Below are 144,179 nucleotides of genomic sequence, written 5' to 3' on the forward strand. Positions count from 1 at the left end.
TACACCTTTAAGGATAGCTTGCCATGGTGATCATTGTTGTGGTTCCTAAGCATCACAGCTGGCTAGAAAGTTTTCCTATCTGGTGCTAGGGTTTTGTTAGATAGTCTATGGCCAAGTGGTATAGCTTATTTTAAACTATATACACATGTACTCATACATTCTATGCAATTTTACTAGATGTAAAATAGAATGATTCTAGTATGGATTTTCAAACATGCTAGTATGATTTATACTTTTTCCCTCCTCTCTCTGTATTATCCACCCCATACCTAATTAAGCTCCCTCAATTTTCTCCACTTTTCCCTTCATATAATTCAGTCTATAGCATTTTAATGGAAATGCCTGAGTGATTAACTTAAACCCTTTCACTTCTTACCATAGCACGAATCCACAAAGACCTCTTCAGTTAGATTATCTTAAATGCATTCCTTACTATTGTTGCAAAACCTATCTTTCCTTTTAGGGACAAAATTTTGTAAGAAAATCTCAGTGCTTTTACTTATAATAAATATATGTCATATGAATGAATAATGTTTCAAATCTGTCAAACACTATCCAGAATTTTTTTTAAACCTAAATCTTTTATAAAGCCAAAGAGAGATACATATGTGAAAATGAATGAGCAGTTCTTAATCTATAAAGTTTCTTTGTTTTGAATATCCATCTAATTAATGGCAGCATGTAGAGTTAAATGAATATTAAAGTCTGGTGTTGTGGGTGCCTTGCCAGTACTGTCTTTTTGTTTTCAATATGGGATCTTTTAAAGTCCAGGGTGCCCTCAAGCTCCTGATCCTCTGGACTTTACATGTCCAATGCTGAGATTATAGGTGTGCTATATCACACCTGGGTAAGATTTTTTTCTCTTTCCCTAACTGTTTTCTTTCCCCCACCTCCTCTTTCTTCTTTCAGGGATTGAACCCAGAAACATTAAACACTTACTGGATGCTAGCCCGGTTTTCTATCTTCTCAGCCTCCAGTACATTTAGCTTTACACTAGGAGCACTCGGGCAGTTGATTGCACAAATTTATCTTAGGTTTGATGGAGTCTTACGTTTCCCATTGTTTAACCATGTAAAGCTACTATAGTTGTAGATTAGAAAGGCATGGTGGGGGCCAACTATTTTAGAGTGCTCTGCCCCATACTTGCATGCTCACAGACAAGTAATTTCATTTCTTTGAGGCTTAATTTCCTTATTTATAACATTGAGAAAATAAGTGTACCTCGCAGAATCATCCAAAGAATTGCATATAATGGTGGACACACAATAATTTGCACAGTGTTTAGCTATGATCCTTCGTTCAACACAGACACTTATTGTTGCCATTCACGCCACCCATGTAGTCCCAGCAGTGACCCAGAGGTTTCAGAAACAGCAGCAGCACAGACATTTGACTTACTGAGAGTCCACATTAGGAAACAAGCCAATATCAGAAGCCGCAGACTTTCCCTCAGCACAAGGTATGTGCACTTCTAGAACTTTCAAATTAAGGGTCTGGCTGAGTTAACATTTGCAGACATAGACACATATTTTTCTACTTTAACTGTCACTCTGCTGCTGACATGTATTCATTATCTTTCACTGAGGTTTAAGAGAGGTTCAAAAAAAAAAAAAAACCTGAAAGGAAGCTGTCTACCTGAGAAATTTAATTTTAGTCCTATTTTTTTTTAAATTCGTTCTTATCTTCATTTTTTTTGTCATTTTACAGATTCATTTCAAGAATGTAGATTAATACACACTGGTCCCTTCCCAGTCCTCAGCTTCATAGCTGGTGACTGTCTTCTTGATGCCCTGCCTCAGTCTTCTCCACATGAGATTCCATGTGGGTCTCTGTCAACAGGCAGTGGAACTGCAGAGCCTCAGAAGGGAGCCTTGTGGCTTGTAACAATTGATGCATCCATTTTCCACATGTCATATAGGAACCCCAGTGTGGGCTTCGTAAAGCTAAAAAAAGTAATTTTGATAACAATTTCTAATGTAATTATGAAACACTGGCATTTCTAGAGGAAACAAGTGCCCAAAATGTTACATTTTAGTCTTTCAGGAAGAGAATAGAGAACAGAGAGATAGATTTAGAAAGATCAGGTTAGAGACTACCAAAAATGACCCACTGAGTGAAAGACCTGGTAAAAATTTGAGCCAAAAATTATCCTACATCCTTAGGTCTCAGGCATTAGGAAAATAGAGCTGCTATTGGCTGAACCAGGGAAGGCTGTGTGTGGAGGGGAAGGTGTCAGAGTGAAGGGAAAGGGAAGACGGCAACAATTTCATTTTATCATAAGGAGGCATCATTTTCAATTTCTAATGTAAACCGGTCTAGAGAGCTTTTTTTTGGCATGGCAAATTTTAAATTATTCTGCATAGAATTTCTTCTGGAGGATTGATCTGTTTAAGACATTGAATAACATTTTTGTTTATCACAAACTAAAAGGACAGTAAGTTCAACTTGCTTCTGGTAAAATAGGAAATCTCTATAGTCAGTTTGTACACACACTACTTCATGGCTTTCCCCTCCTTCCTTAATAAGGAAACTTTTCTAGTACGAAGGCCAGGAAACATGTTTAATGTAAGTAGAGATGCAGCTATCTGAGGTTCGAAAAGTCTGGACCAAGATTATATTAATGAAAAGTACTTCCTGAACAGTGAAGGTCTGATGTGTGACTGAGCTACGCCACAGAGTGAAGAATAATCAAGATGTCTACCAAAGAGAGATTCTAGCTGCTATGGTGAGTCAGTATGTGGTAGCTTTCTCTGAGGAATGTGTGTGAACGACCTAGGAACTCTTTCAGCCACAGCCATATGTATATTAAATGTGAATGACCCCATTTCCCTCTCCGTTTGTGCAACTGAGGGATATGAAGTTGGGATTTACTTTTTGTAAGTTTTCTCAAGAGCTTTTTTCTTTAACAAATAAATTCTCACTCAATTAAAGAAATCAGAAACTTGGTTGGAGATAGAGCTCAATGGTAGAGTACTTGCTAGCATGTTTAAAGGCCAAGAGATGAATTCTCAGCTCTCCAAGAATCAAAACAAACAACAACCGGGAACGTGAAATTGTCATTACGTTTAGTCAAAGTGCTAGTAGGCAGTAAAAACCTCCACAATTAATGTTCTCATAGAAAAGTCATAATGACCTCAGTAGGCATGCATTCAAATTAGAGTTCCTGTGTCTTTAGCTTGTGTCCAACAAATGTCCGTTCATCAGTCAAATAGCAACTCTAAGAGGTAAGTCTTTCTGACCAATAGCAGCAACAGAGCAATCTTGTTTCTAAACATAGAAGCAATTTAAGGGCTCATTTCAAGGAAGAGAGACAATTACTGCCCAAACAAACAAGCCAGTGTCTTTGTACTTCAGGCTCCAATCATTCCTTCTGAGCAAGGACCAAGGCAGAGAGCAGAAAATCAACGGGCTCAGATGGAGTGCCTGAGCTCCAGGGAGGATCCTTTGATTGTTGATGAGCTATTTAAGTGTGTCTATTTAATTGACAGATTTGCTAACTGAAATGGAATGTGAAACCCAGGAGAATATGGCACCCAGTGGAAAAGTGTTGCCACCCACTTGCTAATAAGAGAACTATACTGTACTCACAAGAAATGGGAAACCTAAAAAAAGTCAGTGACATTTGATGCTTCATCCTGTCATTTCTGAGTTGTCTCAAACTCCCAATTATATTTTAAAAATAACGTTTTGAGTTTCAGCATCAGAGAGGGAGTGTGGCAGGTTAACATTTTACTCTCCAGTTAGGTTCAACTCTGTTAGACAGAATAAATGTTGTCTCCATAAGTAACCCCACAGTGCTTCCAGTCCTCATTCACTGCTTCACTGTATCAGAGAATTTGTTTGTGTTCTGTGACACCTGCCTGTATCAAGGTTTTGTTTCCAGAGTTCTACTCCCAACTCATGAGTTAACTAAAGGACCTTTCCATTGTCTCCATACATCCATAGTAATCTCCTCTCCCTCTCCTCTCCTCTCCTCTCCTCTCCTCTCCTCTCCTCTCCTCTCCTCTCCTCTCCTCTCCTCTCCTCTCCTCTCCTCTCCTCTCCTCTCCTCTCCTCTCCTCTCCTCTCCTCTCCTCTCCTCTCCTCTCCTCTCCTCTCTCTCTTCTCCCTCCCCCCTACCCTCCCCTCCCCTCCCCTCCCCTCCCCTCCCCTCCCCTCCCCTCCCCTCCCCTCATTTCCATATTCTCAGGATGGAATTCTCAGGTCTTTGTACATGCCAGGTGGGCTTTGTCACTGAGCCACATCCCCAGCCAGCCTCTTTCATCTTGAGGTCCCTCCACTCTATCTTTTCTACTTTTGCTCTAGGATTCAAAGAAAAAAAATCAAGAATTGTTTCATATATATTAATATATTATATTAAATATATCTAATGTCTATCTTATATCTTATCAATCTTATATCTTACATATTATACAAAATATGTATTTATAGTACATATTATATATTAATTCTCAATTATCTAACCCCATGGTTAGCCATGGACTCTACTTTCCACTTTAGTCAGAATGAATGAAATCATTTCTCCTATACCGTTAATCATCCTATCTTCTTTAGTTATCACATATTCTTCCTGGCACAAGTTAGTAATTCAATAAACATTTGCCAAATGTGTACCTGATTGTTTTTGATTCAGCTCATAGACACAAATGGTCTTTTAGTGGGTTCCTCTGGCTCCATCTTTTTTGCTTGAAAACAAGACTGGTTCATATTTTCTAATTTATATCTTTTCCTTTTTAAAAAGGTGTGTAGAAAATGTGTACTTTCCAGTCACAGCATCTAATACCTGTATTCCAGTGTTCATGGATTACCATGAGTTTTAGTCTAGCCTGGGGTACAGTAGCAAGCAAGCTTCAAGAAAATCTCATATTCAAATTGCAACTCTGTCTCAAAAAATATGAATGCATATACATTTAAAAGATAATGGAAATTACTCCATGTAGAGAAAAATCACACTTATTTGTGTATATTTAGTTTTTCTGTATTTTCATTTATTTTTCAAATTAAGTCTCTTCTTTGTTGTTGTTATGTGGTTTCTTTTTGACACAGGGTCTCACTGTATAGCTGAGGCTGGCCTAGAACTCCCCAAAAAATCATCCTATTTCAGCCACCCAGGAACTGAGATGATAAGTGTGACTCACCATGCCAAGCTTTGGCTCTGCTTAGGTAAAGATATCTCTCTAACCTCTAGTTTTGCCTACTTACTGCAGCATTTTGGTTTGGAGGCAGGTCTTGCCTGTACAGCACATCATATCTTTAAACCCATCATTCTCCTTGTAGTTTTTGAAGTAGCAGGACAGGAAGTGGTGAAGTGGGGGATAAGAACTATTCTCTAGCCCTACCAGAGGTTCAGTTTCCAGTAAGTCCATGCCACTGGGTTTCGACCTTTATAAGCATTTTTCAGCTCCTGCCTCTCAAAAGCAGTGGTGGGACAGAACAGCAAGGTGGGGCTGGAGTTGGTCTCCTCAATTCTGATAACACCCAAGAGGCTCTTGAAGTGAGAATTTATGGTTTTGATGGGAACCCAATTATGTCATGTGATGTTTTTCTAGAAATTGTCTTGTGAGAGGATGCTTTGCTGAAGCAGGCACCTGGGAGGATTTCTTCCTGAAGCAGATATGTGAGAGGATATTTTGCAGAGAACAGACACACACTGTTTTGCTGGAGTAGATGCTTGAGAGGACACACCATGTCTGGAAAGAGTATGAGTATAACCCATCAGTCAATGGATGATACTCTGGCATTGGTTCACTTTGCTGGTTTTCTTTAGTCTTCATTGGTTTAAGTTGACATTGGTCTTTGCTGACGATGCTCTAGCATTGGTTCACCTTGATTTCTTTGCTGATCTTCCCTTGTCGAGACTTCATAGAGAGAAATGCAACAAAGAACTTCTGGTGGTGGTCCAGCTGCTTCTTGCTGCTTCAGTGAACTTCTACCAATCAACAGAGCCTCTCAGTTTCTTCTGGATCAGGTCGCTGCTACTGACTCCTGTTTGGTGTTTTGCTAGTGGACTGGACTACAGACAACAGAGATTGAAACTGCCCCATGGAACTACTAATAAACTGGTCCATGTCCCCCTTGTCCTGTTAGCCATTTCCCTTCCCAGGCTTTGGTTGCTGGGCTATAAGGGACATTAAAGCATTTCAGAACCATTATCAAAGTAGGTTTTCTAAAATAGAACCCTATAGACTCACTTGAATGGGTTCTTCTGAGAGCCTGCCCAGGTGGCTCCAAAGCTTGTGTTTTCTCTTTTCTTGCCACAACCACAAGAACATGGCTCCCATTATTTCTTATGAAAACCCTGGTAAGTTCTTTCTTTGTTTGTTTTGTTTTGTTTTTCAAGACAGGGTTTCTCTGTGTAGCCCTGGCTGTCCTGGAACCCACTCTGTAGACCAGGCTGGCCTTGAACTCAGAAATCCACCTGTCTCTGCCTCCCGAGTGCTGGGATTAAAGGCATGTGCCACCACTGCCCGGCTCCTGGTAAATTCTTAGAGATAAATGAGATGGAGGGAAGGCTCAGCAGTTAAGAGCATGTATTGTGTTTTTTGAGACCAGGTTTGAAATTCCCAGCACCCACATGGCAGCTAATAATTCTCTGTACTTTCATTTTCGGGGGATCTGGCACTTGCTTCTGATACTATATTTTCATAGCATATTTACTTAAACATTTAGGTAAAACACTAATGTGCTTAAAACAAAAATAAATTTATCTCCTTTGAAGAAGTCATGGAAATGGCATCTTGTTATGATTTTCCCAGTTTGATTGCCCATTTCCCAGTACTTTCTGAGCTTTTCAAGGAAACTATACAAAGAAAAAAGTATGGTGAATGACATTTTGGTGAGTCCAGAAATAAACTTTATATAATTTAAATTTAGATTTTTACTTAAATTTCCAAAAGAATACATTTCAATTAAAAAACAAAAGTTTAGACAAACCAAAGTGTGTGCATGTGTGTGTGTGTGTATATATATATAGAGAGAGTATATATAGAGAGAGGAGAGAGAGGGATCATAATAAAAGAAGTCAAGCTATAGAGACTCCTTAATTTTATTAATATGGAAGACCCTCTCATGCTATTAATATTGATGAAAGCACTCTGGTGTAATAGATGTTATAATTCCAACCAAATTACATAGTTCTATGCAAGTCTATTTGCTCAACAAATGGGTGTACTTCAGCTAGAATGCAGCAGTAAACCATTTCCCAGTGCTGTGTTTCTGCCTGTGGTCTTGGTACATGATTATATTTCCTCTTTTTGTAGCACCTCAGATCAAATCCAGTACCTCACACCTGCTAGGCCAGTGTCCTACCATGGTCTACACCCTGACCCAGCTATCTCTGTATGATTCTGAGCTCTCTGTGTAGCAGGGGGATATCTGGGATTGGAGTGAGAGGGTGACTGTGAAGAGCGAATCGGGCTTCAGCGCGCCTTGCTTGTTATGCCCAGTGCAATCCCGCTTCTCTTATTTTCCATCACTCCTTTCTGGCTTACAGAATCCACATCTGGTTTGGGCTCTGGTCTTTTATTCTGCTTGTTTAATTTAATTTTGATAAGATCTGGAATTCATCTTATATCAACGAGTGAGCATTGTCCTTCTTAGAAGACTTATCTGCTTCTGCTCTTTGGTACTTGATACAGTTGAAATATTTTTCATAATAGCTTCTATGGGTTAATCACTCATCTATTCCGTTTTTGCTGTGTTTTTGATTCTTGTGTCAATTTCATTCTCACTAATTAATATTTGCATAATCTAACATTTTCCATTCTTTTTGGTGCCAGATTTAATTACACATGCCCTGTTTATTTCATTTAAGAATTTAAAGTTATTTTTTGTTTGATTATCATAACAAGTACAAGTAGCAAAAGATTTATGTACTAGTTAATGGAATTCTGTTTTGTCTTTCCTATTAAGAAAGAACACAATTTATGAGTGGCTCAGTGTTTATCAGAAGGCATGATTCAAATTTATATTTCCTCTCCCTTTACACACACACACACACACACACACACACACACACACACATACACACACACACACTTACCCAGTTTCTTTACTTTTGGGAAGTTTAGAAATCACTAAGGCCTTGTGTCCTCAGAATTCTCATTCACTGAATAGTTCATCATGATCATGAAGAGGCACGCAAGGTTTAGCTATGGAGAAGTCTTGACAGGTGGGTTCCAGTCTTTTCTATCTTTAGTTAGTGTTTGGGACATTATATTTTCATATTCTCTCAAATCACTTTAGGAGTATGCTGGCTGTGGTAGCTAGTTTTCCCATTGCCGTGATCAAATATCTGACAGAAACAGAAGAAGAAAGATTTACTTGGGCTCACAGTTTCAGAGGGCTCAGATCACAGTGGCCCGGCTCCACACGTTTGGGCAGAACATCATGCTGGTGAAAGTGTATGGATAATGTGACTCTCAGGTGAGGGTGGAAAGGAAGTAGAGAATGAGCAAGAAACCAAGGGCCAATCCTGACCTTCCTACTGACCCACATCCTTCATGTAGGTGCCACCTCCCAACACAAGCCTGACCACCAATTAGGAGCTGAGGATTCAACCTATGAGTTTGTGGAGAAAATTTTATGTTCAAACCTCAATATGGACTATTATTAAATGCCATTCTAAGTGATTTATTTGTAACTTGCTTAGTAGATATTCATTAGTTATTTCCATGAGCTGGACTTTAAGTGAAACGAATTAACATCAATGTTAGCCTTGGATGCAGGTCCTGGAGCTCACAGGCTTGCTGGGGAAGGGCTGTGAATCACATTAAGGAGGGTAAGGACTGGTACAAGTGGGAACTGGTCCTCACTTAAGCATTCCCAGGGCTAAGTAATTGCTAAGTGAGGCAGTGTGCTTAATGAATAAATAATACAATCTATTAGAACACATTTAAAGAAAAAGGAGGAATAAGTAGGGGAAAGGAGGGCAAAGGGAAGGAAGAATAGGAAAGAAAATGAAAAAGAGAGGAAAAATGTTGCTCATTTATTAGCATATATTCATCATACACATTAATGGATTTCACTGTAATGTTTTTATTTTCATACATGTATGTATTTATTTATTTCTATACTTTTATTTAAACACATTTGTTAAACACATGTATTTGTTAAATACATTTTTAATTAAATGCATGTATTTTTATAAATGCATTTGATTTATATAGTATATAATTTATTTTTATAAATATAAATTTATTTGTAAATATATGTATTTCTGTACATGTGCTGCTTGACTCATATGCAGTTCTCATTGCTTTCACTTGTCCCCTTGATCTCCTTTCCCTGTAGGGATAATCTTTTGTTTACTGTGTGGAAGCATCACCTGCCAATAAAACATTGATGGCCAATAAACAGAGGCGGGATTAAAAGGTGGGACACCTGGCAGAGAGATAGGAACTCTGGGAAATATTCAGGAAGATTTGCCACCCTGACTTGCTCAGAGGAAGTCAGATGTCTAAAATCTGGCAGAAGTAACTCCCATGTGACAGATGTAGAATGGTACAAACGGGATGGTTGAGTTACAAGCTATTTGGGGGAACGAGTCTAGCTCAAGGTCTAAGCATGTATTCATAAATAAATAAGCTCCTGTGTCATTATCTGAGAACTAGGACAGACATAGAAAAACCAAATGGTTATATTTTTCCAGCTCACTTTTATTTTTGTTTTCCAAACGGTCCTCTAAGAGGTTCTTATTTGACACAGGGCTTCCTTTAGCAAGTGACTCTGGAGCTGAGATGCGAAAGTTGGTAGAGGATATTTTAGTGTAAAGAGTGTTCTAAGCAATAGGCAGAACATTTTTAAAAGCCCTGTGGCTGGAAAGGGCCCCTAAATGGATGGAGGGGGATAAGGCTGCTGCAAGGTAAAAAGACAGTTAATGAGACTAACCAGGGCCAGGTGATGTCAGCTCTCACTTGTTGTATAGAGAAAATTGACACTAGCCTCAAAACAATAGAGTTTAAAATTATTATACATAATTTAGAGAGGCTCACTTGCAGAAGTTGGTATGTTTGGAATGGTACATGCTTTGGAAGATAATTCTAGTTTGTACAGATTCCATCTTTTGGCCCTGATCAGTTCTGTATGTGAATTTAACTGTCAGTCACAGTGAGAGTGACATGGTGGCTATGCAAGATTGGCTCCTCTGTGTCCCCTGCATCTGAGCCTGTCCCTGGTACCTCTATCTACAACTCTATCTCTTCCAGATAGCTGGAAGCTTCTGACATGCTCCATACACCCCCAGAAGTGCTCTGTTAACTCGGAAGCCTGTCTTTTGCTTTACCACTGGGACGTCTTGATCGTTTCTATGACCCACTTCTAAATCAGGGGGATGTACATCTGACTTTCTCTGCTTTTTTTTTTTTAATTAGGTATTTTCTTCATTTACATTTCCAATCCTATCCCAAAAGTCCCCCATGCCTCCACTCCACTCCCCCCCCCCACTCCCACTTTTTGGCCCTGAAGTTCTCCTGTACTGAGGCATATAAAGTTTGCAAGACCAATGGGCCTCTCTTTCCAATGATGGCTTACTAGGCCATCTTCTGATACATATGTAGCTAGAGACACGAGCTCCGGGGGGTACTGGTTAGTTCATAATGTTGTTCCACCTATAGGGTTGCAGATCCCTTTAGCTCCTTGGGTACTTTCCCTAGCTCTTCCCTGTGATCCATCCAATAGCTGACTGGGAGCATCCACTTCTGTGTTTGCTAGGCCCCGGCATAGTCTCACAAGAGACAGCTATATCAGGGTCCTTTCCGCAAAATCTTGCTAGTGTATGCAATGGTGTCAGCGTTTGGAGACTGATTATGGAATGGATCCCCGGGTATGGCAGTCTCTAGATGGTCTATCCTTTTGTCTCAGCTCCAAACTTTTGTCTCTGTAACTCCTTCCATGGGTGTTTTGTTCCCAATTCTAAGAAGGGGCAAAGTGTCCACACTTTGGTCTTCGTTCTTCTTGAGTTTCATGTGTTTTACAAATTGTATCTTATATCTTGGGTATTCTAAGTTTCTGGGCTAATATCCACTTATCAGTGAGTACATATTGTGCGAGTTCCTTTGTGATTGGGTTACCTCAGTCAGGATGATGCCCTCCAGGTCCATCCATTTGCCTAGGAATTTCATAAATTCATTCTTTTTAATAGTTGAGTAGTACTCCATTGTGTAAATGTACCACATTTTCTGTTTCCATTCCTCTGTTGAGGGGCATCTGGGTTTTTTCCAGCTTCTGGCTATTATAAATAAGGCTGCTATGAACATAGTGGAGCATGTGTCCTTCTTACCAGTTGGAACATCTTCTGGATATATACCCAGGAGAGGTGTTGCAGGATCCTCCAGTAGTACTATGTCCAATAAAAAATAATTTGTAAGCTCCAGAATAGGCATGTCCAGACCGCTGTCCTGCCACTTACACGTGATGGGACAAATTTTCGAACCTCTTACAATCTCTGTTTCATTATCTGAGAAATAACAACCAAAACCTCCTCCTGTGGAACATGTATTCATACATTTTCTCTTCCTCACAGCATCCCTATAATGTGGACACTGAATCATTTCTTCTTTAAGGATGGGAAAATCTGATGTATCAGGAAGTGAACTCACTATGTGATGCTATGTTATGTAGTTAGTAAGTGGTAGATATTAGTGAGGTACCAGGTCTGGAGACCTAACTGTATTATACAAGTGTTAGCTATGATGTGGTCATAAGTGTCTGCCTTTTAGTGGGTCATTTTGAGAATAAATAAAATGGCACTTGGTGTGTGCATATATAAAATAATAATTCATGTAGTTTCAGGCATATAATCAACTCCCAATAACTTACTCATTTACATTTAAATTGATAAGCTAGTTTCTCCTATAATCGAGAAAAAGGCATTCAATATAAAAAGCTTTTTGTATGTCCTACACTTTTTGTTCTTATTTTAATATTTTACCCAGTGTCACTAAATAAATAGAAAGTGATACCCAGTATAATTGTGTCCTGTTTGGCTTTTCTACATAGCCCTGCACTATTTCTATGACTGAAAAGCTGTGTAAATCTCAGTTTCCTTTTGAGTGGATTACAAGTGGAGCTGACTTTTCTAATTACCTACTCAATTGACCTGGGACAAAAAAGGTTAAAGTTCCCACCTAATATATGATCATTAAAGCTTTTCATGTAGCGTTGCAGACAGGGCAGTCTGGGAAAGCCCGAGACAACATCATTTTTGGTGCCAGACTGATAAAGCATTTAGCATTTGTCAGTTACAGGAGGAGACAAGTTGATATGTTAATTAGATGTAATACCTCTCTTTGGACAAAATGGAAAGAATTAGCTTTTCTGAAAGAAAGGGCAAATGATAAAGGTGATTGCAAACTTAAAGTACTTTAACACTGAGACTTTAAAATATATATTAGACATGTGTAACTTTGGACCAGTGTTTTGCACCAGGGTCAGCTTTAAGTTTAATGGCTGACAATTTCACCAGGGATGAATTCCGATGCTTTGTGTCAGGTAAGATAAATTTAGAAATTTGAGAAAAACACCATATACATGTAATATATTTATATAATATATATGTATTATGTATATGCAATGTGTGTGTGCGCGTGCATCTATATAAACTATTTATTTTTAGCTGACACACACCTCTTTGATTTTAAGAACAATTTTTTTTTTAGCTCCCCAACTTCCAAAACATTGAAAAAACAAACAGTAAATCCAATAATTGTTCTCTAAGATTTTGGTCTTAGTTGAAATCAATCATGTGGGCCATTTATCTCCTCATCCCTGTCCCACCCCCACCCAGTGAGGGGGGACTGGCCTCTTGAATGATGGTCATCCACATGTGTTTCAGTTTGGGAATCCTTAACCGTAATTGATGAAGGATTGCTATTCTTTAAGACCAGATCTACACAGCATGCTTTAGGAACTGGAAACCACCACAATGTATGTGTAAATGAGGTCTTTTAAATATTTTACAAGCCTTAATGGTGTTTGTGTGGGTGTGTGCGTGTGTGCGTGTGTGTGTGTGTGTGTGTGTGTGTGTGTGTGTATTTTACATATTCAGCTTTATAGAGGCTGGATCCACTGTTATATTCAGGGAAATAATTACTATAAACATAACTTATTGTACGCTATAATATATATTATCAAGCCCTTAAAAATAATTCTTGACCATTCATACTTTGCATTATAAACTATACTAGATTTGATTCATTTTCTGTTATGTCAGTAAAAAGAATTCTGATTTGTGTGTGTGTGTGTGTGTGTTGTGACAGAATATCTGATTTCTGTGTATACTGATGGTAAAAATTTAGATTTAGATCAATCATAAAAAAATAACTATTGTTATTTTTGGTCTCCCCATCTTTCTACTGTCTTCTTAGCCATTCTGACAAAGGAGAGACTGAGGCATAAAATATTTAAGCGCACATATGAAACTACATTTCTAAATGGAAAAACCTAGGCTTTTCTATCTTTGGTTAGTGCTATTTTCATTATAAAATAATTAAACATCTATTTTAATTTTAATTAATGTAGTAATTTTAAATCACAGGAAAGATATAGATCATGGCATCTTGCTGTAAAGTTTTTATTTACTTTATCAGTTACAAGGACTAGAGAGATGCTCCTATCCTATTTAATCAAAAGAAACATTTAGTTATCTTTTTTTTGTATGCTTACTTTATATATAATTAGTGTTGGCTATACCAAGAAGTCACACTAACTTGGTATACTTTGATAGTATTAAATATCTGATACTAGTAGGAAGAACCCAGAAAGTCAATTGGGATGGCTGGGGAAAAGAAATTCAGTAAAAACAAGTATGAAATTCCATAGCAAAATCCATTGTTTTGAATGTCAATTCTTAAAAACTAAAAACCAAATAAATAAATATCCAGAAAAAAGAAACATTTAGTTTATATTATATTATATAACTATTTCTTTGCATTTTAGAAGGCAAAATCTCTCTTTATGGCCTAGAAACAAGGCTAGAAACTGAAGGGTGGTGTACTTAGAAATACTTTCCTCAGTTTCATTAAATTTTGATAACCACTGGGTGATCCATAGTATGGAATATTTTTATGAGAAATGGCCACATAACATGTACCCGTTAATGTAGGCTTTGTGTTTATTTGCTTGTAGCAGAGTATGCAACTGTGCAGAGGAACTGTGTATGCAAAGTGTGTTAACTAGCCATGAGTCATGGATTCTCCAATCTCCATCTCATTGGACTGGTCTAATCATAAGTCAGTGGAGAGAACAGATTGTGAGGCCTTTTCTGCACATGCTCAGACACACAGGCCCAGTTTTCTTGGCATCATCGTGTCCCTGATAAGTAGTGCTGGGAGCTTGGGGACTGAGTGTACTCTCGGGGGAAAATATTGTAATGTGTGATCCTAATGATGGGCTTCTAATGACCTCCAGAGACTCACTATTCTTTTCTCAATTAGTTGGTGTATTGCAAATAGACCTAGGACAGTGTATCAAATAATGCTTTTATTTTAAGAACACTTTAATTGTAATTTACAGAGCATATAAAAGAATTCCATGGCTCCACGTTTGTGTGTGTGTGTGTGTGTGTGTGTGTGTGTGTGTGTTTTCCCCACATTAATGATTGACATTCTGCTTCAGGCTTGGGAATGGTGCCTTAGAATTGTGAAGTTACCAGGTCGTCTTGAGCTGTGCTGAAAAAGATCTCTAGTGGCACTGTATACATTTACAATACTTCTCTGTGGCCAATTGGAGGAGACACTCAGCTTAGTATGGACGTGTGCATAGCGTTTATAGGATGTCAGACAAAATGATTTTTTATTGAGGAAGGGTCAAGCAAGTTGTGTTTTCTGTTGTGTCACACTATACAATATGAAGGCCATGTCATAAAAGTCCAGGGCTCCCACAAGAAGGCAAGGGGTGAGAAGAGTGATTTAAGACTACATTATCCTCTTTCTAATCCCTTCTCTTTCTTCCTGCGGAAATGCAGTTGCAGAAGCTGGGCAAAGGGGTTGGAGCATGGGCTTCCATATCTGTCGTGGAGAGAGTCATAAAGGCTGTTTTATGAGTCTCTCTCTAGCCCCGTTCTACTTTCCAAATTAAAGGAGAACGATATGAGACTCTCACCAGGCTCTGATCTTACATCTTAATTTTTCAAACTCAGCAGCAATCTTACTGTCCAGTTTAAGGGGCTCAGAGCAAATAACCTTGCAATTGATGATGTAGCCAAAGAAATTCCATAAAATATATCCTGTATTGAAAACAAAGCTTTTAAAAGAGAAAATTTTAATCATGAAATTGCTTTTTAAAAATGTTGTATTTAAAGTCAACTCAATTTTACAAGTAATCAAATAAGATACTGATAATGGGTGAGATTGGGTGAGAAGAATTCATATTCTGCATATAACAACTATTTTAATAAAATTTGGCCTACAATAAATTCAAGAACTACCTGTAAGTCCTGATAAAACTGCAATGGGTTATCTTAAAGAATGTTCCTTTGACTTTAGCTATAACCAAGTATTCAGAGTTTGTGAAGCTGCTTTTTTTCTTATAAGCACAGGGGCATTTTTGTTTCTTAGTGTATTCCATTCAAATGGAATATGTTGAGTTGAGTAAAGCATTCACACCAAGTGTTTGTTTACATTTGGGTCAAATCACACAGACATTGTGTGAATTCCACTTCTCTTACAAAGGCTTCATGGAGCTTTGGAACTAAAACCTTCACCGGAGTTATCCATTGATTGTGGCTTCAAAGGACCACCCACTTCTGGACGTGAGAGGCCAATTCTGCCTCCCACACAGGCCTATTTTAGACCTCAGGAAAATCTTTCCAAACTGGATAACATTCATTAGGAGAAAAAGCTATATATAATCCCCGCATTTGGCACGGAGTCACATCAACCCTTAGCTTATTTAAATAGAACAAATAACAGGATTTTCTATTTATCTCCCTGAAGAATTCTTCAGAGAGGCAGGGAAATGTGTTAGAGCTTTAACTATAATGATTCTGTGGCTAATAAGTTGCTACTGATCATCCCAGGAGAAAAATAATAGGCTTTGTAATATAAATCTTTACACTGTGTCATAGCATCTGTATCTATCCCTTTGCTGTAGCAAAGCATTACTAATTAAAACCAAAAAGGACATTAACTTTCAAAAAGCAGCTTAAATTTATTGAGACAACTTTGCAAATCGCAGTTAATTGAGTCACAAACGAAACTTCAAATAAAAGAAATAGTGTGGTAATTGGGCCCCTCATCTTCTATAATACACTTGTTGGCATACATTATGGGCTTGCTATCTTTTAGCAGTATTAAATCATTGTCGGAGAACATTGCAAAATAAAAATCTCTTCATTTCCTCTTGATGACTTCTTACTACACTTAGAGGGAGTTTAATAGAAAAGGAAGGACATGATGTAGTTTTAATGACAGGAAACCCATGGCCTTTCAAATGAATAAATTCCATTTCACTCGCTGCCACAGTGTGCTAATTATTTCCTTTGATAAATTAAAAGCTGTACAACTCACAAGTGTATAAGTGTGTGGTTTACAGTTATGATCAACCTGTCTTCATTACTGAAATTTGTATTAACTTCATTTTTTAGTAAGCACACATTTGAAAATTCCATCAACATGTGTAGAAAGCCTGTGTTAAACTTTTACTAATTTGATGAATGATTAAATGAATAAATAAATCTTTATCCTTATTTTTTGTTTAAAGATGCTAAAATCAATAATTAATCTATTATAACAATAGACTTTGAGGGTGAAAATAATTATATCCCTGCAATGATGAATCAAGCAAAATAAAAAAACTAAACAAAATGTAGAAAAGACAGACTAGTATACATTTTATTTTATTCTAATTATAAACGAAATAATTTGGGAGTGGTATGTAGCAATTTAATCACTGAGGAAAACAATCTTATATGCCCTTATATGCTCTTTAAGAATTAAATTATTAATCCTATAAATACTTGACATATGCCATGCATTATGAGGCTCTAATACTAATAAAGGTAGATTCCATAGTTGTTTTATTTGGGCTCCAGGTACAAGGGAAAAATCATTAACTCAAGGATCCCACAAAACATACTTGGGAATATTATAGGAGGCTTTGGGTTGATGAAAGCTTATTGACTATAGAGTTGCCTCTTTGTGAAAGGGGGATGTAAATTGAAAGCTGAAAAATGACTTATAGAGGACAGGGAGACTTTCTGGCAAAGAGATACTATTCATAATCTTCATTCTCGGACTGAAAGTCTACCATGCAAGGGAGCAAGTGGTACAGTAAGTCTAAGTTGACTTATGTATCCAGTACTTTTAGGCACTCTTTCTGCAAGGTGGGCATTTATTGTATAATGATGTAGGCGTTGTTCAGTAAGCTATGGGATGCATTTCAAACACAGCACCTCCTGGCTGAGTGCCAAAGAGCAAAGAGAGAATGATGCAGAGAGCATGCAGCTCTGCAGGAAAGCATAGCAAGACAATGGGTGGTGAAGATGTAGGTGGAACTCAGATGACACAAGACTTTGCCACTTCATAGCAAAAAGAAAGAATGGCTTCTACTTAGCTTGTTCACATTAACCAATCTACTTTTCCTACTTTCATTTTGCACTTACATGATTTCCAATATTCTTCAAGTTTAACACTGTCAGGTTTCAAGTTTCTAACCCTGCTGTACCTTGTGGATGTCATACTATAACATGCTTTGTCTTGGTTTTTAGTCAAAAATGTTGTCTATCATGCACTCAGTCATTGTATCTAACTGTTTAGACTGCAAATAAAAAAATAGATTTGTCTCTCATATATGTAGCAGGTATTCTCTTCTAGTAGAACTTAAGTTTTTATTATTTTAGATATTTTATCATAAAAATTCTAATAGGTAATGTAGAGTAAATGTGTTATTTTTGTATTTCATTCTTTTTAGAGTTCTGATGGAAACAGGTGTGATGACATATAGAGAACGAGTTGCCATCTATTGAGAGATGCCGAGTAACCCATTGATCGAGTTTCAATGCAAGAGGCCCCATTAACAAAACTTTAAAGTGTAGATTCCAAAAAGAAGAATGGGTGGCAAGGAGCAAATTATAAGTCACATTGTAAGTTGCATTTTCCTTGACATGCTGGGAATTGAATCCAGGGAATCATGCTTGCTAAGCAAGTTTCTACTACTTACTCAGTTCCTTCCCCAATCCTAAATTTAAATATTTAAAATAAAACTGAAACCCTCATGACGAGTTTTAATGGAAACAGATAATATTCTTATTCTTCATTCCTTCCATTACACTTCATATCAGGTCTTTAAGAATGTGCTATTTAAGCACGGACTGTCAGAGGGCATTAGGAGATCCAGTATGGTTCATTGGATGTTCTTGATCTTGCCTGCAAGAGGCTCACTGATCTTGGGAAGGTGGTCAGATGTATGACTCAAAGGGTCAGGAGACATATGGCAGCAGAGAATATAAAGAGCCTTTGGAACTGATTTGAGAAGGGGGACAAAACGTCTTACAGACCGAGAGGAAAAGGAAGAGCAGCAGAGGGTGGGAGAAAGAGAAAAACAACAGCCGTATGACCAACTAGGTGTCAGTCATCTGGTTTGATGGTCAAAGAGGTTGGACTTCAGTAGTGATAGAGCTAGAAGAGCCTTGCTTGAGAAAGCTGGCAGATGAGATGCCCTCAGTTCTCAGTGAAGACTTGCTTGTTTTCTTAAAATTGAGAGAATAATCATATGGAATTTAAAGGACGGGGAAGACTTGGGAGGAGATGAGGGAGCAGAAACCATGATCAGAACATATTGTATGAAAAATATTTTATTTTCTTAAAAAAAAAAAAAGAGAAAAAAAGACTATGCTAAGATAGAGAATGCAAAAAACGTAAGAGGAGCCCCAGGTGGTGAGGCAAGAGTGGGTGAGTGGGTGGAGGACACCCTCATAGAGGCAAAGGGGAGGGAGGAGCGGGGAGATGGAGGGTGTTGTGGAGGGGTAACTGGGAAGGAGGGTATCATTTGAAATGTAAACGAATAAAATGATTAATAATAAAAAACTAAAAAGAATAAAATGAAAAAAAAAGGAACAAACAAGTTAAGAGTAACTCAGGAGGTGGTGAAAAGGTGAGGCTGGGAGAAGTCAAGGTCGACTGCTAGGCTTCTCTAGCTTGCATAAGTAAATGGACTGGAAAGAGGGTAAACAATAGACATTTAAAACAAAAAAAACAACGTTTTCACAAATTGAATGAGGAAAAGTTATGTCTCAGAAGACAATTTCAATAAATACAGACTTCATTTTCCGTGGCATGGAAAAGCCTTCCTTGCACACACAGTTGTTTAGGACGTGATAACAGAAGTCCTCTTTTGGCAAGATGCCGTTCCATGGAAATCTCTAACAATGCTTTGTGCGGTCCAAGACAAACCCTTCCCGCGGCGGATACACTGCAGTGTCTCATGCTCTATCTCGGCATTCTTTCTTGCAGTTCCAGATACGTATTAATCGCACCCACCCTCCGCATCCCTGCTTTCTCTTCCGCAGTCCCAAATAAACCTAATCCTTTTAACTTCTACTCGGAAAGCCTTTCGTTTGCAAACTATGAATCATTTTAAGGCTTCCATTGGGATCCCATCCAAGGAATCCACACCTCATTTTTAAGGCTTCGAATCAGACACATTTCTCTACCACGGTGCTTTTCATGGTTGATAAGTAGTTTTCAGAATGGTAAAATCCTGGGGTTGGTGGAAAGCCTGTACAGCAGCTCCCACATGCTAAAATCCTATTTGTTTCACTTTATTATTAACACGATTTTGAACATTAACTTGGCATTAATGACTCATGTGAGCTCTATAGTCCTGTCTTCTGTGTATGCTGTATTTTCCTGTAACCAGGTCTTTATCATCATCTTTGTACAGTTTTCCTTTCTCTTTCTACTTGTTCGGAGTACATACTAGCCTCATTATTTCTGTTCGTTTTTCAAGGTCATTTTAAAGTGTTGTTATTTCCCTAAGTTGCTAAGCTCCCTGTGCAGCGTGGTGCTGTTCACAATGAGCTCTTTCCAGAATTACCAGTGCTGTTAGAATGTTATGAAATACTTCTGACCCAGGATTGTTCTTTTGAAAAAGAAAAAAGCACTGATATTTCATAATTGATTCTTCTTTAATATTTTTGAAATAAATTTGTGCACTGATCTAGTAAGAGGGTGGTTTTAGCGAAAGCTAATAACATAATAACAGTTGTCTGTGTAAAATTACACTTTATAAAATGTTCCTTCTATTCCAGATTACTTGATCTACTGATTGCATAATCCTATAAAATAACAAGAACGCTTATTTTATTTCAGTATCAAAAGTATGGAATCAGACATTCAGACTAACCTGAACAAGGTCATTTCCCTAGGAATTCATAGAACCAGACTTAGTTTCAGATTTTTCTGGTCTTATTTCCACTTTTTAATAACCTCTGTACAGTTACAGTTGGTCTGCACAGCCTGCTTTAATTCAGAATGGGCTTTAATTCAGAATATGGCTGCTATATGTACCCATAGAAACACTGTCAGATGCATTAAATAATTTTGTTATTGTTCCAGAAGAGGGAGCAACCTTAAACATCAGGAAGCTAGCTGCACATTTAACATGAAGCCAAGAAGCACAAGAGTAGTTTGCAATTACGTGTTACTTCCTAGCACCTAGTCATATGATATTTTAAGTTTCTTTGTACATTGCTGTAAACAGCGACTCTCTCCTTGGTACATATTCTTCATGGTTTGCATCTCAGTCACCAATCAAATGATATGACTTATGAAGTGCTTATCTGATGCTTGGCTGGTTGAACATGATGCGTTGAATTCCTATCATGCTGCACAAGGTGTAATGTGGATTGTGTAGCCTTGTTCTCTCATAGCGGGAACCATAACAAACAGGGCCTACCAAGAACACTTAGGGTATTTTCTGACTCCAGAATAACTATGACTATTATTAAACCAATAGGATTAAAGGGGTGCAGGAAAAGGAAAATCAAGCAATGGCTTAACTAAAAAGAACCTGGAGAGTCATGAGGAGAAAATCTGGAAATGACATGGCAAGAACTCTAAATTCAAAACCAAATGAAACCATTTTTAAGAATGAGTGATAACACACTTCCATTAATATCTTATTATATAGTGATTTCATTGTTTTAGTTCATTGTAGTTGAAAACTAAAATTAGGGAATTAGATGTTCTTCCCTCTTTGAGATGAAATATTTGTTCTCTTTAGTGGTATTCTCTGCCCGGCTACGGATTCTTGCTCTAGTGCATCTGTGATGCCACTCTTCCTTTTGTCAAGGCCCAGGCTTATATCCCATCCCCCCCACATCCTGGTTAGTAAATGACTATTAAAGCTAACTACTGCTGGGAAGTGGTGGCATACACCTTTAATCCCAGCACTTGGGAGGCAGAGGCAGGCAGATTTCTGAGTTTGAGGCCAGCCTGGTCTACAGAGTGAGTTCCAGTACAGTCAGGGCTACACAGAGAAACCCTGTCAAAACAAAACAAAACAAAACAAAACAAAACAAAACAAAACCAAAAACAAAAACAAAAAAGCCAACTACTCTTTAATCTAAACTAATTTCAGTTTCACATTGTCCTTTGGTGAGGAATTTAGAAAGAGAATCACATGTGAGGACTGTGAGCCCTCTAAGCAACGGAAATAACAAAAGAGATCATTGAGGACTCTGAAAATGTTGAAAGCAGTGGAACACATACCAAGCCTTACATATTCCTAAACTTAAAGGAGAGCAGTGTAACACACCATAAATGCTACAAATGTAGGATCAGCATTCAAAATATCTGACTACCTCATTGATGTCTGTGTTAATTACACTAGAATTAGAGTTTTACTTTCATGACATTGAACAAGGTCATTCAGGTGAGCAATCATTGTTGCTTGGGCACACTTAGTTGTATTCTATGCTCCAGCAATTCTTAAATATTCTATGTAAATAACATACAAATGGCTGACTATAAACTCTCAGAGTTTTGTTTTCCCCAAGCATAGGACAATCCACGAAGGCTGAAAATGAGAATCTTTGAGTGTAATCATCAAGTAACAAGTAAAAGTCTGCTCATAGTTGTAGACAGTGGTTTAATCACAAAAGTCTCTAAATACAAGATGCAGTGGGGTACACTTGCATTTCCAGAACCCATAAGGCTGAGGCAGGAAGATAGTCTACCCTCTTCTGACTGTGAATTTGAGGCCAGCATGGGCTACTTAACAAGGCTTTGTCTCATCAAATAAAAGTGATGAGAGAGAGAGAGAGAGAGAGAGAGAGAGAGAGAGAGAGACAGAGAGAGAGAAGAGAGAGAGAGAGAGACAGAGAGAGAGAAGAGAGAGAGAGAGAGAGAGAGAGAGAGAGAGAAAGAGATCAAAGAGAACCTACCGCTTGAGCAGGAATAGAACAGTATAACTTGTGTGTCTTATAACTATTGTAAATACTTATACACTTGCACATGTAATGTTACCTAAGTCACTCACAGTGACAATAAGAGGATAAAAACTGTTGCATGGTCCAGACAGGATGTGGTTAGTCTAATCTGCAGAACTTCAATAGGGAAAAAAGAAGAGATGAGAATATTGTACTGCTGACCCTCAGGGGCTTTAAAGTCCAGTGGAATGTAATCAGGAAAAAAAAAATCACAAAAACCAAAGAGAAAATGGGTCGAAGATATGAATCACAGCCCGTAGGAGCACAGAGGATGACAAAGTCAGGAGGGAGAAGCTCATGAGGCAACAAAGCAGGGCATGGTGTGGTTGTGTGAGGGAGAGCAATTTGAACAGAAGGTACTAGCGGAAGGGGAGTTGATAGACTTGGGAGGTCCTGGTAAGACTAATGTCTTCTGCTGTGGAACTGGTCATTTCAATTGTGGTCATTTCAAATATTAAAGTGATGTGTCTTTATCTGTATGATCTGTTGCAACCGGTTTGGAAACCGGATGGAAGAGTTTTTTGCTTAGCTAGAGGCAAGTATGGAGACATGATCCAAGACTGCTGTTTGCATTAAATCAGCATTACACATGCAGAGCTCGGAGACTAGTGACACAAGGGAGATGATCAGAGCACGGACTTACTGTCCAGAGAGGGAAAGGAGAAAAAAGTCTAGGTTCTGGGAACATCCGGGAGTCAGATGGGAGTAAGTTTCTGCTCTGATGAAAGGGCAGAGCGGGAGGACTAAGTTCTGTGAGACTTTATTACCTATTAGGGGAATCTATTGAGAAGGCTACAGATAATAACTAAAAATAAAAAGTGAAAGAATAGAATAGAATTTTAAAAATGTTCCACCACAATCACACCAATTATTTTATGAAAATTTTATGAAAGCAGTATATATAGGAACATTTTTGAGTACCTGGAGTGTTCCAGATTGTCCAGTAGAGACAGATGTGCACATCTATGTCAATGACTATAACCCTCTAAGGCTAGGGCGAATGGCTCAGTGAGACCTCCAGCCCATGCCTCTCTGAGGCACCATGGATTCCAAAAGAGAAGACAGAGGCTGAGGAAGCTGGGGGAAGCATGCCTTCTAAACCTGTGTATAAGACAGCTCAATCCTCTTTATGGAATGCACATATGGAGAGAGAATAGACTTTTTTCTAGGAAAGCTTATAGTGCATAGGAGTCAGAGGACTCTAAGTATATCATCTCCTTTAATGAATAACTTGCCTAAATTTTTGGTGAAGTTATAAGGTCCATATTGTCACATGAACTAACACAACAATGGACTGATAATGGTAGTTAGAAATTCAGACATTCAGTCTAATCACACACACACACACACACACACACACACACATTACTGTACTGAAGAATTTTTGTTTCTGAAAAGAAAAACCTTTTTGTAAAAAATGAGAGAATGCAGCATCTTCATCTCTTGGCTAAGCAATCCCTTCTCTCTCTCAGGATATCACTATATAGCTCTAGGTGTCCTTTGACTCCTGATATCGATAGGTATAGCCTTGAACTCATAGAGATTCTCCTACTTCAGCCTCTGCCCCTCTGCCTCTGTCTCTGCCTCCTGAATACTGGGATTGAGGTTTAGGTTAGCATTGTTGAAGATTTTGGTCAGATCACCAAATTATTATTATGAAAGCAAAATCCTGTAGGAGTATCAGAGGATAAAATCTGAATAAAATTACTTTTAGTCATGACCATAGAACATTGTTTAAACTTGACCTGGTCTAGTTTGTAAGCTAGCTTGAGGTTTTGTCTTTTCACTCACATCACCATCACCTGTCACTGCAAGCAAGATGTTTTCACTGGTATGTGGAAGTAAAGGTGCAACCAGTGGATTCTAAAGCAGAGAGTAGGAGAGTATGTCGGAAATCCAGCTAGGCTCTCTCTATTCCAGTCAATGTGCCAATAAATTCAACTTTAATACATGTTTATTGGGATTTACACCGTGTGGGAGTGGCTTAGTTCACTGGCTTGAAACAAAACGTTTTGCTTACTGCTTTCAGAGTGGTCTTCTGTCTGAGACAGCTCTCATCTCCAACTTGCTGTATCTTGAGAGGGATGCAACACACACACACACACACACACACACAATCATTCTGAAAAAGGGAGCTAAATACAATTTACTTAAAAAGAGTCAGCCATCAGTGGAAAGAGAGGCCCATTGGTTGTGCAAACTTTATCTGCCTCAGTACAGGGGAACACCAGGGCCAAGAAGTAGGAGTGGGTGGGGAGCAGGTGGGGGACTTTTGGGATAGCATTGGAAATGTAAATGAAATAAATACCTAATTAAAAAAAAGAGAGAGACTGCAAATGTATTGTAAATGCAGTTTTGTTTCCGTAACATATGAGCTCAGGTGGCTTGAGAACATATGAACATCCAAACCTCTAACCTAATAGAGCTCCCTGGGCGCCTGGAGTTGGGAAAAGAGATAAAGGGAGTGAGCATGGCTGAGCATAAATAAAACATCCAGTTGTCTGTGTACAGCTTCTACCTCCTCTTTTGACTCTCATCTGCTCAATCTCCATATGTGATCTGTCCCACCTTACCTGTTAGTGACACTATGGGGTACAAGGACACACTCTCCTGCCTAATCTCTTAGATACCTAATCTCTTGATAAGCATCCTATTCTTTCTTTGGATGAGAAGAGAACCTAAGTAGTTTATTTCTTTTTATGTTAATATTCACAGAAGTAGGGGACTTGTTTTAGATGTCTTTTAGTGAAAGAAATCAGTGCATGGCAGTAGATTTTATAGAGAAACTTTCAGGTGAAGGAAAACATAATAGCATTAATGATAAATTATGAGATGCTTTGTAAAGGTCTAGTATGTGTTTTTTCCACACTCCACAGACATCGGTTGTATCATGAATTGTATGGTGGTACTTTACTTTTGGCTAGGTGTATAACAGTAATGATTGATGGCTCTTTTCTATTTCCTCATTGTCACAGCCGAGGTAAAGTATGAATAGCTGTAAATGTTAATAACTTATAAGAGATGGCTCCCGTGCACATCCCTTGGGCTTGCAAGGTCCTCTTGGGACAAAACAATTATTCACCCTGACCTGAAAGTTTCCACTATCCTGAGTGGGAAACGTAACAAGACGATGCAAAGGCAACAGTGCTTCTTCTCTTTTCAATCCTCAGAGACAATGGAGGGAGTGGTTTTGAGGTGAAGTTTACTGAAAAACAGATTGCTGTTTGTAGTTACATTGTTAACTCTAACTGGTTAAGGATTTGAATATTTTTACAATCAAATTAAGCTTATAATGTTTTGAGAAAAACGGTGGTCTGAAAATTGGTTCAGTGCAGTTCAGTATGCAAATAGATAAATCCAGAAGGAAAAGAAAAAGGCAGGCAGAGATGAGTCTACGAAGGGACCTATGCTCTCTTAAGAAGGCTCCTTCTTGGTTCAAAGGGAAGTCCTCCATTGCTAAACAATCAGCTCAAATGTTAAAATTTAAGATTAACAGGCACAACACACTTTAACATGAACCCAATAGACATTATTCAGCATTTGTTTGTTACAAACCTAAATGCATTATTTGGAGAAAATGCTTCCAAGATCAATTTACTGTGACTTCTATTTTTTTTTTTTAAGGACCTACCTACAGAATTTTAAAGGAAGTATAAACAAATGATAAACCCAGGGCAAGACATTTGCTCTATACAGCTCATTTCGTTGTTGCTATATTTCATCTCATTTCACGGCATTCTTGGAAGAAGACTGTCTGCTAGCTAGTACTCCCCCCTTTTCCAGGGAGAGCCAGGGCAAAGGAGTTATGATGTGTGCTGTATTGTAAAAGGAAACATTTGCTTAGAAATCTGACGCTGACATTTTTATGCAGGATCTTGTGCTTTCAAGGCAATGAAAATCAGGACAATGTTTTTCTTTGAGAGTGTAAGGGGGACTCAAATTAAAATAGAATGTGCCCACTGCTTTCTGGTGAAGAAAAGGTGGCACGCTGCTTCTCTCTCTCTCTCTCTCTCTCTCTCTCTCTCTCTCTCTCTCCCTCTCTCTCTCTCTCTCTCTCTCTCTCTCTCTCTCTCTCTCTCTCCCTCTCTCTCTCTCTCTTTCCCTCCCTCCCTCCCTCCCTCCGTCCCTCCCTCCTTCCGTCCCTCCCTCCCTCCCTCCCTCTCCTTCCACCAAGTAATGTTTGGATACAAAGACAGCCTGATAAACAGTGCCACAGCCTTGGAATTTGTCCTGAACTTTCTACCTATTTTGAATACAGACGTTATATCTTTTTTCCTACAACTTCTGAAAAATTCTTCTGACATGGCTTTCATAAAATCTGAAGTGGCATCTGGTTATTTCATTTCTCAGTCCTTTTTGAGATGGGGTCTCAGGTCACACAGGCTGACCTTGAGCTCTTTATGTAGTTGAGAATGGTCCTGAACCTCTCATCCTCCCAGCAGCCCCACAGTGCTGAGATTATAGGTGTGCATCAATCCATTTGTTGTTGGAGATTGAACTGAGGGGTTTTTGAATGCTAGGCAAACAGTCTACCAACTGAGACTCATTTCCAGTCATAATTTAGGCTCATTAGCTCATCATTCACATCATCGTGAGGGTAAAAGTTTAAAGTTTTCTTTTGTAAAGCCCCTCATAGACACCATTCTCAGCTTCTGCCCTGCCAATAAAGCAGGGAGCGCATTTTCGTTCTCGATTCTCATTGAGTGGATGAGCAGTGACTTAGAAGCACAGGGCTACCCAAACTGGCTTGCCCCTGTGCATTCAAAGAATGTCTGTCGATGTTGAGATCTATAGCCCCTTCAGTGAAGTCAGTGACTTAAAATGTCACTAAACTTATTTTGGAAAGAAATTTAAAACTCCCAGTACTCTACAAGTTTTCAAATGGCCTGTCCAATAAGCACAGCTTCTTACATCATGAGCAAATGTACGTGAACGGTTTTCATGTCACGATTTTAAATTTGTACCCAATTCTGTCCCTAAATATAGCAAGTGACTCTGGTTATAAAATCTCCCTTATTGAACTTTAGGTCCTTAAATGCTTGGATCCTTTTCTGTTTGACCTTTAATGTGTCATGTGTGCTTGCTGTCATTCATATATTCATTAATTCAGAAAGCATCATTTAAAGTCCAATATGCAAATCTACTGAGCTGTGGGAGCGATGTGTTTAGTAAAGCATAGAAGATCCCTTCCTTCAAGCATGCGTGCTGTAGTGAACTAAGTTACCAACAAAGAGCAATAAACACATAAACGGTAGGGAGGGAAAGTTGTACAAGAGCTTGTTAGGGATTTGGCTGAGGGGTGGTGGCCTGCAAGCTCCTCCATGGCAATGCCAATCACCCTGCATGGGACTGGCCAGAGAGAAGACAAAAAAGGATACAGGCTGCAGGCTACTTCCAGATATTTCTGGAGGTGAGGGGAGTGGAGGAAGAGGAGTGGGAAGAGGGAGAGAGAGAGGGAGAGAGGAAGGGAGGAAGAGAGGGAGAGAGGGAGAGAGAGAGAAGGAGGGAGAGGGGGAGGGAGGGAGGGAGGGAGAGAGAGAGAGAGAGAGAGAGAGAGAGAGAGAGAGAGAGAGAGAGAGAGAGAGAGAGAGACTCATGGAAGACTGGAGAACTGGATTTTATTCTAAGCACTTAGAAATTGACCATTTTGAGCAAAAAAAAGTGATCCAGGTTGCAAGTGAAGATCACTTGGCTTTTAGAAAAAATATATGAGGCTATCACAATGCTTTAGGCAAGGCATTGTTGGCCCATTTCCAAAGAGAGTGGTGATGAAATATGAAAGATGACATTGGATGGGTGCAGTATATTGTGGAGGTATGATTCACAGATCTCCGTAATGGTTTGGATTGTAGGAGTTATCACAATTGCTTCCAGCCTGTGGGTAACTAAGTGGATTTCAGTGTCATCTGTAGAGGAACGGACCAAAAGGAATAAATATGACAGTGGATGATAAATAGATTAATTTAAAACATGTTAGGTTTAGGATATCTGTAAGACACCAAGTGATGAAGTCAAATGTAGAGATAAGCGATGTCTGAACTAGATCTCAGAGTAAAACATCTTGAATGCAGGGATGCTTTATAAGGCTAGAGGGATGGAGATAACAGCCAAGTTTAGTACTGTTGGGAATCCCAAACTGGCAGAATTATAGGATGAATGGGCCGTTACTTAAAATACTTCTCTCATATTAGGTATGGTGGTACGCATCTTTAATTCCAGTTCTCAAGAGGCAGATGCAAAGGCAGATGGATATCTATTGAATTTTTGGCTAGTCAGGGTTTTTTCATATACCCTGGTTCTAAATCAAACAAACAAAGAAACAAAACAAATCAAAGCTTTCCTAGGCTCAACTTCAGGGCTATGTTTAAGAGCTTACAGGAGGAGGCATAGCAAATTGTGATTCCACTAAGGCCAAGACAGACTTGGGTCATGCACAGGGCAAACACATAAACCAAGATCAAATTCTAACACTTAAAGGTATAGGAAAGGCACAGTGAGGTATATAGACTAAGAATAAAGCCGAGGCAACCAAGTCAATGTTAAATCTTAAATCTGAGTCAGAACTCATATTTTCAGACAGAGTCTCTTCTTACAGACATAACAGCCAACTAGAGAGATTTATTTATATTTCATCCCTTAACTTTACAAAACATCAGTATATTTATTTTATGTGAATTTATTTTTATTTTTTATTGGATATTTTCTTTATTTACATTTCAAATGTTATCTACTTTCCCAGTTTCCCTCCCTTCCAGAAACACCCTATCACATCTTCCCTCCCCCTGCTTCTATGAGGGTGTTCCTCCACCTACCCACCCACTCCCACCTCCCTGCCCTCAATTCCCCTACACTGGGGCAATTATCAAGCCTTCATAGGACCAAGGGCCTCTCCTCTGATTGATGCATGACAAAGCCATCCTCTGCTACATATGCAGCTGGAGCCATGTGTACTCCTTTGTTGATGGCTTAATCCCTGAGAGTTCTGGGGCATCTGGTTGGTTGATATTGTTGTTCTTCCCATGGGGTTGCAAACCCCTTCAACTCTTTCAGCCTTTCTCTAACTCCTCCAGTGGGGATCCCACACTCAGTCCAATGGTTGCCTGCGAACATCAGCCTCTGTATTTGTAAGCCTCTGACAGGGCCTCTCAGGAGACAGCCATATCAGTCTCCTTTCAGCATGCACTTCTTGGCATCCACAATAGTGTCTGGGTTTGGTAACTGCATATGGGATTAATCCCCAGGTGGGACAGTCTCTGGGTGGCCTTTTCTTCAGTCTCTGTTCAACATTTTATCTCCATATTTGCTCCTGTGAATATTTTGTTCTCCTTCTAAGAAGGACGGAAACACCCACACTTTGGTCTTCCCTCTTCTTGAGCTTCATGTGGTCTGTGAGTTGTATCCTGGTATTTGAATTTATGCCCACAAGATTTCCATGTAGTTTTCTAACTCTTTAGGCATAAGGCAATCAGAATGACGTCTATACCTTCTTTATGTAAAAATAATGTCTACCTAGAGTCAGGTGAAACGAGCCAAATAACAATATTTGGACTAATTCTAAAAACTAGAGAACAAAATACTGGCTTTAGAAGTAGGTACAGAAAACCTCCCCCTTTCCCCGCAACTAACACTGGACCATTAGGTTATGATAATTTAGAATCAGAAATAACAAATTAAATAAACCTGTGGCTATTGCAGATGAATTGTCCCTTTTTACTCTGTGAATTTCATTGTGCTTTGGCTCTGTTGGCTATATAGTACTGGTATGAAAATCTGAAGAAATCCAATTCAAAGCCCTTTTTTCTAGTGGATTCAGGCTGCTGAATGAGAAGGAAACCACACTTCTATGTAGCATAGCTCACGACTTCAAGTTAGTGCTAAGTTAGACTTTCAAAATCCAGAACACATTATTTTTCTTCTAATAATTTATGCATTATGTATTTCTTCTATTTTTGATTACAGATTTAAAGTTTTGATGGAAGAATTAATTTATGACCATACACACGGCTTGTCTGTTTGGAGACGGCTGGGATCCTTATAGAACGTGCTGTAGTTCTATTTTCAGTCTCCACTATCTAGTGTTCATTAGGTGAAGGTGGGCTTAGCTGATCTGTGTTATGTCTATGTGACATGAATCCTCCTTCTTTTTTGGCTCTATTTTCCCTTTGGGGTCTTGACTTCTATCACTATTTTGGAAAGTCAGGAAGTCAGCCAAAATAAAACGAGGCCCAGAAGATATTTTAAAATAGCATTTATTTAGGACAGTAATTCCAGTGGCAGAAAGCCTGCTATTAGCAAGGATATATTGGCTACTTTTATTATGTAGATCTGAGTTTCTTGTCTGTCCTGCCACACATAAACCCAGAAGAAACGAGTTAGCAGATTTATGGTTTGTTCTGTCTCGAGATGTTTCTTTAAATACTTGATTCTTAATTCTCTCGGGTGAAATATCACCCAGCAGGAGATCAAGGGAGCCACAGTAACACTGAAAATAGAATTGGGTTTCTATATATTGTAAAGCTCTCTTTATTCTCCCTCTAAAAAAATAGAATTTTCGGTTTGAAAAATGTAAATAAGAATGTTAATTCTTCATTTGCCCAGGAAACAATCAAAGCAATTATTTCAAAAAGTTGAAATCTGGATTCAGTTTTTTACATAGCAATTCCCGATGTAGATTTAGACACTGTGACCATGCTCACACTGCCAAATTTACATATAGATGTAAAGACAGGTCATAAGAGTTAGGGAACACCTACTTCATCATGAAAAAGCTTATTAGGAACATCTCCTTTGTAAAGCTCAGCATTAGTGACAAACACTTCCCAGAAGGGCTTTTCTGTGCACATTCATTTCCTGATGTTGCTTTCCTTGAGAAGAATGTGTCTCTTCCCTAGAACTCTTGGGACATTTATTTGATGGGTGAGATAGTCCAAGATGTAACTGTGGGATGGATACCAAGGAATAGGAAGGGGGGAACTTCTTTGGCTTCATTTGAAACCTATAATCTCCAGAGTGACAGCTATCCCTGATAACATACATAAAAGAAGACAGAAGCAGGCTAAAATAAAAATTTAAATATGTGGGTTCTAATGTTAGAATTTGTTTCTCATTCTAGAAACTTAGTTTCTGCATTTATAAAACCAAGACAGTAATATGTCTCTTGTTTATTCCAAAAAGTTTGATGAGACCTTAGCATGAACTATTATCAAACTGGAGGAAATTCAATAAATTTGAACATATTTTTTTTTTTTTGGTAATAGTGATGTGAATACCATTTCAGATAAATGAAGAATTTCATATTTAAATACAAGTAGACATGATATTGCAACAGAAATTGAGGTAATCAAATTAGGTGTAGTGGCTATCTTTCATTGAATATTTGTATTAGTTTCGTTCTCTAGCTACAACAAAATGTCAGAGTCTGAGTGCTCTCCAACGTGGGGCAGGGTATATAGCCAACAGTTCTTGAAGGATTAAAGTCTAAGATCGAATGTTCCCACTTGTTAGACCTCTGATTAGGAACTCATTATGGATAGCAATATAGTGGCAAGACCATCCCTGGAAGAGGGCATGGTGAGAAAAGACACTGGAGACCAGGCCTGCTCTTTTTATAACAGGCTGCTCTCGTAGGACTTACTAGTACTCACATGAACCCTATTAATACCAGTGTGATGCCACCTTTCACTTGATTAAGCGTTGGGCTCCATCTCTTGAAGACCCATTACCTCTCAGCATCCCCACACCTAAAAACAGTCTTCCACACGTGGGCCTCTGGGACTCAGTCAAGTCAGAGTCAATCTCCAATCATACTTTCCTTGGTAGTTCTTCACGTATACTAACAGCTGTTCTGAATAGTGCTCCTCAAGCTCTTTTTAGATGTCTAATAGCTTTGTAGATGGTTTTGTAAATGCCATTTTTATGGGTGAGAAAAACTGCGTTTCAGACAAATGGGAAACAATTTGTCTGAAGATTCTCAGAAAGTGTGCATTGAAATGTTAAACCCAGGATGCGAATGTTACATGTATTTGAGTAGAAGATACAGATGTAGCTTGTTTCTCTTTTTATTTGAAGTGGTTACTGTTACATTCCTGGCTCCATCGCTCTCTCTTTTGCATTGGGACCCAAGTGAATCCTACTTGATAAGGCCTTTCCTTCTGAGAGGGGAGGTAAAAAAAGGTATATTTGCATGATTATGAGAAATTCTTTGAAATGCTAAGTCCTTTATGGTTCATTCCTCTAAAAAATGAACACAAATAGACTATTAAGAACTTCATATATGATGGATCTTCTGTAAGTTTCTAAAATAAATTCATCTACCTAGGCAAATGCATCAGTGATGTTAATGTGAGAGGAAAAACATTTATAAGAACAAAAGCAAAAACAAGAAAACAAAACAAAACAAACAAACAATTGCTAATACTTTGTGGAAACAATCAGCCAATCTGTGAGACCCTCCTTTCTACATGAATGTGACTGAACCAAAACCTGAATGGCTCCAGATTTCAGAAATCAAGCTAGACAGCTATTACAGATAAAAGCATACCTCAAATGGTGGTTTGGCATCTTTATAACCAATCCGAGCAATCAACTCAATTAAAATCAATCTAAATAAATTGTGTTTCTTGATAAGTGTGAAGATCTCTTATAGGTAATTCTTGGCTCAAAGCCAACAGACCTCTACAAAAAGGAAACTCGTAATTATTTCTGTTAAAATGAAATAAGCTATCTTAGCTGCTCAGAGGCCAAAAGACAAAAAAAAATTGAGGTTAGCCTTTTGTAGACAAGCATCATCCAGTGGACTGAAGGCTCTGGATTGCTGACGATGCATTTGGAATTTTCAAGGTTTTGGATTTTGGTTTGATAATTCTATTTCTTAATACATATTCAGAAAAGATACAAAGAATAATTACAAATCATTCTTTTGTTGTTATTTCAAATAGTTGAGAGTTAGAAAAGCCCTAAGTTCAAATACAACAAGCATATTTTAATATGGCATTCACAACGTGCTTTCTTGTATTATCTAATAGACTAGGTCATAATGAAGCTGGAGAAGAAAATGTAAATACATGAAATATTCATATAATTTTGTTTAAAATGTAAGATATTAGGAAGGCATATATCAACAGGTTGGGACAAGGCATACAATTCAGTAATTTCATAAACCTTTGAATTTTCAAGTTTTATGTGATGCATATTTAATAAAATGTTTCTATGACATTATTCATAAACACAGTAACAAGTTCAAATAAATTGAATGATGCTGAAGAACAAGCCAGTTTTGACTGACTGGCAGTGAGAAGGGAAGTAATGAACTCCAAAAGAACAGCACTTAAGTCACGAGACTCAAATATTTACAATTTCTAAGAACTGTGTACAGCATTGCTTTTGGCTTTGTGCAAGTAGACTTTGAGCTCTTCATACATTCAGTTCTTAATGCCTTTAAAATGACAGTTTTTGCCACTGCTGTTTTTCCCCTGGAAGTAGAGCTTTCACATTATCTTAATTCTATTGTCATATTTTTCTTAGATGCCCAAATAACCTCTGCTCAGAGAGATAATATCTTGGCAATCCTCTTTGGTTGATTCTTTCTTCATAGTCATTTTAGAAGTAAATCCTTCAAGAGAACATTTCTTTACCCCACTTTTTCATTATTTCCAGAGGCAAAAACTGGCAGGGCAATTTATAATTCAATTTTTGCTAAATCCGTGACACCCAATATATATGTCAGGCATTTCATCAGCAAGGGACTTTGGGAATAGGTGATAAATTGTCCTGATTAGAAGTGCAGGCTGTTCTTCTAAAACATCATATTAAAAAGAAGGTAAGTATTATTAGGAAAATGTAATGTATCTTTAGATTGTCCAGAAACATCAGGGATAATCACCTCATGTGAATATATTCCCCTCTGTGCTGTACAGCAACACTCTAACACTCTATGGCTTTGATAGCACTCATCTGGAGAAAGGGGGAAAAAAGACCCCATCAGTTCACAGACCTATCAGGGGCTGGGAGTCTTTCAACAGCCACATAGCTCTTAGTGAGGCAATAACTCATCCCTGCCAGAACTGCCTGCCTCTGAAACCCGAAACATGGCCCTAATCATCGTAGGACTGTTGGTGTATGTGATAGTATAAATATTGCTTTCTAATGTAATCTCCTCTGATCTTCTTAAGCGTCCTTTCTGTGTTCCATGTATTTTCCCGTGTGATCTGTGTGGCTTAAGCAAAGCCACGGACTACCCCCAGGTTATCTCGATGGTAAGAAACGATGCTGAGGAAGTGGATGGCTGAAGTATGAAGTCTGCTCTGGTAGCAGACATGTGTCTGTGGGTGTGGGTCACACACAGGTTCAGTTTGTCATTCCATTAATGAGCTAAGTAATTAAGCTAAAAAAAAAGTAACTGGTAGGGTACTTCAGGCCCAAGACTAGAAAATGGAGAATGGAGCCTTTCACCTCTGGGTCAATGGTTTCTGTTTAATCCCGCTGTTAATGACTAAAAGTCATTGTTTCCATCTGAGTGTTGTTTGGTCTCAATGTGAAGTCAGTTGGTGGTCTGCTATCAGTTTCTCCTGGGCAAATGCAGCAGTCTTGAAGTCCACTGCTGTTTTTTTTTCCCACCCGATTGGACCCAACAGTGTAATGGGTGCTGTTTAATGGAGATGGCAAAATAAGTCCATTCAGAGACTGTGCCTCAAAAGGAAATAAGTAGAAAATATACATGCTAGGATAGTATGTAAAGTAATGGGAAATTCCCTTCCCTGTGGTAGAATTTTGTGATACATTTACCTTCATATCATTTGTTTATTTGAAGCTTCATGTCTATGATTAGGCCTTTGCTGATGAGAGAGTTTAAAAGTTCTAAAACCTAGTGTCAGAAAGGTCTAAGTCTGGCCTAAGGTCACACAGAAGGTTGCTATGTGGATGAATCGCATCATAATCTTTTTATAAGAATGAGACTTCCCATCACCAAGAGAATTTGGATAGGGCAGAAAGATAATTTACACACACACACACACACACACACACACACACACACACACACACGCTAAAGAAGTCCAAAGTTAGCATTCAGGACAAAACATTCAACACAGACGAAGTTGCATACCTTGTGTATTGTGTGCTCATACAATTCCCTCAACTAGGTTTAAATACCCATAGTCAACAACACCCCCAAGTACCTGTGCAGTGACTAATGGCACATAAGATTGTTGAAAATAAGGAATGAGTTATTGGTAGTGTGTTTTCAACATGAGTCAACAATAGGAAAAGTTCTGCTGAAAACCCAAGGAAGTGTTAAAAACCTCCTTTGTTGCATTGGAACAGTGGTGAATTTCTTTTAAGTACTATCTTTAAATATAGGTTAGCTGATGGATGAGGTTGTTTGAATAATTTAATACTGATCAAACAAGCTTGCAGACTCCTTGAAGGGAAAGACAGTAACAGATAATGGTACCTAATTCACTTAGTCCATTAATTTCTCCTTGAAGTGGCTTAAACCGTCTTGTTGTTTGAGAGAGTGTCTCATGTCTTCTTCAGAGTTGCTGCGTCACTAAGGCTGGCCTTGACATGATTATCCTCCTGTGTCTTCCTCCCAAGTTCTGGGATTACCGGGACGGTCCTCTACACACAGCATAATAAAGTCTTTCATGTAAACTAAAATTGCCTATACTTTCCAAATTCGTTTATACCTGCGATAGCCATGAAAACCTGCCAGGCTGCAGTACGGTGTGTAGAACAGTGGATCTAACCCATTTGTTTTTATAAGTCTACAAAAAGTGGATTATGTATTTTAATTGACAGCTGAACGCCTTAGCAGCATAAAAAACATAATATGTTTGTATGAAATTAAATAAAGGGAAATAAATATTGATGAGATTTGCATAGGCACAAATATGGGAGCGGTGACTAAGACAAAAGGAAAGTGTCAAGACCTGAGACCTGAGCTTACAGCACTCTAAATGTTTGGAAAATAAAGGGTAACATGCAGTTGAAGTTGTTTGAGCGTGAGGTGCCATTACAGAAGGGAAACACGGACAGCTTGTTTTCTTTGAGAGTCTGAGCGCAGAGAATGGTTTTCAAGGAGAGCTGGAAAGTAGTACCCGGGAGAGGAGGTGAGGTTCAAAAATCCAGGCTTTGAGCATTCGTATTTAAACGTTGGTGGGAAGAATGCAGTAGAATGTGTGAGAAGCAACAAAGGTAGGATCCTAATTGTCTTGTCTATGCATTGAATTTGTATCAACATTAGTCTATGAGAAATTATAACTGAGGGACCACTAAATGCTCATCAATTAATGGACTTAATTGAAATTAGCCACAATGAATCAACTGCATATGCCCATATACAACATGTCTTTATTTTAAAAACTGCATTTTCCAAAATGAAAAGCAATTGGTAATGAGAATGGTATTGCTTGGCGCTTTTTCAAAATTTCTTTAATGTCCTTAATAAAAGACAGCTGGATTTTAATATTTGCCTCTGTGCTCAGTCCTTTACCATATGTTGCTTTAGTTAATGTGTACATATAAAAAAAAAATACCAACCCTGGCCTCACACAGACATGATGCTGGAGGATGGACCAAGTGTCAGTATGCTTTTTTAACATACCACTAAAACTCACCATGCTGGTTGCCTCAAGACTGTTGTATGGTTTGCAATACCAAGGGGCTTATATGCCCCAGTACAGGGGAATGCCAGGGCCAAGAAGCAGGAGTGGGTGGGTAGGGGAGCAGGGCAGAGGGAGGGTATAGGGAACTTTCTTGATAGCATTTGAAATGTATATAAAGAAAATATCTAATAAAAATAAATAAATAAAATATAAGAAAAAAAGGACTGTTGTATGGAATCTGAATGAACAAACTTCAGTACTGGAGAATCCACACATCTGTCTCCCAAATTTGAATCTATTTCTGCAAGTCTTCCAAATGCTGAAAGCTTTTATTAGCCCACACAAAAATATCAAACTTATTAATATCATTGCTGGTCTCCTCAACAGAATCTTTAAAGACAAGTTCTGCAAGAGTTATAATAAACACAGGAAAGCTCAGACTTGCACCATTTTAAAACAATCATCTCAGTTGTTTTCTTAAAGGTGACAGTTTCAGGTGACTGTTTTTCAAGTCCCCAAGAAACCTGTCTCAGGAAGCTCAGTTCCTTTCAAGTAAAAGAGGTGTTTGTGAGTCATTTTGGGAATCATACATATATTTTTCAAGACCACAGTCATTCTTCCTCCTGTAGGAAAAGGTTTTTCCAAGTAATCTCTGTCACACCCCTCATATTAAAAGATAGCTACTCGAAGTCACATTTGCTCAAACAAATCATTTTAAATTCTTCACCATCTGATTTTTCCGTTTTTAGGTGCAATGTGCAGAGCCGGCCAACATAAAGATGTCACACGTGCAGGCGTTGAAATGGTCTTGAGTTGTATTTAGGTATTCAGGGTGCTACCTGTTACTCAACCCGTGGGACAAATGTCAAGACAGCGAACATAGTGAAGCAATGCCTTAGGACTATTACAAAAATAGTTTTGATCTTGGGAAACTTGTGAAAATGTCTAATGACCCCTTGGGCTCCACAGGCCACATTTAGAGAAGTGCTACCCTCAGAATTTACTATGTAATAAAAGAGACAGAATTCCAATGAGTCTGAAAAACGTGACTCAATAAATACTCATAGACATCAGAAATCCATTTGGAAGGTGGGAGTTATTTATGTGCATAGGTGATGTTATACAAACATGTTTCACTCTTGAGTCACCCCTTAGCCAAAGAGAGCCTCCAGTCTTAGCTTATAAGAAGCTGCCAACATGTGCACTGCATTGGCATCAACAGGTAGATTAGCACATTAAAGAGTTATGTGCTTATGTTTTGTTATCTAAAACAAAAGACACAGGTTGATATATGCCTAATTTAGTGATAAGAAAGACTTCTCTTATCACTGAAACAAAACAAAACAAAAAACCATGAAAAAAACTATAAAAAAAATGAATCGACTTTGTTCTTTTTTTTTGTTGTTACTGAGAAGTTGTTCATGCATGTGTTCTGATCTAATCCACTCGTTATTCCTTCCCTGCCAATGCTGTTCCTACCACCCTCTTCCTGACTTTTCCCTCCCAACATCATGTGCTTTTTATTTATTCTTTTAACCTCTGAATCCACTTAGGGTCACCATCGGCCAGAGCATGAGTGGTCTCTCAGGGGCAGAGTCTCTGAAGAAGAGTGACTCTTCCTCAGCAGTGTCAATTGCCAATATCTCCTCAGTGAAGGGTGGAGCTTTGTGACCATCTTCCCACAAGATACGGAGACTTGTTCTGGGTAGCTCTTATAAAGGCCTTGTGAACACTGTTACATGGGTAGACTTTTCTTCCCTTAACTCCCTCTCTTCCTCCCCCCCCTCCTCTGGCTTCAAACTCACATAAAGATCCTCCTGTCTCTGCCTCTCAAGTGCTGGGGATTAAATACATGAGCCACCATGACAGGCCCTATGAACAGACTTTTCTATAACAAATTGAAAACTTTTTATATAAAAATCCCTCAGTGATTAGAGAAATATAAAGAAAGTGGGAAATTGAGAGAATAGTATTTGGAACATATGTAAGTCATAAAATACTGTATCTTCTATAGACAATGAACTTTTAAGAAAAAAAAATAAATCAATAGGTGAGTCTCAATTATAGAAATACAAATAATCAATGAACCCATGAACTGGAGGACTAAGCTTTTACAGTAGGTAAAGATTAAAATTGGCAAAAAAAAAAAATGGGAAAAGTAATTGGTTGTGATAATTGCCTTTTCCTTTTCTAAATTAAATTAAATTAAATTTTTTATTAATCGTTTTATTTGTTTACATTTCAAATGCTATCCCCGTTCCTGGGAACCCCTCCACAAACCCCCCATTCCATCCCCTCTCCCCCTTTTCTCTTTGCCTCTGTGAGGGTGCTCCTCCACCTATTCACCCTTTCCCACCTTACCCCCTAGCATCCCCCTTATGCTGGGGCATCAAGCCTCCCTCCCCTCCCACTGACATCAGACAAGGTCATCCTCTGCTACATATGTGTCCTGGCTTCCTCCATGTATACTCTTTGGTTGGTAGTTTAGGTCCTGGGAGGTCTGTGTGGTCCAGTTAGTTGATATTGTTCTTCTTCTGGTTTGCTTTTAAAGAATTTGCTCCTAAATGTAACAACTAGGAACAACAGTTTCTCACAGTTTATATGCATCGAGAATGTGGTGGTGGCCTAGTGCCTTGGCTCATGCCTCAACACGCAGAGGATAAGGCATAAGGATCATGAATCTAAAGCAGGGCTGGAAGAGAGAAGGGGGTAGGGGGAGAGGGGAGGAGGAGGGGGAAAGGGAGAGGGAGAAGCTGTCTTAAAGTAAGCAAGCAGAAGTGAATAAAACAAATTAGGTTTTAGCTCAAGGTTTGCCATGAAATTACATTTTAAGATGGACAAAGATGAAGGGATTTCTGATCATTGCTCACAGTTGCCTGGCAAACTTCATTTTCCCATGGATTGTTACAATGAAGGTTTCTTATATATATCCACATTGGGCCCCTAGCAATATGTCAGATTCCTTCTTCAGTATAAGCAAGCAGGGGAGTAGGGGCAAAGGAAAGGGACACAGACAGAGAGACACAAAGAGAAACAGAAATATCACAGATTTGGTTTAACTGAGCCCTGAAGAGATCATGCAACATGTTTAATGTTTTCCCTTTTATAGAAGCAAGTTCCTACATACATGCAATCCATATTGTTGAGTAGCATCTCTGAGGCTCCGTGAGTAACAATAATCTACAACAGGACAGGAGAACTAGGGAACAGATAGGGAAACTCTTTGGATGCAAGTTAGCAATATAGTCACTTCTCAGGGAACTGGAACCAGAACTTTTACAGATACCAAAACCCTTAAATGCTCAAGTCTCTTGTAGATAGTGGCATAATATTGACCTATAATTTATGCAATTTTCTGCTGTGCTTTAAGTCATCCTTAGATTACCTATAAGACCAAATAATTTTTACATTGCATTCTTTTGGGATGTAATGAATGACAATGTACACATTTAATACAATGAATTTAATTTAGTACAATGAATGACATCTGTACACGTTTAGTGCAGTTTTATTTTTTCCTAACTATTTTAATGGAAAACGGCATCCATGGATGCAGAAAGTTAACTATAGCTACCAAACCTTTAACATTTTCTTGGTTCCTATGACAACCAACTGTACTTCTAAGAACAGTACACATAAGAAACATGTAGAAGATATTCAAAAATTATAGATGATGATGTAGGAAAGTGCACAAGGGCACAACGTGCCTTCTGTTTTTATTTTTTGTGAAACAATTTGAGGAGTATTAGAATTAATATTTCTTTAAAACTCTGGTAGAATTCTGTGCTAAAACTTCCTGGACCTGAGCTTTTTTGGAGGGGGGTGTTGGGTGTTGAAAGTCTTTTAAATAACTGCTTCTGTTTTTTTAGATGCTATAGGTCTATTTCAGTTGTTCACTGGATCTTGCTTTAACTTTGGTAAGTGTTATCTATGGAGAAAATTATCAATTTCTTTTAGATTTTCCTTTTTCTCAAGTACAAGTTTTAAAAGTTTATTATGATTCTTTGGATTTCCTCCATACCTACAATTATGTCTGCCTTTCTAGTTCTGATTTTTTAAATTTTGGATACTCTCTCTGGGTTCTCTAGTTACCTTGGGTAAGAGTTTGCCTATCATTTTGATTGTTTTCCAAGAACCAACATTTTGTTTCATTGATTATTTTGTAGTGTTCTTTTTGTTTCTGTTTTATTGATTTCAGCCCACAGTTTGATTATTTCTTGCCATCTTAATCTGTTGAGTGCAACCAATTCTTTTTGCTCTAGAGGTTTCAAGTGTGCTGTTAAGTTGCTAGTGAAATCTCTCCAATTTTTAAATCTAGATAGTGTTCTGAAATTTTCTCTTAGCACTGCTTTCATTGTGTTACATAAAGTTATGCATGTTGTATATTCATTTTCATTGAATTCTTGGAAGTCTTTACTTTTCTTCTTTCTGTCTTGACCAATTTTCATTCAGTAGAGAGTTGTTCAGTTCCCATGAGTTTATAAGCTTTCTTTTATTTCTATAGCTGATATTCAGCTTTAATCCCTTATGGTCTAATAGGATGAAGGATGTTATTTCAATGTTCTTGTGTTTGTGGAGACTTGCTTTGTGTCATGGTATGTGGTAAATCTTCAAGACAGTTCCATAAGATGTTGAGGTAATATATCTGTAAATATGTTAGGTCCATTTGGTTTACAACATCTGTTAGATCCAGTATTTCTAACACCTGTTAGATCCAGTGTTTAGCTTTTGTCTGGATGAACTGTCTATTGGTAAGAGTGGAATATTGGAGTCTCCCACTATCAGTGTGCGATAACCAATATGTAATTTAATCTGTAGTAGTGCTCCTTTTACAGACTTTGGTATCCTTGTGTTTGGGACATACCTGTTAAGAGTTTGAAATGTCATATTCATGGACTTTTTATTTAATGAGTATGTAGTGTCCATCCTCATCTCTTCTGATTAGATTTGGTTTGAAGTATATTTTATTAGATATTAAAATGGTCATACCAGCTTGCTTCTTAGGTTCATTTCCTTGGCATTTCTTATTATAAGTCTTTTACCCTGAAGTAATGTCTCTTCTTGATGTTGATATGCAGTAGAAGAAGAGATCCTATGTTCGCATCTATTCTGCGTGTCTGTGTCTTTTTATTGAGAAATTGCCATCATTGGTGTTGATATATGACTGACCTTTATTGATTCCTGTTACTTTGTTGATGTTTAAATGTTGTGTTCTTATGCAGGTGTATAGGCATCTGGATTTGGAATAATTATAAGCCTGGGTGCTGACATTAGGATTTTTCTTTGTTGGGTGTGTGTTTTGTTCTTTGTTTTCTGTTTCCTAACTGGATTTTTGGGAGAGTGTGATGGTTGCATGTTGCTCATTTTTCTGACCTGCTCAGCTGGTGTGCTCAACGAGATTGTCTGCTGGTGTTGGAGATTGGGATATAATGATAAGTTGTGGTTGTGAGGTCAGGGTAGAATAATCTGTGGGAACCAAACAGGTTGTAGATAGGGAGGAAGGGAAACTCCAGTTGGTGCTCTATTGCAGAGCTAGGGAACTAGGGACAAGACTGAGTGATTAGGCCGGGCGTGGTGGCGCACGCCTTTAATCCCAGCACTCGGGAGGCAGAGGCAGGCGGATTTCTGAGTTCGAGGCCAGCCTGGTCTACAGAGTGAGTTCCAGGACAGCCAGGACTATACAGAGAAACCCTGTCTCGAAAAAACAAAAACAAACAAAAACAAACAAACAAACAAACAAACAAACAAACAAAACAAAGACTGAGTGATTAGGCCTGAGGAACAGAGGTAGAGAGGAAAACATCTGCAGGTAACTGACCTGGCTTTCTGGTAGACATGGCCTCAGTATCATTGTTTGAAACATGAGGTTTTAAATAAAATTTAGACAAACTAGTATAGGCAATACAAGGAAAGTTCTAGAATGCTTAGAACAGTTCTAAAACTTTATTTAAAAAATTCAATTTTTCCTCCAAGGAAAGCCAACAAATGAGACTTTCTTAATTAAATATTTATCCTTCTTCATCTGTTCATGTGACTTCAGTATTTCTTCTGAACTATGTATGATGGCTTATGCCGGTTTGATTGGAATTCTAGCTTATCATTTGTTGGTAAGAAAGAAGGTTATATTGAGATACACGTGTCTAGAGTCAATGTCCCAAATCCCTGTAAGTGTGGCCCTCCTGCAATGGTCTTTTTGTGTGAAGCATGTCTATGGTGACACTCACATATCTCTAAAACCTCTTCATAACATAATACTAGGCACATGCCATTGTTAAATAAGAAAATTCAAAACAGAAGATATTTTTGAGACTATGTTCTATCTCATAAGTTAACTGAGGTTTGAGCTAGGTAGTTATTTTTAAAATAACAGTTAAGATTTATTCTGAGAATTTCATACATGCATATACATTTTTTATCACGTGTATCCCACTCCCCTTTGATTATTCCTTGAAGACCCCATTAGTTTTCTAACATTATGTCCTCGATTTTGTTTTAATTTGCTTACTTATAATCCACTAAGTCCAATTATTGCCATGTATATATGCATGCCCTAGAGCATGGTCAATCTACCGGAGACTCTATCCTTAAAATAAAGATTTAAAAAAACCTGATTCTTAATCTGTTAACAACTATCAACTGTTAGTAGTGCTTCAGTTACAGGTAGGGGCTCATTTGGTCCTCCCCCATCCTATCAGCAGAAAATGAGCACACTTCATCTAGCAAATGTAAATCCCTTAAGAAATTTCATTCTTTGATATATGCTCATTTGAAACATTAAAAATGAAGTTTAATCTGGAATTCCACAATTACACTATTATGATGGTTTTTAGTAGCTAGTCCATGGCAATATATCTCTGAGCCTGTTTATTATATTTTAAAATTTGGATCTGAGTCTATCCCAAGCTTAATGCTGACATTCACAAGGGCTTGCTGGCTCTATCTCAGGCTGGAGAAAGCTCTTATTGTGGTCAACTCAACAGAGCCAACTATTAATAATGTCAGAATACCATTCTGCAAAGTAAGGCAACACTTAGTCAAAGTGATTCGTATTAGCTGAGTGGGGGCAAAGACATCTGAACAGGCCATTTCAGAGTCTTGGACAGCCATTGAATCCATTGCTCTTGTGAACACAACAGAAAAAAAAAATCAGGGTTCATGATCCGGGCTGTTCAGACTTCTTGGTAAATGTTTCACTGTGTCCCCAGGAGAAGACAGAGTGTTTTAATGTGGGAAATAGAACCTTCTGTGCTGTCTGCTCTGGAGAAAGGAATGTGGTTTCTAAAATATTACTTTTTGAACTTCCTGCACTGTATTTATATAATTCTGACTCTTTAAAAGGCTAAACAGTGTTATGACTAAACCAGTCACTGATAGAGCGAGTTTGCTCTGGGAGAGAAATGTTCTTTACCAGCCATGTACTGTCTCCTTTGTGTGCTACATTCTTTCCCCTCTGTGTTTTTTTCCCTGTGTTCAGCAAAACATTGACTACAGGGCATTAGCCATGGAAGTCATTCTAAACACTTCACGTGGCTCATGGGTCTACCAACAATGTCTGTGAAGTTTGAATAGTGAGACTATTATATGTCATGTGACATCCAGGAACACGTGTGTCATTGAAAAAAACACATTATTGAATTTTTTAACATTAGCATATGCATGAGGTGATCTTTATTCACACAAATAGAAAATGATGTGAGTGAGAACAGGATGGAGTTTTTTTTAGAAAACCTTTAGTCCCTAGTAAGAAGAACATTTTATAAACAAGATTACAATGCCTGTGTATGAGATGTGTCTAAGTACACTGGAAGTTCAGTAAAGAAATGCTGTCATAGGTAATACAATCTTTATTTGTTTTAAATAAAGGGAAAGAGAGCTGATGAGTACAAAATATGTACCACGTTCAAGGTATTACTACACTCTTTAAATCTATGTGTCTGTATACATACATGTTAATATATTCAAATCCAGAGATTTTTTTCATGTTATCTAAAGTCAAGAGGCTATTACATCTACAAAAGTAAGCCTACATCTCTGTTACTGTGTCATATGGTTCTCCCCTCTAAATTATGCATTTTATTAATCATATTTGTTTCATGACAATTTCATACATGTACACATATATTCTTAACCCTTTAAGAGTTTAATTTGGATTTTAGATAATGAAAGGTCACATGTTAATTTTACATTGTGCAATCTTAGAAGAGTGTCTTTAAAAGTCTCAAATGGTAGACTAGTTTGCTTAATCTTTTATTAACAGAAACTCATGGGGAAGTGGCCCTGGTTTTTTTAGATTCTAAATACGATAGTTTTGAAAGACTTTAAATGAGATGAAAAGGACTTTGTAAGAGAACAACAAAGGAACCTGTTTGCTCATTTAGCTTAAAATAAACTAAACTTTGATATGACAAGCAGAAACCTAGGAAAATTTAGTTCGACTCCAGAGTTTAAAAAATGATCATACTGCAAGTTTATTTTTCATAGGGTTTTCTCCTACAGATTCTTCTCTACAATGGATTAACTACAGACATTTGAAGTCTTACTGTTTAAAAATCTGTGAATTATTTCTGTTTAAAAATGTCAATGGGTATCATAGGAAAAGCACATTTCTTTCCCCCTGTAACTTCAAAACAACTGAGCAGAGCCTTTGGAAAGAACCCAAGAATTGAATGTTTTAGCTTTAAGGTCTTCTCTGAGAGAAATGAATGAGTCTCTTTTCACAATTAATTATTTCAAGTTTCAGTTCTGTGACTCCATGCATTCTAGGATATTAAGACTAATGTTTCAAGAAGAAATAAGCATAGATTTTCTTTTTCAGCTGTCCCTTAAATCTGAAGCTATAGACTTCAAATGAATATAAAATGTCTATAAAGACAAAATGCTTGTGTGTCTGTGTGTCTGCCTGTGTGCCTGTCTGCCTGTGTGTCTGTCTCTGCCACCCAACTGCTGAGATGAAAGTCATGCTCCACCATGCCCAAGACTGCATTTATAATGGCTGCCTTCTTCAAGTTTGTGTCAGTGAATGACAGCTCTCGATAATCTTATAATGGAATTCAGAAGGATGTAGTGGAGATGGAGAGAGAATCACAGTTATTGAGGCAGGGTGATGGGGTAGTTAGCTCTTCTGGGTTTTGTTGTGTGACATTGAGAGGGATACAAGACAACTGGTTGTGGCCTTCTGCTTTTGATGTTGTATCTGTCTGGCACATCTTGGGAATGCTATCTTGGCTTCTTGGACTCCAAAGATTTCTACCCTATGTAAGCATGTGTATTCTCCAGGGCTGTACAAGTCATTAACGTACACATTGCTCTGGTCACTGTGTTAGAGCAGTAGCCTTCTTGGGAAAGATGAGATAGGGGAGGATATTAAATTTTCAAGGCAGATTTTAAATAAAAACTGTTTTATATAATTACTCTTTAGAGTTTAAATGTATTCAGGGGACTTGTTTTCATCTTTCTCCTATTGGTAGAGTGAATGCTGTAGTTTGTAAGAACAAAACACACCCCCTTTGTACTTCCATTCAAAAGTAACTCTATCTTTAATGCACATGTGACTCTGTTGTGTGTGTGTGTGTCTGTGTCTGTGTGTGTGTGTGTGTGTGTGAAGGAAACTTGTAGAGATAAGATGAACAGTAACTAAGAGTTAAATGTTGACTCAGATGATAGCTGAAGGTGACCAGAAGGAAAACATGGAAGAGCAGATTAGAGATTTATAGAGGAGGAAAACATGCTGTTTGCTTATTTTCCGAAGCATTCCTTTTATTCTCTGATAAAGCCAACCTTGTAACAATGGTTTTACCCGGACATACTGCAACAGCAGTTTCATGGGAACAAAGGTACTTTTAAAACATTGATTAAACAATTCTATAGTTTCAAGATAAGTGAACTGAATATTATATTTTTTGTTGTGAGGTGAAGGTAATAAATATAAATAATTTTTAATTGTATTGTAAATAACCAGATGTTCTGTGATTATGTGGCTATAAAAGAGCAATATGTTTTAAGTATATTAATATATATCTATACACATATAAGTATATTAATTTTTAAAAATATATCAATGATAATCTGATATTACCTAGTCTAATAAGACAAGTCTTTAACTCAAGGTGGGTTTCCTGCATCATGTTCCCAAGCGGTTATAGACATGTGTTGAATCTAGCTCTTTTGATGAGACATAAATTGTGTCTGTTTACAAAGATCCCAGTTTCCTCATCCATTAATGAGAACAGAATTATTCCTATGGTTGTTCTGAGTTAGCATGTAATTTTTTGATTATTTGTAATGGTTATTGATTGCTCTTTTTCTGCCTCATAAAAATCCAAAAGTCTAAAAAAAAAAAAAAACTATTATGCAATCAGCATGCCTTGTCTGTATTATACGTTTATCTCCTTGTTTGGAATTGGCCATTTAGCCAGTAGTCCTTCTCCATCAGCTCCTACTGTAATTAGACCCTGTGAATCCTCAAAGGCGACACTCTCGAACACTCTTGTGCCTTCAGCACCTATGATGTAGATCAACTGAGTACTAAACAGACATCTGGCTGTTTCACCCTGTGATCCAACATGAGAAAGAATAAGAATCCTGTTTTGATCCAGAGATAGAATTTATAGTCAACCAGGATGATATAGGAAATGTTAACAAATTATGAACTTTGACTTATTTTAATATTTTTGTCATTTAAATAAGACTAGGCAAGTGCTGGACTGGATCTGGAATATTCTCTAAGGTCCCATGGTTAGCTTCTACTAAAGCTTGACCCTATTGAAAGATGGTGGAACCTATAAGAGAACAAAGATCACTGGGGGTACACTTTTCAAGGGAACCATGCGCTCTCAGCTCTTTTCTCCTTTTCTCTTTTGCTTCATGAAGTGAATAGTTCTTCTATGCTACGTGATTCTCTTGTGGAGTACTGATTCTCCACAGGCTAAAGTCACTGGATCAACTAATCATGAACATAACACTCCAAAACTGTAATCCAAAATGAACGTTTTCTCTTGATAAATTGATTAGTCTCAATAATTTGTTATAGTGATGGAAAAACAATGTAGCAGGTTTGACTTCTTTCATTCCTGAACCCTACTTTTTAATGACTTGTCCTTTATAAACTAAATTCTATGGGTTTCTTCATCAATGAAACAAGATAACAAGATGTATGTCTGCATGCTTTCTTTTGCATATAATTGGTGACACTAACATAAATTGGTAATGAAGTTTTCATGTGCTCAAAGCGGCCCCCCAAAATGCTCTAGATTATTTTTGTAAGATCTGTCAAACAACGAAGAAGCTAAAATCCAGCAAGAGGCTAATCCCACAATGAATATACAATTTTTAAATTACAAAACAAGAGGCACATACCTCTTATTATTTGCAGTATGAGACTCGAATTAAATATAATAATTTTCATTTCATGAAGAACTCATTAAAACTATTGTTCATTTGTTGTTGTGGATCTCTTCTGTGCCTTCTGCCTTCTATTATCTCCTTTATAATGGAAATGTTTGTCTAGTATGCTATCCCCTGCATTGGCCACAGGCAAGTGGAAGAGGCACAACACTTCATCCATCCTCTCTCAACTTTCTACCATTTGTTTCCTACTTTTGATGACCAAATATCTTTCTCTTGGGAAATTATAAATCCTCAACTCAAGTGCTATAATCAAGAAGGAGCAAGATGGGGACATTCCTGATATTAAAACAAGTGCATAGTGTGACCATAGGAAGTGGCACTATTAGGAGGTGTGACCTTGTTGGAGGAAGTGTGTCACTCTGGAGTTAGGCTTTGACGTCTTCTATCCTCAAACTATGGCCAGTGTGGTCCACGGTAACCTTCAGCTGCTTTCAATCAAGATGTCAAACTTTCCAGCTCCTTCTCCAGCACCATGTTGTCTGTCTAGATGCTGCCATGCTTCTTCTAATGAAGATAATGGACTGAACCCCCAAACTGTAAGCCAGCCACAATTAAATGGTTTACTTTATAAGAAAAGAGTCGAACAACAACAGAAAAAACAAATTCATAGTAGTTTGTCGGGTGTGAAGACTCAAATACTCAATGAGATATATGGTTTGATTGCATAATGAAGCATTATGGGTATAAGTAAAATAACATAAACTTAACAAGAAGATAAACCATTTTCATATAATAAGGATAAAATATAAATAAATATATTTATTTTAAAAATTTATTATTAGCATATACAGTTTTTCAAATGGTTGCAAATATATAAAATTTGTGGTAGATTTTTACTGACTTTTTCTTCTTTTTAAATTTTACTTTTGAGATGATAATATAATTATATTTCTCTTTTCCTGTTCCTCCCTCCAAACCCTTCCCTATACCTCTCCCCATTTCCTTTAAATTCAGTCTCTTTATTTTCACTCATTGCTATTATATGGTATATGTGTATAGATATATATTCCTAATTATAAACTGTTCAGGCCATGTTCTATGTCTGTTTACAGGGCTGACTCTTCAGTATTGGATAGTCAGTTGGTGTGCTACAGTTAAAATCAGTGTCAGTTTTTTTATGAGTCTTGTAGTGAGCAAAACCAAGAGATCATCCAGAACCTCTCCTGGATCTTTGAGCAAGCGTTTTCTTGCTTCAGTGATTCAGCCACAAGTAAGTGTCTGTTGCTCCTGCAGTGATTTAGTTATTGATATTAAGCAGGTCTTGAAGTAATAAAGAAGGGAAACTGTCTAAAGTAAATAAACTTACAGCAGAAGATACATGTACCCAGAAAGTTCAACAATTTACAATATTTATCTGATTTTTTTTTAAGTCCAAGAGTAATCTGTATTGATTACAACAGGAAGCTAGTTTTTCCAAGCTGGAGAATGTATGTGTGTGGGAAACCTGACTTTTAAATTTAAAATGACCTTTGAAGAGATTGCAACATGCTTACCATTGCTCTCCCTGAAGTCTCCAGAAACAGTTTTGTTAAGTTATACGTGCAAAAACGTTTAATCCTTAGGGAAGAGTGTGTATAAAAATTTGTACTGAAAACTGAACGTGAAGCAATTTTATATATAGCAAAATTAGTTGCATAGTCAGCCTTGCTAAACCATTCTTACAATTCTTATTTTATTATATATTTTGCTAACTTACCAGCCTTTAAAATTTATTGTTTCGTTTTCTTTGATAAAATAAACAAGTAACTTCCCCCCTCCCCATTTGAATGGACCACTCAAGGAAACACCCTGGTCTTTCTTAAAGGCCAACCTGTCATGAGGAACTTTAAGATCTCAGTATGACAGGGTCACCAGTCCTCACCTTACCCCTTTAGTGATCACAGGGGTATTGTGACAGCCAAGAAAACAAGCTGAATTATTGTGGAGTCTCCTATCTCTTGTTCTATACTTAAACCAGTTTCTTTTTCACAAAATGTAAGGAAATGATGTGTGTGTGTCTGTGTGTGTGTGAGTGTGTGTGTTTGTGAGAGAGAGATGGGGGGGACTGACAGTGGCAAGGGAAAGGAGATAAAAGGGAAAAAGTGTAAAATGGCAACTGGTTAATTAAAGTAGTAATGGTGTCAATTCCTTTGCACTGGAAATTCGTCCTCCATTGTGTGCAGTTTCAGGGAGTGGAGATCCACTGATAAGACTGTGGGGTTGCAGTTGAGCTTAGATGAAAGCTTGCCATTTGTGGCCAAGTGGGAGGCAACTGCGGTAAGACCGGGCAGGAGAGAAATAACTCATTTGGAGTCTGGCATGATGACGGTGCATCTCTTTTGCAATGGTTTCTTTGTCATGCTTGAATTATGGGAGTTTGATCTTGTTTTCTGCCTTTTGGTCCAGACGATGTTTTGATCACTTCTATCAGACATCCATTCATCAAGGCCAGCATTTACAACTCCAGATCAGCAGAGGCTGCTGTGAGTCTTTTGAGATCTCAGAAGGCGCAGGATGCATGCGGAGCCATGCCACGTACCAGAATTCATAGAATTTTCCAAATTCCACAGACTGGCCACCGTTAAGTGTCATAAGACAGCATTTGACTTTCTACCCGTGACTCAGTTTGTCACACGGCACCAGTGGGCTCTCTTAGAAGCTAATTTGGTTAAAACAGAAACTAAAATTCTCAACAAGCTAGAATGATGCAAAATACTTCCACCAAAAGTTTTATAGTGTATTTAAATTAGAGGGAGGGATGTTTGGCGTTTCCTTAGATACTACAGGGAAAAAGAGGAGACAGTTGAATCAGGAGATCTCGCAGTACATTGTGCAGAGTATTATGATTAAAACCTCTTAAGTAAACTGTGCTGCGGGCTACCCTTTATATTTTGTTGTTTTGGCATCCCAAATGCTTTTGAAAATTGAAAACTCGAACTACTGGCCTATGACACCCCAGTGAAGCAGCAGTGCATGAAAGGAAACCTGGCACAATAAGAATAAACAATAATTCGGCTTAAGATGGATGTGAACTGTCAAAAGAAAGGTCCTGTGCAGACAAGCCTCAACCACCCCAGACCTTTGCAACCCTTCTGCTTTTCCTTTTTCTCTCTGACAGTCCCCTAGAGGTTTCTGATATCACTCATGGTAGCTGAGCCCTCTCTGTCAGTTGTTCCCAGTTGCCTCTCTACCAGTGCTTGTTTGCAAGGCCTTTGTCTTCAAAAGTTTTTATAGCATCCTCCTTGTGATGAGAAAAATTATACTTTTGCTTAGAACCACCCACTTTTTTTTTTTTTTCTTTTTGAGACAGTCTCTCTAAATGTCCTGGAACTTGCCAAATAAGCTAGGCTGTCTGGCTGGTAAGTCCAGGATTTGTCTATCTCTGGCTCCTTGGCTCTGGAATGACAAACATTCACGTCATAACACTGAGGTTTTCAGAACGTGGGTTTAGAGGATTGAACTCAGATCCTTCTTCTTGTAAGTCGAGGACTTTATGAACTGAGCAATCTTTCCAGCCCTGAGATGCTTTTTTCTTTTTCAGTGGAAATGGGATTGCTACAAACAGTAGGAGAAACACTTGGAATCTTGGGGACTTGCAGTCCATTGTGCACTTTCTCTCTCCGGAAAGCCACTTCGTAACAGCTAGATCAAGGTCTCACAATGAACATGGGTTGTTAAAAGTGATGAGAAAACGTGGCTGGTGGGGTACAACTCTGTAGCTTAATGTGACTGCTCTGGGGCCTCAGTGTTGAAAACTTAGCAGGTGACTCTTGTACCTGGTGAAGAAGTTTATCCCTTACTAAGGGACGCTTGCTGAAGGGAGGCTTCAGTTATAAGTCTTTCTCTGACAGTTTTTCTTCACCTTTATAGAACATGTTTTTTTTTTTTTTTCATTTTTTTCAATTCTTTTTGTTCATAAAAGGAAGTAAGAGGTCACTGATACCTGTTAAGTTTTGTTTTATTTGAGACACAGAAATGTTCAGTTGTCCGTGTAATTATTAAATTTTTAGTTCTGGGCTGGAGAGATGGCTCAGTGGTTAAGAGCACTGACTGCTCTTCCAGAGGTCCTGAATTCAAATCTCAGCAACCACATGGCAGCTCACAACCATCTGTAATGAGATCTGATACCCTCTTCTGGTGTGTCTGAAGACAGCTACAGTGTACTTATATATAATAAATAAATCTTAAAATTTTTTTAGTTCTACATTAACCAAATACTGACTATCTGAAGCTGCCTAATTCTCTCAGTGTTTGATATTGCCTACTTATTAATCATAGGATGCTTTGAACTTCAAGGCACAAGCCTCCCAGCTAAATTCTTAATGTGGGGTACAGAGCCCCTTCCTGAGCTGTCCTTAGCAAAAGGCCTTCTTGCCATATCTGCTCTTACCCACAAATACGAAGGCAGATAAGATTCCAGTGAGCTGGCTTCAACCTGAGGATAAAGCTAACCCTAGAAGTCATGGAAGATACTAGATTTGTCTCATAGACAATAAATACGAAGGTCTGTGAGCTCATGGGGTTCGATACCTACCTGCTATGGCCTTCTGGCTCTCACCAAGCCTGTTCCATGAAGGGGAACACAACTTCCATCTTGTTTGGACAGTTGTGTTGGGGAAACCTCTTGGTCTAAACTCTAATGAATACACTCTCACTGAAGGATGTGGAAGTAGGCATTTGTATAAGTGACTGAATGGGATATTGACATACATATAAGATAATTCCAACTTATCATTGTATTTTTTTTTTTTTTTTTTTGGTTTATCGAGACAGGGTTTCTCTGTGTAGCCCTGGCTGTCCTGGAGCTCACTCTGTAGACCAGGCTGGCCTCGAACTCAGAAATCGGCCTGTTTCTGCCTCCTGAGTGCTGGGATTAAAGGCGTGTGATACCACAACCGGCCATTGTATCATTTTTTTATTGGTATCTCATAATACCCAGCCCGTGGGTGTGAATTCTAATTTTCCAGCAATAGTTTGCTCAGATACTGTCTACTTAGAAGTTCATTGCTTCTCTTCCCGAGCCCATCCTCTACGATCTAGGCTGTTTCTGACAAGATTAAACCTTCCCTCAAAGAATGTATTATCATTGTGTATTTGGCTATAGATGCTACTTGTGATTTCGGAAAAGGACTGATAGTCTTACTAATTTTTCTATTTCCATGATATCTAGAGGAAATGTGTTGTATGTAATAAACTCTGGGTAACCCAATATATTTGTGGGTTTCTCAGTGGGTGTATGATTACTCCATTTACTTATCAGGCTCAAGTAACTATTTTTCCTAGTCTACAATACTCATATTCATTCTTTTTACTGATCAAAGAGAAGAATAATTGTTATGCTACTGATTGAAACAGAAGCTTATCTTGTATCTTTGTTTTTCCAATTAAAAAAAAATATCCCCACCAGCTTTGAAAACATATGCCAGGAAAAGCAACTATTGTTATGTTAAGATAATTATGATTTTTATGATTGCAATAACTGGTTTAAAAGAAATTTTAGCTGCTCCTGTTCTATTTTTCTCATAATAGAGCTGTGGTCTGTTTCAGTCTGATGTTTTCAGGACCTGGTATATATTTTTATTTCCCTCCATGAATCTTTCATCCTTCGACTGACATTTACTCTTTTATGCAATTACCCTGCAGGGAAAGCTCCGGCTGGGCAAATTGGTTGTTGTCTGCCTCTGAAGAGACAATCATATCTTTCCACTTAGCTTTAAAGTTCTTGATCAGGAACCCTCAGGCCCATTTTTAAGGAGGTTTCAATCTACTTGCTCCTCGCTGTCTCTCAAAATGTTCCAAATGAGATTATATGATAGGCAGGACCAATTTACCAAAGTCTCCCAAGCAATAAATCGGAAGCTTTTGTTCGGACACCATGCCTTTTAAGTCTTGTGGCAGAAAATTAAGACACAAGAGCTTTGACAAATTAGATATTACTCCATCCAACTGTGTATGCTGACGCTTATCCCTCTGAATCGAAGCATTGTAACTGGCTACTATGCCAACAAGGCCTGGTTTAATCAGCACACGCCCTGTAATAGCGATTAATCACCCAACCCAAATGTCATATTAAGGTCACAGAACTTGGAGGCTAGATGAGAGGATGTTACAGTCAGCTGATAATAGAGAAAAAGAGCTAAGCCAAGGGAGGTTTTTTGCATTTTGTTTTGCTCGAGCCTCTGTAGAACATCTAATGAGAATCCAGACTTTTAGCTGGAATCACTGGCAATTTAGTTCACTTGACTTCAAAAGAAAAGTCCTGGTGAAGGGCTTATGTTTGCAATAGAAACTCCTGCCCATAGAGTACTTGAAACTGATTATGTCAGATCTGTGATCCTTTTGAATTATTCTTTGGTTTCTGGCATTTTTTCTTTTCTTTCCTTTTTTCTATTTGTTTTGTTTTGTTACTGTTTTGTTTGTTTTCATTTGTGTGTATGGGTGTTGTTTCTGAATGTATGCATGTGCACCACATTCATGCTTCCCTGTGTTAGGTTTGTCTTTGATCTATTGTAGATATGATGCTTCAGTCTTCTAGCCTAGTCTACCTCCTAAGCCAGATCATGTTCAAAATTCTTTGAGCTTTTAACTGAAGAGGTGGAATTGTTGTAATAACACAGAGAAACCCTGTCTCGAAAAACCAAAAAAAAAAAAAAAAACCCAACAACAACAAATGGAAAATAAGCATAATAAAATTGATATTTCACCTGAAAAAATCAAAATGATATATTTACACTGGTAAGTGATGGAATCCTCATGGTGGGTTCAACAACAGAGGAATGGATAAAGAAAATGGGGTGTATTAGAACACACAGATCTAAATGAGACAATGTTATCAAATGCCTCCCCTCAGAACTCAGGAAAGCAGAAATGGTCCCCTGCCCACAAACCTCAGGAAGATGAAGCAGAATCAGTGTGGGAGACGGAGGGGACAAGAGGATACCAGTTGTATAAGGCCCTCTTAAATAACTGAGCAAATCTCATATGAACTCACAGAGACTGAAGCAGCAAGTGCAGGGCCCGCACAGGGCTTCGCCTCATCCTCAGCATGTGTATCTTAGCTTTTAGCTGAGTGGTTTTGTGGGATGCCTGGATGTGCAAACGAATGGCTTCTGTTCTTGCTCCTTCTGCTGTGGCTCTTGCTTTTCTGTTGGCTTGTTTGTCCATCTTTGATAGGATGCTTTTCATGTTATCCTATTCTATTTAATTGGTTTCTGTTTGTTGTTATCTCTAAGAAGCCTGTCCTTTCCTAATGAGAGACTAAAAGGGTGTGTATCAAGATGGGAGAGGAGGTGGGGAGGAACTGAGGTGAATGGAAGGAGGGAAAACTGTATTCAAATTACATTGTATGAGGAAAAAAAATCTATGTTTAATAAAATGGAAAATAAACAAAAGGAAAATATGATTTGAATATACAATGAATTTGTCAACCATGCTATGTTATTTTTAAAAAAAATAGATGAAACTGGGTATATCTACAGGAAGTGAATTAAGTCAGTTTCAGAAAATCAAATTGCATATTTTCTCTCACTTGGAGTTAGTTACTAGATTTTATATTGCATACACAAAGTCATGTGTATGTATGGCACGAAAATTACAATGAAACCATCCAGAAAAACTAGTGGGAGAGGTGAGTGGACTGGAGGTGGTGTCTAACATATCATAGATACTTAATATGAACACTTTATAAAAACCAGCAAAAAGAAAGGAAAATTGATGTGTAACTTCTAGAAAGGCAGGGATTGCATTGTTCATCACAACGGAGAGAAGTAACTGATATAGAACCAGTGAGACTTGCTTAGATTGCAGCATAATAGTTGGAGATTAACTAAATGGTTTCTGAAGAGTTGGACTTGTTTGGTACTGAGGAAGGGCTGTGGCTTTTCATCTTCTGGAGGGCAATGATAACAAGGGATGGTCTCCTCTGAAGTCTCAGATAAGTGTAAGACTGGAGAAGACAATTTAAGATAGTGATCCCAGTGCAGTACTTCTCAGATCCTTGGAGAGCCTCTGAAGGTTGAGAACAAGATGGGATGAGATACCAGTCTTATAAATATAGTAAACCTTTATTTGAAGCTGCCTTTGAGTTTTCTCTAAGATGTTAATGACAATTTCCCTAAGCTTAACGGTACCTCATCATTCTTTTATAAAATTTACATTTTAAAACACACCAAAATCTGAAAGTCCCTCAAAATATAAAATGTATTATGTTATTATGTCTTTTATTGTTATAAATTTTATATTTTATATAAAAATTGACTTTTATTATTACAATTACATATGAGGATATGTATGTTAGTATATTTTAAATGTTTATCAGGACTATAGGACACAATAGCTGTTCAAAACTATTTAATGAATAGATATGAATTATAGGATAAAAAATATCAAATGTCTGTATTTCCATAGTTTGATTAGACAAAAGAGCAAAAGAAACCCACCCCTACCCTATCCATCCCTAAGTCTGGTCCAGTGCATTTATTTATATAACAAAGATTACTTTATTACCCTTAAGTGTAGTAAAGTTCAGATGTTTTATCAGAGAGATATGTGTTAGTTATCTGTATTCATAAATAAGTTCTTCCTGTAGCCTTTAATTACTCGGTGAAAAAAAAAGTCAATACTTGTAATAATGCAAGACAACCAGAAGAGAACACCAGACTTCCTAAGTCAAAGTGTTACATTTAAATACAAGTTTTCCATCAAGTTAAGAGTGTGGATGATATGTGCAGGGCATTTCATTACATCTGAAGTGACTCCTAGAGTGGAATTAGGGATTTTGGACAAAATGTTACTTCCTCCACCTTTACGGACCTTAGTTCAGCTACATGCTTATATCTTGAGTGGGCCACAGGTATGTTTTCTGTATCTTTATATACAAGAACTAATTTTTAAATGGAAACATCTGAACTTTCAGTGGCTGTGAGCCAATCTTGAGAGAGGAAGTAGTACTCTCACAACACATGGTAAAATATCTGGGTGTAGCCAAAAATAACGCACATTTATATGCATCTCGTGTCTCAGCCACATGAGGAATGTATAGAACAGTTCATCACTATGAATTTTATCCTTACTACATTATTGAGGAAAATAGGTCTTCCTATTAGAAATATATATTGTTTTCTTCTTCTTCTTCTTCTTCTTCTTCTTCTTCTTCTTCTTCTTCTTCTTCTTCTTCTTCTTCTTCTTCTTCTTCTTCTTCTTCTTCTTCTTCCTCCTCCTCCTCCTCCTCCTCCTCCTCCTCCCCTCCCTTCTCCTTCTCTTTGTCCTCTTTTTCCTAAAACATCAACCTTACCTTCAAACCTTTTTAACCATACCAAACATAGTTGATTTCCAGCCATTCCTTCTATCTCTGGAATGATGCTTAACTTTCAGAGCCCACTCATGACAATTTGGCCTTTTATAATGGTCACATATTTACCGTCTAAATGAAGTTATACTAGCTATTTCCAAAATCTTGGCCACCCATCCCTCTAATCAGAGACTACGTGGACTACTGAACTTTAGAAACAAAATAGTAACAACATTAAACCAAATCTACTAGTGCCCATATGAAAATAGTTTAACACTTTGCTATCAATAACATCAACACTTTGTATCAATAAATTCCCATGTTAGATAGAAGTGTTATATGGGAATGTGAGCTTTCAAAGCTATGGCTGAGACACCATGTTGTCACCGCATGGAAACTGGATGAAAAGATGGGGGGTTAAAAAAAATAAAAAGCTTGTTTGGAAACATCTTTCCAACACATTCCTAGAATTATCACTTCAAATATATGAAAACATACTTTAGTTAGTATTATGCTGCATGAAAATTAAAGTAACTACCATATGTTTTTTTCCAAACAAAAAACGAACAACAACAACAAAAAACATCCTCTACCTCTTCCACCCCATCCCCCGTCTCCTTTTAATGTGCAGACATTGTTAGAGTCAGGCAATTTAATTCTTAGTACTTTTATCACCATGAGAGGTCCCAGCCCATATCACGGAACTTGTTTTTTTATTATTTGTTTTCTTTGTAGATATAGATGATATGCCCCTATCAAATGTACAGTTTAGTGAGATGGATGACACTTTACTAACTGGCAGTTCAAGGAAGTCTTCCCCCAGCTTGTTTACATGAACACGTTTTAGAACAGCCATTTAGCTTCCAGCCAGCTCCACCAGGCTGGCTAGCTCTAAGGGGAATGGCAGTCTGTGGGCCTCCAGGTCACTGATAAACTAAACCCCCATTTGGCAAGCAAGGAAGGGGAATGATAAGAGCTCTGATTTATGCTTTATCTGTCACTAAGTTTTCAGTCAAGTTGGGCAGCCAGCCTGAAATGACTCTGTTCTGTTATCACTTCAGATGCCATTGGTTTCTTAAGTGAGGCAGATTCTTAGGCAACTTTCAAAGAGTGCTTCATTTCACCCCTCAAAGAAGGTTAGCCCATCAGTGATGCTTTAAAACACCCACATCTGGCTCAGTATATTTGGGGGCTGTAAACCAGCCTTTGGGTTTTGTTCCATGGCTAATTCTTAACTGCATGCACCAACTCATTTAACTGCTATCCCTTTGCAAACATCAAGGCTGTTTTGATGTTTTGCTTCCAGAACTGCTTGAATAAAAAGCAATCAGATACCTAAAATATTTGGGCAATATGAAAATTATATACATCGTTCTATTCAAATTTTCACAAAAGTTTTTTTTTCTCCCTATAAACTGTGTGATTTCAAATTTTGAATGGAATTGACTTGACTAGACTGACTATGAAGAAAAAAGATAATCTGTCTTCAGGAAGAAAAAGAGTGTCAATGGATGCAATCAGAAAGCAAAATACTTCTGTTTACTTGGTGATGGATGCTGTATCATGGCTAGGCGGGTCAATGGGAGATTAGCCGACATAAAAGTGAAGGACTGTGTTCTTATCTAGTGGGCCGACAAAAGTCAGTAAATGAAAGCTCCTTGGGACCCTTTCCTGACTTATTTCAAGTTGTTTTCCCCTGAGTTTAAATTGGCTTGTCGTTTTAACAAGGATGGATGGGTATTATTTTTAAGCCTTTATTTTACAATGGAAGAATGTGAGTGTTTCACAGATGAAATTTTCCCATGAAGAACGGAATAGCAATGAATCATAAACAGTGTAAACACCCCAGAGTTTCTTATACATGTGAGGCTGAGCCATAACATCTTCTATCTCAACACTGTTTTCTTTCTAAACATCATAAGAAACGAGGTAGCGGGAGGAGGTGTGAAAGGCCGTTGGAGCTATCTTTTGAAAACACTCACTGTTTATCTCCTATATTCTCAGTTGCATAATCTTTTTGTTATCTGACACAGACTCATAGCAACTGTATTTCCCAGAACTAATATCCTTCAATTATCCTCCCTCTACCTACTTTCCTTTAGGATACATTTCAGATTCTTGGGCATGGGACTAGAAGTAGGAAGCTATGTCTGGCTTCATTCATGCATCCTTCCTGTAAGTCATTTCTTGTACCTCACAAGAAAGTAGCTGAGATCATTGGACTGTCGGTTTCCTTCTCAGGAGAGCAAGGATGTTTTAAAGATCAGTTAGTATGATTACTGTGTCTCCTCAAATCTAAGCCTGTTTATAGAACCGACTAAGGGTCAAACAACAGCCTGCTGGTGAACAATAAGAACAGGCTACATCTTTGGTGGGAAAAGACTTCCTAGATATGTTTTTTTTATTTTTATTGTTGTTGTTATTATTATTATATTGCAAAATTGTATACCTCCTTCTATCTCCATATCTGGGGAAATGTTCATCTTTGCAGTGTAGCTGTTGTTCAGCATTCACTTGAACACATGTATTACTGAAGTGTTTTGTGCTCTTACAATGATACATGCAACATTACTCAATGCATGCATTTGTTGATTAAATACACACATGTATTTATTCATGAACATAAAATATTTATTATATAGATCATATATACCCATATAAAATGAATTATATAATTGAATAGGTTCATTATCTGCCTTAACACATGTCTTTTCTTTTAATAAAAAGCTGTTGAGTTTTTCAAAACTCCTTCTGAAAGGCCAGTATACAATGCAACTGAATTCATGATCTAGCTTTTAATGTCTCATTTAAAATTTTTCTTTTAAATTGAATTATAGGGCTTTTATAAAGAATACTTTCATTAACTCAAGTTTTATTTACAGGCTTGCAGTGTTGACTCACAAGTGAAACTTTCAGACCCTGTTTGAAATGATGGTTGATTTTTAAATCAGCATTCTCCACTTTGGGTGACTTCAATAAGAATCATTCTATTAGTCTTTATGCTGCTTAGTGCATTCAGCCCATGTATGTGGGGTAACAGGAAGAAATGGACCACAGCTGGTTGGGGCTTCTGGAATTCAGCTTCTGACATTTACTTTGATGCACAACTGACTCTCAGTATATAGTCCCAGGGGCTCTTTTCTCTACTCAGCTGGGCAGGACTGTGACCCAGTATTTCAATCCTTAGTCCTTTTGTTAACTAGCAAGGATTTGGGATCAAAGGCTTAGGGAATTAGTTTAACCATTTTATTCCTTTACATTTCAAATGATATCCCCCTTCCTAGTTACCACTCCATAAACCCCCTATCCCATTCTCCCTCTCCCTCCTCCACTCTGCCTCTATGAAGGTGTTCCCCCACCCACTCACTCCTGCCTCACAGCCTCAGCATCCTCCTATACTGGGGTATCAAGCCTCCACAGGACCAAGAGCCTCCTCTCCTATTGATGGCCAACTAGGTCATCCTCTGCTACATATGCAACTAGAGACACAGCTCTGGGGGGTACTGGTTAGTTCATATTGTTGTTTCTCCTATAGGGTTGCAGACCCCTTTAGCTCCTGGGTGCTTTCTCTAGCTCCTTCATTGGAGGCTCTGTGTTCCACCCAATAGATGACTGTGAGCATCTACTTCTGTATTTGCCAGGCACTGGCATAGCTTCACAAGAGACAGCTATATCAGGGTCCTGTCAGCAAAATCTTGCTGGCATATGCAATAGTTTCTGGGTTTGGTGGTTGTTTATGGAATGGATCCCCAGGTGAGGCAGTCACTGGATGGCCCTTCCTTCCATCTCAGCTCTGAACTTTGTCTTTGTAACTCCTTCCATGGGTATTTTGTTCCCCATTCTAAGAAGGAACGAAGTATCCACACTTTGGTCTTCCTTCTTCTTGAGTTTCATGTGTTTTGCAAATTGTATCTTGGGTATTCTAAGTTTCTGGGCTAATATCCACTTATCAGTGGGTGCATATCATGAGTGTTCTTTTATGATTGGGTTACCTCACTCAGGAGGTATTCAGCCCATGTATGTGAGGATATCCTCCTGAGTGAGGTAACCCAGTCACAAAAGATGTTGTTCTTCCTATGGGGTTGCAATCCCCTTCAGCTCATTCAGTCCTTCCCCTAGATCTTCCACTGGATTCCCCAGGCTCAGTCTAATGATTGACTGTGAGTATCTGCATCTGTATTGGTCAGGCTCTGGCAGAGCCTCTCAGGGAACAACCATACCAGGCTCCTGCCATCAAGCACTTCTTGGCATCAGCAATAGTGTCCGGGTTTGGTGTCTGCATATGGAATGGATCCCCAGGTGCAGCGGTCCCTGGATGGCCCTTCCTTCAGTCTCTGTTCCATTTTTTTGTCCCTGTCTTTCCTTTGGACAGGAACATTTGTGGTTTAACAATTTTGAAATCCCTGACCTGGGATCCGTGCCTATCTACTGGAGGTTATCCTTACAGGTTCTATCTTCCCTTTGTTCCTGATTTCGGCTAAAGTCATCCTGATTGGGTCCTGGCACTCTGACTCCCCTGGGGTCTGGGACAGGATTTTTTGTTTTTAATATTATTAGAGTCATTGTCTTGATAAGGGACTTGGGACAATAACAGGTAGAAACGAACTGGATTGAAACTCAGACAACAGCCCAAGCAAGCACTTGAATTACTTTACTCACTAATACTTAGAAGCCATATGCAAGCCAGAAACTATACAATTTCTTCTCAAGCACTCAGTAGATGTCACCTGCCTTTTACAAGCTTCATAGGAGTGACCAGTGTCATTGTCTCTGTTTGAAAAGGATCTTTCTCACTCTTCATACCAAATAAGAATTTGAATACAAATTCCAGCATGATGGATACCAGTATCAGAGTGTGTACAGAGCCAGCCATCGATGGTGTTGACAACCTGCTACTATTTCAGTAACAAACTGTGTCTTTCAGTGAATACTGTGTGAGATTTGGAGCTGCTCCTTCAGAGACTGTAGCATTTCCAGCTGTCATTCGGGAAAACCTTGAAGCATCCGAATGTTGCTGTTTTACTGGAAAACTTAGCAAATGTTTGCTACTGTGAACTTTGTGAATCTGAATTGGGAGGCAGTGCTGTCAAATCCTTCTTTCTCTAAGATGGAGATGTGACCGCTTCTGACTTTGAATTCAGCAGATTGGTTCTGAGGTGTCATGTGTCTCTGTGTTGTGTGTTATGAGTCTCTGTGTCATCTTCAAATGTGTCACTGCTTGTCTGACATGATTTTCATTGCCATCATTTAAAAAAGAAACAATTGAAAATATTACTCAATTCTTACCCACGATACTAGTCAGAAAACACCTAAACTAAGTACATCTTATTTCATGATTTTGTCCAATAAATTGATACACAGTGAACATTTCAAAAATGGATAATATGGATGTGATTTTCTTAATCACACTGTTAGACTACACAAATTGATAGAAAAACTTCCAGAAAAAATGTTTCAGTGTATTTCATATTTTGAGACATACAGATATGAGGAACCTATTCTATTATCCAGATTCTAAGCATTAATTTTCAAAAATGAGCAGAAGTAAAAACCATTCCGCCAAGTACTTCATATTCCTTCACTGAACTCTATTAGTGACCAATGTTTTCCAACAAAATTTTCCTTAGATACCTTTTCCCTAGAAATGTGTTTTCAGGAACATATGAAAAGTGGTGGGAAAGGAGCTGATGGGGCCTCATCCTTTCCTAACAGTCCATGGCAGTTAATGGTTGTTGGCCATAGAGATGTAACTTTCTTCAGTGGTATAAACCACCAATAATTTGACTCGCTTCAGTAATTAATCGTCTACCCTCACAGGGGCAAGAAACTCTAAGCTTAGAGAATCACACAGAACATAAGAGAGGAACTTGGGGAGAAAGGTTACATTGAGAGAGGGATACGGAACAAGGAAGGGCATGGGGCTTGAAAGCAACTAAGGGTCACTACATAACATAGGAAATTCCTAAGCAGTAAAACACCAAAGTATCATTTTATTTTACCTATAAATGCTTTCAGCTAAAGACTCTTATTCTTCCATTACCATGCCCCATGCTTAGGAAATGAATAACTGAGGCTGGGGAGATGGTTTCGTAGTTAAGAGCACTGACTGCTCTTCCAGAGGTCCTGAGTTCAATTCCCAGCAATCACATGGTGGTTGACAACCATCTGTAATGGTATCTAATGCCCTTTTCTGGTGTTTCTCCTACAGTGTACTCATATAAATAAATAAACTTTAAAAGAAGGAAATAAATAACTGCCAAATATAAGCTGTATTTGTGTTTCCAGTCTGTATTCAAAGCACCTCGATGGCCTTTAACTTGTCTGTCTATATCTGGATTCTTGCAACAAGGAAACCCCTAGCACCAATGACTTGTACTCTGCTGTTAGGTTTCCTTGGTACATTTATTCCACAGCCTTGGTGAAACAATTAGAAAAATTTACATTTCACACTTGGCCAGTTGCCTCCCACTGTCATTTTTGTCTCTTAGGTGTACTTAGGGGATTGTAGCTTAGTTCTGGAGGCTGACTGCACTAAATTCAGTTCTAATTAATGTAGATGTACTGTGGCTTTCCATGTGGCACCTGCCTGGCCACTGAGCTTCTCGATTGCTGTGATAGATCAGTAGGGTCAGAGGTCAGCCTGCTTCACTACTATAATGAGCCTAAATACTTTCACTGAATTTTTTTTAGGATCAATTGACCTAGAGTCCATAGATCAGTTATTTAGGTAAGGTGAAATATACTTTATATGAGATATAATATTGAAGACCCTTTTTCTGTATTCATTGAGGCTTTGGGGATATGCTACATATCCCAGTCACAAATATATCCAACACAGAGTCTTTCTAGGATAGATGTTTCATTATAAATTTATTTACTGGTGATGTGTCTTCCTTCATTCTTCCTTTACTGCAGTCATATTTTTACTAATTTTTCTCATCTTCACCCTGTCTGCTATCCCTTTGACATGATATAATTCCTCTCTCTCTCTCTCTCTCTCTCTCTCTCTCTCTCTCTCTCTCTCTCTCTGTGTGTGTGTGTGTGTGTAGAGGCCAAGGTTTTATTTTGAGTGTTTCCTCAATTGATCGTCACCTTATTTATTGAGGTAGGGTCATTCACTTGAATTTAGATCCTGCAGATTTGACTAGGCCATGTAGGCATCTTCCCCAGGGATGCCTTGTAACTGTCTGTGTGCTGGGTGCTGAGATGTACAAATTGACTGTTAAACCTCTTTGCTGTTTATGTGGGTGATGGGAATCTGAACTAAGCTGCTCATACTTGCTCCACAACTGAGTCATGTTTTCTTCACTGACATAATTCTCCCTAAAATAAATTTCTTAATTTTTAGCACACCAATATTTCCCAGGATAATCTTTCACATTTTTGAAACCTAATATTACTCATTTTGCAAAAAATCCATGGTTCATATTGATAGGAAATCCAATGACCTGAATTTGAATTTCATAATTACACATGTGATTTTTTTTTTTTTTTGGATTTCAAAAAGCATTTTCAGAAGTTCTAGAGCCTTAGAATGGGCTTTTTAACTTTCAAGAAAATGTTTACGTGCACTCCCAGATAACATGAGTGTTTTAACCTCATATCTTTACAAATGTTATTGCATAAACACTTTCCTGAGCTGAAGATATTCACTCCACCCATCACTTAACAGCAATCTCAAAATTAAGCATAACATATAATGAGGGATGAGACTTTTAATTACATAGTCATACAATAATTTTCTTATAATTGGTGTTTTAAAAATAATTCATAAACTCACTATTGCCTATGTGGAAGATTATTCCGTGATATTATCTGAAATGTATGTTTGAAGTAATTACTCAGCTATATTCTAGATAAATCAAAATGTTTTCTCCAAATGAGAGTTAGAATCCCCATGTATTGCAGCACAGGGTGTATGCCTCACCTCTCTCTGGGGATGTAGATGTTCTTTGCTTCCTCAAAACAAGCAAATGAAAATCCTAAAGATGCTGCAGGGAAGATTATATACAAAGGAGGAACAAGGTCATGAGTGTCTTGGAATGTTTTGCTCATTCTCTGCTGCTGCTAAGAAGTAACAGGTGCATGTCTGCACTAAAGTGTGATTTTTCTCAGTGTAGTTGTTCAGGGTCATAAAGTCCTCTGAGCCTGGCCCACAAAAGCTCTGCTCTGTGTATGTCCTCCAAAACAGGACAATACTTTATCCAAGCAATTCTGCATCAGTGTGGTTAGAATCGTCATAAATTCCCAAGTTCTATTCACTTCCCAATGTGTAGAAAAGTCGATGCTTCACTTAACTAGTCGTTTGCTTTTGCTTGGTTGTTTAAGTCTTACTAGGTGTAGTTTGAGAGGGAATGCTACTTAAGACTGTGGGAGTCTGGGAATATCATTTTGGGATAGAATTAATAAGGTATATCTTAGGCATACTTAATGTTAAATGCTACTGTTGGATAAAAATGAGACCCAAAAGAGAATCAATAGTCTACCATCTATAGCTTTTCTATATGCATAAGGGTCTATCATGCTGAGTGTTCTAACATGGAATTTGGCTATGGTTCTAACATGGAATTTGACTGATGGTGCTGTCTCACTTTTGTTCTCTATTGTTCTCATTCTGCTTCTCAAATTTCCCACTGACTCACTCATATAGGTAATTTGTTTTTAGGTTTTACATAAAGTGCTTCCATTATTACATGGTCTTCTGGAAATGCTTGTCAAATTAGAGGAAGTTTATTGTTGTTTCTCTTCATGAGATAATAGTCTTTATGTAACACTCTGGGTACCAGACACAGTTCTGAACCTTTCGAATGCACTGAGTCCCAGCCCTGGAACAAAGATACTCTTATCAGTCTCACTTCATAGATAAGAAGAAAGTGATGCCTAGAGGGTAAGTGCCTCACCCAGAGTCACACAAATAATGGCAAGCAGATCTGTGCTTGGAACCCAAGTGCTGTGGCTCCCACTGGTCTCAGGGCCAATAAAATTTGCTGTCCTATATAATTGGCTTCTGGGAGCTGCAGCACTGAGACATTGGAAGAACCTAGGTTTCCAGGTTTCTATAGCTTTATCTTGGATCTTCAATGATAGTATAAACACAAAGCCATTCTCAGATGCAGGTAACTGTGTAATGGTCTGCATTCGCCTAGGCAGCTCTAAAGTAAACAAGGAACATGGGTGATAAATTATATGGATACTAAGGTTGTACAAGAAGGTGGAAAATATATTGCCCTGATATGCCTGTTCCGGCTGAAGCTTCTTAAACAGAATTGGAGAGAACACTCAAAGTGTGAATGCAAAGAGTGGTAGCCATTAGCATGCATTAGAATCTGGGCAGAAGCACATTATACAGTCAAGAATATAAAACTACCATGAGCTCTACAAAAGAAGTGGCTCTAGTACAAAATACTGGGATTAAAGTAAGAAGTCTCCTGGATCTGACACAGTAATGATGGGTGAGAATGAGGCAGAGAATAGTTTGTCCTCCCAAGGATCCTGTGGTTAAATACATTACTACAAATTTCTCTTTGGGATCAAGGTACTGTTGACCACAAATGCCATATAACGTGGAGGCACTGAAAATACCTGTTGTGGACTAGATGGAGACCACCAACCTCCAGAAAGGTTCAGCACCCAGGTCTCTGAAGGTGAAAGGTCACAGCCTCATCTCACAACACCAACTAAGGTCTGTTTCTTATTACCAAATAATTTCCAGAAGGAGACCAGACTTGGGCTCGATTATCCAGTAGCAGGACATGAGAGGAGGAGAGTCTGAGGAGGGGTTATTCTCTGTGCTGTAGTTCCACAGCGACTGGGGGAAAGAGTCACCTGTTTGTCACAAAGAGGATCTTGGTGCCCTATTCACCATCCCAGTGAGGCTTCCATACTTGCCCTTGTAGCTCCTAAAACAACACAGCTTCCCTAGGAGGAGGTAGGAGAATATAGGATCTGTCAATAGGGGGGCAGAGAATTCTCAGACCTGCATTGGACAGAGCCTTTGACAGGCACAGTCCCCAAAGAGCAGAGGTGAAAAGCACATTCATGTACCTGAGGTGAAGGACCACCATTAAAAATAAATAAGGAACTCCAAATGTGTAAATCCGATCTAAGCCAAACCATATGGCGTAAAATGAAAACATTTCTTCCTGTACTTTTGGCAATATGGTTTCTTACCAGATTTTATATACCTGGAAGTATCAACACAGCTGTTACCATGCAGTCTCTCCCCCGATAGAAGGTATTGATGCTATAAGTAGTCCAGTGATATTCTCACTGTGTAGCTATGTGTGCACAAAGAATGTCATGCATGCAGTAGAAGTGTTAAAATCCTGGGCAACACCTCATACGTTATTGGCCTTCCATAGTGAACAAAGTCATTTTTCAAGCAAGTCATAAAGTAGTCTAAAAAACAAGTGTTTCAGTGTTTGCTCCAAATGAGGCAGTGGTGGGGGACTGCCGTTCATCTGACATCATTTCTGATGTAGTCAGCACCAGCTTGGTATCTGATTAGGGCCCCCGCCATGGTGGTGCCAGACTTACAACTTTAAGTGGGGTGGCTGAAGGAAATTAATGTGTCAGAGTTCCCTGAAGGTGAGCGTGTCTGCTTCACGTTTCCTTCAGAGAGCTTCAACTGGAGTTGCCTTTGATTCTTTCTAAGAGAATCTTTTGAAGCTATTTCTGCATCTGGGTAATTGGAAGAGATGAGCTATCAACAGCAAACACATCTAGCAAAAAACATGTTGTCATATCTTCCCTGAAAGATGCAGATATCTTTGGTGAGAATGTGGTAAGATCAGTGGCTCCATTCAAGGCTGCTGAGAATTCTCAGGGATAACAAACCATCTTGATTATAGCATTAACCTGGCTCATGTGACTTGTATCCACATCACTTTATATTCCTTTAAATATAGGAAATGCGTCTGGTGGTGGTGGCAGTGCACACCTTTAATCCTAATGCTTGGAAGATAGAGACAGTCAGATCTTGAGGTTGGGGCCAGCCTAATATACAAAGCAAGTCCAAGGACAGTGAGGGCTACACAATGGAATCCTGTCTTGATAAAACCAAACAAACCAAACAAACAGAAAACAAAACAGAAACCGGGAGATGCTGCGCTTCACAGATACACAGAATTGATGAGAAAGTCCTTATCATTTGCTTGCAGGTTTGTCAATGAAAGGAAAATGTCAGTAAAGGCATTGCATCTGTCATATAATGCTTCATTTCCCTTCTTCTGGTTACATACACAAATTTCATCATAAATTTTAATCTTTTAAATATTCTGTATCCAGACAAACCAATGAGCCTGGGAATGGAACCCTCTGTGGCACACTTTTTCTTTAAACAATTAATAGAAAGCACACACACAAAAAAACTTTGTAGTCCACAAAACTGAACAAAACTATTATATTTTCTTCCTATTTGTTTGAGGAAATGTAGATGTAGACACATCAGACAGATCTGGTCTTGGATTCTGGATCTGCTACTTACACAGATAACATACCTTAAAATACGCACGGATGCTTTTAACATCATCATATATTTACCTATGTCTGTCAATCCTTGGTATACATGGATATGAACATAGAAAATTTTTACCCATAATAACCCCATGTACACATGACTACATGGACATACACAGATTCATGAGTATTTGAGACATTTCACTAAGCTTATTCTTGCAGAAATTTTTAAGCTAGATACTTTGTTTTATATGATTGACTAGTCTGCTGCTATACTGAAGTGTGCTACTGTGATTCCCAGAAAAGACATTGCATTTAAAGTGTTTTCCATTCAGCCCTGGCTGTCTTGAACTCACTTGTAGAGCAGACTGGCCTTGAACTCATAGATCTGCCTTCCTCTGTCTCCTGAGTACTGGGATTAAAGGTGTGTCCTGCCATTACCCAGCTTGGGTGTGTACCGTATGCTCAGCACATTTACTATTTTTTAAAGAAAATAAAGTGATGGTGATACAAGTCATATGATACTCTTTAGCAAGGTGTATATAACCAAGACATAGAAGTTATGTGACCAGAGAAAAATTATTAAATGTCGTTATCTCTGTCACCTCACTTGTAGATCAAAAGTGAGTCTAATCATGGGCAGCTGGAAAGAGCAGCAAAAATCATGGATGATAAAAATATCTCTATGATACCATGTATTATCCTTTGGATGTACACACAGGAGTGCTATAGTTGGGTCATATGTTTGTTCTATCTGTACTTTTTTGAGAAACTTCTACACATATTTCTATTTCCTTAGAACAGACTTCATCATCTCAAGACTAAATTGCCCTAGTTATTCTATGGAGGTATTATTATTCTTTTGTGTTTCACATAGAGTGAATGTTGCCACCAACACCACACTTTAGCATTCTTCGAAATCTCTTTTTACAGTGTCAAGGAAATAGAATTAGGATACATTTCCACCAACAGGTAGGAGATAATGTATATACGTACATATGTATGTATGTATGAATCTATCAATCTATCTATCTATCTATTGTGTGTGAGTGTGTGTGTATACAAAAATATGGGGCTTCCTATACAGAGCGAAATGTTCCTCCCACAAGTCATGGGTTGTCAGATAAAACAGCTCAGTTCCAGATGTGAGTTACTTTCAAGTTGCTGGTATCCCAAAGACCCCTAAAGCAATATAGGCTATTAAGCTACTGTCATTGTTTTTGGTACCTCACTAGATATTGATGGCAAGAGTCTAAAGATACAACTCTTTATTTACTAGAAATGAAAAAACAAAACAAGCTGGTATTGACTAGGAAGCTTCCTTGCTATTAGGTAGCTTTCATAGTACTGGATAATGCTATGTAAGCTACTGGGAGAAAAAAGCATTAACACTCTTTCCTATCTAGGATCTCTGCAATTACAGTAATGAGCAGCCTGACAAGACAGATTCATGGGTGAAATGGTTGGATGAATGTTACCAATTGCTCTCTGGTAGGATATAAAGCTCACATGGCAAGATGGAACACATGCCTGGTGTAGGAAATCTGACCAAGAGCCCATGACTAAGGAGCTCATGGATGTCACAGGAGAAATTACTACTGCTGTTTTGCTAAATGGACACAATATAAAAGTACCTTCTAGAGATATGTATCTTTACCCATAGACTAATAAAAATATATTTAAGGCACAATTTTATTCATTTATCATATTAAATGAATGTTTTATTAATAAAATGCACTTTCAGCACATATAAGTTTATACATAAGATATCTATTTGAAAAAGCATGTTAGAAATTATTTTTATAAATTATAAAAACACAAAATTCATGGATAATTCTAATTTCATAAATAATGATGAAACAAAAAGTTACTATGTATGTTTAAAAATTAACCTAAATGAATGTAAAAGCAAAGGCTATATAATACCATAATATTATGAATAATGAAGTTAGCCCCCAAACTCAGCATGTGATAGATGTTTTTGTAAGTGTCTCTCACTGTATTAAAATAAAGGTTTGTGAGGCATTACCAGTAAGGACAAAGCCTTGCTTAGCTCCTTCCTAGCTATGTGGTAGACTAAATAAGTTAATTTCTTGCTTTGCCAGGCTCATAAGTTTAAAACATAGAGTTAGAATCACAGTTCATTATAATTGAACGCTGTAGTCTGCAATCAACTCATGCTATTACATAGGAAAATAAATTATCTTATTGTAAAGGTAAAGACTGTGTGAACACTTCAACTCCCTATTTTAAAGCATAACTATTCTCTGCAAATAGAATTATCTAGAAAGCAGAATATTCAAGTGCATTGATCATCTGTTAAACCCCTCCATGAGATAACCACTTCACCTTTAGACTCTTATAAATTGAATGATTCTCAAAAATCCATTTTGGTGAGCATATTTCATTTGGCAAGCACTTGGCTGGCCATTAACAGCTTTTAGGTTTCTCAGAGATTTTTAATTATGACAGAATAGGCAGGCATTCAATGTAACACCAAAAGCCAGTGATACATTATTCAGACAGGTGGCATTATACTTATGAAGCAAGGGAGTCTGTTGTTGAGTACTTTAGCTGATAAAGCCCTCATTTTTCACCTTTCAGATCTTTGCTCTAGCTGTCTCTGATTCCTTAAGTAAATCAATTTTACTGTACCAACTATGCTACCATTATGCAATAATTCAGGAGTGTATACATGCTATGCGCGTTTCATTCGTTGTTGGAGTTGTGAGGCTTGCAAGCACAGAGTGATTATAAAAAAACAAGAAACATTCAGATGTTTTTAGGGAACAAAAGGAAAGTTGAGCTCAAGGATTATGATAGCTTGATAGTTTGTTAACAGTTTGGGGAAAGATAAATGGGACACTTGGAGGTTATTATCATTATTTCTTTAAGGGGAAAATGTTGACAGATTTTGCTAAAGATGTTAAATGTTTACAATTTAAGTCTTTAATGATGGAGTCTCACTGGGTATATATATTACCCACACTTGATGATATGCTAATGCCCATGAGTGGATGGCCAACTCCAAAAGAACTCAATGGCATTTTTGTAGCCCTTCGTCTCATATTGCTTTGTTTTGACACTTTTTATTTAATTTTTGCTTGCATATTTTGGTTTTGACTTTGTGTTTTTGTGAGTTTTTTTTTTTGTCTTTCTTGTGTGAATTTCTTGTGTTTTTGGTTTTTGTGGTTGCTATTGTTGTTCTTTGCTTGTTTAAAGAGAGGAAGAAAGCATGTGCAATTGGGTTCTTGGCGGAGGAGGAGCTGGGAGGAGCTGGGAGAGAGGAAAAGTGTGATCATAGTATATTGTACAGAAAATTATTTTTAGTAAACAGGCAAAACAATTGGGAGAAGGAAACAAAAGAGTTCTTTTATGTGACTTACAGTGATTTGGGGCAGAAGTTACTTTGGCTACTCTATTGTTTTGTTTGCCTACCGTTCAGGACTATGAAATCCTATAGTTTAATGGTTAAATTCTAAACATCTATGATAGTTTATTAACTCTATTAGGATTGTTTAGCATAAATCATGTGATTGAAACACAGGAGGAAGTCTGGAGATATGGTTTATTTACTTTGCCTATGCAAGGCCATCGGTTGGATCCCAGGACTGCAAAATAAAAAACCTATTGACCCAGAGGAGGAGCAAACAGCTGTCCAGGTGGTCATGAGGGTGAAAGGAACTTGCAATGAACTTTGTCTGAGGAGTTTAGAAGTGATTATCAGGCTGGAAGACAGTAAAATCTGAAAAGCTGATAGAAGTAGCTTTCCTATAAGACAGACATGAAACTCACAAAAATAAGAAGTAACCGGGAATCAGAGATAGCCCCTTGTCTACTGATGAAGTTATCACAGAGTGTGTCTCAAATATCCTCTAACACATTTTAGATGCACATGTGACAAATTCCCGGATGGTGACAGAAAATTCAAAGACATAGACTCATTGTCTTCAAGAACCAGGTGCATCATGATCAGGGAGGGAGGGACAATGAACCTGTTAGTCATCTGGGGACTTCACAAAATACAAGAACAGAAAGCCTGGAAATCTACATTAGTTTTATTCCTTAGTCATAAAGCTGGTCTCTAGCTTTGCATACGACATTCCCAGTCATGATCTCTACACCTGGGCTTTATAAAGACAACATCTGTACCCAAGAGGCTATTGGTGGGCTCATTGATAGGCTGAGGTGCCCACCATACTTTAGAGGTAAAGAGAAAGAGGTAAAGGAAAGTAGTGTTATCCGGGGTGAAAGTTCATGTGATTCTGGGTTTACACAGAAGGCTGAATGTACTATCACCATAGGAAATTTACTCTCAATTGTTTTCACAAAGTTATTCACACTACAGTTGGAACATGCAGGGGCAAAAAGGTGTAGTTTATTTTGCCTATATTTGGATTCTTGAATCTTCAAGGGAACTGAGGTACAAAGACAGTATTTCCTATCCCCCATTCAAATCTCATTAGAAAGATCAATGAAACGATTTTGAAACATGACCATGTCAAAATTAAGATAGCTGTCTTTTCTTTTTTTTTTAATTTTTAATATTTTTATTACATATTTGCCTCAATTACATTTCCAATGCTATCCCAAAAGTCCCCCATAGCGCCCCCCCACTTCCCTACCCACCCATTCCCATTCTTTTGGCCCTGGCATCCCCCTCTATTGGGGCATATAAAGTTTGCAAGTCCAATGGGCCTCTCTTTCCATTGATGGCCGACTAGGTCATCTTTCGATACATATGCAGCTAGAGACAAGAGCTCCGGGGTTCTGGTTAGTACATCATGTTGTTCCAACAATAGGGTTGCAGATCCCTTTAGCTCCCTGGGTACTTTCTCTAGCTTCTCCATTGGGAGCCCTGTGATACATCCAATAGCTGACTGTGAACATCCACTCCTGTGTTTGCTAGGCCCCGGCATCGTCTCACAAGAGACAGCTATATTTGGGTCCTTTCAGCAAAATCTTGCTAGTGTATGCAATGGTGTCAGCGTTTAGAAGCTGACCATGGGATGGATCCCTGGATACGGCAGTCTCTAAATGGTCCATCCTTTCATCACAGCTCCGAACTTTGTCTCTGTAACTCCTTCCCTGGGTGTTTTGTTCCCAATTCTAAGAAGGTGCACAGTGTCCACACTTTGGTCTTCATTCTTCTTGAGTTTCATGCGTTTAGCAAATTGTATCTTATATCTTGGGTTTCCTAAGTTTTGGGCTAATATCCACTTATCAGTGAATACATATTGTGTGAGTTCTTTTGTGATTGTGTTACTTCACTCAAGATGATGCCCTCCAGGTCCATCCATTTGGCCAGGAATTTCACAAATTCATTCTTTTTAATAGCTGAGTAGTACTCCATTGTGCAAATGTACCATAATTTCTGTATCCATTCCTCTGTTGAGGGACATCTGGGTTCTTTCCAGCTTCTGGCTATTATAAATAGGGCTGCCATGAACATAGTGGAGCATGTGTCCTTTTTACCAGTTGGGACATCTTCTGGATATATGCCCAGGAGAGGTATTGCTGGATCCTCCGGTAGTACTATGTCCAATTCTCTGAGGAACCGCCAGACTGATTTCCAGAGTGGCTGCACAAGCTTGCAATCCCACCAACAATGGAGGAGTGTTCCTCTTTCTCCACATCCTCGCCAGCATCTGCTGTCACCTGAATTTTTGATCTTAGCCATTCTGACTGGTGTGAGGTGGAATCTCAGGGTTGTTTTGATTTGCATTTCCCTGATGATTAAGGATGTTGAACATTTTTTCAGGTGCTTCTCTGCCATTCGGTATTCCTCAGGTGAGAATTCTTTGTTCAGTTCTGAGCCCCATTTTTTAATGGGGTTATTTGACTTTCTGGAGTCCACCTTCTTGAGTTCTTTATATATATTGGATATTAGTCCCTTATCTGATTTAGGATAGGTGAAGATCCTTTCCCAATCTGTTGGTGGTTTTTTTGTCTTATTGATGGTGTCTTTAGCCTTGCAGAAGCTTTGTAGTTTCATGAGGTCCCACTTGTCAATTCTCGATCTTACAGCACAAGCCATTACTGTTCTATTCAGGAATTTTTCCCCTGTGCCCATATCTTCAAGGCTTTTCCCCACTTTCTCCTCTATAAGTTTCAGTGTCTCTGGTTTTATGTGAAGTTCCTTGATCCACTTAGACTTGACCTTAGTACAAGGAGATAGGAATGGATCGATTCGCATTCTTCTACATGTTAACAACCAGTTGTGCCAGCACCATTTGTTGAAAATGCTGTCTTTCTTCCACTGGATGTTTTTAGCTCCCTTGTCGAAGATCAAGTGACCGTAGGTGTGTGGGTTCATTTCTGGGTCTTCAATTCTATTCCATTGGTCTATTTGTCTGTCACTATACCAGTACCATGCAGTTTTTATCACAATTGCTCTGTAGTAGAGCTTTAGGTCCGGCATGGTGATTCCACCAGAGGTTCTTTTATCCTTGAGAAGAGTTTTTGCTATCCTAGGTTTTTTGTTATTCCAGATGAATTTGCAGATTGCACTTTCTAATTCGTTGAAGAATTGATTTGGAATTTTGATGGGGATTGCATTGAATCTGTAGATTGCTTTTGGCAAGATAGCCATTTTTACAATGTTGATCCTGCCAATCCATGAGCATGGGAGATCTTTCCATCTTCTGAGATCTTCTATAATTTCTTTCTTCAGAGACTTGAAGTTTTTATTATACAGATCTTTCACTTCCTTAGTTAGAGTCACGCCAAGATATTTTATATTATTTGTGACTATTGAGAAGGGTGTTGTTTCCCTAATTTCTTTCTCAGCCTGTTTATTCTTTGTGTAGAGAAAGGCCATTGATTTGTTTGAGTTAATTTTATATCCAACTACTTCACCGAAGCTGTTTCTCAGGCTTAGGAGTTCTCTGGTGGAATTTTTAGGGTCACTTATATATACTATCATATCATCTGCAAAGAGTGATATTTTGACTTCATCTTTTCCAATTTGTATCCCTTTGATCTCCTTTTGTTGTCGAATTGCTCTGGCTAGGACTTCAAGTACAATGTTGAATAGGTATGGAGAAAGTGGACAGCCTTGTCTAGTCCCTGATTTTAGAGGGATTGCTTCAAGCTTCTGACCATTTACTTTGATGTTGGCTACTGGTTTGCTGTAGATTGCTTTTATCATGTTTAGGTATGGGCCTTGAATTCCTGATCTTTCCAAGACTTTTATCATGAATGGGTGTTGGATCTTGTCAAATGCTTTTTCCGCATCTAACGAGATGACCATGTGGTTTTTGTCTTTGAGTTTGTTTATATACTGGATTACGTTGATGGATTTCCATATATTGAACCATCCCTGCATCCCTGGGATGAAACCTACTTGGTCAGGATGGATGATTGTTTTGATGTGTTCTTGGATTCGGTTAGCAAGAACTTTACTGAGGATTTTTGCATCAATATTCATAAGGGATATTGGTCTGAAGTTTTCTATCTTTGTTGGGTCTTTTTGTGGTTTAGGTATCAGAGTAATTGTGGCTTCACAGAATGAGTTGGGTAGAGTACCTTCTGTTTCTATTTTGTGGAATAGTTTGTGAAGAACTGGGATTAGATCTTCTTTGAAGGTTTGATAGAACTCTGCACTAAACCCATCTGGTCCTGGACTTTTTTTAGTTGGGAGACTATTAATGACTGCTTCTATTTCTTTGGGGGATATAGGGCTGTTTACATCATTAACCTGATCTTGATTCAACTTTGGTACCTGGTATCTGTCTAGGAACTTCTCCATTTCATCCAGGTTCTCCAGTTTTGTTGAGTATAGCCTTTGGTAGAAGGATCTGATGGTGTTTTGGATGTCTTCAGGATCTGTTGGTATGTCTCCTTTTTCATTTCTGATTTTGTTAATTAGGATGCTTTCCCTGTGCCCTCTAGTGAGTCTGGATAAGGGTTTATCTATCTTGTTGATTTTCTCAAAGAACCAGCTCCTTGATTGGTTGATTCTTTGAATAGTTTTTCTTGTTTCCACTTGGTTGATTTCGCCCCTGAGTTTGATTATTTCCTGCTGTCTACTCCTCTTGCGTGAATTTGCTTCCTTTTGTTCTAGTGCTTTTAGGTATGTTGTCAAGCTGCTAATGTGTGCTCTCTCTAGTTTCCTTTTGGAGGCACTCACAGCTATGAGTTTTCCTCTTAGAAATGCTTTCATTGCGTCCCATAAGTTTGGGTATGTTGTGGCTTCATTTTCATTGAACTCTAAAAAGTCCTAAATTTCTTTCTTTATTCCTTCCTTGACCAAGGTATCTTGAGAAGAGTGTTGTTCAGTTTCCACGTGAAGGTTGGCTTTCTATTATTTATTTTGTTATTGAAGATCAGCCTTAGTCCATGGTGATCTGATAGGATGCATGGGACAATTTCAATAATTTTGTATCTGTTGAGGCCTGTTTTGTGACCAATTATGTGGTCAATTTTGGAGAAGGTACCATGAGGTGCTGAGAAGAAGGTATATCCTTTTGTTTTAGGATAGAATGTTCTGTAGATATCTGCCAGATCCATTTGATTCATAACTTCTGTTAGTTTCACTGTGTCCCTGTTTAGTTTCTGTTTCCATGATCTGTCCATTGGTGAAAGTGGTGTGTTGAAGTCTCCCACTATTATTGTATGAGGTGCAATGTGTGCTTTGAGATTTACTAAAGTTTCTTTAATGAATGTGGCTGCCTTTGTATTTGGAGCATAGATATTCAGGATTGATAGTTCCTCTTGGAGGATTTTACCTTTGATGAGTATGAAGTGTCCCTCCCTGTCTTTTTTAATGACTTTGGGTTGGAAGTCAATCTTATCAGATATTAGAATGGCTACTCCAGCTTGTTTCTTCATACCATTTGCTTGGAAAATTGTTTTCCAGCCTTTCATTCTGAGGTAGTGTCTATCTTTTTCTCTGAGATGAGTTTCCTGTAAGCAGCAAAATGTTGGGTCTTGTTTGTGTAGCCAGTTTGTTAGTCTATTTCTTTTTATCGGGGAGTTGAGTCCATTGATATTAAGAGATATTAAGGAAAAGTAATTGTTGTTTCCTGTTATTTTTGTTGTTAAAGTTGGCATTCTGTTCTTGTGGCTGTCTTCTTTTAGGTTTGTTGAGGGATTACCTTCTTGTTGTTTCTAGGGCGTGGTTCCAGTCCTTGTATTGGTTTTTTTCTGTTATTATCCTTTGAAGGGCTGGATTCGTGGAGAGATAATGTGTGAATTTGGTTTTGTCGTGGAATACTTTGGTTTCTCCATCTATGTTAATTGAGAGTTTGGCTGGGTATAGTAGCCTGGGCTGGAATTTGTGTTCTTTTAGTGTCTGTATAACATCTGTCCAGGATCTTCTGGCTTTCATAGTCTCTGGTGAAAAATCTGGTGTAATTCTGATAGGCTTGCCTTTATATGTTACTTGGCCTTTTTCTCTTACTGCTTTTAGTATTCTATCTTTATTTAGAGCATTTGTTGTTCTGATTATTATGTGTCGGGAGGTATTTCTTTTCTGGTCCAGTCTATTTGGAGTTCTGTCGGCTTCTTGTATGTTCATGGGCATCTCTTTCTTTAGATTTGGGAAGTTTTCTTCTATAATTTTGTTGAAGATGTTTGCTGGTCTTTTGAGTTGAAAATCTTCATTCTCATCCACTCCTATTATCCATAGGTTTGGTCTTCTCATTGTGTCCTGTATTTCTTGAATGTTTTGAGTTAGGATCTTTTTGCATTTTACATTTTCCTTGATTGTTGTGCCAATGTTCTCTATGGAATCTTCTGCACCTGAGATTCTCTCTTCCATCTCTTGTATTCTGTTGCTGATGCTGGTATCTATGGTTCCAGATTTCTTTCCTAGGGTTTCTATCTCCAGTGTTGCCTCATTTTGTGTTTTCTTTATTGTGTGTACTTCCCTTTTTAGGTCTAGTATGGTTTTGTTCATTTCCATCATCGGTTTGGATGTGTTTTCCTGTTTTTCATTAAGGACTTCTACCTGTTTGATTAGGTTATCCTGTTTTTCTTTAAGGATTTGAAACTCTTTAGCTGTGTTCTCCTGCAATTCTTTAAGGGATTTTTGTGCTTCCTCTTTAATGTCTTCTACCTGTTTACCAGTGTTCCTTTGTATTTCTTTAAGTGTGTTATTAAAGTCCTTCTTGAAGTCCTCTACCATCATCAGGAGATATGCTTTTAGATCCGTGTCTAGCTTTTCCGGTGTGTTGGGGTGCCCTGGACTGTGTGAAGTGGGAGTGCTGGGTTCTGATGATGGTGAGTAATCTTGGTTTCTGTTAGTAAGATTATCACGTTTACCTTTCACCATCTGGTAATCTCTGGGGTTAGTTGTTGTCGTTGTCACTGTTTAAAGATTGGAGCAGAAGCTGTGTTCCACTCACCAGCAGTCTTAAAATCCTGTGGCGGGGGTCGTGGGTAGCTGGCAGTACCCCGGTGCTGGTCCAGCCGGAAGAGGCCTGTGGTCCTACTCAGGCCGGTTTTCTGCTTCCCTAACTAATGCAGTCTCAGGTCCCGTGCGCAATTGGATTGGAGCAGAAGCTGTGTTCCACTCTCCAGAAGTCTTAAGATCCTGTGGCGGGTGTTGTGGGTAGCTGGCGAGTGTCAGGTGACCCTGCGCCCTAGCTACCCCGGTGCTTTTCTGACCGGAAGAGGCTTGTGGCCCTATGTAGGCCGGATTTCTCTCTCCCCAATCTCCCAGTCTCAGATCCCGCGTGATTGGACTGGAGCAGAAGCTGTGTTCCACTCACCAGCAGTCTCAAAATCCTGTGGCGGGGGTTGTGGGTAGTTGGCGGGTATCAGCCGACCCTGCGCTCTAGCTATCCGGCTGGATGAGGCCAGTGGCCCTACTCAGGCCGGTTTCTGCTTCCCTAACTAATGCAGTCTCAGGTCCTGCGCACAATTGGATTGGAGCAGAAGCTGTGTTCCACTCACCAGAAGTCTTTAGATCCTCTGGCGGGTGTTGTGGGTAGCTGGCGAGTGTCAGCCGACCCTGCGCCCTCGCTACCCCGGTGCTTTTCTGACCGGAAGAGGCTTGTGGCCCTATGTAGGCCGGATTTCTCTCTCCCCAACCTGAGCAGTCTCAGGTCCCACGTGATTGGACTGGAGCAGCAGCTGTGTTCCACTCACCAGCAGTCTCAAAATCCTGTGGTGGGGGTCGTGGGTAGCTGGCGGGTGTCAGCCGACCCTGGGCTCTAGCTACCCCGGTGCTGATCCGGCTGGATGAGGCCTGTGGCCCTACTCTGGCCGGTTTCTGCTTCCCTAACTAATGCAGTCTCAGGTCCCGCGCGCAATTGGATTGGAGCAGAAGCTGTGTTCCACTCACCAGAAGTCTTTAGATCCTCTGGCGGGTGTTGTGGGTAGCTGGCGAGTGTCAGCCGACCCTGCGCCCTAGCTACCCCGGTGCTTTTCTGACCGGAAGAGGATAGCTGTCTTTTCTAATCAGTCAGAGGAAAGCCTTAACATGTAACTTTCTTGGAAGGCTCCAGGGTGGACCTGAGCAGTGGCTAGAGTGGCATCTGAAAGTTACCATAGTGGCCGTGTGAATAAATTGTCTATAATCGATCTGTTACTGAAGCTGATAAGGTAAAGGTGAAGATTGTTAAAGAAAAAGTGAGAACATTGATGGAGAATGGGACAAACATCTGGCCTTTTCTAGGTCACCCTAGATTTTTCTGGATTCCCTCATCTCAGCCCTTTTGTTCCTTGGTCATGGAAAGGACCAGAAATTGTTCTTGTGCCACTGTCTTCTCAGAAAGAGGATGCAGTTGATCATCAGGCTGACCCAGAAACACAGAAACAAATATACATAATAAATGTTGTATTAGTTGCTTTCATGCTGCTGTGACTGCAGCATATTAACAAAACAACCCAAACAAAAACTCTTAATGGAGGAAGAAGTTATTTCAGCTCCCAGTTTCAGAGTATTTCAGTCCATCATGGTGTGAAAGGGGTGATGGCACAGCTCAGTTCATGGTCATAGGAGCATGTGGATAACACTGCTCACATCACTATAGACCAGCAAGCTTGGAATCAAGATTGAGCTTGACTCTCTGAGTCTTGGGCCCTAGTGACTTCTAGATAGGCCTCAAGTCATCCTGAAACAGCTCTACCCTGGAAAGCTAGTATTCAAAACACAAGCCTATGTGGGATATGTCAGACTCAAGCTTTGACAGAGGCTCTCTTCGGGTAACTCATAATATGGCGTATTCCTTTAATTACGGAACAAAATATTGACATAAAAAATTATGCCTGCATTGGAGGCATAACACAGAGTTCCATTTCATTCTCTCATTATCCAAATACAAACTCCATCTATAAGTATTTGGGTTAAGAAAGATGCTCTTTACATATAACTCAGATAGTGTGAAGTTTTGTTAATAATATTATATGAACTTGAAATAAGTTAAGCTTCATAAAAACCATGGGAGGTGAACTTTTTCAATGTATTAAATTTTCCTTTTACTCCCATTTTTATCTAAGAAATAAGGGCTCACTTGGCATAATATAATGATATCTTGATTGTTGCACTTACCTTGTCCAGCAAGAAAAGATGCAACAAGGTCGGATTCTTCTCAACAGCCTTTCTTTATTTCAGGAACACCTCCATGTTACAGGGGAACTCCGGAAACCCCGGGAGGACTGCTTATATCCACCCCAGCACTGGGGAGAGCTATGTGTCCTCCTGGGATTCGTCAGTCTGTCGGCCCTTTGATATGTAACACCTGCTTGGGAGGGGCTGGTGCCAGATTCGGGCTGGCGCCTGCGCAATGGCATTGTTTACAGTGCTGGTGTACCGGAGGTTGGCGCCATCTTTTGGGCATGCTGCTGCCTACATCTCCCCCTTTTTTGTTTAATAATATGATGCTGGACTAGGTCTGGGCAAGTCTGTCCATCAGCTACGGCTCCTGTCTTAGGTCGATCCTTTCATGTCACAGCCTTACCCGTCCTAGGGTTACCCTATCGCCACTGGGCCCTGTGTCTTAGGTTGGTCTGTGCATAAGGAAAGTTGCCCGTCTCTGGATACCGCAGTGCTGTGTGACAGTAACTGCTAAATGACCTAGGGCGAACTCTACAAAAGAGGAACTAAACTTCAGGGGAGACGCCCTCTTTAATCGCCATCAATGCTTGGTACACCACTGCCTTATACTGAGCGTGCTCTCATTTGCCAGACACAAAAGACACAACCCAGGAGGACTACTGCTCCCCAGGCCAAAATTCCCACCCACTCCTTAAAATATGAGAAGGCATTGGTGATCCAGGAGGTGAAGTCTCCCAAGGTGACAGGGTCAAGTCGAGTGCTGTTGAGTTTGGCAATCTGGAGGAGCAGCTTTCTGGAAACTGCTCCGCTTTAGCCGACCAATTTCCTACTCAGATAAGAGGTAAATCTGTTCAAGAGACTGAGCGAAATTAGCTTATACAACTTTATACAAGGGGCACCTAATGGGCATAGGTGGCAAACATTTCAAAATCTACTATAAGCACAAAGGTGAGAAATTTCACAACCACAGCAGTATACCCTGCCAACACTTTGCTAACAAACATGTCCTTCCGGAACTATTACAATCTATATCTCTGTTGGGGGGAGTAATTTTCGCATCAGCCTCTCTGGTATCCAAATCGGGTGTTCTTGACCTTGTGGAAAAACACAAACAGCTCCCGTGGATCTCGAAATAACGGGATCTGGACCATACCATTTTCCAGTTAGGACATCTTTCCATTTGACATCCTGTTTAAGGATAGGCGAGGTCATGGCATGCCTATCTGCAGCCGAACGACCATGTTCATCCAGAATTAAAAAAATTTAAAGTAAAGAGGGCTAAAGATAATTGTTCTTTGGGTGGCTGGCCATCGGCGATTCCCCCTTTTTGTTTTTGTAAGAGTTCTTTTAAGGTTCGATGTGCTCTTTCCACAATGCCTTGGCCCTGTGGATTGTAGGGAAGGCCAGTAGAGTGACTAACCTGCATTATTTTGCAAAAGGTTTGGAATGATTTTGATGTATATGCGGGGCGATTATCAGTTTTTAAACTATCTGGCCTTCCCCAAGCTGCCCAGGCTTCTAGGCAATGGCCAACCACGTTGCAGGATTTCTCACCGGACATGGGGGAGGCAAAAATGACACCTGAACAGGTGTCAATTGAAACATGAACATATTTTAATCTTCCAAATGCTGAGACATGAGTAACATCAATTTGCCACAGTTTTAGAAGAAGCAATCCTCGAGGGTTAATACCAACATGAGGAGGGTAGTGAAACTGTACACACTGTGGACATTGTAACACCACATCTTGTGCTGAGGCTCGAGAGATATCAAATTTCTGCTGAAGTGTAGCAGCAGGAACATGATACAATTGATGAAAATCTTTTGCAAGCTCCAGTGGGGTGGCATGAAAAATAAATTCCATGTGAGTGCTAGTGTCCACTAAGGCATTTCTTTCTGCCATAGGGCCTGGTAAGGTAGAGTGAGCTCGTATATGTTGAATAAAGAATTTATGTGTTCTTTTCCAAATCAATTTTTGTAACTCTAATAAGATGGTGCACACAGGGCTGGTAGGTCTAATGGGTCCTGCAATTTCTAATGCACGCACTGCATTTACTACATAAGCCGAATCAGAGACTAGATTAAAAGATTCCTTAAAAGCTTTGAATACTTCTAACACAATTTTACATTCAGTAAGTTGTGGGGTGCCAGGATTGTATTAAAAAAGAACAGGTTTTTGAGAATTAACTACATAGGCACCAACACCTGTTTTAGAACCATCTGTATAAATATCCAATGCACCCGATGTGGGTTTAGATGCTGTGACTTTGAGGAAAATCATTGGATATTCACTAAAAAATTGTAGTTAAGGATCTTTGGGATAATGATTACCTAATTCCCCATCAAAACTACAGCGCAATAGAGCCCAATCATCTATCCAAGAACTTAGAATCTGTATTTGATTAGCATTATAAGGTGTAATGATTTTCTGAGGGGGTGCTCCAAAATGTTGAATACACGATTTAATGCCCAAAATCGCTAATTGAGCTACAGCAATGGGATAATATTCAAGGGTTTTATTGGGAGATACATGAGGATAAATCCACAATAGAGGACATGACTGTCACAACACTCCTGTTGGTTGACGGAATGTCTTCAAAATGCGTAAGAGGATGTCCTCTCCCTCTTTCCATCTATACAGTTTGGCCTTTTCTAAACACCTTTCTACCTTTTCTAATGCTACTTGGGCCTCAGGGGTGAGAGCACGAGGTGACGATAGCTGTGGATCGCCCTTCAATATATCAAAAAGAGGGATTAATTCAAAATTTGATAGCCTCATATATGGATGAATCCAATTTATATCACCTAGCAATTTCTGGAAATCATTTAATGTTTTTAAATGATCTTTATGTAATTCTATCTTTTGAGGTGTAATAAAATGTGGAGTAATTCAAGCACCCAAGAACTCTCCTAAATTTCCCATTTGAACTTTATCAGGAGCTATAAATAATTGTTTCATTTCTAATTCTTTTACTAGCTTAATATAGGCTTCATCTAAACTTTCTTTATTCTTTATGGCAAGAAGGACATCATCTACATAATGTACTATCCTTAACTTTGGGAATGCATCATGGACAGGTTGTAGGGCTTCTCCTACAAAAAGTTGACACATAGTAGGACTGTTTGCCATCCCTTGAGGTAAAACTATCCATTGATACCGTTTATCAGGCTCTTCATTATTTACAGAAGGAAGAGTAAAGGCAAAGCGCTCACTATCACACAATGCAAGGGGAATAGAGAAAAAATAATCTTTAATATTAATGATTATAATAGGCCACTCTTTGGGCAAACTAGAAAGTAAGAGCAGACCCCTCTGTATGGGGCCCATAATCTGCATTTGATTATTAATGGCTCGAAGATCATGCAGGAGCCTCCATTTGCCTGATTTTTTCTAAATCACGAATATGGGTGTATTCCAAGGTGACTGGGAAGGTTGAATATGTCCTAATTTCAATTGTTCCTCTACTAATTCTCTGGCAGCTACTAATTTTTCAGAGGAAAGAGGCCATTGAGGAACCCATACAGGCTCCTCTGTTTTCCAAGTAATGGGTATACCACCCTCAAAGGCCCCTAGGAAAAACCCAATCCCTTTCTATCTTGTTTGAACTTTGCGGGCACTGACCTAGTCATGCCTTGTAATGACTTTCCTAACCCTTTTCCTGGGGTGTAGCCCATATTAGACATAATTTCTCGGGCCTGTGGGGAATACTCATTAGTTAGTATAAGATCCATTTGGGTTAAGACATCCCTACCCCATCGGGTCACAGGAATATCCAAAATATAAGGAAAAAATTTCCCTGACTTACCTTCCTCATGTTTCCAAGTCAATTCCTTAGCACTTATAAGGGGAGCAGTCTTATAACCTAGACCGTGGAGGCTTTGAGATAATGTTTGCGAAGACCATTTTGGCGGCCAATCATGAGTGGAGATAATACTGCGATCTGCACCTGTGTCTAGCAACCCCAGAAAGGATCGTCCTTCCACCTCCAAAGTTAACATGGGGCGATCTCCTAATTCCATTGATAAGAAAGTGAACCGAGAACCTGTAGAACCTAGTCCACTCTCTCCTCTTATTTTATTATTTGCTGGAAAATGTTTATGCAAACTTGGCAATAGTAATAATTGAGCAATTCTATCTCCTGGAGAGATAGTTGAAATACCACTGGGGGAGGCCACTAAGATTTTCACAACCCCCATATAATCTGGATCAATCACTCCAGGGATAATTTGTAATCCTTTTAAAGCAGAAGATGAACGGCCAAGCAATAGTCCTACAGTATCTTTGGGAAGGGGGCCTTTAAAATCTGTATCTATGGGCTGTACCCCCATCTGTGGGGTTAATACGAGTCTGGTGGTGGAGTGGAGGTCCAATCCTGTGGAGCCAGTAGTGGCTCTCCATGGTCTCTCGGATGATGGAGAGACGGCCAAGGTCTCATCTGGTCTTTCAGAAGAGCCCCATATATTTGAGGGCCCTGGGAAAGAACGTGGGGCCCGCTGTCCATTTTTTGGCCTAGTACCGTTATATCCTGCTTGTAATGGTCGGCCTTCTATGTCCTTTGTTGATCTGCACTCATTAGCCCAATGTTTTCCTTTTCTACATTTATGGCATATTCCTGGCTGTCTGGGTTTATCTAATGGAGTCCTTTTCTCATTTTCGGGGCATTGTCTTCTAAAATGTCCTCTCTGGCCACATTTATAACAAGTATCATTATTAGATTTACCCAATTGTACCACAGCTGCCGCCACGCCTGCATTGGTTAACGGGACCCCTAGTTCTCTGCAAACCTTCATCCAAACTTCTAAACCTTTATGTTTATAGGGTGTAATAGCTGCTCTACACTCCTTAGTGCATTTCTCATACACTAGCTGTTTTACTAAAGGCATAGCTATATCAGGGTCTCCAAAAATTCTAGCGGCTGCTTCAATGAGGCGTGCTGCAAAGTCTGAAAATGATTCTGTGGGACCCTGCAAGATTTTCGTAAGATTGCCTGAGACTGCGCATTTGTTCAGCAATGCCTTCCATGCTTTGGTAGCTACCTCATTTATTTGGGCATAGACTGCTTCAGGATAATTTGTTTGATCTAAAGTAAAACGTCTTAAACCGAGAAGCATGTCTGCATCCCAATGTCTCTGAGGATCTTGTCCTGTGGCTAAATTTGCTGCTGCATGATTGCATATTCATAGGACAAGGACTTCCAATCTAAACACTGTCCGGACGACAAACAAGCCTGAGCAATATTATTCCAGCCCCCCGGGGTGAGGCAATATCTAGCAAGCGCCTCCACCTGTGCAACTACAAAAGCTGCACTCACCCCATAGGTACGGACTGACTCAGCCACCTGCTTAATAGTTTTAAAATCCTTGAGAAGAGTTTTTGCTATCCTAGGTTTTTTGTTATTCCAGATGAATTTGCAGATTGCACTTTCTAATTCGTTGAAGAATTGAGTTGGAATTTTGATGGGGATTGCATTGAATCTGTAGATTGCTTTTGGCAAGATAGCCATTTTTACAATGTTGATCCTGCCAATCCATGAGCATGGGAGAAATAACGGGATCTGGACCCCGTCGAATTGCTCTGGCTAGGACTTCAAGTACAATGTTGAATAGGTATGGAGAAAGTGGACAGCCTTGTCTAGTCCCTGATTTTAGAGGGATTGCTTCAAGCTTCTGACCATTTACTTTGATGTTGGCTACTGGTTTGCTGTAGATTGCTTTTATCATGTTTAGGTATGGGCCTTGAATTCCTGATCTTTCCAAGACTTTTATCATGAATGGGTGTTGGATCTTGTCAAATGCTTTTTCCGCATCTAACGAGATGACCATGTGGTTTTTGTCTTTGAGTTTGTTTATATACTGGATTACGTTGATGGATTTCCATATATTGAACCATCCCTGCATCCCTGGGATGAAACCTACTTGGTCAGGATGGATGATTGTTTTGATGTGTTCTTGGATTCGGTTAGCAAGAACTTTATTGAGGATTTTTGCATCAATATTCATAAGGGATATTGGTCTGAAGTTTTCTATCTTTGTTGGGTCTTTTTGTGGTTTAGGTATCAGAGTAATTGTGGCTTCATAGAATGAGTTGGGTAGAGTACCTTCTGTTTCTATTTTGTGGAATAGTTTGTGAAGAACTGGGATTAGATCTTCTTTGAAGGTCTGATAGAACTCTGCACTAAACCCATCTGGTCCTGGGCTTTTTTTGGTTGGGAGACTATTAATAACTGCTTCTATTTCTTTGGGGGATATAGGGCTGTTTAGATCATTAACCTGATCTTGGTTCAACTTTGGTACCTGGTACTCTTCTCAAGGATAAAAGAACCTCTGGTGGAATCACCATGCTGGACCTAAAGCTTTACTACAGAGCAATTGTGATAAAAACGGCTTGTTACTGGTATAGTGACAGACAAATAGACCAATGGAATAGAATTGAAGACCCAGATATGAACCCACACACCTATGGTCACTTGATCTTCGACAAGGGAGCTAAAACCATCCAGTGGAAGAAAGACAGCATTTTCAACAAATGGTGCTGGCACAACTGGTTGTTTTCATGTAGAAGAATGCGAATCGATCCATTCCTATCTCCTTGTACTAAGGTCAAGTCTAAGTGGATCAAGGAACTTCACATAAAACCAGAGACACTGAAACTTATAGAGGAGAAAGTGGGGAAAAGCCTTGAAGATATGGGCACAGGGGAAAAATTCTTGAATAGAACAGCAATGGCTTGTGCTGTAAGATCGAGAATTGACAAGTGGGACCTCATGAAACTGCAAAGCTTCTGCAAGGCAAAAGACACCATCAATAAGACCAAAAAACCACCAACAGATTGGGAAAGGATCTTTACCTATCCTAAATCAGATAGGGGACTAATATCCAATATATATAAGGAACTCAAGAAGGTGGACTCCAGAAAGTCAAATAACCCCATTAAAAAATGGGGCTCAGAACTGAACAAAGAATTCTCACCTGAAGAATACCAAATGGCAGAGAAGCACCTGAAAAAATGTTCAACATCCTTAATCATCAGGGAAATGCAAATCAAAACAACCCTGAGATTCCACCTCACACCAGTCAGAATGGCTAAGATCAAAAATTCAGGTGACAGCAGATGCTGGCGAGGATGTGGAGAAAGAGGAACACTCCTCCATTGTTGGTGGGATTGCAAGCTTGTACAACCACTCTGGAAATCAGTCTGGCGGTTCCTCAGAAAATTGGACATAGTACTACCGGAGGATCCAGCAATACCTCTCCTAGGCATATATCCAGAAGATTTCCCATCCGGTAAGAAGGACACATGCTCCACTATGTTCATAGCAGCCCTATTTATAATAGCCAGAAGCTGGAAAGAACCCAGATGTCCCTCAACAGAGGAATGGATACAGAAATTATGGTACATCTACACAATGGAGTACTACTCAGCTATTAAAAAGAATGAATTTATGAAATTCCTAGCCAAATGGATGGACCTGGAGGGCATCATCTTGAGTGAGGTAACACAATCACAAAGGAACTCACACAATATATATTCACTGATAAGTGGATATTAGCCCAAAACTTAGGATATCCAAGATATAAGATACAATTTGCTAAACGCATGAAACTCAAGAAGAATGAAGACCAAAATGTGGACACTGTGCCCCTTCTTAGAATTGGGAACAAAACACCCATGGAAGGAGTTACAGAGACAAAGCTTGGAGCTGTGATGAAAGGATGGACCATCTAGAGACTGCCATAACCAGGGATCCATCCCATAATCAGCTTCCAAACTCTGACACCATTGCATACACTAGTAAGATTTTGCTGAGAGGACCCAAATATAGCTGTCTCTTGTGAGACGATGCCGGGGCCTAGCAAACACAGGAGTGGATGCTCACAGTCAGCTATTGGATGTATCACAGGGCTCCCAATGGAGAAGCTAGAGAAAGTACCCAAGGAGCTAAAGGGATCTGCAACCCTATAGTTGGAACAACATTATGAACTAACCAGTACCCCGGAGCTCTTGTCTCTAGCTGCATATGTGTCGAAAGATGGCCTATTCGGCCATCACTGTAAAGAGAGGCCCATTGGACTTGCAAACTTTATATGCCCCAATATAGGGGAATGCCAGGGCCAAAAGAATGGGAATGGGTGGGTAGGGAAGTGGGGGGCGCTATGGGGGACTTTTGGGATAGCATTGGAAATGTAATTGAGGAAAATATGTAATAAAAAATATTAAAAATTAAAAAAAAATAAATTGGAAAAACAAAAAGAAAAAAAAATAGTTTTAAAATCTATTGGCTCATGATACCATCGTCCCTGGCCATCTAAGAATACAGGGAAAATCAGTTCAGCTTCCTTCCAAACCTCTGGGCACAATGAGGTACCTTGTTTACCAGCTTTTGTGGATTCCTTTTTTCCTGTATACTCAGGGTTAAGAGGTGGAGCAGTCGGCACTTTACTCCTTTGCCAGCCGACCCCCCTTTTTTCGTACCTATCCCTCTCATACCGAGCTGCCTCTTCTTCTAGGTCAGCTTCCTCATCTTTATCAAGCTCTGAGTCACTGGAGTCAGAACTTGCTGAACTTATTGTTAAGTCTTTTAATGAGGGATGTCCTTTTGCTATTTCCTTTCCTTTCTCATTATTTCCTTTTCCTTTTGAATTTTCCTTTCCTCCCTTTTCCTTTTCTCTCTCTTTTTCGCCCCCTTTCTTTCTTTTACTTATATGTTTCCTATCTTCCTCTGACATACTTTTTTTGTTCCATAAAAATTTTCTGACCTGCCTTAACTGCTCCTATCACCCAAAAGCAGAGGCCAGAAATTACAAAAAACAAAACAAAACCACTAAGAGCTACCCACACTGGGTCTACGGGCAAGAGAATTGTATCCCTCCTTTTAATCAGGGATCAATTTTGGGAGACTTACCGGTACCACCGTTCCTCAGCTGAAGAGTTCTGAATCCATGAAATCCTCTGTTCCCCATACGGGCCACCACTTTGTTGTGCTCACCTTGTCCAGCAAGAAAAGATGCAACATGGTCGGATTCTTCTCAACAGCCTTTCTTTATTTCAGGAACACCTCCATGCTACGGGGGAACTCCGGAAACCCTGGGAGGACTGCTTATATCCACCCCAGCACTGGGGAGAGCTATGTGTCCTCCTGGGATTCGTCAGTCTGTTGGCCCTTTGATATGTAACACCCGCTCAGGAGGGGCTGGTGCATTGTTTACAGCGCAGGTGTACCAGAGGTACACAGAGGTCGGCGCCATCTTTTGGGGGTGTGGCTGCCTACACTTGATGTTTTAGATTATTTTAATTTAAGATTAGTAGTTCTTGTCAGTTTGTCATATAAAATCTGTATGGTATTATTGTTTTGGTCCTGAATCATACCTGCTATCAGTGGGGCAGGGAATAGGATTCAGGGAGGAACCTTTTCCAGGACCTGGCTATTTGAAAAGCCGGGCAAGTATTCAGAACTGCATCTCTTCCATGTTTTCAGGTAATTACTATACCCAGATAAGTCACAAGTAGAAGATAGAGGTGTCAGAGGGGGCAATGCTGTTACCAACACAAAGATGATTGTGTTTTTGCATTAATTGTGAGATGCCAGAGCAATAAAATGGAATAGAAACATTTACTCGCTAAAAAGTTTCTCTGATGCTTGATGTAATTATATTTTCTCACTATAGAAAAGACTAGGCAAAGCAACTCCACTAAACACCACATATACCCCACAGATTCAAAGAAGTTAAACAAGAAGGAAGGCTCAAGTGAGGATGCTTCGATTCTACTTAATAGGAGGAACAATATGATCATGGAAGGCAGAGGGAGGGAGGGATCTGGGTGGGAAAGGGGAGAGGGAGGTGAAGAGGCAGGATCAGGTATGGGGAGAGACAGGAGAGAATCCCAGAGGGCCAGGAGAATGAGTGGAAGCTGCTGAGGTTGGGGTGGTGGGGGGAACCTCTAGAAATTCCCAGAGACCTGGTATGCGAGAGGCTCCCGGGACTCAGAGTGGATAACCTTAGCCGAAATGCCCAACAGTGGAGAGTGGGATCTTGGAGAGTCAGTTAGACAGGGTCCGTGTAGAGAGATGGGGACACTCACCCTCAAATTTTTTGACCCAGAATTGTTCTTCTCTATAAGAAATGCAGGGACAAAAAGGAAGCAGAGACTAAAGGAATGGCCAAACAGTGACCAGCCCAACTTAGGATCCATCCCATGGGAGGGCACCAAAACCTGACACTACTGATGCCATGATGTGCTTGCAGACAGGAGCCTAGCATGGCTGTCCTCTGAGAGACCCTACCAGCAGCTGTCTGAGACAGATGTAGATACCCACAGCCAAGCGTTGGATTGAGGTTGTGGAACACCATTGGAGAGTTAGGGGAAGGATTGAAAGAGCTGAAGGGGATGGCAACCCCATAGGAAGATCAACTGTGTCAACTAACCTAGTAGACCCCTGGGAGCTCCCAGAAACTAAGCCATCAACCAAAGAGCACACATGGGATGGTCTGAGGCCCCTAGCACATATGTAGCAGAGAACTGCCTGTCCTGTCTGGTCCCAGTGGGAGAATATGCCCTAATTCTGTAAAGAGGGAGATGATCGGGGTGGGGTTGGGGCATCTCTCAAAGGCTAAGAGAAGGGGGAGTGGGATGAAGAACTCTAGGAGGGGGTTCCAGGAGAGGGGCAACAATTGAAATGTAAATAAATAAAATAAAATAAACACAAACAAACCACGTTTCTCTTACATCACACTAGTCATGCTTTAAATTCATTTTATTCTTAGCACATTGCTAACACAATAACTATGACAAGTTACAGATTCAAAACTGACAAGGCTTACAATAAACCCTGGAGCATTTTGCTACCTGTTGTTTTCATCTTGTTTTGCTACAGGTTCAGTCCCCTGATGATTTAAATCAGGTGGCAAAAGGATATTTGATTATGCTAAATTTCTGCCCTGAGGTTAATGAGTAATGGGAAAATTACTCCGCTGACAGTGTCAGGAATGCCCACCCCCACTGTGCACAAAAAGGTGCCAAAATGCCAATAACCAAGTGTGTGGTGAGGGTCACAGGGACTCTATCTGGCCACTTGGTGGGCAGACCATAAACTCTTAATCAGTGCTACTTGGGCTGGGAAAGCCTCATAATTTACCCACACAGGTTTTTTTCTTCAGCACACCACACCCCATCATTTCACAGCCTAGGGCTTTTAAACATTTTCACGAGCAAATCTCAGGGCTTTCCTTTCCTTTGCTTTCAGAGGTCTAATTATCTTAGACCTCCAAGGCAGCTCATCCCTTTTCATCTCAAACACAAGAAAACAGCAAAACCATATAAGAGTTGAGCATCCTTAAACAATATACTCTTCAGATTGCCTGGAATCGTGAAGTGACATCAAATTGGTTAACAGAGTGGAGGTTTGAGGCACGATGATCTTTAGAATAAATTTAACTTTTCAAATCTATTTAATGCTTCAGCAAACGTAAAACAAATAGACACTTTGGGGCTGTAGAGATGGTTCATCAGTTAAGAGTACTTGCTCCTCTTGGACGAGGGCTGGAGTTCAGATTCCACTACCCACATGGACAATCCATGACTGTCTAGAACCCTAGCTCCAGGAGATTTGGCATACCTTTCTAGGCTTACACCTTTCTGTACCTCCACTTGATGTCCACAAATCCACACAGACATACAAAAATTTTTTTTAAAGTATTACATTTTATCAATATCACATTTATAAAAAATTCCCCACTGTATATCCCTGGCCTCTGTGTGCTCAAGGAAAGTCCAGAATCTGAAGTGCTAGTCAACAGTAGACATGTTTGCATGCACCCTTTAGCACAGTTCTACTAAATTTTGTCTGGGTTTATATGTGATTTATATCTGCATCTCTGATATTCAGCAAGATAAGACCATGTAATTACACACAATCTGTGAAGGAGGGACAGGATAACCCGTTGCATTGTTCTCATACAAAAAACATGGAAGTACTTCTGGGCATCAGCAATAGTGTCAGGGTTTGGTGTCTGTGCCTGGGATGGATCCCAAGGTGAGGTGGTCTCTGGATGACCTTTCCTTCAGTCTCTGCTCCATTTTTTGTCCCTGCATTTTCTTTAGACAGAAACAATCTTGGGTTTAAGATTTTGAGATGGGTTGGTTGGCCCCAACTGCTAACTGGGAGCCGTGTCTATCTACTGGATTCTCTGGATTTCTGTCTTGTCTCCTCCCATACCTAATCCTGACTCCTTTTTATTCTCCCCCTTCCTGCTTCCACTCAGGTCCCTTCCTCCCTCTACCTTTTGTGATTATTTTTCCCCTTCTAAGTGGGATTGAAGCATCAACACTTGGGCCTTCTTTTTTGTTAAACATCATATCTATCTCTATATCTAACTCTATCTAATCTATCTATCTATCTATCTATCTATCTTTATCTGTCTCTTGATATATATATATATATATATATAAAATATGTCATATATTTTATATGTCATATATTTGACAGCATGCATAAAGCTCTGGGAATTATCTCCAACACTATATAAAAACAAGCATAGTAGGTAGCTCCCACCTATAGTCTCAGTACCCAAAAGTTAGAGATCAGAGGGATCAGAAATTCATGGTCATCCTTGGCATTACAAGTGTGAAACTAGCCTGAGCTATGTGAGACCCAGTATCACAAAACAAAACAAAATACAAAGCAGCCAAAAAAAAAAAAAGAGAGAAAAACTCCACAAAAGATATAGTTCCCCTGGTTACAGTAACACGTGACTATAATATCAGTATTAGAGTCATAAAAATTTGGGTATTCCAAATTCAAGATCATCCTCAATTATATGGGGATTGAACAGATATGAAAAGTAGGTCCATATAACTTCCCAATGCTTTGAATTTTCTCTATCTGGCTTCACGTTTTAGTTCCACCAACTCATTGACCCAGCATCAAAGATAAGTATAGAAAAACAAGATAGGAAGAGACTGTTCACAAATGTTGTGGCAGACAGCACTTGTAGTCCACTTTACCTGTTGAACAAAGCTATAAATGGCACTTGGTGGCAATAAATACAGACATAGAATGTGCTAGATTTCTGTAGCAATTCGGGGTCCTATCAATATTACTCCTTGTTAAAATTCTAATTGGATTTAGGACATGAAAGATTTTAGTCAGAGAAAAGAAGACATTCAGAGTCAACTCTTCCAGTCATAGATGAAGGATTTTTATTTCATACTCATACCTTTCATTGAAAACAATATTCTTTCCCCAGAAATGTGGTGTATATTGGGTATAAGTTTTCACAATACTGTATTAAAGAGTTACAGGCTTATTTCTATTCTCCCTTTTTCCATAGAAACAGTCATGTCCCTATACTGTCAGGGTTGTTGCTACTTTAGTGTGAATGTATAGAAAATGGGGCTTCTGTAAAGAAAATCCTGATGAGAAATGTAGCTTTACATCTTAAAAGGAAATTCAAATAGTTACATTTCAATTTAGTAACTCATTTTCACTCAAGTGTTTAATTTTTTTCGAAAAGAATATAAATAATATAATCAATGTTGATTGGAGAAACATCTTCTGATTTTTTTCTGATGGAATTATTACTTCTTTGAATGACTCTCTTCTTAGGGTCACTATTGCTGTGATAAAACACCATGACCAAAGCAAGTTAGGGATGAGAGGGTTCATTTAGCTTACATTTCCACACTGTAGCCCATCACTGAAGGAATCCACACAGGACAGGAAACTAGAGGACAGAAACAATTCAGAGTTCATGGTGGAGAGCTGCTTACTGTTCTGCTCCTCGTGGCTTGCTCAGTCTGCTTTCCCAGGCTTGCCGAGGACCACTCGCCCAAGAAAGACTTCATCTACAATGATATGACCCTCCCACATCAATCACTAATTAAGGAAATTCCCTACAGGCTTGCCTATACCTCAATTTTCCTGAAACATTTTCTCAATTAAGGCTCCAACCTCTTCAGTGACTCTAGCTTGAGTCAAGTTGATATAGCCAACATGACTTTGAAAAATTAATAGAAATATAACTTAATTTCTAAGAACATGTGCATGACCATATATATGTGAGAGAGGGAGAGAGAGAGAGAGAGAGAGAGAGAGAGAGAGACAGAGACAGAGACAGAGACAGAGAGACAGAGACAGAGACAGAGAGACAGAGAGAGACAGAGAGACAGAGAGAGACAGAAAGAGACAGAGAGAGAGAGAGAGAGAGAGAGAGAGAGAGAGAGAGAGAGAGAGAGAATATAATCAAAGAGGTGTATAATTTATTTGGGGAATGCTAAAGTTTGTTGAATGATTGTGTAGCTATTCCATATACATAAAAGTATAGTAGAAAACATTCTCTCATGTGCTGTGTGTATTTGTAGACTTAACAGCTTCTATTCAGATTTACCACTGTAAAAATAAATGTTCATAAAACTAGAATTTGTGAGTCCTTATAAGAAATGAAGATATTAATACATTGTCCCTGTCTAAAGGAAATGGAGCAGAGGCCAAAGGAAAGGTCATCCAGAGACTACCCCACCATGCAATCCATTCCATCCACAGACACCAAACCTCCACACAATTGCTGATGCCAAGATGTGCTTGCATACAGGAGCCTGGTATGGCTATTCTGAGAGGCTCTACCAGCAACTGACTAAATCAGATGCAGATCCTCACAGCCAACCATTGGACTGAGCCTGGGGACCCCAATAGAAGAGCTAGGGGAAGGACTGAAGGAGCTGAAGGGATTGCAATCTAATAGGAAGAACAATATCAACTAACAGGACTACCCAGAGCTCCCAGGGACTAAGCCATCAACCAAAGAGTATACATGGGCTGGTCCATGGGTCCCACTACATATGTGGCAGAGGATGGCCTCATCTGGCATCAGTGGGAGGGAAGGAGCTTGGTCTTATAGAAGCTTGATACCCCAGAAAAGGGGGATGCTAGAGGGATGAGGCAGGAGTGGGTTTGGGTGGATGGGGGAAGCACTCTCTTAGAGGCAATGGAGAGGTGATAGGGTAGGCGGCTTGTGGGGAGGAGACCAGGAAGGGGGATAACATTTGAAATACAAATAAATAAAATTAATAATGAAAAAGTTAACAACATCCATTTTTATCAAAGAATTTGTGACACATTATTTGTTTCCTCCATGACAGTTTCTGTCTTTCAAAAGAATGATGATTCAAAGTTGTGCTTTAGTTAAATAAAACAGATTACTAATTTAGAATAAACTCAGTCAGTGGGGGAATCTGGCAGCTAACACATTTATTTATGTGCCAAGTAAAAAATTATGCTCCAACTTTGAAGCTTCACTTAACAAGGCACACTGCTGATTTCTGGAAGGAAAAAAAAAAACCAAGTCTTTGGATATAAAATAATTTTGCAAAAGTTCCCATATTTTGCAAAAGTTCCCATTTGTTGCAAAGGAAGTGTTGATACAGTATTATCTTCCAAAGAATTTATAATTTTAAATAATTATAAACCAAGAAATGGAAGATGACAATTATTAATTACAAAACCTGACTTTTAAATGATATTTGTATGTTTTTTTAAAAGAACAGATTCTTATCTAAGTGTTTATTAAACTTATTAATCCAGCAGCTAGAGAGGTGGCTTAGGAATTAAAAGTCCTTTTTTTGCAGAGGACCAAAGTTCAATTCCCAACACTATGTGGTCCTCTCTCATCTTCTGGCTCCTGAGGACACCTGAGCACATTTGGTACCCAGGCACACAGGAATATATATAACAAGGCAAACGAGTGAGTTCTTAAAAAACTTTTATTATTTCACCCCTTCTCCGTTGTTTTGCATTCTGTTAAGTATTCCAACTTTCTTCCATGTGCAACCATTATCTTTTGGAGCTACTTCTTCAGCACCACCAAACTAGTTAGACTCCCAGACCTGTGAGGAAGAGTGAATTGTGAAGCCATTTTTGTTTATTTACTAACACTGGAAAAAAGAAGAAACAACACCTCCATATGGCTTCTGAGTACATTTGAAGTATGAAGGGGAAACTGAAAAGTGGTTCTACGTAGCTATAAAAGTGTTGTGCCGCTTTGAACTATTCATATTATATGTCACCTATACTTACTTTCATCAGTCAATCAAAAACATTATACTTCTGCAGCCTAGAGTGATGATGCTTCAGTGTTATGAGCTGCTCTTTCAGAGGACCTGGGTTCAATTCCAAGCACCCATATGGTAGCTCACAACTGTCTCTACCTTCAGTTTCATGGGACCTGACACCCTCATACAGACATCCATGCAATCAATGCACATAAAATAAAAATAAATGTATTAGTTAAAAATACTATTTCCAACAAAACATACTTCAATAGTTAAAATTTCATATTTTAAAATTTAAATTAGGAAGGAAATAAAATATTTCTATGAATATCATTTCCATTCCATAATATGTATAAACTCTAGAGTTGGGTATAAAATAAATAAACAGAATACATTTGATTCTGTTCAAAAAACTCATTCTCTACTGTTCACTAAGAACTATTCTAAAAAAAGAACGTGAAAACAAATGTCTAACAAATGGGACCTCCATAGTTAGATTATGTTATAATAACAGTGTTTATATCTAACAAGACTTAATACAGTTGTTGAAAAGACAGCATACTGAAATTTTAGAAAAATAGGTATATTCAAGTACAGGTAAAGTCTTTATAGACAAAAAAGGAATTTAGTTAGAGAGGTATATAGATAATGTAATTAGTGAGATGAAGAGATGCCAAGAGAAAAATGAGAAGTTATTCAGAAAAGTCTAGGAAACTGATGGAAAGTAAGCAAAGAACAGAAATTCAATTTTGATAAGATTTGGAGAACTAAAATATTGTCAATTTTGTATCCTAGTGATTAGTAAAATTGTTTTCTATGCTAGAAGCATTGTAGATTCTAAAGACCCCAAATAATTCACTCTTTCTGAAAAATCAATCCAAATGTAAAACTAAGGAACTACTTTTGGGAAAAGAGAGTGGAGCAAGAAGTTAGATATGTGTCCCAAGTTTGCAATGTCAAAACTCCAGAAAACTGAGAAGGTATTGCAAATGTGAGCACAGACTGGAATATTAGTGTCAAACACAAACAAACAAAGCCATCAAAAACAAAACACCCAGCATCAAGAACAACGAACAGGGAGAAAAAACAAGAAGGCGGAGAGGGAGGATCAGAGGAAAGAGGAAGAGGAGAGGGAGGGAGGACCAGAGGAAAGAGAAAGAGGAGGAGAGGGAGGGAGGACTAAGGGATAGAGGAAGAGGAAAGGGAAGATTAAGGGAAATGGAGGATGAGGACAGAGGAGGAGGAATGGGAGGAGGGGAGTCAGGGGAAAGAAGAGAGGAGGAGGAGGAGGAGGAGGAAGAGGAGGAGGAAGAGGAGGAGAATTAAACCATTCTAAAGTATAGGTAAAAAGCAGTAGAGGTGTTTAAAAGATGTGGGCACTAAACAGTGTTAAAAATTATCTTCTAAAAGAAATTATCTTTTATTCAGTAAGAGAATTATTATTCCAGTCCTTATCTATGACTCTCACAGACTAAAGATGGTTGTGAAATCTTAGCTTCCCATGTGTCATTGGAAGGAGGATTAAATTCCCCTCTCCTTATGTTTGATCTTAATTAATTAAGGCTTGTTTGGTAAAAAACAATGAAGCACCTAGCATAAAGTCAGTACATTGATATATACATGTAAGTTCTAGCCATTTGTTTTGTATGGGTGATTCAAATGTAAGAGCCATGTGCAAAATATAATATTCAATAACTTAACGCAAGAATAACATATATTTTTGGTTTTTTCCCAAGTTGCAGTTTCGTGAAGTTTTTACACGTTATATCTCATTTCTGTACCTCATTATTAGCATATGCTCAAAAAATTCTTGTTTGAACAATAGAAGAAAGCAAAAGTGGTCTTCAAAGCCTGTCAAAATTGCAGGTCATGAGTCATAAAAGCCCTATAGTTTCTGCTTAGTTTGCTCATTTGTGCCAACTGTGGAAGTTAAACTATACTTATACTTTCTTCTAGGAACTACTTAAGAAATAGAAAAATAGAACCAAACTATTACTTAAGTTACTAATACAGCAAAATTGATGAACAGAGTGAAATTTTGATTTTGAGTAGTTTTCTCAAAGAAAACATACAAGCAAACAAACAAAACCACTAAGTTTTAGAGACTCTATCCACCCCCCCCCCACCTCCCAAAATGACTTCTGTACTGAAGAAGTCATTCAGGCGACTTTTTAAATGGTTCCCAATGACATCCTTATGGTATCCAAGCTTGTTGAGTCTGTTCTCACTTCGAATATAGGTGGCCAGTATATAATATATAACCAGTGGAATAGTATGGAAACGACTGTAGAACTTGAATTTTGCTGAGTCATAACAGACATTGAAACAGTTTTCTTACTCTTGGGTCATATTGGTGGATGCCAGATCTTTAGTAGGGACACTTATACAGTCATATGAAGTGGGCCCTATTGTAAGACTCTTTCACTGAGAAATTTATGAATTTACTTGAAAAAAAAAATCTCAGGTTGCAATCAATCGAGAGCTGAAACCTTGATCACAGTTCCCTGAGAAACTCTGAAACAGAATATGGAGAATGTCTAACTAAGCCATTCTTGGGATCCAGGCCCCCAGAAACTTCACAGTATCTAAATATTGCTTGTTTTAAACTGGTAAACTTTAGAGTAACATATATCCACAGTAACTGTTGGAAGTTGTTTTACAGGTGATTCTTCATTCAAAACACTTGCGGTGTTTGAACAAATACTCTCTGGACAGTCAGGAGATGTAGATCCACAGACATCAGAAGCTCATTATTGAAAATGCGAGATAAGCAATCCAATTGCGCACGGGACCTGAGACTGCATTAGTTAGGGAAGCAGAAACCGGCCTGAGTAGGGCCACAGGCCTCATCCAGCCAGATCAGCGCCGGGGTAACTGGAGCACAGGGTTGCCTGACACCCGCCAGCTACCCACGACCCATGCCGCAGGATTTTGGGACTGCTGGTGAGTGGAACACAGATTCTGCTCCAGTCCAATCACGCGGGACCTGAGACTGCTCTGGTTGGGGAGAGAGAAATCCGGGGTACATAGGGTCACAAGCCTCTTCCGGTCAGAAAAGCACTGGGGCAGCTGGGGCGCAGGGTCAGCTGACACTCGCCAGCTACCCACAACACCCGCCACAGGATCTTAAGACTTCTGGTGAGTGGAGCACAGCTTCTGCTCCAATCCAATTGCTCGCGGGACCTGAGACTGCATTAGTTAGGGAAGCAGAAACCGGCCTGAGTAGGGCCACAGGCCTCATCCGGCCGGATCAGCGCCGGGGTAGCTGGAGCGCAGGGTTGCCTGACACCCGCCAGCTTTTGGGACTGCTGGTGAGTGGAACACAGCTTCTGCTCCAGTCCAATCACGCAGGACCTGAGACTGCTCTGGTTGGGGAGAGAGAAATCCGGGGTACATAGGGCCACAAGCCTCTTCCGGTCAGAAAAGCACTGGGGCAGCTGGGGCGCAGGGTCAGCTGACACTCGCCAGCTACCCACAACACCCGCCACAGGATCTTAAGACTTCTGGTGAGTGGAGCACAGCTTCTGCTCCAATCCAATTGCTCGCGGGACCTGAGACTGCATTAGTTAGGGAAGCAGAAACCGGCCTGAGTAGGGCCACAGGCCTCATCCGGCCGGATCAGCGCCGGGGTAGCTGGAGCTCAGGGTTGCCTGACACCCGCCAGCTTTTGGGACTGCTGGTGAGTGGAACACAGCTTCTGCTCCAGTCCAATCACGCAGGACCTGAGACTGCTCTGGTTGGGGAGAGAGAAACCCGGCCTACATAGGGCCACAAGCCTCTTCTGGTCAGAAAAGCACCTGGGCAGCTGGGGCGCAGGGTCGGCTGACACTCGCCAGCTACCCACAACACCCGCCACAGGATCTTAAGACTTCTGGAGAGTGGAACACAGCTTCTGCTCCAATCCAGTTGCACGCGGGACCAGAGACTGCATTAGTTAGGGAAGCAGAAAACCAGCCTGAGTAGGACCACAGGCCTCTTCCGGCTGGACCAGCACCCGGGTACTGTCAGCTACCCACGACCCCCGCCACAGGATTTTGAGACTGCTGGTGAGTGGAACACAGCTTCTGCTCCAATCTTTAAACAGTGACAACGATAATAACTAACCCCAGAGATTACCAGATGGCGAAAGGTAAACGTAATAATCTTACTAACAGAAACCAAGACCACTCACCATCATCAGAACCCAGCACCCCCACTTCGCCCAGTCCAGGGCACCCCAACACACCGGAAAAGCTAGACACGGATTTAAAAGCATATCTCCTGATGATGGTAGAGGACTTCAAGAAGGACTTTAAAAACACACTTAAAGAAATACAGGAGAACACTGCTAAACAGGCAGAAGACACTAAAGAGGAAGCACAAAAATCCCTTAAAGAATTGCAGGAGAACACTGCTAAAGAGTTACAAATCCTTAAAGAAAAACAGATAACATAATCAAACAGGTAGAAGTCCTTACAGAAAAACAGGAAAACACATCCAAACAGGTGATGGAAATGAACAAAACCATACTAGACCTAAAAAGGGAAGTAGACACAATAAAGAAAACACAAAATGAGGCAACACTGGAGATAGAAACCCTAGGAAAGAAATCTGGAACCATAGATGCGAGCATCAGCAACAGAATACAAGAGATGGAAGAGAGAATCTCAGGTGCAGAAGATTCCATAGAGAACATCGGCACAACAATCAAGGAAAATGTAAAATGCAAAAAGATCCTAACTCAAAACATTCAAGAAATCCAGGACACAATGAGAAGACCAAACCTACGGATAATAGGAGTGGATGAGAATGAAGATTTTCAACTCAAAGGACCAGCAAACATCTTCAACAAAATTATAGAAGAAAACTTCCCAAATCTAAAGAAAGAGATGCCCATGAACATACAAGAAGCCTACAGAACTCCAAATAGACTGGACCAGAAAAGAAATACCTCCCGACACATAATAATCAGAACAACAAATGCACTAAATAAAGATAGAATACTAAAAGCAGTAAGAGAAAAAGGCCAAGAAACATATAAAGGCAAGCCTATCAGAATTACACCAGATTTTTCACCAGAGACTATGAAAGCCAGAAGATCCTGGACGGATGTTATACAGACACTAAAAGAACACAAATTCCAGCCCAGGCTACTATACCCAGCCAAACTCTCAATTAACATAGATGGAGAAACCAAAGTATTCCACGACAAAACCAAATTCACACATTATCTCTCCACGAATCCAGCCCTTCAAAGGATAATAACAGAAAAAAACCAATACAAGGACAGGAACCACGCCCTAGAAACAACAAGAAGGTAATCCCTCAACAAACCTAAAAGAAGACAGCCACAAGAACAAAATGCCAACTTTAACAACAAAAATAACAGGAAACAACAATTACTTTTCCTTAATATCTCTTAATATCAATGGACTCAACTCCCCGATAAAAAGACATAGACTAACAAACTGGATACACAAACAAGACCCAACATTTTGCTGCTTACAGGCAACTCATCTCAGAGAAAAGGATAGACACTACCTCAGAATGAAAGGCTGGAAAACAATTTTCCAAGCAAATGGCATGAAGAAACAAGCTGGAGTAGCCATTCTAATATCTGATAAGATTGACTTCCAACCCAAAGTCATTAAAAAAGACAGGGAGGGACACTTCATACTCATCAAAGGTAAAATCCTCCAAGAGGAACTATCAATCCTGAATATCTATGCTCCAAATACAAAGGCAGCCACATTCATTAAAGAAACTTTAGTAAATCTCAAAGCACACATTGCACCTCATACAATAATAGTGGGAGACTTCAACACACCACTTTCACCAATGGACAGATCATGGAAACAGAAACTAAACAGGGACACAGTGAAACTAACAGAAGTTATGAATCAAATGGATCTGGCAGATATCTACAGAACATTCTATCCTAAAACAAAAGGATATACCTTCTTCTCAGCACCTCATGGTACCTCCTCCAAAATTGACCACATAATTGGTCACAAAGCAGGCCTCAACAGATACAAAATTATTGAAATTGTCCCATGCATCCTATCAGATCACCATGGACTAAGGCTGATCTTCAATAACAAAATAAATAATAGAAAGCCAAACTTCACGTGGAAACTGAACAACACTCTTCTCAATGATACCTTGGTCAAGGAAGGAATAAAGAAAGAAATTAAGGACTTTTTAGAGTTCAATGAAAATGAAGCCACAACATACCCAAACTTATGGGACGCAATGAAAGCATTTCTAAGAGGAAAACTCATAGCTCTGAGTGCCTCCAAAAGGAAACTAGAGAGAGCACACATTAGCAGCTTGACAACACACCTAAAAGCACTAGAACAAAAGGAAGCAAATGCACCCAAGAGGAGTAGACAGCAGGAAATAATCAAACTCAGGGGTGAAATCAACCAAGTGGAAACAAGAAAAACTATTCAAAGAATCAACCAATCAAGGAGCTGGTTCTTTGAGAAAATCAACAAGATAGATAAACCCTTAGCCAGACTCACTAGAGGGCACAGGGAAAGCATCCTAATTAACAAAATCAGAAATGAAAAAGCAGACATAACAACAGATCCTGAAGACATCCAAAACACCATCAGATCCTTCTACCAAAGGCTATACTCAACAAAACTGGAGAACCTGGATGAAATGGAGAAGTTCCTAGACAGATACCAGGTACCAAAGTTGAATCAAGATCAGGTTAATGATCTAAACAGCCCTATATCCCCCAAAGAAATAGAAGCAGTCATTAATAGTCTCCCAACTAAAAAAAGCCCAGAACCAGATGGGTTTAGTGCAGAGTTCTATCAGACCTTCAAAGAAGATCTAATCCCAGTTCTTCACAAACTATTCCACAAAATAGAAACAGAAGGTACTCTACCCAACTCATTCTATGAAGCCACAATTACTCTGATACCTAAACCACAAAAAGACCCAACAAAGATAGAAAACTTCAGACCAATATCCCTTATGAATATTGATGCAAAAATCCTCAATAAAGTTCTTGCTAACCGAATCCAAGAACACATCAAAACAATCATCCATCCTGACCAAGTAGGTTTCATCCCAGGGATGCAGGGATGGTTTAATATACGGAAATCCATCAACGTAATCCAGTATATAAACAAACTCAAAGACAAAAACCACATGGTCATCTCGTTAGATGCGGAAAAAGCATTTGACAAGATCCAACACCCATTCATGATAAAAGTCTTGGAAAGATCAGGAATTCAAGGCCCATACCTAAACATGATAAAAGCAATCTACAGCAAACCAGTAGCCAACATCAAAGTAAATGGTCAGAAGCTTGAAGCAATCCCTCTAAAATCAGGGACTAGACAAGGCTGTCCACTTTCTCCATACCTATTCAACATTGTACTTGAAGTCCTAGCCAGAGCAATTCGACAACAAAAGGAGATCAAAGGGATACAAATTGGAAAAGATGAAGTCAAAATATCACTCTTTGCAGATGATATGATAGTATATATAAGTGACCCTAAAAATTCCACCAGAGAACTCCTAAGCCTGATAAACAGCTTCGGTGAAGTAGCTGGATATAAAATCAACTCAAACAAATCAATGGCCTTTCTCTACACAAAGAATAAACAGGCTGAGAAAGAAATTAGGGAAACAACACCCTTCTCAATAGTCACAAATAATATAAAATATCTTGGCGTGACTCTAACTAAGGAAGTGAAAGATCTGAATAATAAAAACTTCAAGTCTCTGAAGAAAGAAATCATAGAAGATCTCAGAAGATGGAAAGATCTCCCATGCTCATGGATTGGCAGGATCAACATTGTAAAAATGGCTATCTTGCCAAAAGCAATCTACAGATTCAATGCAATCCCCATCAAAATTCCAAATCAATTCTTCAGCGAATTAGAAAGTGCAATCTGCAAATTCATCTGGAATAACAAAAAACCTAGGATAGCAAAAACTCTTCTCAAGGATAAAAGAACCTCTGGTGGAATCACCATGCCGGACCTAAAGCTCTACTACAGAGCAATTGTGATAAAAACTGCATGGTACTGGTATAGTGACAGACAAATAGACCAATGGAATAGAATTGAAGACCCAGAAATGAACCCACACACCTATGGTCACTTGATCTTCGAAAAGGGAGCTAAAAACATCCAGTGGAAGAAAGACAGCATTTTCAACAAATGGTGCTGGCACAACTGGTTGTTAACATGTAGAAGAATGCGAATCGATCCATTCCTATCTCCTTGTACTAAGGTCAAGTCTAAGTGGATCAAGGAACTTCACATAAAACCAGAGACACTGAAACTTATAGAGGAGAAAGTGGGGAAAAGCCTTGAAGATATGGGCACAGGGGAAAAATTCCTGAATAGAACAGTAATGGCTTGTGTTGTAAGATCGAGAATTGACAAGTGGGACCTCATGAAACTACAAAGCTTCTGCAAGGCTAAAGACACCATCAATAAGACAAAAAAACCACCAACAGATTGGGAAAGGATCTTCACCTATTTTAAATCAGATAAGGGACTAATATCCAATATATATAAAGAACTCAAGAAGGTGGACTCCAGAAAGTCAAATAACCCCATTAAAAAATGGGGCTCAGAACTGAACAAAGAATTCTCACCTGAGGAATAACGAATGGCAGAGAAACACCTGAAAAAATGTTCAACATCCTTAATCATCAGGGAAATGCAAATCAAAACAACCCTGAGATTCCACCTCACACCAGTCAGAATGGCTAAGATCAAAAATTCAGGTGACAGCAGATGCTGGCGAGGATGTGGAGAAAGAGGAACACTCCTCCATTGTTGGTGGGATTGCAAGGTTGTACAACCACTCTGGAAATCAGTCTGCTGGTTCCTCAGAAAATTGGACATAGTACTACCGGAGGATCCAGCAATACCTCTCCTGGGCATATATCCAGAAGATGTCCCAACCGGTAAAAAGGACACATGCTCCACTATGTTCATAGCAGCCCTATTTATAATAGCCAGAAGCTGGAAAGAACCCAGATGTCCCTCAACAGAGGAATGGATACAGAAATTATGGTACATTTACACAATGGAGTACTACTCAGCTATTAAAAAGAATGAATTTATGAAATTCCTAGCCAAATGGATGGACCTGGAGGGCATCATCTTGAGTGACGTAACACAATCACAAAAGAACTCCCACAATATATATTCATTGATAAGTAGATATTAGCCCAAAACATAGGATACCCAAGATATAAGATACAATTTGATAAACGCATGAAACTCAAGAAGAATGAAGACCAAAGTGTGGACACTGTGCACTTTCTTAGAATTGGGAACAAAACACCCAGGGAAGGAGTTACAGAGACAAAGTTCGGAGCTGTGATGAAAGGATGGACCATTTAGAGACTGCTGTATCCAGGGATCCGTCCCATAATCAGCTTCTAAACGCTGACACCATTGCATACACTAGCAAGATTTTGCTGAAAGGACCCAAATATAGCTGTCTCTTGTGAGACGATGCCGGGGCCTAGCAAACACAGGAGTGGATGTTCACAGTCAGCTATTGGATGTATCACAGGGCTCCCAATGGAGAAGCTAGAGAAAGTACCCAAGGAGCTAAAGGGATCTGCAACCCTATTGTTGGAACAACATGATGTACTAACCAGAACCCCGGAGCTCTTGTCTCTAGCTGCATATGTATCGAAAGATGCCTAGTTGGCCATCAATGGAAAGAGAGGCCCATTGGACTTGCAAACTTTATATGCCCCAATATAGGGGAATGCCAGGGCCAAAAGAATGGGAATGGGTGTGTAGGGATTTGGGGGGCTATGGGGGACTTTTGGGATAGCATTGGAAATGTAATTGAGGAGAATATGTAATAAAAATATTAAAAATCAAAAAAAAAAAGAAAATGCGAGATAAACTAACCCTCTTATGAAAACCTTGGTCAGAAAGTTGCAAGTATCACTGTAAAAAAAAAAAAAAAAAAAAAAAAAAACAAACCAAAGTTCCCTTGTGGGAGTCTGGGGACAGCTCTCCATACCCTGGTGATGATTATGGATCATGAGCAGAAGAAAGAGTCCACGATAACTATGTATGTGGATGGCAACTGGGACAGGGACAGGTTTCAACACAGAATATTCATAGGCTATAATCTCTGCCATTTATACTTTTATAATTTTCATTACATTCATTCAAAGAGTGCACCACAGAAGCAGACAGCTTCTAGGACAGGCGGGGGCCACAGAGCCACTGAGGCAGGACCCTTTTAGGGCCTCAGACATCCGGCCACCCTCCCAGCCAGAGGAGGACAGTAGCCCGCCCGGCACGGAAGCCCTCTGCCTCAGGAGCAGGGAGTGCCATCTTGGTTCCGGGACTCCACTGAACTTAGGAACTTAGTCTGAACAGGTGAGAGTGTGCACCACAGAAGCTGACAGCTTCTGTGACCTGCCAAAGCAACACAGCATCTGGGAAAGGTCCTGTTTTGGGCCTTCTTCTTCGGCCAGGAGGATGTCCAAACACCAGATATCTGTGCACCTTCCCTGTAAGAGGAGAGCTTGCCAGCAGAGAGTGCTCTAACCACTGAAACTCAGAGGAGAGAGCCTGTCTCCTAGGTCTGCTGATAGACAGTAATCAGAATCACCAGAGGAACAATCTCTAAACAGAGACAACTATAACAACTAACTCCAGAGATTACCAGATGGTGAAAGGTAAATGTAAGAATCTTACTAACAGAAACCAAGACCACTCACCATCAACAGAACCCAGCACTCCCACTTCGCCCAGTGCAGGGCACCCCAACACGCGCGAAAAGCTAGACCTGGATTTAAAAGCATATCTCATGATGATGGTAGAGGACATCAAGAAGGACTTTAATAACTCACTTAAAGAATTACAGGAGAACATTGCTAAAGAGTTACAAGTCCTTAAAGAAAAACAGGATAACGCAATAAAACAGGTAGAAGTCCTTAAAGAAAAACAGGAAAAGACAAACAAACAGGTAGAAGTCCTTAAAGAAAAACAGGAAAACACATCCAAACAGGTGATGGAAATGAACAAAACCATACTAGACCTAAAAAGGGAAGTAGACACAATAAAGAAAACACAAAATGAGGCAACACTGGAGATAGAAACCCTAGGAAAGAAATCTGGAACCATAGATGCCAGCATCAGCAACAGAATACAAGAGATGGAAGAGAGAATCTCAGGTGCAGAAGATTCCATAGAGAACATCGGCACAACAATCAAGGAAAATGTAAAATGCAAAAAGATCCTAACTCAAAACATTCAAGAAATCCAGGACACAATGAGAAGACCAAACCTACGGATAATAGGAGTGGATGAGAATGAAGATTTTCAACTCAAAGGACCAGCAAACATCTTCAACAAAATTATAGAAGAAAACTTCCCAAATCTAAAGAAAGAGATGCCCATGAACATACAAGAAGCCTACAGAACTCCAAATAGACTGGACCAGAAAAGAAATACCTCCCGACACATAATAATCAGAACAACAAATGCACTAAATAAAGATAGAATACTAAAAGCAGTAAGAGAAAAAGGCCAAGTAACATATAAAGGCAAGCCTATCAGAATTACACCAGATTTTTCACCAGAGACTATGAAAGCCAGAAGATCCTGGATGGATGTTATACAGACACTAAAAGAACACAAATTCCAGCCCAGGCTACTATACCCAGCCAAACTCTCAATTAACATAGATGGAGAAACCAAAGTATTCCACGACAAAACCAAATTCACACATTATCTCTCCACGAATCCAGCCCTTCAAAGCATAATAACAGAAAAAAAAGCAATACAAGGACAGGAACCACGCCCTAGAAACAACAAGAAGGTAATCCCTCAACAAACCTAAAAGAAGACAGCCAGAAGAACAGAATGCCAACTTTAACAACAAAAATAACAGGAAACAACAATTACTGTTCCTTAATATCTCTTAATATCAATGGACTCAACTCCCCAATGAAAAGACATAGAATAACAAACTGGCTACACAAACAAGACCCAACATTTTGCTACTTACAGGAAACTCATCTCAGAGAAAAAGATAGACACTACCTCAGAATGAAAGGCTGGAAAACAATTTTCCAAGCAAATGGTATGAAGAAACAAGCTGGAGTAGCCATTCTAATATATGATAAGATTGACTTCCAACCCAAAGTCATCAAAAAAGACAGGGAGGGGCACTTCATACTCATCAAAGGTAAAATCCTCCAAGAGGAACTATCAATTCTGAATATCTATGCTCCAAATACAAAGGCAGCCACATTCATTAAAGAAACTTTAGTAAAGCTCAAAGCACACATTTCACCTCACACAATAATAGTGGGAGACTTCAACACACCACTTTCACCAATGGAAAGATCATGGAAACAGAAACTAAACAGGGACACAGTGAATCTAACAGAAGTTATGAATCAAATGGATCTGGCAGATATCTGCAGAACATTCTATCCTAAAACAAAAAAAAAGATATACCTTCTTCTCAGCACCTCATGGTACCTTCTCCAAAACTGACCACATAATTGGTCACAAAACAGGCTTCAACAGATACAAAATTATTGAAATTGTCCCATGAATCCTATCAGATTACCATGGACTACGACTGATCTTCAATAACAAAATAAATAATAGAAAGCCAACCTTCCCGTGGAAACTGAACAACACTCTTCTCAAAGATACCTTGGTCAAGGAATGTATAAAGAAAGATATTAAGGACTTTTTAGAGTTCAATGAAAATGAAGCCACAACATACCCAAACTTATGGGACGCAATGAAAGCATTTCTAAGAGGAAAACTCATAGCTCTGAGTGCCTCCAAAAGGAATCTAGAGAGAGTACACATTAGCAGCTTGACAACATACCTAAAAGCACTAGAACAAAAGGAAGCAAATTCACCCAACAGGAGTAGACAGCAGGAAATAATCAAACTCAGGGGCGAAATCAACCAAGTGGAAACAAGAAGAACTATTCAAAGAATCAACCAATCAAGGAGCTGGTTCTTTGAGAAAATCAACAAGATAGATAAACCCTTAGCCAGACTCACTAGAGGGCACAGGGAAAGCATTCTAATTAACAAAATCAGAAATGAAAAAGGAAACATAACAACAGATCCTGAAGACATCCAAAACACCATCAGATCCTTCTACAAAAGGCTATACTCAACAAAACTGGAGAACCTGGATGAAATGGAGAAGTTTCTAGACAGATACCAGGTACCAATGTTGAATCAAGATCAGGTTAATGATCTAAACAGCCCTATATCCCCCAAAGAAATAGAAGCAGTCATTAATAGCCCAGGAAAAGCCCAGGACCAGATGGGTTTAGTGCAGAGTTCTATCAGACCTTCAAAGAAGATCTAATCCCAGTTCTTCACAAACTATTCCACAAAAGAGAAACAGAAGGTACTGTACCCAACTCATTCTATGAAGCCACAATTACTCTAATACCTAAACCACAAAAAGACCCAACAAATAGAAAACTTCAGACCAATATCCCTTATGAATATTGATGCAAAAATCCTCAATAAAGTTCTTGCTAACCGAATCCAAGAACACATCAAAACAATCATCCATCCTGACCAAGTAGGTTTCATCCCAGGGATGCAGGGATGAAATCCATCAACGTAATCCAGTATATAAACAAACTCAAAGACAAAAACCACATGGTCATTTCGTTAGATGCGGAAAAAGCATTTGACAAGATCCAACACCCATTCATGATAAAAGTCTTGGAAAGATCAGGAATTCAAGGCCCATACCTAAACATGATAAAAGCAATCTACAACAAACCAGTAGCCAACATCAAAGTAAATGGTGAGAAGCTTGAAGCAATACCACTAAAATCAGGGACTAGACAAGGCAGACCACTCTCTCCATACCTATTCAACATTGTACTTGAAGTCCTAGCCAGAGCAATTCGACAACAAAAGATCAAAGGGATACAAATTGGAAAAAATGAAGTCAAAATATCACTTTTGCAGATGATATGATAGTATATATAAGTGACCCTAAAAATTCCACCAGAGAACTCCTAAGCCTGATAAACAGCTTCGGTGAAGTAGCTGGATATAAAATTAACTCAAACAAGTCAATGGCCTTTCTCTACACAAAGAATATACAGGCTGAGAAAGAAATTAGGGAAACAGCACCCTTCTCAATAGTCACAAATAATATAAAATATCTTGGCGTGACTCTAACTAAGGACGTGAAAGATCTCTATAATAAAACCTTCAAGTCTCTGAAGAAAGAAATTAAAGAAGATCTCAGAAGATGGAAAGATCTCCCATGTTCATGGATTAGCAGGATCAACATTGTAAAAATGTCTATCTTGCCAAAAGCAATCTACAGATTCAATGCAATCCCCATCAAAATTCCAAATCAATTCTTCAACGAATTAGAAAGTGCAATCTGCAAATTAATCTGGAATAACAAAAAACCTAGGATAGCAAAAACTCTTCTCAAGAATAAAAGAACTCCGGTGGAATCACCATGCCTGACTTAAAGCTTTACTACAGAGCAATTGTGATAAAAACTGCATGGTATTGGTATAGTGACAGAGAAGTAGACCAATGGAATAGAATTGAAGACCCAGAAATGAAGCCACACACCTATGGTCACTTGATCTTCGACAAGGGAGCTAAAACCATCCAGTGGAAGAAAGACAGCATTTTCAACAAATGGTGCTGGCACAACTGGTTGTTAACATGTAGAAGAATGCGAATTGATCCATTCCTATCTCCTTGTACTAAGATCAAATCTAAGTGGATCAAGGAACTTCACCTAAAACCAGAGACACTGAAACTTATAGAGGATAAAGTGGGGAAAAGCCTCGAAGATATGGGCACAGGGGAAAAATTCTTGAATAGAACACCAATGGTTTGTGCTGTAAGATCGAGAATTGACAAGTGGGACCTCATGAAACTGCAAAGCTTCTGCAAGGCAAAAGACACCATCAATAAGACAAAAAGACCACCAACCGATTGGTAAAGGATCTTTACCTATCCTAAATCAGATAAGGGACTAATATCCAATATATATAAAGAACTCAAGAAGGTGGACTCCAGAAAATCAAATAACCCCATTTAAAAATGGGGCTCAGAACTGAACAAAGAATTCTCACCTGAGGAATACCGAATGGCAGAGAAGCACCTGAAAACATGTTCAACATCCTTAATCATCAGGGAAATGCAAATCAAAACAACCCTGAGATTCCAACTCACACCAGTCCGAATGGCTAAGATCAAAAATTCAGGTGACAGCAGATGCTGGCAAGGATCTGCTCCTTTGTTGGTGGGATTGCAAGCTTGTACAACCACTCTGGACATCAGTCTGGCGGTTCCTCAGAAAATTGGACATAGTACTACCGGAGGATCCAGCAATACCTCTCCTGGGCATATATCCAGAAGATGTCCCAACCGGTAAGAAGGACACATGCTCTACTATGTTCATAGCAGCCTTTTTTATAATAGCCAGAAGCTGGAAAGAACCCAGATGCCCCTCAACAGAGGAATGGATACAGAAAATATGGTACATTTACACAATGGAGTACTACTCAGCTATTAAAAAGAATGAATTTATGAAATTCCTAGGCAAATGGATGGACCTGGAGGGCATCATCTTGAGTGAGGTAACACAATCACAAAGGAACTCACACAATATGTATTCACTGATAAGTGGATATTAGCCTAAAACTTAGGATGCCCAAGATATAAGATACAATTTGCCAAACGCATGAAACTCAAGAAGAATGAAGATCAAAGTGTGGACATTGTGCCCCTTCTTAGAATTGGGAACAAAACACCCATGGAAGGAGTTACAGAGACAAAGTTTGGAGCTGTGATGAAAGGATGGACCATCTAGAGACTGCCATATCCAGGGATCCATCCCATAATCAGCTTCCAAACTCTGACAGCATTGCATACACTAGTAAGATTTTGCTGAGAGGACCCAAATATAGCTGTCTCTTGTGAGAGGATGCTGGGGCCTAGCAAACACAGAAGTGGGTACTCACAGTCAGCTATTGGATGGATCACAGGGCTCCCAATGGAGAAGCTAGAGAAAGTACCCAAGGAACTAAAGGGATCTGCAACCCTATAGTTGGAACAACATGATGAACTAACCAGTACCCCGGAGCTCTTGTCCCTAGCTGCATATGTATTGAAAGATGGCCTAGTCGGCCATCAGTGTAAAGAGAGGCCCATTGGACTTGCAAACTTTATATGCCCCAATACAGGGGAATGCCAGGGCCAAAAGAATGGGGATGGGTGGGTTGGGAAGTGGGGGGAGGGTATGGGGAACTTTTGGGATAGCATTGGAAATGTAATTGAGGAAAATACGTAAGTAAAAAAAATTCATTCAAAGAATTTTAATTTATTGCTAGGATTGTTCAAGGGAAATTTACAAGAATTTGTTTCTTATCACATCCCCATGCACAGAAATTCACACACACACACACACAGATCAATAAATTAGACTGCCTATAGAAATGCTATTGATAGAACTGGAGAGATGACTCAGTGATTAAGAGCCGTTGTTGCTCTTGTGAAGAACCTGAGTTCAGTTCATAGCATCCACTTAGTTGTGTACAACCACCTATAACTCCAGTTCCAGGGGATCTAACACCTTCTCAGATTTCTGCACATAAGATGCATGTGTGTGGTGCATACACATACATGTAGGCAAAACATTCATGCAATAAAAATAAACTATAACAAAACATTGATTTAATGTATTAGACTACCCCCCCAAGCCCCATATCATTGTTGAGTTCTCAACAATTTGGCATACTTAAATTTTTGTAACATTTTTTTCTGCTCTGTGTCTTCTTGTCTGTTACTATGCTAGTCTAAAATAGTAATGTACATAGCCATTGTATCATCTAGCTGATAAGGTTAGCCAGAAAATACCCACTAAAGTTGACTTCCCATTTGTGTACATTTCTGTATTTCCATAAGTATAGGCCAAAAGTTACAGTGTTCTTTGTCAGTTAATAATTAACAGTATTTTGGTCACTCAGGAGTAGTGGTACACACCTTTAATCCCCCTTCTTTAGAGGCACAAAGAAGTGGATCTCTGTGAATTTGAGTCTGGTCTAGATAATGAGCTTTAGGACAGCCAGGGCTACATGGTAAAAGCCTGTTTTGAAAACAAACAAACAAACAAACAAACATAAAAGCAATCAAGCAAACACACAAACAAAATATTTTGAATATTGAAAAGGGTTTTGAAGATTGAATATTTATTGAATAAGTACTAATTATCAAACAAAATTAATTATAGAGAAGGCAGAAAAATGTGTGAGTTAAACTTTGATACCAAAGTAAAGAATCTTGTATTTTAGCATTTGCATATATTTCAACTGTGAGTGGCTATACTGCATAGATCCTGCTTGTTCAATTTACAATATGTCATTTGAAGCATGATGGTGATATATGAAGACGAAAAGATGCTCAAACCTGTGTTCCAGAAATAATTGGCTATTTCATGTTTATTTAAATAGAATTGAATTTGACCTGAAGTAAACAATTTTATATGTACAGAAAAATCCAGTTCTAATTGTCATGTGACGATAAACTGAACCATTCACAAACTATGACCAGAGCTTCCTTCCTGACTAACATTTTATACAGGAGATCATGTACACAGTAAACTAACTTTTAGATTGAGTTATGTTTTGAGCAATAGAAACAAGAAAAACAATTATTTATTTGTTAAGTCATAGACATTATCAACTATATGTCTTCAAATTAATAAATTTTATTTAGCGATTCTAGTTGCTTTATTAATGTCTTAAGCACCCCCCTTTCCTTAGAAGCCACATTCTTCTTGGGAGAACTCTCTAGTTACAGGCAGTATCACTACAAGACAGTTATATTATGTGCTATGTTGTGGATTGCACAATGTGACTGACATTCCAGGCTTCCTGCTCACCATGGCCAGAACTAGAAGTCACAGTCGAATCTTCAGAAAATATGTGGCTTCATTCACCACAGAAAGAGTCACCAAGGCAACAGAGTTCCAGAGAGGCTTTTCCTAAGAGAACCAAGGTAATTAGCCTCAACAGGAGATAATTTCAGTTCACAGGGTGGCTGTTGTTTTAAGTCTTTCTGGGAAATTTGGATTTTCCATTGATAGCAGTTTTAACATGTCACGCTGGAGCCAGAGTGAATTAAAGTGAAGAGCTACACAGTCTAAACAAACATTCCTCGCCATTATCAGAAGCCTGACAACATAATAGCATAAAAGAGTCACGTGGTCACATTCACAAGTAATGCAGGAACAATTAAAAATCAAAGAAATGCTACATTTCCTGAGCTAAGAGTCCCTCCCGGTATACTTAAAATTGGTACTTTTTCTCCTCCCCTCTCCCTACCTACAGTTTTACAGTGTTGTAAGTTGGAACTAATACAGGACTGATTGCTTGAACAACTCTCAGAATTAGTCTACCTTTGTCTGAGGCTTGAAAAATTAGTGTAATCTGGGAAGACATTGCAGGATAATGTTGAGTGCACTGTTAGAATTGGCATGTTTAAATTCTTTGTAACATTTTCCTGCTTCTACTGAAGTTGGATCGTCATTCAAATAAGTTTGTAGTAATTATATTTTTTAAAACTGTTAGAGGGGCTTGATCATATTTACTATGTACAATTTTTAAAGATGTAGTTTATATGTTAAAAGAGAAGCCCACTTCTATAGGCTTTTTCTTATTTTTGGTTTAAAACAAAAACAAACAAACAAACAAAAAACAAAAAGAAACCCTCTTGAAAATTCTTTAGAATTATACACACCAGTAAACTCCAAATTGGAAAACTTAAAACAGAGTTCTAGAAATCCTCTAGTGTGCTTCCCCTTTTTGATGGAGCTGAGTAGATGATGAAGCTGTAGTAACATGATTTTCAGTGTAGAACAGATCTATCCAGAAACAGTCCCATGTTCTTCATTGTTGTGTGAGGAGAGCTGTATTAATTATACTTCAGAATGGCTTCAGCCTTAACTTCCTCTCAGGGTGTATTCCTAAAGAAATCCTTGGCCACACACATGCTCTGAGCTTGCTGACCACACGTACCCCAGGCTCCTCACAAACAGCTTTGAATGCTCTGATCCCACAAGCACTTTTCATCTTGCCCAACCTTCTAGTTTTGACTGACAGAAAGAAGGAAATCAAAGATCCCAATATAAAGGCCTTTTTAGATGAAGTTTTGGCTGTTGTTGTTGCTGTTGTTCTTTGAGAGTTTTCTAGGTAGTTTTTGATAAACAACCCATTTTACCCTTAACTTCACTCTGCTCAAGTCTCTTCCAATTACCATTTTTTCCCCTAATTCAGAGATTGATGTCCAGTGGCTCTTGAGTAGGAATCCAAAGATGCACTAAAATGAACTGTGATCAGAATTCACTTCAACTTATTTTTAACTCTCTGCTATCATTAAATCCTGGCAGGCAGTTGAGGGAATACCACTGTCTCTATCTTTAGGAAATATATGAACAATCCAGAGATAAGTCCTAGAAAAATAGTGACTATACAAGCTACATTGTGAAAATGCTAAGAGGGAAAAAGAAGAAAAAGAAACAAAGTACTGGGAGAACAATGAAAAAGATAAAGGTTTCCCAAACATCCCTAGCTCAGTGGTCCCCAAGCTGTGCCATGGAGAAGAAACACGCTGGAAAAATCTCCGTAGAAATCAAGATTAGCGTGTAGCTGGACCTTGCTGATTAAGTTTGTCTGAAGATGGAAACTGGAAGGGAAAAAGAAAAAAAAATAGAAAATAAAAATAAAAAGAAATCTGCCATGATAGTTTTAGAGTACATTGGGGTTTAGAAACATGGGTATACACCATTCATGTGTAAGTCAACTACAAAATGGTACACAATTGTATCGATATCCACAGTCCTCTTAAGCATTTTCTATTTGAGTAAACTATCCCAAACTAACTTGGATTCCCTCAGCCCACAGCTTCAGGTAATTCTGCTTCATCCAGTTGCTTTATTCCCTCTAAGAATACTGGAATTTCATACAAATGTTTGCTGACCTCTCCTCCTTATGATGCATTGTCAGTAATCTGTTCATAAGATTTTTATCTTGGATGTACTGCAATTAAAGTTGATTGATTGTGTGATTTTGTGTACTTAGAGAACATAACGTACAGAGACAGATGTATACAAAACCCATGCTGGTCTTTTGGGAACAGTACATACACAAAATGTTGTCTCCCACACCCCCAACCCCCAGCCCTGTGTTGTGCTGCTAGTGACTTATTGATAGAACATTTGTGGAGTTAACCAAGTGTTCCTCACAAACACGCTGCTGAATGTTTCTGCAGTAATACCCCAATTTCCCTGAGTAATCCTGAGTTCGAAGAACTTACTTGATTAATACATGTTACGTTCTGGAGCTATTTTAACAAGAAATGTTGGAGATCAAATCTCAGTATTCAGTCTAAAATCACTTATAAGTTAGGAGATGTGGGGAGCACAATGGTTGGAGAAAGCACATGATAAACAAGAAGGGATGGAGCAGAAGATGACACACATGGCTACATTTCATGGGAACCATCTTTTCTGTCACATAGCAATCTGCAGGCCTGACTTCACATCCTCAATTTATCGTTTTATTAAGAGAACATATTTTTATTAGTAAATGTTGTTCTTTCACAGTTTTGCACAAGTGCACTGCATAGTTTGGTTCCAGGTCATCACTTCTCTCCTTTGTCTATCACCTATGCCTCTGCCCTATTTACTGCTTCACATTTTGTTTAGAGTTCCAAAGGGTCTAATTAGGCCTGTCTCTGGGCTCCCAAGATTTGAACTAACCATTAGACCCTGCTGGGTTCAATGGAAGCTCCTTAACACCACGACCCTTCTTTCCCAGAATTTGTCAGTTGAGAAGAGAGAAGAGTGGGTGAAGAGAATGTGGCCTTTGGGGTCCCTTCTCCCTCCATCGCTAACTCCTCTGGACCTAGAGCTAGTGTCCAAAGCTGTCATTTGATAATTGTATAGGTTGGTATTCTACCAATCTTGTTTACTAGTTCAATAACACTTCAATAAAAGCAGATTCATTCATTCATTCATTTTTGGTTTGGTTTTCGAGACAGGGTTTCTCTGTGTAGCCTTCGCTATCTCAGAACTCACTTTATAGTCCAAGCAGCCTTGAACTCAGAAATCTGGCAGTTTTTTTTTTAATTAAACAATTTTCATTACATTTTAATCTGTTATTTTGTGGGATGGGGTGTGAATATCATTGTGTGCCTGTGTGTCTGCATCTCCCTCTCTCTCTCCCTCTCCCTCTCTTTCCTCTCCCTCCCCCTCCCTCTCCCTCCCCCTCCCCCCACCCCCTCCCTCTCCCTCTCCCTCTCCCCCCTCTCTCTCAGTATGTGTAGGTCAGAGGATAAGTTCTGGGAGTTGGAGTTAGTTCTCTTTCTACCATGTGGGGCCTGAGTATCATTGGTCTCGGGGGCAAGCACCACTTCCACTGTGCTGGTCTCAAGTTTATTTATTTTTTAAAATTTTATCAGAACACATATTTTCTTCTGGTATGATAATAATTTACATAATCATTATTATACTCAGGGATGTTTAAGCATGATGGGTTGTTGGTTTTGTTGTTGATTTTTGTTTTAGTTTTTTTTTCTACCCTAAAGCCAATTCATTGAAAATGGCAGTCCTTCTGTAAGGTAGTTAGATAAATAAATATAAAATGTTGCAAACAGTCTATTTGAGTTCAGTCAGCTTGACTGGGATAAGATAGAAAAATCATTAACCAAGAGCCCCCTGAAGGAAACAATAAACATATTTCCTTCTTGAATTAAAATCAACAATAACATCAAACGACATAAAAGGCAGATAAATGGGAGAAAGGAAAAAACAGTCAACTTCTGGCCTTATGTCTCTTCCATTGAGAACATTATTCCAAGTGTATGGAGTGATCTTTTTTTTTAAAAAAAAAACAAAACAAAACAGATTTTTGGTCTTGCTACATTTGTGTACAATCAAATTCCACTTCCAGATTATGTAGATTTCCTAGAAATGCTGAGCTTAATTTTCATCCGATAACACAAAAATCTCTCTTGACCAAGGTACAGGGAAATGTACTCAGGATACAGTGGGGATTATAATCTGTAAAAATGTACCAGTCATGAGAGATGCCAATAAAACTGGATCACTAAAGTAGTTCACACAATGCCTTCTATGCTGCTTAGCACTGGGCTTCCAGTGTTTGCACTGGGAAAAAAAAAAAAAAAAAAACCAAAAAACCGGTAGTAACAACTGACTTAGTAATGGCCTCAAGGTCAATTATTTTTTATTTTAGCAGTTATTTTAGCTTTAACTCTGAATGTTGTATATAGAGGAAGACTTGTTACTCTATGCTTTGACCAGCTTTATAATTTATTCATTTTCTTCTAATGAAGCCCATTATGAATTTTTTAAAAATAGACCCATTTTGTTTTTGTTTTTAAGATTTATTGGTTTATTTCATGTATGTGAGTACACTGTCTCTGTCTTCAGATACACCAGAAGAGGGCATCAGATCCCCATTACAGATGGTTGTGAGCCACCATGTGGTTGATGGGAATTGAACTCAAGACCTCTGGAAGAGCAGTAGGTGCTTTTGACCACTGAGCCATCTCTCCAGTCCCTTCATGAATTTTTTTTAAGATAATAATTACGACAAGAAAAATGTCAGCACATTTAATAGCCATTTAATGATCATTTAAGTGATAAGTACTTATTGAGCACTAGCTATTTCCATATATGTAATATATATTGTAAATAAATAGATATATGTACATATATGTGTATGGAGTTCTAAATCGCAACAAGAATGAAAAAACACATAGGATAAAAAGACTGCCTGTGGCATAAAAGCAGTTGGTTGCTACATGCCCTTTATGTTTGGGGGAACACCATAGTTGTTTAAACAACCCCTGTTATTGATAAAGCAGGAAAAGGTTATATTGGCTTGGTTTAAATCTTCACAAAGCACTACTATGACACAGGAATCAGTATTTTCTTCCTGTCTGTTTTCTCCATAGCTAAAATGAGAGTACTTCCCACTCCCATTACCATGGCAACTATAGAATCCAAGGAAGTTTTATACACTGTCAGTGAGGAAGTAAAATTTTATCTCTACTGTTTCTCAAAAAGTTAGAAATATATGAATGTCACAACCACGCTACCACATGTCTGGGCATATAAATAAAGAAAATGAAGTTGGCATTCCAAACAATACCTTCCATGAAACTAATCATTAGCAGCCAAGACAAGCAATCTGTGAAGATTAGCCCGGGATGGGTGCATTAGAAGAATATGCAGTCTGTGTACATGATGGAATATCCTTCATCTGTAAAGAAGAATGGAACCCTGCCTTTTAAAACAAAGTAGGTACAACTGGAAGCCATTCAGTGACATGATCCATACACAAGAAGACTGATGTGGTGTCTTCTCTCTCATATGTGAAGGCCACAAGAATCAAGGTTCAACACACTCTAGACAGGAACTGGAAAGAGTTTCTCATAAGATATTCAAGACATAGCAATAGACTATCATGTTTTGTATATGATTTTTAAACAAACAAAAGCAAAATCAGACAAATTGGTTTTGTCTTAAAAAGTATTGATCAAAGAAAACAGTTAAAGAACAAAGAAACAATGTATAGAGTGGAGGAATATTATCAAGTCCCAAAGCACAGACAGAAGGGATTATTAGTCCTGGTGTCCCAAGCAAAGAAAGAAAATTGTAGTTCACAATAAAGCTTATTATTTCATGGGGATATAGATTATAAAGGTTAAGATTACAAAGAGACTAATTTCATCAATATATTCAGTATGTGTGTGTTGGAATACTACACTGACTGTCTTCAATATGCCAATTTTAAATAGAAACAAAATATATTTAGGAATGTATAAATGTATGTCAGAATGGATAAGGGTAAATAATTTATGAATTTGAGAGAGAGAGAGAGAGAGAGAGAGAGAGAGAGAGAGAGAGTGGGGTAGACACTTGGAAAGGGTTGAAGTGAGGGAAGAGAAGAAAAAATGGTGTAATTATAATTTCCAAAGATAAAATTATTATAACAAAGAATAACCAAAATTGTATTCTAGATCTTCTTGACAAACCTCCTCCTTCTGTATATTTCCACATCTTCAGAAATAAGAATTTCACCTGCTCAGCTCAGAAATGTGGAAACTATCTTTGATTCTTCTGTTTCTCTCATATCTAAATTGGACCCATCAGCAAATCATGTGGATTCTATTGGTAAAAATACAGTGCTAGTTAATCTAAGTAAGTGGAACATAAACACAGGTTTGAAAACCAGAGAAGTAAGTTTTTCTCATGTAAGATTTTAAGGAAAAATAGTATTATTTATGTCCCTAGGATAATGGGAAATAATTGTGGTATCTAACACATTTTCCAGAAACAACAAAGAAGTAAATTCAGGGCACCCATCTTCAGAAGGTTGGCTTACAGGTGTCTCACAGTGCCTCCATCTGTATTTCACTTGACAATGAACTGCAAAGGAAGCTTGGAAATGCAGCTTCGAGCTGGTCATTACTATGGCCAGGAAGGAGGAGAAGATGTAAGAGAGGGCTACCCGTGTGTGTTTCTAAAATACACCTTCTCTCCAGGCTTACGCTGCTTCAACAATTAAACTTCCAGAAGCTTTTTTGTTCTTTATCTAACATCCTAACACAGCCTCCTATCTGGTGTTTACTTTTGTTCCTGATTCCCTGAGTTTCATCACAGTATTACTATTGGTGGTGACGTCAGCAAGGGCAGTAGACAGTCACATTTTATTCCCTTATTCTTAGAGTAATGGAATACTGAGATGGTCTCCTCAATGGCCCAACCTCAATTCCCATTTGTTCTGTAGATACCCATTTAAAAAAAATGTTAGCAAACTTGAATCCTCTCTACTTGGCATTCTTACCTTCTCATTCTTTAGGTTTTTAAAGATAAATCTCGTGCTTGTGAGCTGAGCTGAGCTGAGCAGGTGAATTGTTGAGAATTCATACATCTCTGTCATGGGTATGACATACTAACTGGCACTAGATGTCTCCACCTCTGGTTCTTAGACCCTTTCAACCCCTTCTTTCTCAAAGTTTCCTGCACCTTAGGTAGAAGGGTTTCACTGTAGTTGTACCATTTGTGTTTGGGCACCCCAGAGTCACTGACCAGTTGTGGAGCTCTGTCTTCATTTTCTGAAAAAATAAGTTTCTTTGTCAAGAGATGAGAGCTACACTTACTTGTGGGCATAAACATATTTAGAATACAGTTAAAATGATATTGGTAGCTGGGCGTGGTGGCGCATGCCTTTAATTCCAGCACTCGGAAGGCAGAGGCAGGCGGATTTCTGAGTTCGGGGCCAGACTGGTCTGCAAAGTGAGTTCCAGGACAGCCAGGGCTATACAGAGAAACCCTGTCTGGAAAAACCAAAAAAAAAAAAAAAAAAAAAAAAAATGATGTTGGTTTAGGAGAATGGCAGTAGTTAGTTCTCCTGTAGGGTCTATGACTTCTCCAGCTTAGGTTTTCCAGTACCAGGTGTGAATTCCCTCCTATTGATTAGCTAAGTCTAATCAGACAGTTGTTTCCACCAGATAAATGGTTCTCTACAGCACCACTGGGCTTATCTTGCAGGATAAGTCATTGCTGTGCCTCCTAAACTTTACAGCTGGATAAATATTGGCTGCTTTTCTCCATTGGCAATGTGTACAACACCTTCTGATACTATGAGTGCTAGCCCTATAGGGACTTGGGGACTGACTTCAGGTCGGGTCCAGCTCTCTTTCTCTGAGTCTGACAAATACAGAGACAGATGCTCACTGCCAAACATCGGACTGAGCACGGATCCCCAATGCAGGAGGTAGAGAAAGGACTGAAGGAACTGAAGGGTTTTGTAACCCCAAAGGAAGAACAATATCAATTAACCAGTACTTCCCCCCCCCCTCCCCGAGCTCCCAGGGACTAAACCACCAACCAAAGAGTATACATGGAGGGACCCATGGCTACAGACACATGTAGCAGAGAATGGCCTTGCTGGGCATCAATGGAAAGAGAGGCTTGTGAAGGCTTGATGCCCCAGTGTAGGGGAATTCAAGAGCAGGGAGGCAGGTGTGGGAACACCCTCACAGAAGCAGGGGGAGGGGGCATAGGATAGGGAGCTTCTGGGAGGGGGGACCAGGAAAGGGGATAACATTTGAAATGTAAATAAAGAAAATAACCAATAAAAATATTTATCCATTGTTGGGTATATTTAAAAATACCACAATATAATTTTTCAATAACAAAATATTTTATCATATTCATCAATTTTTTCAAAAGTGTCATTTCAAAAGTCTTATTCTATAATGGACACATCTGGGCACACCCACAAATCTAGTTATTTCTACAAAATCCCCAGCAGTAGTGGCCACAACAAATTCATAACAGCATTTAATTTCACAGAAACTCAATAGAACTTCATTCTGTTGAAATAAAAGTGCAAAAGGTTTCTGGGTGTTGAAAGAATAATTTAGTAGCTCTCGGCAAAGTTTCCACCTCGACACATTTTATACTCGTCATGGAAGGGTTAGTAACACAATTTCATTAAGTTCTATAATGCTAGCTGAGATGACTATAGCCTAAAGAACACCAGACTGCTTTAAAATGAGATAGTGCTTATAAAAATACTTTGAGAAGTTAAAAGCATCATATAAAATGGAGACTCTGTTTTGGAATCACTTAACTAAAATTTCAAATGTTGATAAATGAGAAAAGAAAACCTAGGGAACCTGAAATGCTCTTTGTTTCTGTTTTTAAGCTTGCCTGTGCAAATGCCTTCAATGAAGTGACGAAATCTATGCCGTCCATTAACACATTGAGACCACTGATACACCAGAAGTGTAAGGCAGGATCAAGCTTTGAGGTCTCCTTTGAGCTTATCCCTGTAGAGTGTTTCCCTAACTATTTTGCCACTAAGTAAATGCAAGATTATATAGTAGTCTTTCTAAGTTGTGGTAGTTAGAGGAAGGATAATTCAAAAAGTTCTTTCTCTTTCCAATGATTCTCTTTTCCTAAGGCTACTCTGATAATCTTCTCTTGACTGATTCTCCTTAGAGGTATGGATAGTTTTCATTTAAAGCTTCACTCTTGTAGGAAAAGATATGTACAAAGTGTTCTTATTGGTGGAGCATTTAAGAGATAGTCACACTAAAAAGAAAAAAAAGGAGTACCCAGTAAAGCTGCTGGATAGCTCTATCTCCCTCTACTGGCTAAACAACTCTATCAGGTTTTGTGTGTTACTAACCTAAAACCCTTCACTCCAGAAACAGACAAGGAAAGGAAAGAAAGCCACTCACATAATCCTATGCTTAATCTTTATTTACATCATATATACGAATATAAATATACATATCTATTAAGCAACACTCAAAAGACGACTTACTTCCTTAAAAAACTAGAGACAGAGAAAAAAAAAACAAGATAATTCTTTAAGATTAAAATATAGGCACTCTATGTTCTCTGTGCACAGGGCATCGCTTCGTACAAGGCAGATATAAGACAAATGAACCCTTAGCTAAAACCTCATCTCACCAAACCTCATGGCTGAGGACCTGTGTACTACTGTAAGGACAAAATAAAATGAAACCAGGTGTTTTGCCTTTGTGATAAATGACTTATTAGTACAGTTACTGGGAGGATTGAGTGAAGGCAAACCCAAGTTTAGGTATTTTAAGTGGCAATCCAAGTTTTCTTTAAGTTCATAGGTTAAACAGGTAAGTGATTTTACACGTAAGCCCTTCCGTAAAAAAAAAAAAAAAAAAAAAGCAGGAGAGGACGGTTGGGGTGAGGGGGCAAAAAAATGATGAAGTCAGTGTCTCACTTAGAGCTGGAAGAGACCTACTTAGAATCCAGGCTCTCTGCAGACAGGCCCCACAGTAAGTGGAACCCTCTGACATGAAGGGCCTGCGGACCAGCAGCTGGGTTCTGTCACCCGGGCCGGGGCGGTCTTGTTAGTGTAGCATGACCCTGGCGCACTCGCATAGATAATACCGGCACCTCTTTTCACTCTAATCTCCTACCCGTCTGAGCAATTCAGCAGGAGATAGGGGCATTAGGGCCATATTATTCCAAACAACATTTAGCTGAATGGTAGCTAAAGATTGTGACAGGGAAAGACAAATTCTCCTGGCCAAATACTTTGCTTCCCAGAAATGTTTCCCGTTTTAGAGCTTTTGGGAAATACACACACACACACACACACACACACACACACACACACACACACACACACACACACAAAAATCATTAAAATGGTACCAAGATGGAAATCCACGCCATTCTTAGCTAAACCCACACCAAAACCCTTTTGGATTTCAGACAGAAACTTTAGGCTTTTCTTATGCAACTGCAGACTATGGTAAATAAACCCTAAGAAGTGTCAGTTAAACACTAAATGGTGCATTTACATATTTGCACATTTTGTTGATGGTATGCTAGATATTCGCAGACAGACTGCCTTTGCTGTGTGTGTGTCTGAATGCTTACTGCTTGCAGGTATTTGCAATATTCGAGGCCAGGACACTGAATGTCCCGGGTAGGGTGGGGTGCTGGTGGCAGTGGTGTGTATTCACACAGTGACATAGTAATCCGTGTGTGCCTTTCACTATCCAAAGAAGAGTAAAATCGTAAATTCCTCAAATATAACTTTCAGGGCTATAATTGTGGCTCATTATTGTATCTTAAAGTGGGAATCTAAATCAATCAATATATCATATGTCACAAGATATAAGAATACCCCAGCTATATTTTCTATCTCTGTTGTATTTTTTTCTTCCAAAATATACAGTGACTGGATTTTGCTGTGATGTTCTAATAATTCAGTTTGGGTTTTAAGTTCTGACAATAGGACTTGTGGGGAAAAATAAACCATCTCTCCGGTAATCTGCAGTGCCTGGTGCTGTGAAATGAGATCAGACAATGATCATAGAATGTTCTTTCCTGTGCGGGGGCTTGGCTCGCCAAAGGCCGGTTATTCTTTTAGTTGTGTCTGCACCGATCATAACCTCCAGTTATACAGCAAAGTTAACTGAAGCCTATCTCTCACATACCTTCATGATGTTCACAATACTTATTCCTTAGGAATAATACTAGCAAATTAAAAATCTATATTCATAAAATATATACCTATTGTTTACTTTTGAGGAAAGACGCATAGTAATAGAGTTTTCCTGTTTCCTTCCTTTAAACAATCCTAGAATACTTGTTTAATACTGGCTACAGTCTCTTCACCGTATTCTACAACTCATACTTCATCTTAGAAAAACGTGTTAACTGCTTATCATATTTGTATTATTTTGCTCTATTGGTCAAAGGAAATAATCTCACTGTTGTTCACTCTACTACACAGAAATAATTTGCTTATTGACTCTGTCCTATATGTCTTAATATATTACAAAACATACCTATTTATCCACTCATTCTCATTGAAATGACTTGAGTATGTTTTTATTTATTTTTATTTGAGAATTTAGTATATAAATACTATATTTATATCATTTCACTCCATTCTTTCCCCCAACTCATGTCTTCTACTCCCCCTCAAATTTGTGATCTCTTCTATAATTATTATTGTTATACATATTCATTGTGTATATATATGTGTGTGTCTGTATATATATATTCATTATTGAGTCCATTTAGTGTTCTTTGGTGTTAGTTAGTTTTGCATGTCTTTAGGGCTGCCACTTAGCATTGGATAACTTATGGGGGGGTTCTCCTCCCTGGAGAAAACTCATCAGTCACTGTTTGCCTGTAGCTCTTCATCTACAAGTGGGGGCTTGTGAAACTTCCCCATCCCCACTGGCATGTCAATTGCTATTTTCTTTTTTTAAGATTTATTTATTTTATGTATGTGAGTACACTGTCACTCTCTTCAGATCCAGCAGAAGAGGGCATCAGATCCCATTACAGATGGTTGTGAGCTACCATGTGGTTGCTGGGAATTGAACTCAGGACCTCTGATAGAGCAGTCAGTGCTCCTAACCACTGAGTCATCTCTTCAGCCCTCAACTGCTATTTTCATTATGCAGTTCAACCATATTGTTGAGATTTGTGAGCGTGACTTCCTTGCAATGTTTAGGAGACACAATCTAGTATGAGGTATTCTGATTCTGTGACTCTTAAATCTTTCTGCTTTTCTTCCACAATGATCCCTGTGCCCACAGGGGTAGGGGTTGCACTGTAGATGCTATGGCAGTTGGAGTTGGGCATCCCATAGTCACTTGACCTTTGCATACTGACTAGCTGTGGATTTCTAGAATAGTTCCAATCTGCTACACACAGAAAAAAAAAGAGAAGATTCTTTGATGAAGGATGAGAGTTTAAAATAATGATCTCCAGATCTATCCATTGTCCTGCAAATGTAATAATTTCATTCTTCTCTGCAGCTGAATAAATTTCTATTGTGTATGTGTACCACATTTGCAGTCTATTCTGGTAAGAGATATGAAGTTTGGTTCCTATCGTGGCTATTATGAATACTAAAGGAATAAACATGGGTGTGCAAGCATTTCTCTGATAAGCTGCTTCAGAATCTCTTATGTGTACCACATTTGCAGTCTATTCTGGTAAGAGATATGAAGTTTGGTTCCTATCGTGGCTATTATGAATACTAAAGGAATAAACATGGGTGTGCAAGCATTTCTCTGATAAGCTGCTTCAGAATCTCTGGCAGCAGTTGGACTAGGTCATATGGTTGTTCTATATCAGCTTTGCTGAGAAATTTCCAAACCTATTTGAGCAGTGATGGGACTAACTTACATTCTCATCGCTATCATGCAAGGGTTCTCCTTCCCACCACCGCCTCCTCATCAGAATTTGCTGCCTTCATAATAACCATTCTGACTGGGGTTTCATGGAATCTCAAAGCAGTTTTAATTTTCATTTCCATGAGGGCTAAGTATATTAAACACTTTAAACATATTTATTTCCAATATATTTCCTTTTTGGAGATATTCTAATTGAATTAATTAGCTTGCATGATTAGATGATTAGTTGCTTTGGTGTTGAAGTTTTGGAGTTTTTTTATGGTAAGTGAAATAGGCTGGAAAGTTAAACATTACACATTTTCTCTTATACACATTCTAGATGTAAATGTATACATTTTAGTAGGGCATAAATGATTTGAGTAATTATATATTCAATAATTTGAGTAATTATATATTCAATCTGAGTATTGAATATATAAAACCAATGAACCAGGAGTCACTTTAATTAATTAATGTTCTCACATCATGGTTATAGAGAATTTGAACACTGTGTTTTATCATGTGGCCTTTGTTTGCAGCCCAGTTGAGAAAGTAACACCCACATCAGACCCTAAAATCATCTGATACTGGATATGCCAAACTCCAGAACTATGAGAGATAAATTCATGTTGTTTACAAGCTCCGAGTATCATGGGATTTTCTTACAACAGCCTGAACATGCAGAGATACTATCCAAAGGTTCAGGAGAAAAGAGTTCACAAATTCACAGGGATAAAGTAGACTTTATCCTCAAACACAAATTTCTGAAAGAGGCCAAAACACTTGAGAGTTTTGACATAGCTCTAGCAGTGAAAGAATAAAAGTGTAAGTAGGGTAGAATCATGATGTATAATAGTTAATTACATAAAATAATATAAGTATATGGTAAAGAAAATTCATATGGCAAAGAATGAAAGAAATTGGTAAAGGGAATATGAAAAAAATTTAAAGCCTGGAAGACTAATGCTTTCTCTAAAGTCAGGATGGGTAATCAAAAACTGTGCTACAGAAAACAACCTCTTTCTGCAATTTGCAATTAGAAATGAAATAACATGGCATTTTAACTGGCCTGAGCCATCACAGCTAAAACATTTACTGGGATAAATATTGTGAGAAAAGTTTAAGAAAAAGAGCGTCAGAAGGATTACCTGGAGAAAGATCATAACCAACAAACATGCCGCAAAAACAAAGAGGAGAAAGCCAAGTGACAATAAAACAAGGCCAGGGGTGGGCTTTTTTCCATATAGATTGTTAGTCAGAGAGACCTTTGAGGTTCCCAAAACAATAAAGGAAATTATCCCTGTTACTGGCTGCCCACTTATTTTTGTCTTAATCCAAGTGCAGGCAGGAACCACTGTAAATTTCAGTCTGTGAAACTAAATTTGCCAGGATTCCATAGCATGGTGAAGGATCTATCATCTCTTAGAAAATGAAGATGCCATCTTTAGGTGGGTGTTATATTCTACTGATGTCAGTTTGATAAAGGTGAGTGACAAGTGCAATTAGATCTTCCTTCTTAAAAATTTAAAGCTTTAATTACTGGAAGATAGGAGTTTAAGCCACAAACTTTGATTGCGGGGTTGACTACTTCTCTATTCCGGTGATTTTGCTTCATGCGTTTTGAAGCTGTGTTTGGTAATTATAACGACAAACAATATATTGACAAATAGTATCAAATGCTCCCTTCTGTGTGTACTAGTTCTTGACTTAAAGTCTATAATATATTGACAAATAGTATCAAATGCTCCCTTCTGTGTGTACTAGTTCTTGTCTTAAAGTCTAAAAATAGTAAATTCATAGGCAGTCCAATTACACTTTGTCATTCAAAGATAGGCTCCCCTTATTTCTTCTAGCTATAACACCAATGCAGACTCTCACAACCAGGTATTCTTACACTGGCAGAGTGAACGTATCCAAGAATTTGGAAAGAGTCTATCCTTAGATGCTGGGAAACAATACTTCTGCAATATTTTCATTTCTGTGCTTTGTCCCCTCAAGTTCTCACCGTCGTCTGGTGGTGACATGCTAGGATATGGTTTGGAAGGTTAACATTCAAATAAAGAATGTTCTAAATGTAGTGGGATATGATATAATGTGTATTTTATTACAGCAGGATTCTTGGTATACTAAAATTAAGATGTGTTGTAGAATCAAATCTGCAAACTATAGGACAAGTTAGATAGTTTAGGTAATAAAGGATGAGAAGCTGGGAAAGGAAGGATGAAAGGCTCTCAAGTCAGTTGCCAAAAAGTGAACAAAGCCCATAGGAATCAGTAGTGAGCACATCAAGAAAGCAAACTGCAAGCTTGGTAATAGACTGTATTCCCTTCATTGACTATTGCTGAAGAGGAACTAAGAAGGATGCTAAGTTGAATACAGGGAAACAGGTTTACAGACGTTATCCAAATGGTGCCCTAGTTATTATTATTTTCCTTTCTGGGGAAGGGATGATGTGCAACAGGAGTTGCCTTGTGGTCCTGATCCTATACAGTATTTGTCCTACTGGGAAAACAAAACAAAGCAAAACAAAAAGCTGTCCACAGTCCTAAAAGACTCTGTCAAGAATAGTTGTCAAGATTGACAATTACATTTAGTATCAGAGAAGTAAAGCTTGCAATCAATACATGCAGAAACCAGGACATTTTTTACAATTTTGGATAGTTATAAGACCCAGGATGAAGGAGGCACTATGTAACACTCAAGGAACAAAATAATAGCTGGGCCATCTTATAGCTCAACTCATATATAGCTAGTATACCATCTCAACACCACATTCTTCCATACAGGTCATCAAAAATTTTACAATTATGTACTTGTTTGGCTTTTGTTTCTGTAGTGTCAGCTGCTATCAGGGGGCTTAACCTCCAGAGAACTTTTCTAGAAACACTTAAATTCCAGTGAGAATCCATAGGTTAAACATTAATATTTGGGTTTTCTCTGTGTGTGTGTGTTTCAAGGAAGTAGCCAGAGAGCATCTACTGAAGTATAATTTTGTGGTAAATACTTCAAATATAAATGATTTAAAAAATACCAGCAGATTATGCAATGCTTCAATCTTGTTATTTATTCCTGTGCAAAAGTTCTCTGGTCCATCTTTCTTTATCATAAAATCATGTCTCACTTTGCTTGTTCAGACCATCATGACTCTGTCCTAAGTATTTCTTAGACTCAGTAGGAATAAGCCAGTTTTCCAGTCCAACTTTTTAAATATCCCCAGCAGCCCACATGTTAAAGGCTAAGACCCTCCTTGGGACTGCAGGAAAATGGTGGAAAGTTTAAAAAGTAGGGCCTAGTGGGCAGCCTTTAGGTCTAGGCCCTAAAAGAGGACAGCTAGTGGCAATCCAACCTTCTCCTTATCCTCTTGACACATGAAGCAAGAGGTTTGCTCCGATATGAACTATTTGTTATAGTGTATTGGCTTACCATATGGCTCAGATCAAAGTGCCATTCTATCATGGACCACAAACTCAAAAGTCAATGAGCCAACATAAACTTGTCTTCTTTATAAGGTAATTTTGGCCCAGTTTTACAGAAACAGAAAGCTGATGAACACTGACAGTCCCATGATGGGGAGTCATATGAGCAAAAATACTATTAGTTTGAAAGAATTAATGAAGGACTTTTCTTCCACAGAGACATTTTTGAAAAGAGCCAAATATCCTTTGAGGTGTATTTTAATATATTATCGATGTTCTCTCTCTCTCTCTCTTTTTTTAGAATTATCAAGTCAGGCAAAAAGGAAGAAAAACTTTGTTATTTGTGCTCCTGCTTTTCACTCCTCTCAGATCTCCGCTGAGGTCCTAGGTAATGTATGGAATTTGTTTGGTTAATGATAAACATAGACAATGTTTGCTCGAACGTTTCAATCAGTAGGTTTGGGTTTTGGAGATGTGGATCAGACTATCATCACGCACAAGTTTACAGAGTGGCTCACAGTGAGGCGCTCTGCTTCCTTAGTAAGTCTCAGGTAGCTTAACTCAGTGAATTCCTGAGGAATTGCAGTTCTCTTTAGCAGATCCTCATCAACACACTTCTGGTATCTCGCTCAGGTATGCCAAACAAAAAGAGAGATGTTTGCAAACTGCTGGTGTTTGCTACTTTTAAGTTATGCCTCCATGTTGGATTAAGTCCTTTTGCTATTGCAGAACTACAAAGAGATTGCATTCAAAGATAAAAACTTCCAGAGAAAAGATACAGCTCATCAGTTGCCAAGTGTTACCCTCCTCTCAGGAAGCAGATCTGTATTTGTATCTGCTGTACTTTTCACTCCTCACATGCTCCCACCATATTTCCCTGCAAAGATAAATGGTTCAGAGAAAATAAGTAAGTTGCTGTGTGGATCCAGTGTACTAATGATGAACAGTAAGTGGAAATTACCCTATGTATATACAAGATTGGCCCTTAGTTTAATGTATAGCTGAATTAGAGACGTCATCATTACCATACATAATCTTTTTTAGGCACCAAGGTAATGAAGAAAAGAAGAATTAAGAAATAAGTGATATCTGAAAGGAAAGTTTAAATATATTTATACACACACACTTGCACACACAGTCACACACACACTCATGTCATGCATGCACACTCATATATATACATATGCACTCACATGTCATACACACATACTCATGTCATGCATGCACACATGCACATGCACTTACACACACATGTCATGGGTACTCACACACACACACACACACACACGAACACACATGCACTCACAAACACATGTGAGAACAAAGCTTTTTCAGAATCAAGGTGTGTTTAATTTAAAAATTGAGTAAAAGCAGTGAAAAATAATGTCAATACTGGTGAAATTTTCCATAATAACATGAAAACAATCTTATAATCAATAGTTAACAGAGTATCAACTAAAAAAAGTAAGTGTAATAGAAGAAAAATTTAAAAGATCAAATATGCATTTCAGAACAAAGAAACAGATGGAGAAACAGAAATAGAAGGAACAATATTTCACTTATTTGAGTTTTCAGATCAAAGGCTTTTGATTGACAAGCTAGATTAACAACAACACATGTCACACTATATTACCTGGAAAAACTCCTGAACTCCAAGGAACAAAAGCAAATCCTACAACTTCTAACCAGGGGCTGGAATTAACCAGTCACCAGTCAGAATAGACATGTCTCCCTCAACAGCTTGGAAAATTGGGCAAGAGAAAGACAATATTTATAGCTTTTTAAGGAAAAAAAAAGATTGTAGCTCACAAATCGCACGGGTTTTCAAGATACAATTTAAGGGTGTAGGAAAGGACGCAAGTTTATATCACAGAAACTGAGCAATTATATAGAAAATTTCTAAAATATATACAGAATATAAAGAATGCAAGTGGACATTGATATTAATTACATACAGAGCAAAAGCTGAGAAGAGTCACTTTTTACTTATATCCATAGTCATACTGTCTTATAGTATGTATTTATTTATTTCCCATCTTTTTATACTGTAAAAATTACTAAAAATTAAAATTTCAAAATTATTTAGACCCTGATAAATAAACAAACATGCTTGTAGAAATCCTGTAGAAGAGTAAATATCTACTATGCTTTTCTCATTTACCTTGTCTAGAGTCAGTGCCTTCTAAGCATTGCCTCATTCAGTCTTTGCAATCAGTCCCCAAGATGACATTCACTATGAAAAATACCAGTCAAGGCCCTTTAAGAACAAAGTAACTTCCTCAGACTCCATAAAGAAGAAGATAATTACACCACATGATTCTCAGAGAACCAGTTCACCATTGGTGCACTCATAAAATAAAAGTACACTCCCTATAAAAATAAAAGTAAAATAATGTTCAGAGAATTTAAATAAGAAAACTATAGAACATGTACATAGTTCATTTCATATCAAACTGCCATACGTTTAGAACATAGAGCATATATAAAAATGTATTTAACTGCATTGGAAATGTAAATGAAATAAATACCTAATAATAATAAAAAATATATTTAACTGGGGATAATTAACCTCAGTGAAAACTAAATCAAAGAAGCAGAATTTTGTACAAAATGTCTATGTCTAAAATGTAAATTTTTTGAGAAATTAAGAACTATTTTCAAAGGGGAAAAATCTTGGAAATTAAAATACTCTTACATGTGAATGAAATGCTATAAGAAAAACATCAAACCAGGAAATTGCTGATCAAAATATCTAGGAAGAGGCAAATGTGTAACTAAAATCGATTAAGAGTCTGAGATACTGTGATGAGATTGGAAGGAATGGAAACAAATGAACCAGAGGTCATCTCAATAATCTCGGCTCACTCCATATGTAGCAGAAGATGGCCTAGTCGGCCATCATTGGGAAGAGAGGCCCCTAGGTCTTGCAAACTTTATATGCCCCAGTACAGGGGAACACCAGGGCCAAGAAGTGGGAGTGGGTGGGTAGGGGAGCAGGGTGGGGGGAGGGTATAGGGATAGCATTTGAAATGTAAATAAAGAAAATATCTAATTAAAAAAAAAAGAATCTCAGCTCACATGGACCTGCTCCAAGTGATCTGGTGCCCTCTTCTGGCTACAGAAGCTACCTACACGTAATGAGGGGAAACCCACCCACAGACACACACACAAATCCCCATCATTTTGAATAAATAAATGAATGAATAAATAATAAATCTTTAAATATTTTGATATATAAAGAATGAAGATGCTTACAGTAAAAGACTTGCAGAAACAGAAGTACACTAAAAATTAAAATAATGTTTAAAGACCATTTGGCCCTTGCTATTATTCTTACACACACACACACACACAAACAGTACACTGTACATGAATCCAAGTACATGTTATAATTGTATTTTTTCTCATTATTGTTCTGCTGCTCCGAGCTCTCCTAATGGTGAGTGTCATGACAAAACTTCTCTTGAGCTCTTTCCTGATTGTATTCAGCTAATTTTTCAAATGTGTGTCTCCCTGCTTTGGGTTATTTGTTGTAAATTTATGACTTTTACTCACTGACCACCATGTGTTTGAAGACATTTCATAGGGATGGTTTGGATGGAAAAAATCTGGGATGGAAAAAAACCAAAACAAAATAAGTTCAGTTCCTGTGTGGACCATAAGCCATAGCGTCAGTTTCTGATAGAATGTTCTTTGACATGGAGACCCAGTGCAGACTAGAGCAGAGACACAGAGAATGGCAGACTGAGGGGCAGAGCCGGCTTTCTCTGGGTCAAGCCAGGTCACAGGCAGCTCAGTTCCATCCTAGATTCTGCCATTGAGTTGTCTCAATAGCATCCCTATAGACTTTATTTTTGATCACTCAGAACTAATATACTGTCTTCTCAAAGTTTTATTTTTCAATTTCTACTAATTCTTGTTATTGACTGTACAAAACACAAAATAGAATCTGTAAGTATTCAGTATTGGTTCATTTATCCTTTTTTTTTTCCTGCAAGTCTGATTTCTCCATGGCTTTATTAGCATCTAGCTCCCTGGTAGAGTACTTGCCTATCATAATAAGGTCCTGGAATTAACACCAACCAATGAGATAAGCACTAATAATCTCTTTGTGGAGAATTTTTTTAAATGCGACCTATTCTTGAAAAGGGACAAGTTAATCCTGTTGTGGGTGGACTCTCTTTGGTCCTTTTTACTGTCAGTAGTGTTTGATGTCCACATCTCCTAATGGCCTATCGGAAGGTTTATACGCCTCTTTGGCGCGTCTTTCCCAGCCATCTTACTATAAGGGGCAGAGCGTATTTCCCGGTATCCTAATGCAGCCCCACATCTTCTCTTGCCAAACAGACAACCCAGAGAGACCGTAATCCCTACATGAGCCACTCTTAGCTCTCCCAGGCTCAGCTGTTTCTGCAACTGATTTCCTATCTTGGAATGTCGAGTGCCACTCCCTGCCCAGCCTGTCTCCTGCTGGGATGTATTAGCAGAGACTGGAGTTCTGGAGGATGAAGATTCATGTCAAGATGTGCTTGTTTAAAACATACTGATATGGTTTGCAGATACCACTGGTTTCCTGTGCCAGCCACGACAGATGCTGAGACGGGCAGTTTCAAACATTTGTTGGTCCTGGAAAATAGATTGTGAGAAAAAGAAAGCATGCATAAAGAAAATAAACTATTCCATGACTTATGAACCTATGGGTCTTTGTATATGGTAAGGTTGCTATGTTTTAAAGGAAGTGATTGTGTGTACATACATGTGTACATGTGACTAAGTCTGGAGCACGTTGATTCAGCTGGACTTGTTTTCTAGCAGGCTCCAGGAATACTCCTGTCTCTGCCTTTCCAACCTTGGAAATAGAGGCTTTCCACAACTGGATTTTATGTAGGTGCTGAAGATCCAAACTCAGTTCTAACCTATTTCCCCAGGCCTTAGAATGGTGATTTTTTTCTTTTTTTCTTAAAAAGGAGTTTGACTGAAGAACCTGGGTGGAAATTTATAGGGGGTCCTACAATGATCCTGTTTTGGGAGTAAACTAAATAAATCTCATTCTCTCTGATCCTACCTTTTACCATGTGATAAAAAAAATCTACACTACATCACTACATTAAAGAAGGTTTAAAAAGCTTCAAACAAAGAGCTAACGAATATGACAAGTTAAAGTACATTTTAAGATTTGACATTGTTCAAAGCAGTAAATATTAAACAGAAAATAATGATTAAAAAACTTGAACCAAAAAAGCAAAATTCTCAAATGATATCTTTTTTTTTAAATCAATTTTTAAGAAATTTTATGTATGCAAGTACATGTGCTGTCTTCAGACACACCAGAAGAGGGCATCCAATCCCATTATAGATGGTTGTGAGCCACCATGTGGCTGCTGGGAATTGAACTCAGCCCCTATGGAAGAGCAGATGGTGCTCTTAACCACTGAGCCATCTCTCCCAGCTGCTGGTGATCTAACTCTTAAGACTTGAAAAACTAAATGAATGTGTGAGAAGTGGGAAACCATAAACATTTGAAAGAGGAAGTTTTGATAAAAATATGCTGCAGCTCAGGGCACCCTGCAGAAGAGCAAGAGCTTTCACTTTAGTAGTTTTCTGGGACTCCTTAGTGTGTGAGCTAGTAGGTCTCTGACTCTTGGGTCTTCTCTTGGGTCTCTAGCTCTGCTGTTGGTTCGCCTTGTCCACGCTGATGTAATGGCTTTTATTTCTAACATATTATGTTTTATTTTGTTATGCTTTGCTGTTATCTCTTAGAAGCCTGTTCTTATCTAATGAGGGACAGAAATGTCTTGGATCGTCTGAAAGGGAAGGAGAAGTTGGGAGGAACTGGGAGGAAGAGAGGGAGGGGGAAACTATAATCAGGATACATTGTATGAGAAAAGGGTCTATTTTCAATAAAGGGGTGGGGAAGAAAGAACAAAACCTGTGTTGTTAGAACCTAGCAGGGAGATAGATCATCATGGATGAAGATTCTCAGGTGAGCTTCCAACAGAAGGAAAGGAGAAATGCTCTCAGCTGAAAGGGTCCCTGTGACCTCGCTCTTCCTCCCTGCTACCATGCTCCAAAAGCCTCTGAAACTGCAAAACAGAGCAGGAAAAAGGTAGAAAAGTAATGTGGAGAGGCAAAGGGAGAAAAATCCCATTTTAAATAAAAGACGTTTGAAGCCAGAAAACGAAAGCAAAAATAAAAACATGAAGTTAGTAGAAGATGCAACATGATTAAGTTCAAAACAGTAAACAAACAAACAAAAGACCAATGACTATTCCAATTAATTGTTCAGAAGAAGAATTAAGGGCTAAAAGTCCAAGTAACTGTATCACATATGACTCAAGAAAGATTATGAGCCAAGTAATTTATTTCAGAATTTAAAGCTAGCAAGGAGGTAAATATTAGTGTTAGATGTTTCGTTGAGCAGGTAAAAGTACACACAGACAAGCTAGAAGACTTGAGTTGGATCCCTGGGACCTACACGGTGAAGGGAGAAAACAGACCATGTAAGTCGACTTCAGCTCTCCATGTGTGTGCCATAGTATAGGGTTGGATATCCATGCTCATACATGCAGGCACAACCTGTGACCATTGAAGTTACTTTTATCGTGGTTATGATTTTTCATTTTCATATTTGAAGAGTAAGTACTGCTTATGTTTATAATCAAAAAGAGAGATAACTTAAAAACAAGACACTTATAAATGTAGCTAAGTAAGACAATTAATATTTAAAGACATACCCTAATTAAAATACTATCATTCTTTCTTTAAGATATTCTGGGCTTTCCTGGCGTAAAATGCAGTGTTATTAGAGAAAAACATCCTCACTTTAACTTTAGGTCCTGCTGCATTGCATTTAAAAGATTTCTTTGAAGATAATTTTGATGCATGTTTGAGGAGCTGCCATTTCAATGTTAGTCATCATATTGTGGGACTTTTAAAAGATATACACAATAAATTCCTCTTATGGGTGAGTACCAATTAAAAGTATGCCTTTATATCATCTTGTTCTTGTATAATTGAAAACTAAATAATGTAACTTGCCCAGTTCTCATTGTCTGCGTTGACTCCAAAGAAATAAGATTTAATAAAAAGAATATTTACCATTTCAGAAATGCTTATTACAGGCAGTTATTAAATCAAGCATTTTATATGTTATTTTACTTCAAATTTGTGACAATTCTGAGAAATATGACTTATTTCCTGCATGGTGCAGATGAGGAAAGATGTTCACAATGCTTAAATAATTTGCTACAACCATATCAATAGTGAGAAAATCGAATTTTCTCTCTGTGTTGTACTAATTCTTTCTTGGCTACATTTAAATGCAATTACAGTAGTTTCTGACTCTAAAGTTTTCTATCATAATTGAAAAATAAAACTTCTTCCTGGCCAAGAAGAGGAGAATCATGTAGCTTCTTGCTTCTTATTCTCTACCGTGGCTCATGGGAACACAGGCTCAATTTTAAATGTGTGTGGCTATTCTAACTTAAAAAATTCCATAGTTATAATAGTGTCTTACTTTCCCAAGATGGCCAATGTGGTGATGTAAGCACAGAAAAGAAGAGGTTGTATAAAAACGATTGGATTAGTACCTTCCCCCCCACTAGTGAGAAGACTCAAACAAAGGACCAATGGCTGTTTGCCAGTGTCACAGGTGACCAGCCTCCAGTGTCTAGGGCTTCATAGTATTTCTCCCAAAGCCTGTCTTCTCACTTTTTCACTGCACTAAGATGCCAATTTTTCTTAAGCTTCATTGTTTCCTTTACAAAGATCTTATTGTGATTTAAAATTTATGTATTATGCTTTTGTGTGTATGTGTGTGTTGGAGGTGGGTGGGTGGGATACACATGCCACACTCTGGGGTGGAGTTCTGTCAGTTTGTGGGAGTCTATTCTCTTCCCTCACCATGAGGGTATTGAGAAGAAAAATCAAGCTGTCAGGCTTGGCAGCAAGTGCCTTACTTTCCAAGTTTTCTCACATGTATGCTTTAATGTATTTTCAACATCAAAACGTTTACCTGTTTAATTTGTTTAGTGTGTGTGGCATAGGTTTTTTCTTTGTATTCCTTCTAATTATACAAGTATTGAATCAGTACTTTAAAACTTCACCAGCCCCCAAAAGATGTCTCAAAGATGCAGGTAAGCTCACTAAAACCCACCTTCACCGCTCACCCTTCACTTGGCACTCAGAAACAACCATGCTGAGGAGTACTGTTTTAGAAAATAACAGGACTACTGCCCACTTAAGCATTAAAAAGAAGCATTGGGCATGGTGGTAAAGCCTTATATTCCCAACATTGGGGAAACTGAGGCAAGAGAAATACGAATTTTAAATCAGTTTGGGCTTCATAGGAAGACACTGTCTCAAAAAAGACAGAAAGACAGACAGGTAGATTATAGGTAGATAGATAGATAGATAGATAGATAGATAGATAGATAGATAGATAGATAGATAGATAGATTAATAGATAGATAGATGAGCAGGCAGACAGATCAACAGATATTATATTCTATATTTAATTTTAAAAATAGTTTGTATATAGTGCAAGTGTGTGTGTGTGTGTACAACATGTGTGCATTTGTGTGTATAAAGGTCAGATACCAACCCTGGATGTCCTCCTCAGTTGCTACTCATCTTATCTCTTGAGAAAGGGTCTCTTATAGGACCCTGTGCTCACTGGCAAGGCTGGCAGGGCAGTTAGCTCGGAGGAACTACCTGTTTACATTTCCCCTGTGGTGAAGATACACACACATGACCACATCCAGGTTTTGATGAGGGTGCTGTGGGTCTGAGTCCTTATACTTGCTGATAGACATTCTCCCCAGCTCAAAAAGTGCTTCCTGTGCCTTACAAAGTCTTCTTTCTTTCTTCCTGTGCCTTTCAAATGTCTGCTTTTGTTACAGGGTTTTGGATTTTCAAAGACCAAGTGGCTCTTGGCTTTGTTATCACACCTCTAGAGCAGTCAGCTCACATTTAAGAAAAGTTACCATAATCAGCTTCCAAACGCTGACACCATTGCATACACTCGCAAGATTTTGCTGAAAGGACCCAGATATAGCTGTCTCTTGTGAGACTGTGCCAGGGCCTAGCAAACACAGAGTGGATGCTCACAGTCAGCTGTTGGATGGATCACAGGGCCCCCAATGGAGCAGCTAGAGAAAGTACCCAAGGAGCTAAAGGGTTCTGCAACCCTATATAGGTGGAACAGCATTATGAACTAACCACTACCCCAGAGCTCTTGACTCTAGCTGCATATGTATCAAAAGATGGCCTAGTCGGCCATCACTGGAAAGAGAGGCCCATTGGACTTGCAAACTTTATAAGCCCCAGTACAGGGGAACGCCAGGGCCAAAAAGTGGGAGTGGCTGGGGAGGGTAGGGGGGGAGGGTATGGGGGACTTTTTTGATAGCATTGGAAGTGTAAATGAGGAAAATACCTAATTAAAAAATATTTTTAAAAAATGACTCAGGTTTTCTAAGATTGTGAAAAAAAGAAAAGAAAAGTTACCCCTTCGTTAGTGTGAGAATTGAGAAGAGAAAGGGAAACTGCTGCTTGAGTAATGAACCATCTTCAGCAAAGAACTAGGATGAGCCAGTAATTAACACATACATATTGAAACAAAGGCTGTTTCCACAGCCCTCTAGTGCTGCTCCTGGTAATTTCCATTAAGAAAAAGTCCAGACACATAAACAGAAATGTAAAGGAAAGCTAAAACTCACTATAAATAAATAAAGTAAGCTCCAAATAATGGGATTTGTTGATTGTAACATATCAGGTCCTTGCAAGTTTGTAGAACAGACAGGATTCCTAAAAGATCCCAAGATAACTGGAGGGTAGCATCTATTATATTAATTGTCATAGACTGTTCTGAAGAGATCGCAGAGGTAAGTAAATTAGGAACATGTAAAACAAATGTGTTTATTGTTATCTATTATTTATGACTCTTTTGATAGCTGGTAGTTCATTTGACTATACTTCTGCCTAAACCAATTAAAATTAATTCAGCTAGCAAATTGAATAATGCTGTGTCAACTGCTTTGTTGCAATCAAGATATATTGCATATACTCGGCTCTCTTAATCTTCTAACTATATTTTCTAATGTTGATGGATAATTGCCTTTAAGTGCATCCTTGCCCTCTCTGCTTTTAGGCCTGTTTGATAAAAACATTACTGGAAGTGGTATGTTCCCAGACCATTTTGAGAATGCAATTTGACTCAATTCTCCTATCAGGAGCATCAGTATAATCTGAGGACTATGAAGGAAATTAGCTCTCTCTAATGGTCTTTGTTTCTCTTAAATAATGATAAAAGGGGGGCTATTGGATAAGAGGAAAACAGACTTCAACATTTAACTGCCTACTGTTTTCTCCATTTTGGTGTTCACTAAAGTTTATGATGCAAACCACTCAGAAGGAAAAGAACACCTTTCAAAGATGTGTGTGCTGTATCAACAAACGCAGATACAGTACAGTCAGGGCCATAACTTCTCCCAAATAAGTTTACAACTGTGACAGGCATGTCTGCTTTCCTTTAGATATTCCTGAACATTGTATTGAGATCTACGAGGAGGCTGTGAAGAGACAGTGCTGCTAAGAATCTTGCTTTGCAGAAGAGAATTAACAACAAAGCTGAAAACATTTCATTAATTAATTCCTGAAATTCCCAGTCTTGTTGCAAGGGAGGACAGACTTGGAATTCTAAACTGTTTTTCACTTCCTGTCTCTTTTTAAACAGTTCGCTAGGAATTATGAGTGGTTTTAAAATTTTAGCTTTTGTGTGCTGCTATTTGAGACAGGAAATCTCTTTAGTTTTCATTTTTGTTACCAGTGGCTTATACCTTAAATGTTTGATGCTAGAATTCTTTGGTTTATGGTTATTTATGACCTTTTTGTATTTGAGGTTAGAGTTTAAATATGTGAAGTTATTTTGGTGTCATTCCTAATTAAACAAATTGAAATTTAAAAATCTGAGGCATTACTATTGGTGACTGTGGTGGAAAATGAACCTTGCCCTTAGCTTGCACCAATTGTCAGCATGGGTTTCTTGATGTACTTATAGGCAAGTAGAGACTCAACCCTGCTTGCTCATTAGCAATGACCAGACCCCAAATGTTGGTGCAGCATGTAGATTGAGCAGTACCCTTCTGGGTAAGAGAGAGAGGACTCCTTCCTTGTTTGAAACCACAGGAAAAAATATGTGTCTAAAGTAGCAGTGCTTACCATCTTGAAAAACTAACCACAAAAGCTGATAGATTGACAAATATAGTAAAGGAAATCACAGACTGATGACTCTGGCAAACCTCATGTGAGAAGGAAAAACAAGAAGCAAACAAACAAACAAAAAATACTCCTATTTGCTAAATGAGAATGTTGATATATGATTATATTGTATTTATCTTAAGTTGGCATGAAAGCCTCTGTCTAGTGCTCTGTGTGTGTGTGTGTGTGTGTGTGTGTAATAAAATGTATTTTTTGTGTATCTGGACCAAACTCAAAATGAGATCATGTATGAGAAAATGTTTTTATGTTTTGTAATGCACTTAAAATGTAAGATTTATTATGTATAGATTTCAGTAGATCCAAGAAACAAGACATCCCTTCAGCCGTATCAGATGGAATTATCCACTTGGAAGAACATTATTTGGATCTTCACTGATGTAATCATATTGCTGTCATATAATTTCCTAAACCAAATCCTTCCATAAACGGAAAACTGTAAATCACAAAATATTTACCAGAGAAACCAAAATGACTGTCTCAGACATCTCAGAATGCTTGTATTCAGTGAGATTATAAAGTATGTAAATATGTATCACAGTCATTTGGAAATGCATGTGATCTATTTTCAGGTTAAGTGCTTTCTATACATGCAAACAGACAGAAAGACAGACATCATGGACATATGTACATATATGAGCTTTTAAAAGATAAAATTATGTACAGGCTTTGCATGGTAACCATTCCTTTTATTTTGCAAAAAAGTTATTGTTTTGATAAAGATATTTTCTATACACCACTCAAAAAGTATTTTTACTCACAAGCATTATTTTTTGAAGATATGCAAGGTACAAATAAATGTTTGCTCTGGTGTAAATTCTAGATTTTATGATACCAGATTGTAATTGTTTGTAAATGTTCCCATCAAAAAAAGTTGGTAGACAACATGGATGGGAGAAAATGTCATAAGCCCCACCCTTAGATGAAGAGCTACACAGTAAATCAGGAGTCTCTGAGGGAGTCAGAATTGTTAATTTTCTCTAGGGTAGAAGCCCTAACAGCTTATGCAGTCTTAAGTGGT

The sequence above is a fragment of the Mus caroli genome, unplaced genomic scaffold (genome assembly GCF_978045245.1).
Source record: "Mus caroli unplaced genomic scaffold, Mus_caroli_1 scaffold_10, whole genome shotgun sequence".
Taxonomy (NCBI): domain Eukaryota; kingdom Metazoa; phylum Chordata; class Mammalia; order Rodentia; family Muridae; genus Mus; species Mus caroli.